The sequence below is a fragment of the Medicago truncatula genome, chromosome 4, assembly GCF_003473485.1.
Source record: "Medicago truncatula cultivar Jemalong A17 chromosome 4, MtrunA17r5.0-ANR, whole genome shotgun sequence".
In the NCBI taxonomy this organism is placed as follows: domain Eukaryota; kingdom Viridiplantae; phylum Streptophyta; class Magnoliopsida; order Fabales; family Fabaceae; genus Medicago; species Medicago truncatula.
The window spans coordinates 36155932-36292054 of NC_053045.1; the positions used below are offsets into that span (position 1 = coordinate 36155932).

At 33.0% G+C, this 136123-nt stretch overlaps 17 protein-coding genes across 28 annotated transcripts; 13 read left to right on the top strand and 4 right to left on the bottom strand.

Moving 5' to 3' along the window:
• Positions 1-217: 217 nt before the first annotated feature.
• LOC25492813 (uncharacterized) lies at positions 218-5935 on the top strand. Of its 4 annotated transcripts, none has more exons than XM_024782117.2 (9): positions 218-554; positions 738-1332; positions 2424-2523; positions 3237-3293; positions 3763-3880; positions 4099-4181; positions 4696-4757; positions 4833-4938; positions 5524-5935. In XM_024782117.2, the coding sequence occupies exons 2-8, from the start codon at positions 995-997 to the stop codon at positions 4936-4938; spliced, it is 864 nt and encodes a 287-aa protein (XP_024637885.1). In that variant the 5' UTR covers positions 218-554; positions 738-994; the 3' UTR covers positions 5524-5935. The 4 variants fall into 4 exon arrangements, with proteins under 4 accessions (XP_024637885.1, XP_024637883.1, XP_024637886.1 ...); XM_024782115.2 differs by having other exon boundaries at positions 223-554; positions 5461-5935; XM_024782118.2 differs by having other exon boundaries at positions 229-554; positions 4842-4938.
• Positions 5936-13238: 7303 nt separating this feature from the next.
• On the top strand, positions 13239-16366 carry LOC25492814 (gibberellin 2-beta-dioxygenase 6). Its single transcript, XM_013601055.3, has 3 exons — positions 13239-13825; positions 14957-15281; positions 15909-16366. Exons 1-3 carry the CDS (start codon positions 13371-13373, stop codon positions 16164-16166), a joined length of 1038 nt encoding a protein of 345 aa, XP_013456509.1. The 5' UTR covers positions 13239-13370; the 3' UTR covers positions 16167-16366.
• Positions 16367-17428: 1062 nt separating this feature from the next.
• LOC25492815 (uncharacterized) lies at positions 17429-19776 on the bottom strand. Of its 2 annotated transcripts, none has more exons than XM_039833648.1 (3): positions 19722-19776; positions 18423-18895; positions 17429-18192 (listed from the first exon to the last, which is right to left on the bottom strand). In XM_039833648.1, exons 2-3 carry the CDS (start codon positions 18891-18893, stop codon positions 17926-17928), a joined length of 738 nt encoding a protein of 245 aa, XP_039689582.1. In that variant the 5' UTR covers positions 18894-18895; positions 19722-19776; the 3' UTR covers positions 17429-17925. The 2 variants fall into 2 exon arrangements, with proteins under 2 accessions (XP_039689582.1, XP_013456511.1); XM_013601057.3 differs by lacking the exon at positions 19722-19776 and adding an exon at positions 19094-19174.
• Positions 19777-21037: 1261 nt separating this feature from the next.
• On the top strand, positions 21038-25719 carry LOC25492816 (pentatricopeptide repeat-containing protein At1g50270). 2 transcript variants are annotated; one of them, XM_024781331.2, is made up of 3 exons: positions 21038-23117; positions 25060-25109; positions 25208-25719. In XM_024781331.2, exon 1 carries the CDS (start codon positions 21153-21155, stop codon positions 22971-22973), a length of 1821 nt encoding a protein of 606 aa, XP_024637099.1. In that variant the 5' UTR covers positions 21038-21152; the 3' UTR covers positions 22974-23117; positions 25060-25109; positions 25208-25719. The 2 variants fall into 2 exon arrangements, with proteins under 2 accessions (XP_024637099.1, XP_013456512.1); XM_013601058.3 differs by having other exon boundaries at positions 25060-25719.
• Positions 25720-26849: 1130 nt separating this feature from the next.
• Positions 26850-29155, top strand: LOC25492817 (H/ACA ribonucleoprotein complex subunit 4). Of its 2 annotated transcripts, XM_039833093.1 has the most exons (2): positions 26850-28502; positions 28575-29155. In XM_039833093.1, exons 1-2 carry the CDS (start codon positions 26963-26965, stop codon positions 28799-28801), a joined length of 1767 nt encoding a protein of 588 aa, XP_039689027.1. In that variant the 5' UTR covers positions 26850-26962; the 3' UTR covers positions 28802-29155. The 2 variants fall into 2 exon arrangements, with proteins under 2 accessions (XP_039689027.1, XP_013456513.1); XM_013601059.3 differs by having other exon boundaries at positions 26850-29155.
• Positions 29156-30794: 1639 nt separating this feature from the next.
• Positions 30795-42279, top strand: LOC25492818 (ADP-ribosylation factor GTPase-activating protein AGD2). Its single transcript, XM_013601060.2, has 19 exons — positions 30795-30966; positions 31908-31984; positions 32694-32794; positions 33135-33205; positions 34184-34246; positions 34387-34431; positions 35282-35347; positions 36567-36614; positions 36707-36802; positions 36890-36931; positions 37572-37790; positions 37913-38044; positions 38117-38335; positions 38614-38700; positions 38793-39065; positions 39432-39553; positions 39674-39752; positions 40615-41033; positions 41815-42279. Exons 1-19 carry the CDS (start codon positions 30916-30918, stop codon positions 41927-41929), a joined length of 2325 nt encoding a protein of 774 aa, XP_013456514.1. The 5' UTR covers positions 30795-30915; the 3' UTR covers positions 41930-42279.
• Positions 42280-47572: 5293 nt separating this feature from the next.
• Positions 47573-50172, top strand: LOC25492820 (BTB/POZ domain-containing protein At1g50280). Of its 2 annotated transcripts, none has more exons than XM_013601062.3 (3): positions 47573-47834; positions 47939-49120; positions 49520-50172. In XM_013601062.3, exons 1-3 carry the CDS (start codon positions 47772-47774, stop codon positions 49919-49921), a joined length of 1647 nt encoding a protein of 548 aa, XP_013456516.1. In that variant the 5' UTR covers positions 47573-47771; the 3' UTR covers positions 49922-50172. The 2 variants fall into 2 exon arrangements, with proteins under 2 accessions (XP_013456516.1, XP_013456517.1); XM_013601063.3 differs by having other exon boundaries at positions 47574-47834; positions 47919-49120.
• Positions 50173-50832: 660 nt separating this feature from the next.
• LOC25492821 (DNA repair protein XRCC2 homolog) lies at positions 50833-56514 on the bottom strand. 3 transcript variants are annotated; one of them, XM_013601065.3, is made up of 9 exons: positions 56031-56514; positions 55797-55900; positions 55119-55189; positions 53687-53749; positions 53302-53445; positions 52539-52638; positions 51762-51798; positions 51579-51679; positions 50833-51356 (listed from the first exon to the last, which is right to left on the bottom strand). In XM_013601065.3, the coding sequence occupies exons 1-9, from the start codon at positions 56371-56373 to the stop codon at positions 51333-51335; spliced, it is 987 nt and encodes a 328-aa protein (XP_013456519.1). In that variant the 5' UTR covers positions 56374-56514; the 3' UTR covers positions 50833-51332. The 3 variants fall into 3 exon arrangements, 2 of the variants coding, with proteins under 2 accessions (XP_013456519.1, XP_024638256.1); XR_003011542.2 differs by lacking the exons at positions 50833-51356; positions 51579-51679; positions 51762-51798 and having other exon boundaries at positions 53302-53461; XM_024782488.2 differs by lacking the exons at positions 50833-51356; positions 51579-51679; positions 51762-51798; positions 52539-52638; positions 53302-53445 and having other exon boundaries at positions 53683-53749.
• Positions 56515-60135: 3621 nt separating this feature from the next.
• On the top strand, positions 60136-64124 carry LOC25492822 (uncharacterized). The gene is made up of 6 exons (XM_013601066.3): positions 60136-60459; positions 61570-61844; positions 62577-62723; positions 62909-62965; positions 63434-63568; positions 63759-64124. Exons 2-6 carry the CDS (start codon positions 61578-61580, stop codon positions 63822-63824), a joined length of 672 nt encoding a protein of 223 aa, XP_013456520.1. The 5' UTR covers positions 60136-60459; positions 61570-61577; the 3' UTR covers positions 63825-64124.
• Positions 64125-64275: 151 nt separating this feature from the next.
• LOC25492823 (uncharacterized) lies at positions 64276-75969 on the bottom strand. Of its 2 annotated transcripts, XM_013601068.3 has the most exons (12): positions 75264-75968; positions 74547-74663; positions 74271-74463; positions 73857-74023; positions 73544-73715; positions 72591-72652; positions 71708-71789; positions 69346-69403; positions 69043-69167; positions 67067-67150; positions 66909-66979; positions 64276-64757 (listed from the first exon to the last, which is right to left on the bottom strand). In XM_013601068.3, exons 1-12 carry the CDS (start codon positions 75785-75787, stop codon positions 64628-64630), a joined length of 1785 nt encoding a protein of 594 aa, XP_013456522.1. In that variant the 5' UTR covers positions 75788-75968; the 3' UTR covers positions 64276-64627. The 2 variants fall into 2 exon arrangements, 1 of the variants encoding a protein (XP_013456522.1); XR_003011452.2 differs by lacking the exons at positions 64276-64757; positions 66909-66979; positions 67067-67150; positions 69043-69167 and adding an exon at positions 70050-70458 and having other exon boundaries at positions 75264-75969.
• Positions 75970-81684: 5715 nt separating this feature from the next.
• On the top strand, positions 81685-88335 carry LOC25492824 (transcription initiation factor TFIID subunit 15). The gene is made up of 8 exons (XM_013601070.3): positions 81685-81881; positions 82462-82630; positions 82987-83342; positions 83448-83639; positions 84817-84900; positions 86601-86679; positions 86754-86880; positions 87908-88335. Exons 2-8 carry the CDS (start codon positions 82511-82513, stop codon positions 88102-88104), a joined length of 1155 nt encoding a protein of 384 aa, XP_013456524.1. The 5' UTR covers positions 81685-81881; positions 82462-82510; the 3' UTR covers positions 88105-88335.
• Positions 88336-91000: 2665 nt separating this feature from the next.
• LOC25492825 (E3 ubiquitin-protein ligase RNF4) lies at positions 91001-95224 on the top strand. 2 transcript variants are annotated; one of them, XM_013601071.3, is made up of 6 exons: positions 91001-91156; positions 91703-92075; positions 92181-92235; positions 92656-92786; positions 93736-93958; positions 94867-95224. In XM_013601071.3, the coding sequence occupies exons 2-5, from the start codon at positions 91740-91742 to the stop codon at positions 93955-93957; spliced, it is 744 nt and encodes a 247-aa protein (XP_013456525.1). In that variant the 5' UTR covers positions 91001-91156; positions 91703-91739; the 3' UTR covers position 93958; positions 94867-95224. The 2 variants fall into 2 exon arrangements, with proteins under 2 accessions (XP_013456525.1, XP_013456526.1); XM_013601072.3 differs by having other exon boundaries at positions 92671-92786.
• A 1724-nt stretch (positions 95225-96948) lies between these two features.
• LOC25492826 (60S ribosomal protein L7a-2) lies at positions 96949-99385 on the top strand. Its single transcript, XM_013601073.3, has 7 exons — positions 96949-97086; positions 97197-97247; positions 97344-97545; positions 98383-98552; positions 98657-98785; positions 98878-98970; positions 99060-99385. Exons 1-7 carry the CDS (start codon positions 97084-97086, stop codon positions 99189-99191), a joined length of 780 nt encoding a protein of 259 aa, XP_013456527.1. The 5' UTR covers positions 96949-97083; the 3' UTR covers positions 99192-99385.
• A 4275-nt stretch (positions 99386-103660) lies between these two features.
• LOC25492828 (uracil-DNA glycosylase, mitochondrial) lies at positions 103661-105965 on the top strand. Its single transcript, XM_013601075.1, has 7 exons — positions 103661-103796; positions 103872-104098; positions 104176-104334; positions 104649-104679; positions 104838-104979; positions 105082-105165; positions 105899-105965. The coding sequence occupies exons 1-7, from the start codon at positions 103661-103663 to the stop codon at positions 105963-105965; spliced, it is 846 nt and encodes a 281-aa protein (XP_013456529.1).
• A 729-nt stretch (positions 105966-106694) lies between these two features.
• LOC25492829 (pectinesterase PPME1) lies at positions 106695-108172 on the bottom strand. The gene is made up of 4 exons (XM_013601076.1): positions 107678-108172; positions 107378-107584; positions 106988-107229; positions 106695-106854 (listed from the first exon to the last, which is right to left on the bottom strand). The coding sequence occupies exons 1-4, from the start codon at positions 108170-108172 to the stop codon at positions 106695-106697; spliced, it is 1104 nt and encodes a 367-aa protein (XP_013456530.1).
• A 3591-nt stretch (positions 108173-111763) lies between these two features.
• Positions 111764-113605, top strand: LOC25492830 (uracil-DNA glycosylase, mitochondrial). The gene is made up of 7 exons (XM_013601077.1): positions 111764-111902; positions 111979-112205; positions 112280-112438; positions 112909-112939; positions 113109-113250; positions 113354-113437; positions 113539-113605. The coding sequence occupies exons 1-7, from the start codon at positions 111764-111766 to the stop codon at positions 113603-113605; spliced, it is 849 nt and encodes a 282-aa protein (XP_013456531.1).
• Positions 113606-122422: 8817 nt separating this feature from the next.
• Positions 122423-128093, top strand: LOC25492833 (uracil-DNA glycosylase, mitochondrial). The gene is made up of 7 exons (XM_013601080.3): positions 122423-122677; positions 122758-122981; positions 123341-123499; positions 125719-125749; positions 125863-125998; positions 126289-126372; positions 127746-128093. The coding sequence occupies exons 1-7, from the start codon at positions 122470-122472 to the stop codon at positions 127810-127812; spliced, it is 909 nt and encodes a 302-aa protein (XP_013456534.1). The 5' UTR covers positions 122423-122469; the 3' UTR covers positions 127813-128093.
• The last annotated feature ends 8030 nt before the right edge of the window (positions 128094-136123 follow it).

The following is a 136123-nucleotide window of genomic DNA, read 5'->3' on the forward strand; positions in this document are numbered from 1 at the left end:
GACACCACCAATTTAACAAAGTTTTAATGGGTAACTTTTGCCAAAATTATTTGACCCAAAGAAAGTGATTTTACCAAATTGAACAAGCATCCAAACACCAACTTAGCACAAAAAATTTAAGCATAAAGAATAGGTGGAGTCCACAATGAATAGCATCAAATGCTTATTGGGACTCGCACTGTTGCTGAATTCCAAGATCCACACCACAACCATCCATATTATTATCTCACTCACACTCACCTTTTTATATTTCTTAATTTTATTTTAAAAACAAAACTTTGATTTTCCTTTTTCCCTTTCTCTGCTTCCTTATTGGTAGAGTTGTAACCCATCTCTTGTCTCTCTCTCTCTCAAGAGAGAGATTGAAAGAGAGAGAAAGAGAACAACAACAATAACATATGTATTTGTGTGTCACAAAGCAAAACAAACACAGAAAGTTGCAAACAAATGCCAAATTTTAGTGCAGTAATAAGCATTGTATAGTATAGTGATAGAAAGAGAAAAAAGAAACACTCTCAGCTCAACAACTTGGTCGGAAAGTTGCAAATAAAAAGGTTTCTCTTTCTCTCTCCTCCCTGTTGTTTTTCTGTTACGACACGTTTGATTTTGCTGTTATTAAGGCTTTTAATATCACTTTCCTTTGCTTTGTAGCATCATAACATAATTGACTCCTTAAAAACATCAAGTTTTCATCTTTTTTCTTCAACACTGATTCTTGTTTTTCTGGGTTCTTCTAGGCTCTTTCATTTCTGAGCTAAAGTTTGGATTTTTAAGGGTTTTTGATCGTGGGGTTCTGTTAATTTCATCTGGGCCATGACCAAATTCCCTTAATTACCTATGGTTGCTTGAATAGAGTCTAAAGGGTTGATTTTGATTTTGATCTTGGTGAAGAATTTTTGCGATTGGTATTGTTATTTTTTGTTTGGAAATGGTGGTTGGTGCTGTTTTTGGATTATAGGAAAATTGTTGATAGAAATAGGAAAAGGTGATAAAGATGGAGGCAGAGTCAAACAGAGGGTTTCATAATGAAGATATAAATTCATCTATGAGTAGACATGCAATATCATTTCAGCATGGTGCTATGAATAATAGCATGTCAGAGATGGTCCCAATGGGTAATTATTTTGGGTTAAGTAGTTCATCTGGGATGGTATATTCTGGAAATTCAACTTTCATGAACAACAACCATGTTGTAAGTCAAGGTGGTGGTGGTAATTCAGCTGGTTCTTCTTCTCTTCTTGTTGATTCAGTTCCAGGGCTTAAGCATGACACAGGGTTGGCTGTTGAATGGTCTCTTGATGAACAGTACAGATTGGAAGAGGGTCTTGCCAAGTAAGTCATTTGTTTCGATTAATTTTATTTATTTATTTATTATTTATTGCTAATTAGTTATCTATGTGTTGCTTATGAAGTGCCGAGACGAACGCTGACAAGTCGACACTGATAATAATTTAAGTTTGTGTCTTGCATGAATTGATTCTATAAAACTGATTCTAGCTAAAAATCAGTTGACATTTAATTGTGTGTTTTGCAAGAATAGATTCTATAAAATAGATTCTAGCTAAAAATCAGTTGAAATTTAAGTGTGTTTTGATAAAATTGATTCTAGCTAAAAATCAGTTGAAATTTAAGTGTGTGTTTTGCAAGAATAGATTCTAGCTAAAAATTAGTTGAATGTAAAGTGATTAATGCTTCAATACTTTAATATAAATGTAAGTTGAACAATAAATTTAAGGCTAAAATTCAATTGTAGTGGCGAAAACTCCAAATACTAGATTCAAATTAGAATCAATTTTACTTGAAAACATTCAAACATGTCAAAAGAATTTTATACCTCTGAAATCAATTTTACCTCCTTTGAAAGTGGAACCAAACATAAACTAAGAAAATAAATTAATTGAATGTAACCACATGGGTTGAATGTGCCAACACCAAACACGCCTTCAATCAGAAGTGTTGGTGCTACAGGGTTTACATTTGTCCACATGGCAACTTATTTTCTGTTTACTTTCCCATGAAAATAATTTTTCTGTTTACTTTCCCATGAAAATAATTTAGGTTCTTTGAATCTGTGGATCAATTATGTTGTCTGTCTGCAAGTCTGATCAGGAAGCATGAGACCAACCTGTCTTTTTTTTTCTGTGGACTACATGCAATGTTTTCTTACACTGACCACCTTGTTTTCCAATCAATTCCCACTTAAAAATACTACCTACCAAGTATTGTTTTCTTTGCTTGTATTCAATAATTTGATTGGTTTTATGCTACTATCTTCTTCTAGAGTTACTTTTGTTTAAGTAATGACTGTGCTAAATTTGTTTTTCATGGTATACTTATACGTGCCAAAACTGATATTTCTTTCTCATTCTATAGTTTATATTTCAAGACCTTTTAATTTCATGATTGTTATGTTTTATGACTAGTTATGCCAATGAACCAAGTATCATGAAGTACATCAAAATTGCTGCCGCGTTACCTGATAAAACTGTTCGTGATGTTGCTTTGAGGTGTAGGTGGTTGACAGTAAGCTCTTTTCCTTTCAACAATTTTCCCATTGTCCATAGTTTAATGCTGCACATGAACGATGCCTGTGCTGTGTGCATGAATCCATTAAAGTCACTTGAATATGCTGCAAATAACAACTTGAAAGTTGAATATGCATAGTGGAACTTCCACTTTGAGTCCAGTACAAATTTGAATTCTAAAAGCATTAAAGCCACTTTAATATTTTGCAATTATGTACTCGCAAATTGAATATGCATAGTGGAACTTCCACTTAATAGTTTCTAAAGCATTCACTATTAAATTCTAAAAGTATCGAAGTCACTTTAATATGTTATAAGTTATGGTGATATCGGTGGTTAAAGGCAAGGTTTTAGGTTTTGGTTGTTATCACGGTAACAGTTCCAGCAATTGCAGAAAAATGAAGAAAATAAAGCTGATGGAACTTTCAATTGGGCTAGAATATGGTTGTGGCTGCAATCGCTGCTGCAGATCACAACTTGTAATCCTATTTAAAGGTTATGTTTCATCTCATAATCGCATAGACTCTTAATAAAATTAACCAAGATAACCTTCCTTGCCTTTTTTCCCCCATTTAAAATTGGAAATTTATCAGGGTCCAGTATAACATATTATCCACAAAAATGAAAATTGTGCACTTCATGAACATGATGCATTTTCACTTCTACACTTGTTTTCGGAAGCTTAAAATACCGTTGAAACCATTTTTGCAGAGAAAGCGAAGGAAACCAGATGAACACAGTTTGGGAAAGAAGATCAATTACAGAAAAGTATGTAAAATTTTGGAAGCTTCTGTACACACTATTTTTCTTATAATGTAGTGTTTTGTCGAAGAGTTGTCTGGTTAATCATGATTCTCACTGATTCTCCTCCTGGTGTTTTAAGTTGGTTCTGAATTTCAAATATATTTCCATAAAAAATTAAATATATTTTACCTCTTAGTGTTGAGATCTATGAAAAACTCTTTTTAAACACAGCGAGAGATCAACAAGCAAATTCATATGCAATGTTGTTGATCTGATTGATACTGTTGTATGAAATCATTTGCATTGAGTCTTCTCGATATGCTTGACTATCTTGTCAAGGATATTGATAATACTCAAATTCTATGTTAATAACAAAATATGCTTATGTTGCATCCCATAAATGGGATTCCAGTTTTGATATATTGAATCAATTAATGTCTTTAGGATCTAATGTTGATTGAAGAACCAGTATTCTAAAGTCATGCTTCTTCAGGATAAGTCGTTGGAGTTAGCATCACAGACAAATTTGCATTCGACGCTACCCCCAAGCATGGGGTCATATTCTCACATGTCACGCGTTATGGAACAAAGTCAACGGACACTATATGATGGTTAGCATATCCATTTTCTTAAGTTTTTTTAATTGTACTGTCAAGCTCTCATCATGTTTGCGACTACATTATTTCTGATTTTTAAATTTTCTAGTCAGTTAAGACTGAAATCTAGTGTTCTTGACTAGTAGTCTAAGATTGTGTTAGCAAATTTCAAGTGCGTCGTTTTTGTAAGTGGAACCAATTCCGCATTTCGTTGAATACTTGTGTATGTTCAGGAATTTGTGGGCCCATGAAGCAACTCATGGAGCAGAATGCTCAAGCTTTTAATCAAATCAATACCAATTTATCGACGTACAAGGTGATAAGCTCAACTATCATATGTTTCAGTTATGTTTTATAAATACTGGTGCAGCTTATGATTTTCATCCTAACCATTTGTAACAACTGATTTAGTGGCCGAAGTATAAATACATGTGGCATTTCACCTCTATAGATTGTCTAGTGGATGATTGATTCTTATCCTGTTTAGGAAAAGTTCAAATTGTTAGACATAGCAGAAAGATATCATATTCACATTGGTTATCACATTAGTTGTGTTGCTGGACTCATGGTCTGATATTCCATATAAATTAATGATCATATTGTCTGTCTAATTACTCTGATTAAACTTTTTAATTAATAGAAATAATGCTTTGATGAATTTCTAAATTTTTATTTTTAGTTAACTAGGTTCTCTATTTCCTTCATTGTACTGAGTTTATTTATGTTCTTTCAGTTATGTTGTCATCATATTATTCTTTTATATATGATTTATATACAAACTAGTTTTCAGTCTCTAAGCTTTGATAATGATCATATTCTTTGATGAACAGTTGCAGGACAACATCGACCTCTTTTGCCACACAAGGCACAATATCAATTCCATTCTAAACGAGTATGTGGATTTTTAATGAAGTTTACCTGTATTTGGTTTTTATGTCTTTGAACTTTGTGAAGATCACTAGTTAAGTTTGTGCAGCATGAGTGAGATGCCTGGCATTATGAGCCAAATGCCGCCACTGCCTGTTGCCATTAACGAGGATCTTGCAAGAAGTATTTTGCCTAATAGAACTTAGGTAAGTTCTTGGTCAGACTTAACTTTTATCTTGCATTCTTATTTTGAATCTCTACAATCATGTTTCTACCTGTTTTGTTTTGTGTGTACAAGTGCATTATTTAATGAAATTCATTGTCCAATTAACAATAGAATAGATTCAGCCAACCACACTATTTAATCGATTAACCTAATTGGTTTGGAAGTTTGAAGGCATCCTTGCTGTCACACCTCTTTATCCTTTCTAATAAGTTGAAATTAGTGAAGTTTTTCAATTTGGAATTGTTCAAGTGCATCCATATTTTTGGCTGAATGATAGTATGAGCATAATCATGGTTTCTATATATTAAGTGTAGTTGCCGTCAGCCTGTCATCACTCACCAAAGCATCTTTCTCGACGATGACCTCTTAATAATTCTCAACTTTTTTTAAAATGATTTACATATTCATTATACATTTTGGCCATACACATTGTATCAGAATTTTTTCTTTGAATAAAATATCATATACAAATGTTGATTGGTTTATGTATTGCCAATTCAAGCATGCAAAGTGCTGACTTCATCAACATTGCCTTTCACAAATCGATGCACATCAATCGTTGTAGAGAGGTTGGCATCATTCATCATTTGGAGGTCTTGGCTGCAACTGTTTTGGTGCTACATGCAATTGAGGAGTCAGGAAGTAACTCACAAATATATATATCATGACTTTCCAGAGATTCTAATCCATCTTTTGATCTTACAAGTTACTGTTCCATGGTTGATTATTTTCATTTGAAACAAAACTTGGAACTCCTGTTGTATAAATAAATCAATCTTATAGGAAAGCGATTAATATATCAATGGTTTGATCTGAATGCACATTTATAGATATCAGAATATTGATTGGTGTTTTGCTACCATGTCATAGGAATAGTTGGAGATGTGTATGAGACTAGTCTGCTGTAAGAAGTGAAGGGAACTCATTATGTACATAATTTCTTTGTTATAAATTAAGCTTATCTAAAATAAATAGTAGTTCATTTTGTAGGATAAAATAGCATATCTAATGGTTTATATGACATGTGTACATACAAATCTATGGTTATGTTGAAATATGAAATATCAACTTTCAATTCAGATTTGTTCATTTACTCATCATTACGTACATAATGTCTTTCTCATGAATTTAGCTTATCTAAATCAAAATATTGTCAAAAAAAGCTTATGTAAATAATTTGTAATTCATTTTGAAGGATAATATAACATGGAATAGATATCCCCTCTAATGATTCAAGAATTAGTCTCATAGCAAACTCAAAGGATACAAGTTGTGGTAGGTAATCTTATTAGGTCCCCTACCATAGGAGTCCTCAAATTATTTTTTTGAAAGCTTCAATGACCTGTTTTTGCAGTATAGGAAATTCATGTTTTCCTTCTTTGAAAGATAGATCTAGAGAAAGACAGAGAAATAGTTAGTTTTCTGAAGAATACATTAAAATGTTCTCATCTTCCAGAAAGCTATGTTCGATTGACCATGTTGTTCCTGTTTTTTGAATGTTCGATTGCTCTTTCTTGTTTTTTTCCCTCTTTTCGTTTCACCGTGTTCCTGTTCTTGTTCTCAGCTTTCTGAAGCAACAAAATGTTCGATTGGCTGTCATAGTGTACAAACGTGGATACCAAAATCTTCGATGTTCTTCGCTTCTTGCTTTCATTACGACCTGGATACCAAAACGTATATTGTAATCTAAGGAGATCTGAGGTAGTGTATGAGCTTGTGTTTCTATGTTTGAGACAAGAGATCTTGGTTCAATCAAGTACAAACAAGTGTGAAATGTTGTAACTTAGTAAAAAATAAAGCTTATTTTCACGTTTCTTTATGCAAGAACCCTAAAAAAATTAATTGCGATTGGCATGTGAACATGCAAAATAAGTATATGGCTTCTCCTTGCTTTTCAAATCCAATCAAAACTACGTAAAATCGGTGAATTTCATTGAGTATCGAGCAAGATCTGATCGGATCGGACTACGGGTAGAAAAAACCCGTTTTAAACAAACGGGCAAAGAAGAAGAAGACAATAAAAATAAAACAAAATAAAAACAAATTTTGGCAATTAGAAAGAAAGCAAAGATTCGAACCCACGAAACAATTTTGAAAAAGGGTGATTTTAATTATATTTAATTGTTGTAACCAGTTTTAAATAGTGATAAAGTAATCAATAATCCAATTCATTTATTATGGGTTTCTATATATGACAAATCTTACATAGACACAAGCTTAAAAAAAATTATATTGACACAAATACATAATGATAAAATTTAAAAAGAGAAACAATATTAACTGATGTGATTATATTATTTTTCTTTTAAATTTTATCATTTTTGTGTGTGTTCAAATTTTTTTATTTGAAGTTGTACTCAACTAGAATTTCTACTCTATATTATAATTAATTCAACCGTTGAATAAGACCTATTTGAACAAAGATCAATGTACAAGCTTGAATTTCGTCGATTGAAATCTTTGTTATAAGTCATTCTGACAAACTATCCTTTCATCTATATTCAAGTTCCTGGTTCATTCTAAGTTCAATTAGGTCATATCCAACAGCTAGGATGATTCAGTTTGATACTGTTTGTCATTTGGTTAAGTTTTAGTTGACGGATAAGTGTACTTCCATGTTGAATATATTTCTAACGGGATAGTTTGTTAGATTGCTTGTATTTAATATTGTAATCGCTGAAATTCGAGTTCCTGGTTAATTCTAAGTTCAATTAGGCCACATCCAATGGTTGGAACACTTTTGTTTATTATCGTTTGTCGTTTGGGTAAGTTTCAATCGACAAACAAACGTAATTCCATGTTAACTAGGTTTTTGAAGATTGTTATAGAACGAAAGTCGAAGATTGTTATAGAACGAAATTTAGTCTTAGTTAGATTGTCATAGAACAAAAGTTTGTCTTGGTTAGATTGTCATAAGTAATAATATTAGTTCTTAGGAAGATTCACGTAGAAGTAGAGCTGTCAAAAATGGGCCGGCCCATTGGCCCATATTTTTGGGCCGGACCGGGCCTAAAAAACTAACCAAAAAATGCACTCGGGCTTTTTCGGCCCAAGCCCATTTGGGCCATAAAAAAGTTGGGTCGAGCTGGCCCACCGGGCTTTGGGCCGGCCCATTGGCCCATATTTCATTTTATTTTTGTTAAAAAATATCAACTAATTTAAAATTTATTAACAAAAAAATATTTAAAAAAATAAACTTAATAAATATGGATGAATTTAGCTTACAGTTTTAAAATTTTAAAGTTTATAAATTATTAATTTGATTTAATTGAAAGAATAATCTAGAGTTTAATTATTATTCAATGTTAATGTAAAAATTATTTATATTTTTATGTCCATCCAATCATATTTTAGCAAAAAAATAATGGTGAGTAACTAATACATAAGAAAATACATAAAAAAAAGTGAATAAATTTTAAAAATAAAACATAAACGGGCCAGACCGGGCTCTAGAATTCACGGCCCAATCATAAACGGGCCGGGCCGGGCTGGCCCATTTCTATAGTCGGGCCTCTCGGGCCCGAGCCGGGCTGGGCCGGGCCGGCCCATTTGACACCTCCGCGTAGAACGGAAGTTAGTCTTACTAAGATTGTCATATGTTAAAGTCTTCGTTCATAGGAAGATTCGCATAGAACGGAAGTTATTCTTACTAAGATTGTCATAGATAAGCATCTTAGTTCTCAACAAGATTCACGTAGAACGGAAGTTAATCTTACTAAGATTGTCATAGGTAAGAATATTAGTTGTTAAGAAGATTATCACATAATGGAAGATAGTCTTAGTAAGATTATCAAAGATAAGAATCTAATTTCTTAAGAAGATTCTCACAGAACGGAAGTTAGTCTTAGTAAGATTATAAAAAATAAGAATTTAATGTCTTAAGAAGATTCTCACATAATGGAAGTTAGTCATAGAAAGATTATCATAGGTAAGAAAGTTAGTCGTAGTTAGATTGTCAGTCTTTCTAAGATTCTCATTTAACTGAAGTAAGTATTGTTAAGATTCTTATAGAATGGATAATCGGTCTTTCAGAGATTCTCGTACAACTGAAGTAAGTATTGCTAAGATTCTCGTAGAATGGATAGCCGACCTTTCAAATATTCTCGTATAACTGAAGTAAGTATTACTAAGAATCTCATATAATGGATATTCTATCTTTCAAAGATTCTCCCATAACTAAAGTAAGTATTATTAAGATTTTCATAGAATGGAAGTTAGTCTTGGTAAGATTATCAAAGATAAGAATCTAAATTCTTAAGAAGATTCTCACATAACAGAAGTTAGTATTAGTAAGATTATCGTATATAAAAATCTAAGAATTTAAGAAGATTCTAACAGAACGGACGTTGGTCTAACTAAGATTGTCGTAAATAACAATTTTGGTTCTTAAGAAGATTCTAATAGACCGGAAGAGAGACTTAGTAAGATTATCAAAGATAAGAATCTAAGTTCCTAAGCAGGTTCTTGTAGAACGGAAGTTAGTCTTAGTAAGATTATCAAACAATCCCTTCAGAAACTCACCCAAACGACAAACAATATCAAAGAATTCCCATCGTTGCATATGAACTAGTTAAACTAAAAATGAACCAAAAACACGGATTTCACCGATCAGAATCTTAGAAATAAGTTGATCAAACAAACTATCCCTTCAGAAACCTAGTCAACATAGAATTACATTTGTTTGTCGACTGAAACTTACCTAAACGACACGATAACAAACAAAATCGCTCCAACCGTTGGATGTGACCTAATTGAACTTAGAATGAACATGAAACTTGAATTTTAGTGAAGAGATAGTTTGTCGCATTAACTTATAACGGAAATTTCGATCGTCAAAATTTGAGTTCTTACTTCTTACTTCGTCCTTAGTCCACTTAGGTCCTATTCAATGGTCGAATTTATTATATAAAAGAGAAATTCTTAATTGGAAACTACTCCAAAATAAAAAAAATTCGATACACACAAAAAAGAGAAAATAATATAGTCAAAAAAACTTAATATCGTTTCTCTTTAAAATTTTATCTTTCATGTATGTGTGTCAATATTTTTTTTTTTTTTTTTGGTAGATAGACGAAATGGCAAAGTCATTATAAACTCACACACACACATAAGTGGAGGTACTGGAGTTCGAACCCCGATCATAGCATCCGGCCTAACAATTTCGACATTTTATCAGTTGAGCTAGGACTTCTTGATGTGTCAATATAAATTTTATTTAGGCTTGTGTCTATGTAATATTTCCTATAAATAAAATCTCATAATAAAATGAATTAAATTATTGATTACTTATCGCTATTCAAAACTGGTAATAACAATTAAATACAATCAAAATCCTAAAGAAGTAAATGTGTATGTTTGGTGCGGTTGGTTATGTATGTTGCATGTTGTGTAACAAATCTCCGGCTCGACCCTTGTTCCCCCAAAATTTGTTTTTTACGTGGTATTGATGGGTTTTGAAAGACAAGGAGAAATCACATATTTATTTTGCAAATCTATAAGCAAAAGAAATGGATTATTATTTGCACTTTTTTTTCTTTCTTTGTAATACAACCAAGGCTTAAACATTTTTGGGTCATGCTAACCAAGTTAGCATTTGCCAACCTATTTTCTCCATGAAAATTGTTCATTACATTTCAAAAAGTGTTCTCCCACATCTGAAAAATACTAAAATATACCTTAACGATAATTAACTGTCGTTTACTCATAAGCTAAATGTTAAGGAACGAACGACAGCTTTGAAGGTATTTTTAGTCATCATAGTCATAGAGCAGTTTTGTTGGTGAGATGAGCAATCATCTTTCTCCAAAATACTCTTCATAAAGTTTTAACTTTTGAATCTTCCCCCCTTCCCTTTTCCTTTCCCCTTATACAACTCCCTCAGATTAAAATCAAGTCTGCACCCCCACCCAACCCTACATCAGTTCTGGTCAAATTGACTGATCCAACAGTGACTTTGAATGCACATGATATTCTACTGACAATCCCAGTCTGATAACAATGACATTAAAAGGAAACCTTGTAATGGCCTCCAGCTCAACTGAATTGTTTTTCAAATGTTGATAAACAAAACCTGAAGAAAATAATACTTGGGCAAAAGAAAAATACTAACTACACATTATCCACCATATATTTTATAATATTTGAGAGAGAATTTGTTGAAAATTATATGTTAAAAGTGTGTTGTTAATACTTAATACTCATTTTTTCCCTTCAAAAAAAAAAAAAACTTAATACTAATTTTTTATTGTTGTTAATACTTAATACTCATATTGCTAAAGTAATACAATTTTTAGATTATTGCTCACGGCCTCTTAAACTTTCACTCTCTTTATTTATTTATTTTTCTAAAGGAGATGATGCCAATAACAAATATTGTTTATGATTTTTTTAGTAAGGATAATTAATTGATATAAATTAATCGTTTGACTATAGAAATTGATCAACTGGCCTGGCCTGCTTCAACTTTTGACTTATGAGTACGTATAACTTGTCTCCACATGCAAATTCTACCTGATAAATTGGAAACTTTGTCCAATAACAAGTAACTTTTGCATACGTACGTGTTTATTGAACACAAATAATCCAAAATTTATGAAAAATATCAAAATAATTCAATTATGACTTTTGATATTTGTTGTTATTATTTTGATGTATTTTGAACTTTTGATTAGTTGTACCTAATGTATATATATTATGTATACAATATTTGTATTGAAAGGATACATAATGAACGAAAATTATTTATCATTAATCAGCCGGGGGAGCAAGTAACCAAAATATTGTCATTTATCAGCCGTTTCTGCAGATACACGGTTATATGAATTGAAGACAAATTAGAAGAAAATGACATTAAGATAATAACAAATTTTGCAACACATTGAAGACAAGAGTTTAAAAATTGTAAAGACAGATCAACTACTAAAGGGAATTGCAACCATCTTAGTGCACTTTTGAGGGAATATTCTGTTATTGGAAAGTCTTTGTTTTCTTTCGATACTTCCAAATAGTCAAACCTGAAAAGAATGAATAAATCAAATATAATATGAGGAGGGTCGAATTAATACATAATATGTAATTTTATGTGCGTCCAAATAATATTTATTTGGAGTTGTCATTAACTAATAGTTTTTCACTTGGATAGTGTTATACTGTTCAATAATTTTTTTATAGGCTTAATATATGATTTTGGTCCCTTAATTAACAGAAGAGACCACTTAGGTAAATGGAGGTAAAATTATGGGACCAAATTGAAACGATTTAAAGTTAAGGGACCAAAATGAAATTCAAAAATAAGTTGAGGGACCAAAGCATGTATTAAGCCTTTTTTTATACTATATTTTTACAAAATCATTCTTATATTAAAAATTTATATCATATAGATTAATAATGTATGAGTGTACACAAAAATAAAACTATTTGATATAACATTGAGACATAAGATTAAAATTGTTTAGTAAAAACACTTAGCAAGTTAATTTTGTAAATTCATAGAGATCATCTATAAGATATATACTTTTAATCTAACAATTTTTTTTTAGAAGCTAAACTATCCCATCCAACGGGAGAGGATCCTCTCCAGTGAAATGCTTTGCAGTTTTCTGAATTGCATGCATTCGAACCCTTAATTACACTCTCCTTTTTTTAACATCAAAGACACATTCTCTCCCTTTTATAATGGATGACCAAGATCACACTTGAGAAGAAAGAACGGGAGACAATCTCCTCCCCCGTCCAACTTGATATAAAGGATAATCGAATTTAAAACCTTGAGGAGGAGCGCACTCCATCTTCTAAACCAACACCACAAGGTCAGCCCAAGTGAATTGTCCAACAATTAGTTTTTTAAAATACATATCAGGTAAAAAGTTATAAAATGGAGTAACAATAACAATATTCAAATATTACATCGGTTTAATTTGATTCATAGTAGTAAATGAATTTAAAATCATGTGATTCTGTCATTATCCTCGATTATAAACTCACACCAATGCTCACCACAAGGATTCTCCCCTGCGTGGAATCATTATTATTATTCATTTTAAATATGTAATTAGCAAAGTCAAAAGAGGAAAAAACATGTTTGAAGCCTTTTTCGTTCTTATTTGACAACTTCCCTTGTGTTGGTGACCTTTTCACACTATTTTTAGTGTCCATGGTCTGTTGAGAGAGTCCCAAATCAATATCCAACTGACATTTGTCATGGTTTGGACAGCCTTGATTGTCCTAAGTGATTGTCCATTTCATGACTTTCTAGACCACCTTATACCTTAGTGCTTCCATTCTCCAAATCCAACCTTATAAATGCACTCTCAACCTCAATCTCCAACACCTTTCATTCTACTTACCAAGCAAACTTTAAACACTTCATAGCAAGCTCTCCCTTTTTAACATACACAACAGCTAGGTGCTACAATGATTGACTCAAATCCACCACTCTTGAACCATTATGGAGCACTTTTGAGAAATTCAGCTGAACCTCAAAAGGCTAAAAGTTCCAATGGTCAAGATAATACTGTGGTCGAATGTGAACTACCATTGATAGACCTTAATGGTCTTAAAAGTTGTAATGTAAGTGAAAGATTAGCTTGCACTGCAGCAATATGCAAAGCTGCATCAGAATGGGGATTTTTCCAAGTGATAAACCATGGTATAAACCCTGACTTACTAAGAAATATGAGGGAGGAGCAAATGAAGTTGTTTAGGGTACCCTTTGAGAAGAAGGTCACTTGTGGACTTCTAAACAATCCATATAGGTGGGGGACACCATCAGCTACTAGTTCAAATCACTTTTCATGGTCAGAAGCTTTCCACATTCCTCTCACCATGATTTCAGAAGCAGCTTGTTGGGGTGAATTTAATACTTTAAGGTATTATCTATCTCAGTATTACACTTTAGTTTTGACTTAGTTTACTTCATTGAAATATTTTAATAAAAATTCTACAACATGAAAACAGAACAATAACAAAGTCAAATGATGCAGAACAAAGACAGAGACATTTATTTGATGTAACTGATTTTGTCTTGGTGAGGAAGTCAGTCACCATCACCACCGTCTTTGGAGGTGTTATTTTCATTGTTTATTGTTTAGAAAACATATTTGTGCACATTAGGTCCCTTCAGGTGATTGTTTAATCCCAGGATTGAATCCCATCGAAGCCACTTCACTTATACTGACATCATATCATAACCTGATTTATAGGCATGGCACCAACCATGATATAAAACATATTGATTCGATTTTTTATTTCTTTCTGAAGAATATGATACTTGGCACTCCTAGACTTCCCTTAAACAGATAAACTCTATCGTCATTTGTCACTACTTTCCTTCTTTAATTTTTCACTAGACTCTAACGGTTTCTACGGTCACTTCACTCTATGGAGTTGCTGTAGAGGATCTGTGTCCTACAAGATAGGCACACACATCTTTTCGAACTACAAGGAACATTTTCCTTTTCTTTTTTTTTTTGTTAATTGGAGTATGAATTTATGATAGTATCAACTTTAGGATAACTTAACTAAAATAAGAACCAAGCTGAATAATTATCAACTTCTGGATGCCTAAAATGAAAATCAAGCTAAATAATTATGCAGTAATTGTCTCCTGTAGTGAGTTTGAGGATTAAGGTAAGACCAAGACATCTTGGTCATTAACAAGATAATGAACTAATATTTCAAGAACCCGTAATTTTTATGTATGTAATGTAATACAGACAACTAACATTTTTCATTAACTGTCCTAATTACTTACTTCACACTGAAGAAATATCAAATTATTTGAATATGGACAAAATGACCACTTGTTAGTTTATTATAGATCTTGACAGGTTGGCTTCTAGAATTTATGCTCAGACAAGCACTGACTAGTCCTTCTGAGCAAAATGTAGTTGTCTCTAGAACCAACCTGTTTCATTTGACAGAGGACAGTTATGTTGTGCATGCATGATTTCACCCTTAGAAAGAACAGCAAGTTAATTTGTTTCTAACCCTTTCTGCAGAGAAGCAATAAATGAGTTTGCAGCAGCTATGCTAGAAGTCTCTAGGCTACTGGCAGGAATTCTAGCAGAAAACTTGGGCCACCCAACAGATGCAGTTGAAAAACTCTGTGATGCCAGCACATGCTTTCTGAGATTGAATCACTATCCTTCTTGTCCAAAATCTAAGGAAGAAATTTTTGGATTAGTACCTCACACTGACAGTGATTTCCTCACAATCCTTTATCAAGATCAAGTTGGTGGACTCCAACTCATGAAAGATTCCAAATGGGTCGCTGTAAAACCAAATCCAGAGGCTCTTATTGTTAACATTGGAGACCTTTTCCAGGTAAAAGTTGGTCTCAATGTTAATTGACAAATTAATTAGACATTATTGATAAAATTAAGTGACAATTAATTCACCATGAATGTATCATTTCTAACATCTACAACCACTAATGGAGGAAGTAAATTGTAGTGCTAAAAATAATATGATGCATGCAGCATGCCAACCTTCAAAGGAATCTATTTAAACTATTCATAAGAAAATGAATATATTTAAACCAACGACCAATATGATGCATGCATTATGCCATTATTTTTCCAAAGGAATGTGTTTTGCATGCAAATGAGACAACGAAACAAGATTCCATCCTTATAAGTCAATAAAGTGGTTATTTGTAGCATCCTTCAACTAGAACTATGGTTCTTTTCATTGACTACAAATGTCAAAAGTCAGCCCCCTTTTACAGTCATTAGCATTACAAAAATGATTAGTAAAGTGATGATCAAAGTGACTGCAGCAGCATTCAATTATTGACTCAACCACATAATCAGAGATGCATGTATCATCACATCATTTTGTACTAAAAAATCCTTTGACTACAGAAATAATTTAAAACTAGCCTGTTACGTTTACTAAATTACTACCAATGGTTCATTCGCTAACAAGTTCTTTCCTTTTGGAAAATCACAGGCCTGGAGTAATGATGAGTACAAAAGCGTAGAGCACAAGGTCGTGGCAAATGACAAAGTGGAAAGATACTCCATTGCATACTTCCTATGTCCTTCTTACACTACTATGATAAGTGGCTGCAAAGAACCTTCTACGTATAAGAATTTCACCTTTGGAGAATATCGACATCAAATTCAAGAAGATGTCAAGAAAATAGGACACAAAGTAGGACTGTCAAAATTTCTACGTAAAGACACATACACAACGACCATGGCTTAGTTCAACTGGAGCAACTAATAGTTAACACTATGATATTCTTTATTTCTGAAGAAAGTTTTTTTCAGTTCAGATATAATATGTAAAAGTCACTCGGATTATATGCAAGAGTAATGAGAATAAGAGATAAACAACAAAAAAGATGGGGTTTACAATGCACCCACTTAGCAGCACCAGAATTTAAAAGGCTTTTATCCCCCCTACCCCAGTGGAGCTTTCTCCTTTCCTTTTTTTACTACTATTGTGATTTTAGCTTCAATGGTAAAAAATACTGTTAAACAACGACCAAAGTACGTTCTACCAAAGTACCAATTACTGATGATCACATAAGGTTCCTCAAAACAGGCAGATTTTTCATAAGATTCCCCAAAACAGGAATTTTCTTATACCAAAGGCCGGACAAAATTCCGGTACCTGAAGGCCTGGTTGATTATGCTACGTAAGGACAGAGGAGGTAAGGCTGGTAGATATGAAGTAAAAATGCACAAAGAGAAGGAAGGAGAATAAGCTATCCTTCTAGAAAGTTACTATAAAGAACATGCATTTATCCAAACAAATACACCAAAACAAATGAGCTATCTAGTCCCTCTTCACGCACATTAATGAAATCCGTGTAGAAACACAAGTGCTGAGCACCGTATAAAAAGGGTGTGAATGTGAAATCATTTCTAAGAAACATGGCCAAGATTTAAAAAACACATTCACATTTCATAAAATACTGTATGTTTATTATCCTTCATTCTGATAGGGACTTGGGTACTATGGGTATCCAAGTCCCACATCGATTAGGGATGCTCATTGGAGTATTTAACTAGTTCAATTCCGCCCCCTTGATAGTTAGCTTTTAAGGGACGGTTCGCCAAGTGCTTAGATACTTATCAATTGGTACTAGAGCTGGTTGTCGGCAGCTCGGAAAGGGCTACCTATGGATTGGCTGACCAGAAAGGCTGATTAAAGCGTCTTTGGGTGCCAACCGCTGGGATGTCGGCTCTTAGGGGCAGTGCTATGATAGGGACTTGGTTATCACGTGGTGCACAGAGTCCCACATCGTGTAGTACGGGATGCTTAGTGGAGTATTTGAGTGGCTTTGTTCTTCCCCCCCTGATAGCTAGCTTTCAAGGTAGGGCTCTCCAAGTGCTTAGATACTTATCACATTCATCGTCATTATCAAAGACAAACTGAATCTCTCTAGATATCATGGAGATACAGGACCTGAGATGTTAAGGTGATTTTTTCTTTCTCTTCTATTGATTATGCGATGAATCTTAAAAAAAAATAGCAATCTTTGATAAAGTTTTTCTATATGATACATCAATGAAATATCCCACCACTGTTGTGTAAAAGATGAGCATTCTCAAGCCTCCCTCCTAGCAATGCGGTGATTTACAACCAATTTTGTCATGTCAGAATTCAATCTACAAATAACTAACACATCAAGTATAGCAATTTTATTAAGGAACTTTGACCAACTAGGGTGAGATTGTAACTATCTACAATAACTCCTTCAAATGCAGCAATTATTGTGTGTCATGCATAACTAATTCATTTTCTTGCCACGGCATGTACATTTTTGTTGATGAATCTACATATCTTACTCAAGAAAACAGCCACCTTGTCTTTCAAAGTGTTTTTCTTTGCTTTATCAAGGGGTCATTTCTCCAACAAGTTCATTTTGACTTTGTCTGGTAAACTTGACAATGAACTTGTGAGTAATCTCTAAACTTTCTAAGACAAAGTTGCTCTTCTCCAGTTCTCCTCCTTCTTAAAGGTTTCTCAATAATGGACCCAAGAACACGTCCAACATATCTTGAGCAGGATGGCCTATTTGAGATGTGCTTGTAGGGATTACGTCTCCAGTTGTTGGAGAAGAATTATATAAAGCTTCCCTTACCGAACTAGACGGTTTTTTGTTCTCACGAAGGGAATCAAGCGTTGTTCCTGCTTCAGCTGTGGCCGGAAACTGCCATTTTGGCTCACACTGTCTACTTGATGTTTCTTGCAGTTCTTTGTCCTCACAATCTTTGACATACTGCACACATACGACAAAATTGTTCAAGCGGTTATAGAGAGAAATTAAAATATCCATCACATCAACCATTGTCTTGGGAAGCAATATTTTAAATTCAATAGATCATATGATAATATAATGTATGATGATACAAAGAAATGCTAGTGACAAACATTTCTATTCAGCTTACACAAGCAAAGTAAGCTACCACGGACGCTTGAATTATCAGCTTATCAGAAAAAGAAAATTACCTGTTCTGCAATGGCCATCAAATCTTCAACTGTCAACTCCATATCATAGTCACTGGACAATTGAACTGGACATACATCATCACTGCCACCACGGCTAAGATCCTCTAAATTTCCGCGTTTCTTTATAGAACATCTAGGAGCTCTATCCTTCGATTTGATAGCTTTTTTCTTCTTCTTTTCATTAACATCACCATCACCCTCACCCATTTCATTTTGTTGGTCTAATTTTTTTTTTCCCTTAACCTCGCCTTTTGCACTAGAATTCGACTTCCTCTTTATCGTTTCCTTCTTGCGATCAATTTTCTTCACATCTGCTGCAACAACATTGCCGGAGTCACTTTCATGGCTTGCATCGACCTTCGGCATCATGGATGATGGACCATAAGCGATGCCATCAATGACGCGGACACCAACTGGCTTTTTCATCCATGATGGCAACTGGCGTTTTCTTCCCTCAACACAATTATTCATTCCTATTGATAACATCAATCAAATTAAAGTTAAGTTATACTCTCAAGTGGAATCATGAAAACAGATAACAATAATGGTTTTAAAGGATTTAATTGGGGTTAAAATTAGGGTTTAAGAGAACAGGGTTAAATTGGTGAAAAGTGAAAGCGAATTCTAAATTAGCATAAAGAGATTGAGAAAATGGAAATTTGGATTCATACCTAGAATTACTGGGGTGCAATTCAACACGTAATTCAAATTCAGGGTTGAATTTGAATATGAATGATAGGGAGTTTATAAGGGCAAAGAAGTGTTAATTACTTAATTGAAATTAGGCTTAATTGCACTTTTCCCCCCTATAATTTGCCAATTGTGCGATTTTGCACCCCATAGTTTTAAACGAGCGATTTTGCCCCCTATAGTTTTCCCCCTTTCTGATTTTATGGTCCCCATGACATTTAATGCTGATGTGTCTGTTTTTTATCAATTAATATGTGCCACGTGTGTAATTTTATTTTTTTAAAAAAATAAAAAAAATGGTATTTTTCAGATTTTGAGAGAAGGAGGCACGTGACCAACAATAGAATTTAGTGCTGAAAATCTGAAAAATACCATTTTTTTTATTTTTTAAAAAATGGAATTACACACGTGGCACACATTAATTGATAAAAAAACAGACACATCATCACTAAATGTCATGGGGACCATAAAATCAGAAAGGGGGAAAACTATAGGGGGCAAAATCGCTCGTTTAAAACTATGGGGTGCAAAATCGCACAATTGGCAAACTATAGGGGGGAAAAGTGCAATTAAGCCTTGAAATTATTAGAGTTAAAATGACTAACTTACCCTCTTCAGCCGTTCCTGTGTAATCTCTTTATGTGATCTCTTTATGTGTCCTGTTGTATGCGTCTCTAACTAGTTAGCTTAAATAGAAAGATGGCTAAAAAATGATTTTAAGTTACTTCTTGTTTTGGTTTTAATCCCTATAATTTTTTGTTTTGTTTTGTAGTTTTTTTGTCCCTACAAAATATTTTATTTTCGAAAATTCAGGACTATTTTCTAAAACAAAATATTTTGTAGGGATTATTTTTCTACAAAAATGGGTTCAGTCATCATGTGTCACGTGTACAAATCATCATAAAAGTGGAGGTCATAGACCAAAACCAAAACGAGACATACTTGCAGGGACCAAAAACTACAAAAAAAAATTGTAGGGACTAAAACAAAGACGAGACATATTTGTAGAGACTAAAACCATATTTTAACCTTGAAAGATATACATGATGAATGATAAATGTGATTAAATAGATATAAATATACATGATGAATGGTAGTTCCAAATATGCCGATCGTCAGTTCGTGCTTTAAGAAGCCAAAAATTTAGTACCAAAGGTGTATTTGATATAAGGTAAGAAATTACATTCCTTGAAATGATAATGGTATTCCCGTGAATAATATTTTCAGGAATAACATTTGTATTCATGTGTTCAGTAAAATTTAGATTTTTCGAGAATGATTTAGAAATTTATATAATTAAAAAATAAAATGCAAATAAATACGAGTGGTAGTGAGAAATTATAACTAAAGAAATCGTGCGTAAATAATATTACAAATTTTTGAAACACACACATTATAAATATAACTAAGCAATTAGACGCAAGTGTTTAATGAGTTCACCAAAGACGAATTGTTCAAAAAAAAAAAAACTCGAATTTATTTCTTTATAATAATTTGGGTTAAATATGTTTTTGGTCCCTATAAATATACCAACTTTTCATTTTAGTCCCTCTAAAATTTTCCTTCAACTTTCAATCCTCAAAAAACTTTCCATCTTCACTTTTGGTCCCTCTTTTAAAGTAAACTCATATGTAGAATTCATATTTTTGAATGAAAGTATGCAGAAAAATTTATAATATTATAAGAATCTCTCAAAAAATAAAAACAGAATTTTTTAACAAAACATGAATTTAATATGAATTTTTATATTTTTTATGATTAAAAATTCATATTAAATTTATGTTTTGTTGAAAACTTTTAATATTTTTGGGACACATTTCTGCACAATTTCATTAAGAAAAAAAAAAACTAAAAGTTAGAAGAACTAAAACGAAAAATTGGTATATTTATAGGGATAAAAACATATTTAACCTAGTAATTCAATAATCTCTTACCCGCAGAGGTTAACACCATCAAAACCCGTAAAGATCCGCACAATCAAAACACACTCTAAAAATTCAATCTTTTCCTTTGCCGCGCGCGCGACCAGCAAACAATGCTATGCAAGTTTTAGTTTATCTGCGCAATGCAATTGCATCCCTTTCAAAGAACCATCAAAACCTGAAACAATGGAATCAAATTCAATCCACGATCATCACCTCCGGTCTCTACACACTCCAAGACGCCATTTTCGTCGCCAAACTCATCCAATGCGCACCACTCTCTCAACCTCAAACTTCATCTCTTCGCCTTCTCCTCAACACAATCCACACTCCCAACACTCGTCTCTTCAACAAACTCATAACATCTTTCCCTAAAACAACACTTCTTTCTTATGCCAAAATGCATGAAATGGGTGTTCAACCAGATAAACACACGTTCCCTTTGCTTTTAAAGATTTTTTCAAAGAATGGTGTGCCGAATGATCATCTCCCTTTTATGGTGTATGCTCAAGTTTTTAAACTTGGGTTTGATCATGATTGTTTTGTTTGTAATGGTTTCATTTCTGCTTTTGGGTGTTCTGGGTTTATGAAAAATGCGTGTAAAGTGTTTGATGAAAGTCCTGAAAGGGATATTGTTGCTTGGACGGCTTTGATTAATGGGTTTGTTAAAAATGGTGTTCCTGGTGAGGCGCTTAGGTGTTTTGTGGAGATGAGATTGAAGGGTGTTGTGATTGATGGTTTTACCGTTGCCAGTGTTTTACGTGCGGCTGCCTTGGTGGGCGATTATTGTTTTGGAAAGCGTGTTCATGGGTTTTATGTGGAAACTGGGAGAGTGGTTTTGGATGGTTCTGTTTATTGTGCTCTTGTGGATATGTACTTCAAGTGTGGTTATTGTGAAGATGCGTGCAAAGTGTTTGATGAAATGCCTTACAGAGACGTGGTTGCTTGGACTGTGGTTGTGGCTGGTTTTGTGCAATGTAAAAAGTACCAAGATGCACTTAGTTTTTTCCGGAGAATGCTGTTAGATAATGTTGTGCCGAATGAATTTACACTGACTAGTGTTCTTAGTGCTTGTGCTCATGTGGGGGCTTTGGATCAAGGAAGGTTGGTGCATCGATACATGGAGCATAATGATTGTAATTTGAACGCAGTGCTAGGGACGTCATTGGTAGATATGTATGCAAAATGCGGGTGCGTTGACAAAGCTTTGATGGTATTTGAAAACTTGCAAGTCAAGAACGTGCACACTTGGACGGCAATGATTAATGGGTTGGCTGTGCATGGGGATGCCTTAGGAGCATTGAATATCTTTTCACGCATGTTGGAAAGCGGTCTTCGACCTAATGACGTTACCTTCCTTGGTGTTCTTGGTGCATGTTCTCATGGAGGTTTTGTAGATGAGGGGAAAAAGTTATTTGAAATGATGAGACATACTTATCATTTAAAGCCAAACATGGAGCATTATGGATGCATGGTTGATCTCCTTGGTCGAGCAGGATGTTTGGAAGATGCAAAACAAATTATTGATAATATGCCAATGAAGCCTAGCCCTGGTGTCTTGGGAGCTTTATTAGGTGCCTGCGTGAGCCACAAAGATTTCGTAATGGGCGAACATATAGGGAACATTCTGGTTAATCTACAGCAGAACCACAACACTGGATATGCACTTCTGGCAAACTTGTATTCAACGTGTCAAAACTGGGAAGCAGTAGCGCGTGTCAGGAAGCTCATGAAAGGAACGCAGGTTGAAAAGACTCCAGGTTATAGTTGGATAGAAGTGGCCGGCTCAATGCACGAGTTTAAAGCATTTGATCATTCACATAGCGAATTTTCATGTGTTTATTTGATGTTGGAGAATTTAATATTGCAAATGAAAATGGTCGATCAAGCTCAATGGAACGAAGGCTTTGACCTTGTATCCAGCACTGATGTGGGTTAAGACTTGAGAATACCACAATGTCTTGAGTGATTTAATATTACAGCTCTCAATGCGTGATTTGGTTAGCTGTGAAAGAGCGATGAATTCAATAAACAATTGGACAGGAGAGCATGAAGCATGCGGATGGCTTCATGAACTGGAAAGGTAAGTTACTTAGTTTCTAACGATTAAACAGCTTTGCATTACTATGTATTTAAACTAGTTGTTACATCTGAGCAGTTGTCCCAATTTTGCATGCACAGTTAAAAGCAATATAATGATTAATCCACATTAAGTGTCCCTGATCATTTGCATAGCCTCTAGGGGAAGAAAAATCTAGAGATTTTGAAGCCAGAAATCATTAACCTAAACACCCTTAATACCCAAGGAAGTTAAAATTAAATGTTTTGGTGTGAAACCTGTGTATTCTTTTTTTCATCAAGTCAAACTAGAGCAAAATTATGTTTCACCAAATACTTCTTCACCCTTTCTTGAGTATTGATTCCAAGAATATCATTGACATGCTTTATTAATTATCACAGTTCAAGTATTTCTTCCATTTTTTGCTGTGGAAATAATCTTTGTTTCTGACTTTTCTTTCCCATTGTTGTTGGTGTGTGTTTCTGTGTGCATCATGTTGATTTCAGCATATTAGAATGATTGGTTGTTTCAAAAAGGCTATGTTCCTGTCTGTCTCCTCGATTTCTAAGATAAAACGCGGCACATGACAACTAAGAGCTCTGTAATTATGTCCTGTTGAATAGTGTTAGAAGATACGAGTATATCTTATATCTTAAAATATTATCTTGGAGTATCCTAGATTGTACTCTGAAACATGGATACTTGTAAAACGATGAATCACCTACACAAGTACGTGTATGATACTTGTCCGGTACACCATTTTCTCTCATTATTTGTTGCAAGTGAAGTTTCTGGCTTTCTCATGTATTCATATAATATATAAGAGTGAAGACCCAAATTGGTCCTTAATAATTTTCTCACAGGCCAATTCAGTCCGAACATAAAATAATACCAAACTAGTCCTTGCCCTTTTCAAACTGTAGGCAAATTAGTCCCTCTGTTTTAATGAGTCGGGGACTAATTGTCCTCCATATCAAAAGTGTCAGGGACTTATTTGGGTGTTTTTTTTTTTGTAAGGGACTAATTTGGACTGCGAGAAAATTGTGAGGGACCAAATTGGGTCTTTACTCGTAATATTTTGTGTATTTGAGTCATTTTGTTGTTTAATTTTTTTTTAATGGCGTTTTGTTGTTGTAACTGACACAAATTTTTTACTTTTAAAACTTTTGTTGTGAATTGAACAATTTAGCTCTCATGTTATATTATAGGCCAAATGTATTCTAGGGTCTTTAAGTTTAACATTTGCACCGGATTAGTCCTTTTAGTTTTTTTACTTTCAAATTGGTCCTTTATGGTCCTTTAAGTCATAAAATATACACACCGTTATCCTTATTCCATCTAACTCGGTTAAATTCACCGCTCTCAAAACTAGGATTCACATGTGTTTTATTCAGTCTTGGTTTGAAACAAAATTGATCGATTTTGTGATATATAATGTTGGTGATTGATTACCTGATCTTTTTTTTTAAACTACCGTATCCTATACCTATACCTGTACCCGTACCCGGTACCGAAGCCATACCTATGCATCCTAGAGATTATATTGTAGGATTACTTTTTTATCTTATAATATTTAAGATCAGTTTAACTGTGTTGGTATAAATAAGGATTAGTGTACTGTTTTGTCCTTTTATATCATCAAATGATCATCAACCATATTAAACCATAATCATATTTCGAAGTCTAAACTTTCTCTTCATTCTTAATCTAAAACCCTTAGAGATTTTTACAGTATCTCTCAGTCAGGTGACTACCAGTTTAACTGTACGATCAGAAAAATATTAAAGTAAAAACTACAAAACTGAAAATTGGCCAGGATTTCCAATTGGGTCTTGGCAATCGGATTTCTTGTGCATGTAGTTCAAATTCTAGTCATTGATTAGCCAGACCATGCATTATGCAATTTGTGTGTTTGGTTTGGTTTTGTCATTTGACCATCTAATTTTTTTTCATTTTCACCTTGCAGCATGTCTGGACCTAAGAGGGGTATTTTTTAGCAGACTTTCCACCCGGCAGGTATTGACACCCGGCAAAGTTTATCAGAGATGGATAGAAATATGGGCCAGTTAATTTTTTTAAAATTTAATTATAACTGCATTCTTATGGTTTGGAAGGTTCAAGTCAGATTGTGGAAGCCCTGACCTCATCCCTCATCTGCAATAGATTGTAATTCTTTACTTTTCACTTTCAAATGTGCACCTGAAGTGGGAAAGAAATTGAACAATGCTTCTAAGTTTGCAGCTGATGTGGAGGATACCCTAGACAAAAAACGTAAATATAGATCAAGCAAAAGTTTAGATAGTTATTTTATTATTAATGTTATGATATATGTTTTATGTTCAAGAGTTATTATATTCAAATTTGGGGTGAGGGGATGGTGCTCCAGTCTAAGACAGGAAAGACCTTCGGGTTCATAAAGCATTTACCTCCTTCTAAGGGCACTAGCGGGTCTCGAGGTCCCAAGTTCGTAAATGTAAATGCATTTGTAAGTGTTCTATGAGCCTGAAGATCTTCCTTGCCTTTAATTGATGCACCATCCCCTCACCCTATTTTTTTTTCCATAAAAAAGTTATTATTGGAACAATGTTTTGCACCCTCGTTTTTTAATACATTTTTGTTTAAATTTTTTTCTGTATGATTTTTCCCACTGTCCTAAAGTATATATCGGAGATTTGTTCGACAATATGCCTCCAGATGACAATGGTCCTCAAATATACTCTTATTTTGTTACAATGGAGGCGATACAATTTTAGTCTAGGACCTGATGCATACTACTCAAACCCCTCACCACTAAACCAATCCCAATGGCTTACAAGTATACTTTCAAACATATTAAAAAAATAATTTTTAAAAATTGTAACAAATATGTCTCTATTTCATTGGATCTCACCATGTTTCAAACCGAGAGTACCTCATGGTGGAGGTGATAAACTTCCAACCAAAAGATCTTTATTTCATTTGCCTCTCTTTACATAATCGTTCACTCTAAATCTCCCTCAACTTAATATTACTTCATCATGGTTAATACTCTCCCCATTTCATCAACATTTGCAACCAACAACTTGAATAAGTTGTGGAGGTGTTGTGTATGGTTGCGAGGAAATGTTTCGATTAGCTCACTCACATTAATTGCTTGTAAATATGAATGTCTTAAGATGGAGAAATGATATTTGTACAATCATTTTGTAATAATTTTTTGACAACTTTATACTCTTTCATACTCACATTATACTCTTATTCTCTCTCTTCATTTTTCTCTCTCCATTGATTTTGACCCATGAGAGAAAAAAGAAGTTGTCAAATAAGTTGGTTGTTCAAATATCACTACTGATTAATATGAAGACATTGATATCCCTCTTTGCGGTTTTTCAATCAAATCAACAACTATTCTCACGGAAGAAATTTTTCATTGGAAGTTATCCCATCCAACAAAAGAGAGATGACAGAATTATCCATTATACAAGATTTTGAAGCTATCCAAAATATATCTGAGAGTGCCGATATTCTATGGAAATTCAAATCAAATAGTAAGTTGCGTGGAATAGTTTTCGTAGACACTTCTTCTACGTGTACACCTGTAGATAATGCGAAAACAAAAGACACTAACAACAAAATAAATAATCAAAAACCTTAGGTTTAATAGCAAAACTAGGGGTGGAAACAATAATCTTCAAAAAGAACAAACGAAGCCCAAACACTAAACCCAACAAGAAGAGCCTAACCAAAACTAGGGTTTTATCTCAACAAAAAAACACACACAGAGGTTGTTTATTTGTAGGCATAAAAAGCTCACTGAAACAGAACAACCCTTCTTGCCGCTTCCATAAACCCTAGTTCACAGCCAAAACCCATTTCAAGGTTCTGTGGCTATGTCTTCCATTATGTCCCCATCTCTCTCTGAAGGCAAGAAGAAGAAGAAAAACACCAACAAACAATCAGAACCAGAAGAACCACAAAACCCACAAGATTTCATGATCAAACCTGAAAAACTTACACCTACAATCGACACCTCAAACTGGCCCATTTTGTTGAAAAACTACGACCGTCTCAATGTCCGTACTGGTCACTATACCCCCCTTCCAGCTGGTCACTCACCTCTCAAACGACCCATTGCTGATTATCTGAAATATGGTGTTATCAATCTTGATAAGCCTGCCAACCCTAGTTCTCATGAAGTTGTTGCTTGGATCAAGCGTATTCTTCGTGTCGAGAAGACGGGTCATAGTGGTACTCTTGATCCTAAGGTTACTGGGAATTTGATTGTTTGTATTGACAGAGCAACGAGGTTGGTGAAATCTCAACAAGGTGCTGGAAAAGAGTATGTTTGTATTGCTAGGCTTCATTCTGCCGTTCCTGATGTTGCTAAGGTAGCTCGTGCTCTTGAAACTTTAACTGGTGCTGTTTTTCAAAGACCACCTTTGATTTCTGCTGTTAAGAGACAACTTAGGATTAGAACTATTTATGAAAGTAAAATGCTTGAATATGATGCTGAGAAACATTTAGTTGTGTTTTGGATTTCGTGTGAGGCGGGTACTTATGTTAGGACTATGTGTGTTCATTTGGGTTTAGTTCTTGGTGTTGGTGGTCATATGCAAGAGCTTAGGAGGGTTAGGTCTGGGATTATGGGTGAGAAGGATAATATGGTTACCATGCATGATGTTATGGATGCTCAGTATGTTTATGATAAGGAGAAGAGCGATGAGACTTATTTGAGGAGGGTTGTTATGCCTTTGGAGGTTCTTTTGACTAGTTATAAGAGGCTAGTTGTTAAGGATTCGGCTGTGAATGCTATTTGTTATGGTGCTAAGTTGATGATTCCGGGTTTGCTTAGGTTCGAGAATGATATTGAACCTGGTGAGGAGGTTGTGCTTATGACTACTAAGGGTGAAGCTATTGCCCTTGGTATTGCTGAGATGACTACTGCTGTTATGGCTACTTGTGATCATGGTATTGTTGCTAAGATCAAGAGGGTGGTTATGGATAGGGATACTTATCCGAGGAAATGGGGTTTGGGTCCTAGGGCTTCTATGAAGAAGAAGCTGATTGCTGCAGGGAAGCTGGATAAGCATGGGAAGCCGAATGAGAGTACTCCTCAAGAGTGGATGAGGAATGTTGTTTTGCCTACTGGTGGGGATGCCGTGATTGCTGGTATGGCGGCTGCTACTGGAACTGAAGATGTGAAGAAAGAGGTTGCTGATGAAGAGGGTGAGAAGGTTAAGAAGGATGATGGAGAAGGGCGTAAGAGAAAGAAACATGAATCTGCCGATAGCCCTGCTCCGGCTAAGAAGTCCAAAGTTGCTGAAGTTGATGGCGAAGAAAAAGTGAAGACCAAGAAAGTAGATGACGCGGCTGTGGAGGTTGAAGATGACAAGAAAGAAAAGAAGAAGAAAAAGAAGAAGGATAAAGAGAATGGAGCTGCTGCATCTGATGAGGAGAAGGTTGAAAAGGAGAAGAAAAAGAAGCACAAGGAAAAGGGTGAAGATGGTTCTCCTGAAGTGGAGAAGTCTGATAAGAAGAAAAAGAAGCACAAGGAAACGAGTGAAGTTGGTTCGCCTGAAGTGGACAAGTCTGAGAAGAAGAAAAAGAAGAAAGACAAAGAAGCCAAAGATAATGCTGCCGATATCAGTAACGGAAATGATGAGAGCAATGCTGATAGAAGTGAGAAGAAGCACAAGAAAAAGAAAAACAAAGATGCCCAAGAAGAATAGGTGAAGACATGGTCTTGTCGTTTTGGTTTAATGGACTAGACATGTAATGCTATTTCTTCTTTATTTATAATTTCACTCTGTTTAGTTTGTGGATTTCTCTTTGAAGTTTTATAGTTAGCTCTTTTGCTCCTTTTCTACCCTCCTTAATTATCATGTTTTTGGTCCCTTGTAGTATGCCATCTATAAAAGACCTTTGCTAAAGATTGTTCTAGTAGTTTTAATGAAACACTGTATTAGCTAGCTACTCTTGGGTAGCTTGTGATCATTTACCCTTTTCACGATTTGGCGCATTTCTATTATGTAAGAACTATATTGTGTCATTAACTAATCGAAATCTTCACAGAGGTTCAGCAACCATTTGCAGTTTTTCATTGAATACACGGTACTGCTTATGTATTATCTTTAAGTTGCCATGGCAGGTAACCAGTGAATCATTCCTCATCGGTCTCGGGATTGATCCATGGGTTTGATGTCATCTTTGTTGCGTGCTTTGGAGATTGTTATTAATCATTTATAGAAGAGAAAATTTTGGACTTCGATTTATTCTGATGTTTATGAAATTTAATGACTATATTGTGTTTTATACAAGATACAAGATAGCCATTAAATTTTAACATTTTAGTTTTTATATAAAAAAAGTCAATGCTTGCCGATAAAGTGATGGATCGCGATGAATCTTTCTTCTGATTATGCACTGCATTTACATATAAAAAAAAACAAAGGGTTGGTGCTTGACCTTACTTTACTTCTCTCAAACTCCAGTTACTAGGACCCTTTTCCCCTAGCCAGTAACAAGTACACATACATTGGCGCTCTTCCAAATTCAATCAGTTCACTTAACCATGATCTGATATTTTTTACCAAACATAATCTTAGTAGGATAAATGACAGGATTGTTGAACTTGATTGTGACTTTATTTTCCTTTGTATTTGCTGTAGCAGAATGAGTGATGTAAATATGTTCAACTTGGCAAATGCTAAGCAAGTTCATGTTTGATGTAAAATACTTTGCCTAGGTGATGTTACACAGAGAAGAATTGTTATGCAGCACAAGATTTGAAAGAACCGTTAACATCCCTGCCACCACCAGTGTTGTGCATTTTGTGATTGAACTTTTTGTTTTGTAGACACTTGTACATGGAGTTTATGAATTAACTTTAGAATCTGATCTAAGTTGGTTGTATAGTGGTATTTTTGTCAAATATTAGAAGGTGGTGGGAATGTAAAAATTGGGTGGTGTACGTAACATTGTCCAAGTTAGTTCCAATCAGTTAACTCATATACTAAATACAAGCTCATATACAAATTATTATATGATTTTTTTTTTTTTTTTGAAAAAGTCAAAATGAAGATTATTAAACCCAACAAAGAATCTAAACCATGTACAACAAGGATAAAATTCAAGTGTCTACAAATAAAATATAATCGCAACAAAACAAAAAGAGGAACCAACACAAAATATATAGGTGATAAGTTGACAAAACTTAAGCACATAATGAGACTAAACATTCATGAAGATCAAAAGCAACAAATGCATCAAATGAATGTCTAACCATTGTTAATAATAGATCAATTACTTCTAAATTGGATGAGATGATAAAAAAGATATAACAAATGTGCCAAATGAATGCCTAAACCAATTACTCTAAACAAAAATTCACGGTCCAAAAATTTTATATTACATGAATTTATTATTTTCTGAAAGATATATCTTATTGATACTACTAATTTATTTTAAAAATTGAAAAGTTAAAGTAATAAAGTTTGACACGTCAATATTTTAAAAAGACCTACCAATAAAATGAACACTATATTTTCTTAATACTATATATTAATTTTTTTAAAAAAGAATAAAAATAAAATGAAACTTTTATCACGAAATGAAAATAAAATAAAATGGATATAAAATATTTTTTTGAATAAAAAAAAAAAAACAAAAATATAGTGACGTCACCCAGCTGCATCTGAAATCTTTGAATAATCGAATCGAACACGCATGTGATAATTGAAGTGTATGTTACATGTTATGTTATTGATTGACATGCTGCGATCTAAACTCTAGCTGAGCTTCACCCAACAACAACATCCAGCAAAGATCAGACAAACAGACAGCAATGGCGTCTTCTTTCGTGAAGCTTGATGATTCTCCAATGTTCCAGAAACAGGTTCCTATACTATCCTATCTTCAATTCAATTCATCTTTCTCTTCAGATTTACTTTACTCACTCTCTCGACATTATTTTTATTCCCCATTTTCCTCCTTGATTTGATTGAAATTGAAATCAGTAACAAGGATTTCTTTATAGACTATGCAACACCAAAACTTTTTATCAAAGACATCATCGTCACATGTGATATTACATTCATTCAATTAATTATTTATTTATTATTGGTTAAGACGTGTCAGTGCTTCATACTTCATTGCTGCTCTTAAGCGATTCTTAGAAATCATGGTTGAGCTTATAAACACATTGTTAGACCATCTCTTATCCAATGTGGGACTCTTTAACATTGGATAGACATGCTTTTCCCTGTTGAATAAATTCTGTTCTTACTGTCACTTTGATTGATCATTGTTTCCTTGTGTCTCCACAACTACGATTCCTTGTTATCTACTTTTGTTTCTACTCGTGTCACTGTCCTTTTCAATGCCTATAACTTTTGCTATTTATACTTTTTGTACCTATATCATAGGAATCAATCGGGTAAAGAAGTATCTACAAAAAGGAATGCAACTTGGATCCTTGCACAATGCATTTTTGTATTATGAGTTTAGTAGTTTTGTCGAGATCTATCTGTCAAAATACCTTCAGCAAAAAACTAAATCCAAAAATGAGATCCGCGCCCTTTTCTTAATTGAATTTAATAACTCTATACGGATGTAAACAAATTTTACACATACACATCTGATCATATTTCTAGAAGAAATATTATGATATGGCAAGAAGGTGAAGTATAGTTGTATGTATGTGCAAAATTTGTTTATATTGTCTGTGTAAATACTACTATTTATATTGAGTAGTTATTTTTTTGGAAAACAAATTGTCCTTTACCAGATTAAGAATGATGGTACCTTGCAGTAATTTATTTATTTTCCATGGAACAGTTATTTTCTATTGAAGAAACGGCCGATGAGTTAAAGGATCGGTGCCAGAATCTATTCAAAGGGTGTAAGAAGTTTATGTAAGTGCTTGATGGTATTCCTATATAGAGTATTAGATGTAATTTTTAATTTACTAAATCAATCCTAGATTTTGAAGCTATTGTATGAATATTTTACTTGAGTACAACCGAATGAAGTACAGGGCTTATTTTTTGTTGGCTACTCACGGTTGTTTCAAGGGGATTTCTATTATTGATAATTTGGACAGCCCTGTTGCATTTGTGAGCAATTTGGCTCACTGTTACCTTTTCATTATTCATTTTAGGATAATTTCTCTTCTTACTCCAGTTGTAATCTCCCCCTTTCTTTCTAATAGTATCATGTCATAATTTGTTATTTTAATGTGGTTTTTGAAAAAATAATTTGTGTAATCGAATACAAATGTGTTCAAATGTAAAACAGTCAATGCCACTGTGGCACCAGCCTAGACCTCAAAGTGGTGAATGTGGAATATCTAAATCTAGATGTTAACTTCCTTCAAGTTTAATTAAATTAAAATAACGCAGAGCTAATTTTTCATGATAGTATTTCAATTTTGGGTCTAACTGTAGAAGTGGAAGATTATTGGTTAATGACTATGTGGTGTTGGCTAAAAGACACGGCTTTAGAGCTCAAACAAGCACTGTGTTTTGGTTGATAGTTTCACCTATCAAATTAGCTTATTTTTAAACCATTTGTTGGAACCACACCAAGGGCAATTTATTAATGCTTTCTTCTATATCTCCTCAGGACAGCTATAGGGGAAGCATATAATGGAGAACTTGCCTTTGCTGATTCATTAGAAGCATTTGGAGGTGGCCATGACGATCCTGTTAGTGTATCGATTGGAGGTTGTTGAAATTTGTTGTAGTTTATTGTTTTACTTCCTCCTCTTATAAGTTGACAATTTCAAATGGTGCTTCTTTTGTACTTACAGAAGAAATATATTTTCATTTTCTGTTAAAATTGTTATGGGTTTAGCATTTAAAACACCTTGTTTGTCAACACGGTCCATTTTAGTAATTTGTAGCTTAATTTATTTTTCCTTGTTAAAGGTTTTAACTTCGCAGAACTTTTCCCTAATTAGTGCATAAACTGCTTTGTTATTTGATGTTAAGTGGGATACCTGATATCCACTGAAGATAGCCCTGACCATTGCTAAGAGTTAAGTGTATTTTGCTTTTTCACCAGGACCCGTTATATCCAAGTTTATCACCGCACTACGTGAATTAGCTACTTTTAAAGAGCTTCTTCGCTCACAGGTGAGTCCTTGAACCAGAAAGCTGCACTTTTATCTTGGAGTTTCAATAGATAGTAGTGACTGTGAGACTTGCCTTAAGATGTGTTTTACCTTGAAAGCAATTTTGTTTGGTCTGCGTATTCAGCCTGTAAAAATTTACTAAAACAAACATCAAGAAAACAATCCTTTTGATTTCTCTTTCATAGTAAGTTTGAATGGCTGATGAGTTGGATTTCGTTATTAATGTACTTTTGCTGATGATATTCAAATATCTTGCAAAGAATGCGTATATTTTACACTTACCATTCATGTTGTAATAAAATGAAAATTGTTCACAAGTCTCAGCTCAATTGGTGGTGCCAAGATTGTTAGCTGCATATTTTTCGTGGTTACCCGGGCTCGAATCTGGGATCTCCCTTGTGTATGTGAATTTTCAAGTGGTGCTTGCCACTCCATATATAGACCCAAAAAAAGAAAGAAAATTATGTGACTGGTTCTGTTTATCTCCATTGTGCTTTGTTTCGCACAAGTTCTGTTTGTTGAAAGACCTAACTTTAATGGGGAAAACAATATTCAGTTGCCCGTTCCTTTAATCCACACAAATTCAAAGTGGAACATAAACTATAATTTCCTCATCCAAAAACTTTGAAGTAGCGTGTAAATGATGCCTTAACCTGTAGAAGTTCCTAGTTTACTTTTTCACTGGAGGAAGGAAAGTTCTGAAGGCTCCAATTTTTGTTTAATAAAAAATGAGTAATAGTTGATACTTGATAGTTCCTTCCCTGTTTAACATCTTTTTACGAATCCTTGCTCGGCGGGTTGGATTGATTAGGCTGTATGCTAAAGGAAAAGAGAGAGAAAAATAGTTGAAGAGCGACACTTTTGTACTTATTTATGGTCGGCATTCTGCAAAGACATCTTCCTCATGATTTGTTGACGACTTGTCTTATTAATTAATATTTTTTTTTTGGAAAAATTACTTGACATATTTATTGTATAGGTAGAGCATGTATTGGTTGACCGGTTGACAGAGTTTATAAATGTTGATTTGCAAGATGCCAAGGTATTTACTTTTTTTTCCACTCTCAAGTTGGTGTTTCTTTTGTAAAAGTTCTTTGGTGCAATTTTTTATGCACATAATATGTTTAGTAAAATCTCTTAAACTTGCTCTCTTATGTTTCCATACATTTTTGCTTATATCAGGAATCTCGCCGTCGTTTTGACAAATCTGTGCATTCTTATGATCAGGTATTGAGAAATTATAAGTTTTATACTCAAACTGTAAAATGATTTTTTTACATTATTCTATTTGCAAATATAATCAGTAATTTTCGTAAATCAAATTGGCATTCATAAGTCAGTGTTATATTTTTCTTGTGTTGTTTACTAGTTTAGATATTCTTCTTAAAAATTAGTTCTTGCTTTGAACATAGATTAACTGCTAACTTTTTTCTCTTAATGCGACATCTATTTTTGGATATTCATCCTGTTTATTTGACTCCTTTTTTCCTTTTTTAAATCATTATTTACTGTTTAGTTTTTGGGATTTCTTAAAAGTTACTCGGAAGTTTTTAGTCTTTTGATGTGATGTTAAAACATGTCTTGTTTGTGTTTTTGGTGCATAAGAATTTTTATCTCTTATGGTAATCGACTGTTAATGTGTACTTGCTTATTTTTGCAATTAATTTTCAACTCTTCATTTTATTTGTCTCTTAACTGAACTTGCCGTTGTTTATGATAAATTGTAGTATTTTCATGCGAGCCTAGTTATTCCTGAAGTGGAAGTAATCCTTGATATTTTGAGATAAAATAAATTTTAGAAAGTACACCAAACTGCTATTTTAGCAATCAAAGTACTCATGTACACCAAACTGCTGATTTAGATCATTTAGTTTTGTCTATAAATGCATTGCTACTTTGTTCAGGAATGACACTTTTGAAAGCAGTAATTTGCTTGCATCCTTGACTTCGACGTTATAGATCTTCCATTTATCTGATGTATTTTTCTTTTTTTATTATATTTTAACCCATATATCCAACTGCTTAAAATCGACATCAGTCGTGGTTTCTAACAGTGTTGTGTATCTCTTTTCTACAGTCACGAGAAAAGTTTGTTTCTTTGAAGAAGAATACACCGGAAGATATTGTTGCTGAATTAGAAGAGGTTTGCCATATCAATTAGTAAATGATCCGTTGCTTCTCCCTTATCTTGTGCTGTGCTATAATTACAGATTGCAGTGAAAAAATTGCCAGTTCTAAGAGTTATGAACGTGCACTTATTTTGCATGCTGGAGTTTATATTTAGATCTAGTCTAGAATGTATTTCACCATTTTCCTGCTTAAATATAAATTGTTACTGTTATGGTAATGAATGTTGTCTTCTGTCCCGCCGAAGGCTTAGTTTTGTATTTAGTGGTAAAAGGTTGAAAAAGTTTCATCACTTTTATTCTTTTCCTCATCTGTCCTTTAGAATTAAAAAACCTCAATCTTCAATAGATCGTTATTCTTTCTTTAATAAGCAACTTCAAAGAGAAAACCTTAAAATGATATTACTGAGATATATCTTGTGAAACCTTGACGCAATCATTGACGGTGCTTCTATGTGACTAAGAATACTGAACTGGATTTTAAGGTTGTCACCGTCTATAATAGATCTACAATGGATTTGATCCTTTGTTGGACCTTGCCATGGCAGGAGCTTTATAGCGCACTATGTTTCCCTTTTTTATATCTTGTGAAATCCGCAATAGCCAATAGGTCTTAGGAGCTTCCCTATCATCTGGAGGAATTTTATACCTTTTCTGAATGGCCAATTTCTAGTCTATAGCAGTTAGGTTGATACTGTCACACTCTCAGATCAGCATTATTTTCTGAGAGCTTGGCATCCTGATATCTCCATTGGTTTTAAATCCGAAAAATGAAAATGCAGTCTGTAACACCGCCACATCACTGGAAATATAATTTTTAAGGGATGGTATGACAAGACACATGCATGCCTTTTATTTCCAGTAAAAGCTACCTTGTGTTGTAAAGCCTCTTGTGCTGTCACGGGCATGCCTTGTATTCTATTTCTTTTTATTGTAAAGTTAAAAGGAACACTGAAAAAAAACTATAGGACAGACCATCAAGTGAGACATTGAGGAGTCTATCTATAAACTTGATGCATGATAGGGATTTATGGCACCATTCCATCAATGTAGCCAACTCAACAAGTGGAATAAGGCTTGGTTCGGCTTGTTATTGTTGATATTGATTCATGGACGACTCTACACATTTGCTCACATTTATAATCCATTGTGTTTTTTCTTTAATTGTAATATTCTTTCAAGCCTATTGTTAAGTCCAATATTTAATCAAATATATGATTCTCTGATCAATGGCAGGGTCTACAAAATTCGAAGTCATCATTTGAGAAAAGCCGCTTCAATCTAGTATGTATTTTACAATTATGGATGTTTTTTGCTGACAAGTCAACAACCTTATTTATGATATGAATTTGGCTATTGGGTTTTAAGGAGTGCAGGTACACTCTCTCATGAATATTGAAGTGAAAAAGAAGTACGAGTTCTTGGAATCCATAAGTGCAATAATGGATGCCCATCTGAGATACTTTAAACTGGTCCGTAAATTGGTTGCTAATTCTTCAAGAGTGAACTTAAAGGTTTTTATTATTATTTGGCACTTAACAAGTCATCTTATGCTTTAGGGATACGACTTACTGAGCCAAATGGAGCCTTATATTCACCAGGTAACTAATAGTTTTGTTCAATTCTTACAAGGGAATATATTTGTAAGATATGATTATTTGTAATTTGATCATGTTAAGATATAGTATAAAATTATTCATGTCTGTCTCTTCGCCTAAAAACTTAAGCTTTTAGGTTCTGTCATGGTATTTAATTCCAATGTTACTTGTGGGTAGCTTAAAGTATTGATTAACCCATGGCCAAACAAAAATTATTATATTTCTGATTAACGAAGTTCGTGGATGTACTAAATAGAGGCATCATCATTATGCGTGCCCAGTGTTTTGTCTCTGTTCGAATTTCTTGCATTATGTATCTAATTTGAATCCTTTGAAGCTCGAGATGATATCTACTGCGAGTTGTTGTCTTATACTCTAACCAGGAATGCATTATTCTGCTCGTTTTGTTTATTCTATACTGTTGATTATTCTAACTGCCTTGGGGCACATTATAAATAATTTTAATTATACATTGTCACTGTTTAATATATAAACTTTGAGTAAATTTTATTTTAAACAATGATGAAGTTTGAAGTAATCTCTTTAATATTTGATGATGGTGGCTTAGAACAACTCAAATCTAGATTGCTTCATGAAGAAAATTCACTATCTATTTTATTTTTGGTGACTGTCCTTAACTTAGGTGCTAACATATGCTCAACAATCTAAAGAACAAGCTAATATTGAGCAAGATAAGCTTGCAAAACGGATACAGGAATACAGAACACAGGCAGAGCTGGAAAACATACGAGCTTCTAGCAGCAATACTGAACCGATGCATGGTGCTGATGGCTACCGTCCTTTAGGTTTGAAACCTTACAAAAGCTTTGAAGCAGGGATGCAGTCTGCAACCAAAGGCGAGGCAAGTAATTAGCGTTTACCGGTTAATATGTGATGATTCTACAGTTCAAGATACATTGTCTTTTATTTCTATTTTGATGCTTTATTTCGTCTTGTAGTATAATTTTTTATCTCTGATTTTAGATTCAAACAGTTAAACAAGGCTATCTGTTAAAACGATCATCAAGGGTGCGAGGAGATTGGAAAAGGAGGTTTTTTGTACTTGATAACCATGGAAGTTTATATTATTACAGATCAAAAGGAACCAAACCCGCGGTAGGAATACTTTTTTATATTTGTTTCACCTCAAGCAATCTACTAATGTTTTTCTTTGAAATCTGTTTACAGGGATTTCAGTCATATAATTACAGTCGTTCTTCTGAACAAAATAGTGGCATGTTTGGTAGATTCCGTTCAAGGCATAATAGGGCAGTGTCACTAAATGAGGATATTTTGGGTTGTTGTCCAGTCGATCTGTGCACATCCACCATAAAGATGGATGCAGAGGATACAGATCTACGGCTTTGCTTCCGCATTATTTCTCCCTCAAAAACATATACGCTGCAGGTGACCAATGGACTTATTTTATATATTTGAATGAGTCATATAATCAACCTCTGTAATGTGTTAATTATCTTGGGGACATCCAACCAAACATAGTTTCTTATTGTGTACCGATCTCTCATTTGTTTGATATTTTTTCAAACGTAAATATTGAAAATGGACATCCTGTTTGTTAAAGTTGTCAAGGTTCCTTGTTAGATCTTTTATCAATTTATGTATGCTGGTATATTTTACTTTCAGATTATTTTTAGTTAGTTGACTCTTTAAAGTTGTTTCACCAGGCTGAAAACGAAGCTGATAGGATGGACTGGGTAAACAAAATTACTGGAGCTATCACCTCGCTTTTTAATTTTCAGTTTCTTCAACAGGTTATCTACTCAACTTTTTTTAAACATAAATTCTTGCCATTATGTCCACATTTGATGTCATGTCAACATTTTCCCGTTTGTAATTTTTGCAGCCACATTATGGTAAATTGCATTCAGAAAATAAAAACTCAGTGACTGGTTCTTCTTTGACAAGTCAACAAGAGGATAGTAATAAATCTTTGATGGACAATGCATTTTCCGAAAAAGTGGATAGTGTCTCTAATATTTTAAGGGGAGTTCCTGGGAATGATAAGTGTGCTGAGTGCAGTGCTCCTGAACCAGACTGGGCATCTTTAAACCTTGGTATACTGTTGTGTATTGAATGTTCTGGAGTGCATCGCAATCTTGGAGTTCATATCTCAAAGGTGCATTCTTTCAGAAAAATGCAAACCATTTCCCTTTTTGTGTTTATCATGTAGAAATGGTACTTTTTATTAACTGGATTGAAATTTGTTTTCATTTTTAACATTGAAGCATCCATGGGTTGAGATTTAAAATTTTAGTTCTAAGTTTTATTGTTCTAGGGTACAGTACAAATTGCTTACTGAATTTTTTCCAATTCTTATTTCATGGGTAAGGCTTCACTTTAAGAATTTTATTATTTTTCACCTTTAATAAATAATATGCACTTTTGTTTGTATTTATAGTTGAATTGAATCATTTTTCTTAAATAATCTGATTTCTCACTTATCCATTTCCTAAAGTCATTAAATTTTGTCTGCCAACTGCAGGTGAGATCTATAACATTAGATGTGAAGGTTTGGGAACCTACCATTTTGGAGTTATTCAATAATTTAGGTAATACTTATTGTAATTCTATTTGGGAGGGCTTGCTTCTACATCATAATGAAAGGTATTCTTTTGGCTCTCTTTAAGACACTGTACAGTATGTACTTTATCTCTTGTTGAGTTATTTCACTTATTCAGTATAGTTGCGCTTGTAATCCTTTATTTTTGGGACAATTATTTGCAGAGTAGGGGAATCAGACGTGCCTTCGAAACCATGCTCCACAGATCCCTCCCAATTTAAAGAAAAGTACATCCATGCGAAGGTAAGCTTCAGTTCAATTTCACTTTTCTGTAGGGAAGTTTTCATGGTTTACTGCAATAGGGAAGCTTGATTATTGATAATTATATTGTATTTTAGATATGTAACAATAAGACATGAGTGAGATAGTGTAATTATATTTTTTAACTAGTCCTTTAAATAAGGAATTTTTTGCATTGTTTGATGATTCTTCTGGCCATTGAGGAATATTTTTTTAAAAGGCTTAAGTGCACTTTTGGTTCCCTCATTTAAAAAAAAAAAACGGTATTTTGGTCCCCCAATTTAACTTTTTTCTTTTCTTTCTGAAATTTGGTCACTTGTCTCATTTTTGGGTCATTTTTTATGATGTGGACTATTCATTTATGACATTACAACGCTTATTAGGCATACTTTCCTGACATTTATTATGCACAGTTTTGCTGACATGGATAATGATGGATATAGTTATCATTTATCAACTATCAATTTTGAAGTTGTATGGTTTGGCCTTTCTTTGGAATTGAATAGCATTTTGTGGACTTGACTTCACCATTTTAGACATAATTACTGGTTTTCATTACTAATAGAAGTAGCCATAGGACATTTGACAGTGTTGCTTTTATGGAGAGATTTTGTACCTGGATCACTGCTCTTATGGAAAATAGAATTAGATTGGCAACCTATATAATCTAATTTATACTTTTGGTCTTGATTTTATTGCTCTCTCTCTCTCTTTCTCTCATATATATTTTGTCTCTTCTAATCATATGCCAGTTTTACGTCTTGACATTATGCTTCCTGTGCTGTGTTATCTGATTATGAAGCCTCTGTTTTCTTCACTATTTTACTTAGGTTGATATTGTTGTAACTTGTGTTTTCTTGATCAGTATGTAGAGAAATCACTAGTCATCCGGGAAGAGGATATACCCGAAAATCCTTCAGTCTTCGCAAAAATCTGGCAAGCAGTTCAGACTATAAATGTACGAGAAGTGTATCGCCTTATTGTAACATCAACTTCAAATCCGATAAACACGAAATATGACGATGTGGTTCCCCATGCTGATACTGAAGGACCTCAGCATGACCCTGAAGCCTGTTTGAGGATTAAAGAGGCTAATGAAACAGAAAGTTGTTTCCGTGGTTGGTCTATATTACATCTGGCATGTCATTCTGATAGTAAACTAATGGTTGAGTTGTTGCTCCAATTTGGTGCTGATATAAACATGTGTGACTATCATGGAAGGACTCCATTGCACCACTGCATTTCTAGTGGGAAAAATCCATTGGCTAAGTTTTTACTAAGAAGGTAATGATTTATTTTAAACCAAGTTCTTTTGGTTCAGTAAGCAATCATACATTCTTCCTCTCTATCCTTTTTTTTTTTTTCCTGTTTAAAAAAGGTGTTGGGAAGAATTTAAACAACGATGTCTGAACAGCATTTAAGGCATTCTCAATTACATTAAAATATTTAAACCGTTGGAGACAGCCATAAGACCACAAAAAAGCTAGAAGTACAACTTTACCCCGCTGAAATCCAAGGCAGGAATTGTCGATGAAGATGTTGGCAACCAAATGCAGTAGATAAGCATATAAAGCACATAAATCAAGCACCATATCACACTCATATGAGTTTTTTTTTTTTCAGACACGAGTTCATTTATCATTTTGCTCCAATAAATGTCAATGAGCATCGTGCCGTCTTTAAGCTTTTACGAAGAAAGAGAAGGATCTGATATCTGAGTATATTAAGTTACATCTGAACAAAATAACCAGTCCAGAAGCGTTCTGTCCATGTGCATCTATCCTAATTATACCATTCGCTTGAAATTTTTTAATTCATAATCATCTCAAAAATACCATTCATTTTCCTTGGTAAAGCCTTACTAATTATACTGTCTATCAGTTCCTCAGACAACTTCTCTTCAATGTACAGCCAGCTAAGGTTTTCTAAATATAGTGAATTATTTTGCGTCATGCATCTCTTTCTACATTGTTTTATGCGTGAGAGACACACTTTTATTGCAGCGTGTATCTCTGTCTAATACATACTACCAATTGAAGCATAAACTAACATGCCAATTTACCAGGGGCGCAAAACCGTCAGTTAAAGATGCTGCTGGACATACTGCGCTTGAAAGAGCCATGGAGATGGGAGCAATAACTGACGAAGAGCTATTTATCCTGCTTGTTGAACGCCAGTAAGGTGGAACCGGTATACATATTATACTATTTAGAACTGTGCAAAGGACAGGGAAATTACTGTTGATTGTAAGAGTTTATAGCATGCCTCTTAAAAATGAAGATTAAGGTCTGTTTCTACTGTCACACATGGTTGCTGTGCACGTGAGCTACACTTGTATTAAACAAATTTTTAGAAAGAAATATTTGGATGAAGTGCAGAATTTGTATTGCCAAACATTTGAATGAGTTTATTATAGTGTTATTACGGATATTGTGGATAAGCTGTTGTTCAACAATATATAAAGTTTGATGTATTGACTCTTGATTGAATCATGCCCAATTCACCAAAAGGTACTTCATTGACTTTTAAATTGATCTGGATCCATATTATATATTATCCACCAGCAGAGTTTTCAGAACGACTACAAAACTCGTATTTAAGTCCTTGTGGTACATGAGTTGAATCCTTACCAACTAAACAAGTTTATGTTGGAAAAAATTCTAATTAAATAATTTCATAAGATGTCTTGGTTTGGGAGAACGTTTTGTCTTGGTTTGAGGACACTAATTAGCATCATACTCATGGTTTAGCCATAAGTGTTTCCTGGAAACCTCCCTTGGGTTGGTATCTCTAATTGTGGATGGTAGAGTGTTTAAACCAAGTATGACAGGGTTTGACAATATTATAAGGGATCACAAGGTTTCATTTTTGTGTGGCTTATGTGGTAGTATTGACCATTGTTGTATTATCCATGAGATTCTTGTTTTGTATCATAATATGAATGAATTTGTGTTGGTCTACTGGTCATTGTCATGTTTGCTAGTCAAATGTCCTCCATGTGTTTTATTTGGTCCGGGACCCATTGAGTGTTTTTCATAGATTTGACAACTTGATTAGTTTGATTAAGAAATCATTGAGTCAGGATTGATCCACTTTGTTGCTACATAACCTCTAGGAAGGCAATGTCATTGCTGATCGTTTGGCTAGATTGAGTGTTATGAGTTGTGAGTTTGGTGATTTTAGATGCATCCCTTCCGGGTTTGTCTTTTGTGTTGCTTGTTAATGTTCTGGCGTTTTTTCTTACATGAAAAGTTTAGATGAGTTGAGTTTCAGAGGCTCACCAGGGTTAGGGCAGGTCTAAAGACTCAATGAACGCTAACAAATGTACTTACAAATTATCTATCAAAGAGGTTCTCACATTGACAACGGGAGTTAAACCTGTGACCTTGCGGATGAGTCAACTTTTTATGAACTGAACCAATCTTCATTGACTAGACGTTTATTTTGTCAGATGTTCGTTCTCTGTTCCTTTTTTCTTCTATTTCCTTTTTCTTTGTTCCCACATGTTACAAAAACAATCAATTTTCTAATAAGTAATTTTACATTCATTTATATTGATGCTAGTATTAAGATATTTTTTATCAATCGCTTTCAAATATATTTTATATCTGCTTTACTGTATTCTAAATATATCTTTATACTCAACATATGTATCAGATACTTCTCGTTGTGTTTCTATATAAATGTCTTTTTAAAATTGTTTTTTACAAGTATGGAATAGCTTTCATTAACAAGCCAATTTCAAACATCTCTCATTTAAATACACTAAAAGCATCAAAACTCAATGTCACTCGACTATTTCCCATTTCAAACTTAATTAGGCTTACCTTCTAATATTGTTGCCATTTTTCTCTCTCGCTAGCGGCTGGATTTGAACCTACAACTTACGTTAAGTCAACTTTCATTAACGTATATTATTGCAATTATCGTCCCCACTGTTCTAACCGATTTTGTTCAATTATGCTTTCTCCTTCATGATCATGTTTTTGCAATCTTTCTGTCAAATTTCTACAAAATTTATGTATTTATGTCGGGGTGACATCATTTTTTTGAGTTGATGATATCCAACTTTGATAGTCTACGTGAAATTGCTTTGAAATAAAAAAAAATGCTAAAAATCAACTTATACAAGCAAGAGATTATGAAATATCTAATTAGTATTTCAAATTTTAATTTCAAAGAAAAGTCATGTCAAATATGAGAAATGAGTGACACACTGACACATCAATAAATAATTTTATATTGACGTAAATTGGGGAAAATATTGTAAGATAAGAGGACAACTAAATCACGAAGGGGTAAACATATAAGGACATATCAATCTAAAAAAAAGTAGGGACCAAAATCACATTTTCACAATATTTTAGAGTCGAAAACGCAATTAAACTTATACTTTAATGGTAGCCTAGTGGTTAGAATTCACCTTATAAGGTGAATAAGTGGGGTGTCCGGGGTTCGAACCCGACCCCCACATATAATTGCAAAAAAAGAAGAAACAAAATTATTAATCATCTATACTTTTTTCTAGGGGATTAATCATCTATATTTTTGCAAAAAAAGAAGAAACAAAATTATTAATCATCTATACTTTTTTCTAGGGGATTAATCATCTATATTTTTGAGCCGCAAAATTGTTTATCCAAAATTTTATAATCAATTCTAACATTCTACTCTGAACATAGATAAGATAATATGACTAATTCATTTAATGTTAAAGTTATTTTAATTTTTTAAAACTTCTTTCAGTAATACATATATTTGGTCTCAACTATATATTCTTCAACAATTCACCTCAACTATTCAAAAGAAAGTGAAGATTAGAAGAAAAATAAGAGAAATTAAAAGTAATGGAATTGAAGGGGAAAAATGAACCAAACGTGTTGAATTGTGTGTGTATTTGGGTGTATCTTTAAATCAAACAAATTTCAATCCCTAAATAAAATTCAAATAAATGGTGTCCAATTTATTAAAATATAGTAACGAAAAGAGAGATTGACACAACTATTATTAATTATATGTTTCACCCTCAAACTGAGAATCACATCTTTCTCCACTAATCAATTATTGGTGCACACAAGTATATATCTCCTAGACAACACTATCTATACTTGCCTAGTATCTTAAGAAAACATTTCACCTAAGTGTTCCTTAACTAGCCTTCACCTATATTATAATAACTTGTTAACTACTCTTAACATAATTACTCTCAAATAAAGTGAATATATATAAGAATGCTCATGTGTTTTCTCTTAACTCTTATACCAAGGATTGTAGATATGCTCATTGAATGAAAAATGAATAAAAAGAATGTGGAAATAAACTATCACAAATGAGTTAAGAAAAAGTTTCCACCGAAAAATGAAGATAAGAAAACTTGTTACAAAAAAGAATAAAATCTACACGTGAAGCCATAAAAGAATATTATAAAATGTATGTATGTACAGATTACTTATTTTATAGGTAAAGATGTCCTTTGCAGAACCTTTGATTATTGAAAAATGCATCCACTTGTTTGACATTGGTACGCAGAGCAGAGGGACCCGTGACTAATTATGATTTATGAACTTAATAATTTGTAGCATGCTTCGGAAACAAGCTAATGGTTGTTGCTTGTGAAGTTTTGAAGGAGATTAAATTTGAATTCTCAGCAATGGATTATTTTTCTTTTTCGAGTAGTGGATACTTTGTAATTCAGTAATTATTATCCGTTTCATTAATTTCAATTAAATTTGGCCAATTTTATTGAGCAAAATAAAATATACAATACAAGGAAAAAAAATCTTTTAGCTATAGAATGTTAGATGAGTTGGATTTATAGGGCTTAATAGAGTCATAAAATATCTCAAGGTTTAAAGAGCGCTTACCAATGTATTTACAAATCATTTATCAAAGGTATTATCTTTTTCTTTGGTGGTGGTGCAATGTTGATCCACCTTAAATATTTGAAGTTATAAATTAACATAATCGATTGATTTAACTAACACAAGTACAATTAAATGACCAAAATATGACAACAAATAGTTTTAGATCAAAGTGAAACTAATAAATAAGATAAGAGTTTTTTTTAAAAAAATAAAAAATAATATATAAGAGGTTAAATATGTAATTTAGTCCAAAATTTATATATTAACATATATACACACATACTTTTTTTAATAAAAAAAATGTATGCACCTTATACATGTAATAGTACCCATTACTGCAAAATTCATGCAACACAGGGTCTCCAGTAAAAATGATTATCCAAGTTTTTCTTAGATATTTAATCATCATCAAATGTTAAGAGGTCTACATGGAAGAGATAAAGTATGACAATATATTTATAAGTGGTGGATAGAGTTTAATTAGATTCAATTTAAATTATAAGATGAGTCCAAATTTTTTCCAAATTTCATTGCGCCACGTGCTATCCAAACACTTGGATTATGTTTTAGATGTCTAATTTTGAGCTAAGAGAGAGTGTTAAGAGTCTCATATCGAAAAAGATAAGATCTAAAAAATGATGGGTAATATCATATTATAAGTCGGTTTTATAAATGTTGAGTTAGAACCAATCTAAATTCTAACATTTAGCCGATGAATGCTAATATAAAATGGTTTTTAAAAAAAAAATGGCCTAGAGCACCGACACCTCCATTTTCAAGTAAAGGAAAAGAGAGTTTCCATAAAATAAGTTGTGTGTTCACATGGGAAAGGTTAATCTTTTCCCTCTATGAGAAAGTTGGATTCAATGATTAGATTAAGTGAAGAACATATTCTTAACACGCTCTCTCAACACTAGATTTTTCTTCACACTATCTTCCAACAACTTGAAAATTCTGAAAATTAATTTTCAGAAATTAAAAAAAAATCGAAAAAATATAAAAAAAAATTCTGTAATTCATTTATTGAATGTTAGAATTTTTTAATTTCAATAAAAATAAAATTTTGGAAACTAAGATAAGTTTTTATTTTTGTAAAAAGAATATATTTTTTAATTTCATAATAAAATAAGGTATTCTGAAAAATAAAATAGAAATCCTAAAAAAAATATTTTGAAATTAAAGTTTTTTATTTTTCTAAGAAAATAAAATTCTTGAAAATAAGGTTTTTGAAAATATTTTGAAATAAAAATTCTGAACAATTTTTTTTTTCATTTTTTCAAAAAAAAAAAATTCTAATATACCAACTTAGTTGGTTACTTAACTTTATTGTTAGTCTAATATACCAACTCAAATAAACAAAATTTATGCTACTACTTTTCTCCCAAAGAATTTAATTATTGAAAAAACTTCTTAATCATAGTAGTAAATATATATAGTAATATATACATTATCAAAAGTGAACCACATCTTAATGATACTTATAGAATCTCTACCTTCACGTGTACCTAAACTTGAATCACTCATTCAAAATAAGGTTAGCCAGAGAACCCTAGCTACATTACGTGACAGAGATATAAAATATTAACAAATAAGCTTTGAGTTTCCACTTCATTTCTCACAGACAGTACTGTTTCCTACATGAAACTTCACAAAAGGTTCTGTTATTAGTCCTACCAACAGATATATGATTTAGTTCATAATTTATATTATTTCTTAAGATAGAACAACAACAACTTGTTTGTTAAAAAGACAATAGGACAATTTAGCCAAATACATATTATGTAGGGTATTAGCTCCTGTGCCTCCACGTTTACAATAATCACAAAACTTGTCCTATATGGAACATATACATGGGATCTGTCATAAAATAGCCAAAATATTTAACATAATTAATACTGTACACTCACGGCAGAAAAACATACTCAATGACATAAACATATTTTCATTATTAGATTCAGAATAAATAAGAGAGATTAGAAACCATTCAATTTCAAATCAATGAGAAGTGTCCAAATAGTTAACGAAAACTTTCAAATAACCTGGACATAGACTGATAATAGGATATCTTTTCATCTAAAAGCATTTTCATTTTTCATAAAGGAAACATACCAAGAAGCAAAAAAAAAAATACTTGTTTTAATTCAATGCAAAAGTAGATATGGCAAAGTCTTGTGATTTGCAAATCAAAATTAATGGTCAACAGATATTCCTTTTGAAAGAGGTATGCATTAGTCTTCTTCATTGATTCTTTGTAGTATAATATATAGTTATTATGTACATGATCTTATGTGTGAGTTGATTCTAGCTTGTTCATTTATTTTGCAGAAGATTATATCAAAATATTGTGGAAAGGTGAAGAAAATCTTGAATCATCAAAAGAGAAGATCTCATGTGAAGGAGATGGGAATTAGGATCAATGATTTCCCTGGAGGCTCAGATGGATTTGAGCAAGTTTCAAGGTTTTGTTACAGCAATGGCAAAATATCAATTACTATAGACAATGTATCTCTTCTCCATTGCTGTGCAATTTATCTTGGAATGACTGAGGAAGTCTTCAACAATAATCTTTTGCAACAAACAGAAACTTTTCTTAAGGGAATCCATTACTGGAAATGGAATGACATACTTGTAAGTCTAATGAGTTGTCAAATGTTTTATGAATATGCAGATTGCTATGGTCTATTGGAGAAGATCATTAGTGCACTGTTAACAAAGATTGTCCAAAATTCAGATGCAAACCTCAACATTTCCTTCACCTCTTTATCATCATCGTCACCATCATCGTCATCAACACCGTCTTCACCGGAAAGTAATTCTGCCAAGAGATTCTCTTCTTCAACACAAACTACACCAGAAAAAATCAAGTCAACTCTGCCAAGCAAAGCATGGTGGTTTGAGGATTTGGCGACTTTGCCTCCAAAGATAATTGAGAAACTATTTCAGTGTATTCAGTCATACAAAGCTGATAGCAACAACTTAATCTTTACAAGATTTCTGTTGCAATATCTGAAAACAGCTACTCAAACAAGAGCTGTTGATTGCAGAAGCAGCGGTGAATATGCCGCTCTTGCGGAAACAGCTGCTTATGGAGTCATATTTGTTGGTAAGAAAAACTTCACTTGCAGAGGACTTTTTTGGGTATTAAGGATTGTTTCTAGGTTTGGTTTGAGTAAAGGTTGCAGAACTGAACTGGAAAAATTGATTGGTGGGATGCTTGAACAAGCTACACTGGATGATCTTTTGGTCTCTGGACATGATATGGGGATTTATTATGATGTTAACTTGGTGATAAGATTGGTTAGACAATTTGTTGATACCAATGGCTCTGATGGAATGTCTTTGCAGAAAATGAAAAGGGTTGGTAGATTAATTGACAAGTATTTGAGAGAGATATCACCTGATCAGAACCTAAAGATCTCTAAATTTCTTGGAGTTGCAGAATGTTTGCCTGATTCTGCAAGGGATTGCTTTGATGGGGTCTACAAAGCCATTGATATCTATCTTGAGGTGAATTTCACATGCCCTTTTTCCATTCATTTTCATATGCATCATATTCTAAAGAATCATAAGAAATCGAAAAGAGCAGATGCATAAATAACTTCTTTTCCCATTCCTAGTGAACTCTTGCCTTTCTGAAATCTGCATTTTCTTATAATGACGTATATTCTTTTTCAAGTTTTCCACAGCCACACTCATATTTGTGTCATATATTTTGGTCTGAGGCCATCACTGTGAATAAAAATTTGCAGTTCATAAGTGTCATTGATATTAAATATTGAACTTGACAACATTTAACAATTACTGTAGCATAAGAGTAAAATTTTGTTGTCTTTCACAGCACCATTTAACTACTATGATAACATAATGCAAAATTTTCTAATTTCATGACCTAATAATGTTTTGCAGTCTCATACAAATGTCCCGTTTGAGGAAAGATCAAGATTGTGCAAATGTCTTAACTATGGTAAACTCAGCTTTGGAGCCAGTAAAGATCTGGCCAAGAACCCCAGAATACCTCCAGGGGTTGCAATGCAGGCGCTTATTTCTCAACAAACTAAAATTCCAACAAGCAACTTTGTAACAGAGAGTCCAAGAAAAAGCCGTTCCCAAATAGTTTTGTATAATGAAGCCAGCATAGACGGCTTGTCCCAAGAGAAAAAACACATGAAACTAAACTTGGAGGTGTTGAAATATAAGGCAGTAGAACTGGAGAAATTCGAAGAAATGAACGGTCAGATTTCAAATATGTTTAGCCGCAATGTTTTGCTCAATCATGTTCGGGCAAGAGTTTTGCCAAGATATTGTTGAATATGTTCCTCTTGTGTACCTGACTAACTGTCTATTATTATTGTTATACATTGGTATTCCTTGTATTGTAAAAAGCTGTAATTTCATTGAGTTTATATATTTTGCCTAGAATTTCAACCTGATAGAAGGAATGGTATAGAAAATATTCCATCATTGTAAGTCTCGAACTTCTTGCTTACATGATAAATATTATTGGATAAAATACAAAAATAAGGTGTCTGAGGATAATAAAGTTTTGAACCATTGTATTATTGTGTCTTTTCTTTATAATATTTATTTGCAATTTACAAGTGAAATGCCAGCGGACATGAGTTATACATAGTACTTCAGGTCAAATACTAGGAACAGGACATATAAGAGAGCAGCAGCACATGTTACTTTTTTGTGTGAATAAAAAGCAGATGTTACTTAAAGCACACATCGACAGTACTTTGGACAATGTATTTAGAGCTGGGATGAGTCATAATCGTGTTTTTTTGTTTGCACCCTAAATTTGATCATTAGGCTTTAATTGGAATGACAGAAGGGGGAAAAAAATAATGAATACTATGGAAAGGACAAAGGAGGCAAAGGAGAGATTATTACTTCTCTTGTTTGGTATCATAAAATAAAATAAACAAGATAAAAAAAAATAAAAATAAAAACTTTTCCTTTGTTGGTTCACAAAATAAAAGAGTAGTAAGCTCAGTGAAACTTTAACCCCCTAAACTCTATATCTTTTGCTAATTGCTAATGTTCTACCAAACATGGGACCAACTTTGTCCTTCCAATGCTTTCCTTTCATTCCTAGAAAGACCTTACTAAACAAAGCCTCAATAAAACAATAGGCACGTAACAGACTAGAAACAACACAATGATGACTGCCTAAAAAAGAATTATAGGTTTTATTTTAGGAGTACACAAAATAATAATTGAGAAAGGCATTTCCTAATCAACGAACGTATAATTTCTGTACAAACTAGTTGTGATATTAAGCACCAGAATTTCAACTCAGGGATGGGTCACAAAAATAGTGGAGACACTGAAAAGTTACAGATATCAAGTACATAATCAAAATCACGGATAGAAAAGGATGTGGGGGCAAATAGAATATAGCAATCAAGCATAACTGCTAGATGCTTTCCCTAAATCAGGTTGGCAAAATTAGGTTATCTATTTTATAGACGCCACATCTAAGATGGACTCTTGTGATGTAGGAGTACGAATCCTCTCACCAGTTCCAATAGGTTTCTTTGTGTGGCTGGATCTTGCCCAATAATTACACTTTGAATGCTCTTTTCCTTAGCCTGAGATAATGCTCGGCAGAATATCCTCAGCCAGTGCTATTATCCCACTGTACAGGATCAAAAATATGGTCAATCTTTCTGGAAAGCAGTTATGTATCACACTGACATTCCTCCGCAAACATGCTTCATGAATCGAGAAAAACTCCATCCTACAAGTTCAACAAAAAGACAATCAAGTTCAATAATAAGTCAAGAATTGATAACCTGAAGGTCCATTTGGTTTAAGAAAATCTTTGTTTTTATTTTTACTTTTAATTACAAAAATGTCAATATGCTTTAGTTCTGTTTTGAGTTTTCAAAATATTTGTGCAGGAAACAACAGAAAATGCTGTCTAAACACCAAGATCTCCACATGAGTATAATGTTCTTACATCTTTCACTACAATCCTGTCTGAAAAACTCAATCTTGGCAATAACCATTCCAACAAATAGAATGAGGAGTTCTGACAGTTGCTTGTAACAGAATGATCATCTGAAAAAGAAAATATGCTGGAATCATGCCTGATAGCTAAAATCAAATTTCAATTGGTAATTAGTAGCAATGAAGTTCAAACCTGAAGAACGTATGAGTATTCTGTGTGTAACAAAAGACTGCGAAAATTGAAAGGATCAATATCAAATTAGAACCTTAATACAGTAAAAAAAACTGCAGTGTGAATATTAGAAAAGTACAAAACAAAACAGCATTCGAAACGGGCTTTTGCCCACCTTTTTTCTATCTGAATAAAAATAAAGGAGCCATAGCAAATTCATAAGTTAGATTTTAGAACACAGCCACTTTTTTCAGAGGCATATTCAACCAAAATTATAGATTCTTTCTGTAAACGACTGCTTTATATCTCCAAATATTACACATTACGTACTTGAGAAGTACCATACGTGAAAAAAAAATCCCTTAATGATTTTCATATTGCAGAAGTCTTATTGAACATTCAAGACCTATTAGAGTTTATCTAAAGCCGTATCTATTATACAAATAAAGATGGCTTATAACAATGTGCGAGGTTTCATGATGAAATTTTGCCAAAACATGTTCCTAAAGACCTTCGATTTACAACACATGTTTTTCTGCAAATTAATAACAGGTATTAACTTAATTTTATAAATATTAGAGAAAATTTTCAGATCGTTACTTTCACATTCTCCACTTCTCTAACCTCTTCTCTAATCTCTACTTCCACTACTGCCTAATGTCCATCCACTTTCTATAAATATTCAGATATAATACCATTTTTGGACCTCACCCAAACAAATTAAGATTTTATGAGAGTTGGTCTTTGAATTACACATGTTTTTGAATGTTACCAGAGTAATAGTGACAAAATCTTTACCTGCCAGACAGAAGGCATGTACTCGCGATACTGCAAATGTTGACTGTTTCTTGTTACATTTCTTGAACTTCTTTCTTCCCAATTATTTTTCATGAAACTTCTGTAATAGGGTATCACCATACGCAAAGTCAGGAAGTATATTAATAGTGAGAATATAACAGAAAATAATATCTTAATCTGTCGAAGAGTTTCCAAATGACGAAACAAAAATAATTAATCATTGCAAATGCAAGAGACCTGAACAATCACTACTAAACCATGAATGTCAATCGGGATTCACTAAATTCTCCTCACTCTCAAGATAGAAAATAAGGCACAGACACACAATGGTGTTATTGTATTAGAGATAGAAAGGCATAGAGGAAAGTTGACACTGAAAAGGTAAGAAGCTAACGTCACTCTGAGTCTAAGTTCATGGCCCCATGCCTGCTTTATTCTAAAGGAAAGAATATATAGTAGTGTGATTGTAAATTAGTTCCTCCTTGGGTCATCCTCCTAACATACAGCAATTTATCAACTAAAATGAATCCCCTGTTACCTACCCCTGAAATAAGAAATCTTCCTCAAATTGCAATTCTACTAAATAGTTTTCCCTCCTCTTGGCATGCTGGAAGAAGGTTTTATCAAAATCAAACATGCACCAAATAAAAATATTGATCTTTTTCTTCGTACAAGATCACGGGTAGGATTCAAAAGCTTCGGAGGTTTCTCCATTATCTGGAAGGTAACATGTTTAAATTTTCATAACCACTATAGAACTCACCCTTTGACCTCAATTGAAGCTGTGGAACTTTTATTCCAAAAAATCACCGACTTCGTAGTTATAACCAGCATTGGATGCACCTGAAGAAGTTTTTTAATATCCTGAACTACCGCTTCAGACACACTTTGAAGAAAAAGCGTTTTCCTGCAACACGTAACACCTGAAAGTTAAAATCAACATATATAAGGACCAGCGTTACAGACGGATGCCATTATTAAGAGAACCTCTAGTCTAAGTTTTCATTCTTCCATAAAAAAGTGGAAGAAAAAAAAAAATCAATCAATTGAGAATTCTGAATAGAAATTGGTCCTCCTGTTAGAATTACATTAAGAGTGAAAAAGAGAGATGCCATTTTGTAGAAAATATCAATATGAGTATCACTTACCTGCTGTTTTCTTTTAGAGACAACAACATAGATGCACGATCCATCCAATGAAAAGCTCCAATACTGAAAAATACAGTTTGATCGGTCAAAGTTAACTTGTTAGTTATTATATCAGAACATTTTTTAAGCAGCAGTGTTCAACGAAACGGCTGGATAAAGTCATATTGTAGGCTAGAAAGAACACAAAAATTATCATATATTCTACGTTTTTGAGGCGGGGTTCTTTCAAATCATTGTGGTTCTGGCATGAATCTGAGTTTTTATTTCTGCTAATAATGATTTGTAAGATCTTCATGTCATTTGATTCATGTAGCTAATCACACCTAGTGAGAAAAGACTTTCATTTTGTTGTTGATGCTATTCATATATCAACAGAAAATCTTATCAATAATAATAAAGAGGGCAAGGATAAAGTCGGGTTACACACAGATAAAAACTAGCATACAATAAATAAAACTTAAAAGAATACCAAGTACAATAAAAAGGACTAGAAGCAAGAGGATCAAGAAAAACAGTCCAAAAATCTTGTTAACTAATAAATCACCACTTAGTCTAAACTCTCATCCCCTATGTATTCGTCAAAGATTGATTTTATCTTTGCGTTACAATATTGTTCCTTGAGTATCATATCTCAAGTTGTCAATGAAACAATAAGAAACAGTATCTTCAAGAATAAGAAACAATAGTATCCTCAAGTGTTTCCAGTGTATTTGTCCCTCAGATTATAAAAGATGGGGATGACAGATATCTCTCATCTTGATGGCTGGCTTTATTTCAATGATCCAAAAAAAAGTAAAATCTAAAAGAGTGGGAAAGTTGATCACTGAGCCACTGTACAACTGTGAACAGTAGAGAAACCAAAAACCCCTATTCTAGTAAAATATTTCACTAAAAAGTGAAATGAATGTTAATCAACAAATTCCCATTTATGCCAACTGTTTATGTTAAGCATTTATGTAAATAGTTTCTGGAAGCAACAGAATAACCGTATCACTCACCCGAAGTATACAAAATTTCCTCAGCCTTTTAAAACCAATTGTAATTAACATTGCATTATATGGGTGAAATTCATGGAGCAGAAAGAGACTTTATTGTTCATTGTAAGGTGACCAGATTAAATAACAATAATAACAATATACTGACAGCCCTTAAACCTTTTTTTTTTTATATTTTGGTGAAAAAAAACACCTAAACTTTTGCAAATTAGAAACACAACCAAAAAACAAAACCAGATTCATTACACAAAATCGTATCAAATAATTATTTTTTTTATATTGGGTCTAACTCATCCTTACAAAACAGATTTTATATCAAATTATTGTTTTGGTTGTTCTCAACTAATCTAAAATTGTTAACTTTACCCAATCGATCCTCCAACATACGAGGCTGTAAATAAAATGCCTTATTCAAGAAACTGCAAGAAGAAACCAACCTGTCAATCATGAGCAAGTGAACACTAACCCCGTGAACTTCTTTCTCCTTATCCAAGCGCCAATTTAATGTCTGTTCCATAACAAAAGGAATAAGATACATAGACAGGAATTTAAAATTGTTAGATCAACTAGTGTGCATTATGTTCCTTCTAAAGCACACATTAATTTTATCAAAAAATTGTACTTAGACTTCCCTTGTTTGGATAAGCAACTTAATTAAGTGCTTGCGTACAAGCTATTTCTATAGCAAAAGATAAAATCAAATCAAATTATTTCCATATAAGCTATAAACTGCTTTCAGAAGCTACCTTCGAGAGCTTGTGGAAATAAGATGAAAACAACTTATAAATAAGTCATAAGTTGTTTCCACAAGCTCTTCCAAACAGTCTCGCAAGTGCTCATGTCAATAGATAAGTTCAAAGTAGTCAACCGAAACAAGCCCAAAGAAATTTGATTTTCAAAATTTAGTATTAGAGAATCTAATTTAACACCAAGTTAGTGCATGTTTGGGTTGCGGGTTAATTTGATGGAATCAATGTGTAGCGTGATTTTGCCAAAAGCTACACTTTGGAGCTTCCATAAAATCACAACCCACTATGATTTTGTCAAACTCACGGTAATTCCAAACATGAAGTTAAAAGATTGAAGGCAGAGGGAATCTACCCTTCTTATCTTACCTTGAGAGTCTGAAGAAACTGAAAACTGTCGGAACAACGAACATACAAAAATCGAGACATACACAAATCATATAGCTTTTTATCATAATCTCCACCACCTTCCCCTGTTCCGTCACAGAAAAAATAAAATAATAAATAAACATAAAAAAAAAATATATAAAAATAAAAAATAAAAAACACAGTAACAAACACAAACCCAAATCAACTACAAAAAAAGAAAGCAAAAATCATTACCATAAGGTTCCATAATCCGATGAACAAGCATTTGAGAAAACCGCTGGATATCAAATCTGGAATCAAGATCAATAAATAGAACCAAATGTTCAAATCCACCGTAGTTTATCCCCTTCCAGTCTTTGGGAAGAATGCAAGTGATTGCAGTTTGAATGAGGATTTGAGTTTTGGCGGATGGCGAAGGACCGACGAGTTCGAGGACGTTGCCGACGCGGAGAGGAACTCTGTGAAGCGGCTTAGGGAGGATGAAAGGTCGGACTCTCCATACTCTTTTCAGCATTTCGCTGCCGCTTTCGTCTCCGGCAATCCAGTTTTGGAGGTGTGGTCTCTCGTGATGATTCATTTCTCGGTCTCCGATTCCGATCTACACCACACTCTTTCTTCCCGCGCAATTTCGATTAACCTTGGCGAAGAATTTCAAATTTGAAATCAGGGTTAACTTTTTTTTTTTGAGGGAAATCAGGGTTAACTTCTCACACACCTCTTTCATACACGTCTATTAATAACTTTGCGAGAAATGCTGTTTACACATTAGAATGTGCTAGGGATGGCAATTGGACCCAGATCCTGTACACCCGCAAAAAATACCCGCTATGGGTAGGGTAAAACCCCGCTTTCATGGGTCCGGGCTTGGGTATGGATAATTACCCGCAAATTTATATGGGTATGGGCACGAGTATGGGCACTGTACTACCCAGCCCCGCAACCCGCATATATGTATTTATATAATATTAAAATAATTTATTTATTTTTGGTGTACAATTAATTAATAAATTTAACTATTTAAGTCTAACATTAAACCTAAAACAAATTAATAAAAACTTTAGTAACAATTTATTATGATTTTAACATGCAACTACAACCTTTTAACGTATAACTGATGTAAGGTATCTATTTTTTTTCTTTTCAGAAATAATTTGGATGTTGTTTTATTTGGTTAAATATTACAATTCATATTATTTCGTAAGTTGATTTAAAAAAATTTGGATCATAGTTTTATTTCAGGTGTGGTGATTTTTATTATCTTTCCATGGCTAAAGTGCGGGTAATGGGTGCGGGTATGGGCACTAAGTGCCCATAGGGTATTGGGAAGGGCACTAAAGTTGTTGTCCACGAGGGTACGGGCACGGGTACGGACATTTTTTACAAATGCGGGTATGGGGATGGATACTATAGTACCCTATCCATTGGGTACCCATTGCCATCCCAATGTGCCACACGAGTACTTTACAAAAATGCCCTTCGACAGTTAATTGTCGAAGTTTTAGTAAACCGGCGGCAGTTAAATGCCGAGGAAAACCTCGGTAGTTAACTGCCGAGAAAAACTTCTGCAGTAAACTACCGAGGAATACTACTGAAAACTTCGGCAGTTAACTGCCGAGGAAACCTCAAACCTGTTTTTTTTTTTTTAACAAAAACCATAAATTGTCATTAATAATATTTATTGATTTTAAATGTTTCAATCATTATTTTGGTACGTTTCAAACAATTGCAGTATTATATTTATGTGTATATATCTTAATAAGAATAGCATTTAAATCAACGTAAAAATTAAGCATTTGAATATTGTTTTGCACATTACTTAAATAAAAATAATAATAATAAATCGCTAAAATAATTAATATTGTTTTTTGAGGACTTAAATGCTCTTTTTATTTATAATGTTTTTTGTTGTTGCATTTTTTTTTATTGAATCACCATTTTAGGTCCATTAATTACCGATGACAAACATTTTTATTTTTTGTTGTTGCGTTTTTCATGTTAATTAAAGTAATAATATCTGAAATATTAGTATAAAGCAATAATAGGTTAGTCAAACCTATGAATAATGATAGACATCAATGAAATTAATTACTAATAATTACAAATATAATTATTCTATCATTTGAAACGTTTTTGTTGCATTTTTTTTATTGAATCATCATTTTAGGTCCATTAACTACCGATTGCAGATATTATTCATCTCTCATATTTCTTCATTTATGGCAACAAAATCATATGAATGAAATCATAAAAATAATTATGTTTATTTCATTAAATAATTATTAATTATGTTTATGATTTCATTAACTACCGATTGCATTCGTATGATTATTTTTATGATTTCATTCATATGATTATTCATCTCTCTTAAAAGGAATTAAACAATATTCAAATGATTAATTTTTAGATTGATTTAAATGTTATTCTTATTAAGATATATACACATAAATATAATATTGTAATTGTTTGAAACGTACCAAAATAATGATTGAAACATTCAAAATCAATAAATATTATTAATGACAATTTATGGTTTTTGTTATAAAAAAATAAAAATAAAATAAATAAATAAAAACAGGTTTCAGGTTTCTTCGGCGGTTAACTAACGAAGTTTTCAGTAGTATTCCTCGGGAGTTAACTGCAGAAGTTTTCCTCGGCAGTTAACTGCCGCCGGTTTACTAAAACTTCGGCAGTTAACTGCCGAAGGGCATTTTCGTAAAATACTCGTGTGGTACAGCCTTATGTAATGTGTAAACAACAATTCTCTAACTTTGCCTCATATCGGTCTCCTTGTGAAACTAATGACACTCTTTTAGAATATAAAATAGTAAGTTAATGGTCTTGAAAATTTGAATCTTACATATTTATCATATTGGAAAATGAAATGTTTGACTTTTTAATGAATAATTTTTTAATTACTAGTAAGACTCGTTGAAAAAAGATATAAATGATATTTTGACATCAAATTTTAACAACAATTTAGATAATTAATGCAATTTAAATATGTGATTAATTATGTTTTTTTTTTTGTGGTGTCCAAGGTTCGAACTGTGGACTTTGCATATATTATATATTGTTTTTACCAACCGATCTAAGTTTTACTAACACTAATGAGAGACCAAATCTTATTAACCAAAATTTCATTTCAACATGAGAATCAAGTAAGTGTAGCAGAGATTATGATGCTGCATTGGATGAATGGTAAGATTAGATATGATAGGATTAGGAATGACACCATTAGAGAGAGTGGGGGTAGCACCTATAGTAGAAAAGTTGGTGGAAAATAGGCTTAGATGGTTTGGGCATGTAGAGAGAAGACTTGTAGATGTCGTCGTAAGAAGAGTTGATCAAATGGCGGAGAATCAAGTTAAAATGGTAGAGGAAGACCTAGGAAAACTATTAGAGAAATCTTTATAAATGATTTAGAGGTCAATGAGTTGGATCCAAATTTGGTTTATGATAGAATATTATGGTGTAATTTGATCTATGCAGCCGACCCCACTTAGTGGGATAAGACTTGGTTGTTGTTGTTGTCGGTGGTGGTGGTGGGCGGGGTTTGAGAGAGACTAAATTATAATTAATGAATATATGTACATTTGAAGTTTAATTTTTATACTTTATCATTTTACAATTATTTTATACATATATTCAATTTATGAATATGAAAACGCATAAATTATCATTTTTAATAACAGGCGTATAACACATCATCAGATAAAATAATTATATATTGTATACTAATTAAATTAATTACATAAAAATTAAGGTAACTGAGGTTCTAGATTATGGTTAATTGTGTTTAAGATAAAGGGTCAGCCTTGTTGAGATTTCAAGTGAATTCTAAGTAGAAGTCTTTTTAATATTATAATAATATTTTATTGTGATTTTATTTAAATTTTGTCTTTCTTATTTTTTGAGATAACGTTTTAGCTAAATATTTCAATTAGTCTTTATTTTTGTACTTATTTTTTGGGCAATTAACTTTTTAGTACAAAGCATATTTTTGTACTTTTGAGGCCTTTTATTTTTTAATTCTTTTAATAGATGATAAAACAATTAGAACCTGAAATCAATGTTTTAGCATCTTGTGTCTTACTCTTAATCATCTCTATCAATATATTTAATGAATTATGATTTTTATTTTGTTAGAGAAGTTATAACATCTTATGGTTACATTCATCAATCATCCACTAAATATAATTGATCACATATTTAAACTAAACCAGATTAACCATATAAACTATGTTAAAATTTGGAAGTTTAATTTTATGTCAAAATATTATTTCTATATAACTAAATAGAAAGAAGAAGAAGAGGTGGCTTGTGAGTAGTGTCTAACAAGTGTTGAGCGCATGGCAGCTTGTGGTTGGCCTTGCTTGCGGGACAACAAACACACGAGAACTTGAGGTAAGCATTGCCTTAACGCCACAACTACCACAATCTTAGTTAATATCCACAATTATTGTGGTCCATTCCCTTCATTATTCCACTGCTTGCTTCTTATTATCTCAAACTTATATTTATATCATTGGAATCAATATTATTACTCTCTCTTCAGTCACAATATTGGAGCCTTCACCCATACCCTACCCTCAGAAAATATTAACCATAATACAAATATTAAAAAAGCATCAACTGAATCTGTTCCTGCTTCTGTCTTTCACAGGTAATAACTAAACTAAACCTCTGATATAATACTAGTTTATGTGTCATAAAACATGTTTAATATTGTTTTTTATTTTTAAACTATTTGTTATAGCTTTGGTTAAAATTATTGATGATTTACCGCGCACATGTTTCTTTTTTGTTTAATTTTTGAAGAAAATAAAAGGAAAAACTTATTAATAAAAATAAGTTTCTGCATGATTTTAATTATATGGAACATAGAGTCTTGATATGCTGTATTCTATTTGAGTTTTATTGTTTTCTGTTGGAATTTTAGTATTGACTTGTGAATGAAATAGAGGAAATAAAACAAATTATTTCTAAGTTCACCACTTTTGGTGCATGGATTAGGATGGATGGTTAGTTAACTCAATTATTGTTTGTACATTAATCAATCAATTCAAAGAATTATGAACAATCAGAGTGATAATTGTGTTTAAGATATTCTTATCAATGGCCTTTTGTTTCTACAATGGTCTGTTTATCCTATCCGGATTCCTTGCAGTCGGGGTTAGTTGGAATCGTTGAATGAAGAACGGAAATGGATTTCTTGCAGTTGAATAATGACTTAAAAGAAGATCTTATCCATCCGATTTCAATCAATGATTTATAATGTTTTCATTTATCAACTAAGCTTCAAATATTGACCGTCGGATTTCATTCATACGACCTCTAATGCACCGACTGCATGACTACATGAATCCAAGTCCATTCGTTCTGACTTACGACTGAGTGAATGCGTGATTTTCCTAACTGCACGGAATCCAAATATTTAATACTTCCTTGATATTCATTCCCTACTTTTCAAATCCCCAATTTGTTTTATCCAACACACAAGATTGTATTTCTTCTAGTTGAGTTTAATGCATATACAATGTCGTGTAAATTAGTTTTATGCTAGCATATAACGAGAGTCCTCCTTTTTACCATGTCATACAACTAGTTTCAAAATTTAGTTACAAAAGTGGGGTAATGTTGCAAAATACTTGATTCTCATTAGACATAAGCGTAAAACTAGATTGAACTGCATGTCCGATTTTCTCTATCCGATTTTTTTGGTTGCTAACAATGGTTTATACTTCCTTTGCATTTTTTATGAAACTGAGTGCAGGACACACAATGAACATTATGTCCACCCACCAGTGTGGTTGGCCCCTAAGAATCCAGGATCATCCTGACAAAGGAAGTATTAATAAGGCTCAATTTTCAGGATATCATTCTCCCTCCAAAGGATTAGACTTCCTTAATGTTGCTCAACATAAATGTTGCAATACTGCCAGAAAATGTAGGCCTATTTTTGCCAGTACAGCGAGTGACAATATGGATCCCTATGATTCAGATGATAGTGACAAGAACAAATCTCAGAATAATGATGAAATCAAAGGAGTATGTTGATTTCTCACTTGCCTTGTGTGCATGACTGCATGTTAATCATTGCATTGTGAAACATCTCAACATGTATTTCATTTGAGTATATTGGTTTTTTTTACGAAGGAGTCTCGCAAGAAATGCTAGAAAAATATGCAGTAGAAAGACAATTATAAGTGGTGGATCAAATCCTCATCTTACGTTCCAAATCAGATTTGTAGGAAGTTATAAGATACAACATAAAAAAGGTTTATGCAACATCCAAACATATTTTATCATCTCACTACAATGTCGATATATATTATTTCTTCACCGGAAATGTTAATAGATCTTAAGATGGTGAACTAGGATAAAATATGATTTGACGTTTCTCTAAAATCACTATCAATGTATAGTGAATTTTTGTTTTTCCTTTACATATATTCTCTTAATTTGTTATTCTTCCTGCAATGATGAACCAGTTGGATGTGAAATCCTAGTTTTGATAGATTGAAACATTTTAGAGATACTTATTTTCTATTCATTTCTAAATTCCTCTATCTTCTTTTTTTAGTTTTCTTTATGATATATTCTTATATATTTGAGCAAAATCTATCTGGCTTTCTTAATCATATGTTTTGGTAAATATATATCAATATTGAAGCTCTTTTGAAATGGAAATACAGGTTCTCAGTGTTGAGAATAATGCATTGAGTATCAACTTCCCATTGATGTGCTCTCAATCTGGCTTTTCTTCTTTCTTTTTTTTAGAAAAATGATCAGGTGAATAGTGACAGGCTCAGAGAAAGTCTCGAGAAAATAGTCGGTACAGATGATTCGAGATTTAGTGGATTTGACCTTGCTACTCTTATCAGGAACAAATATGGGAAATCTTATGATGTCCAGTTGATTAAGAAGGTTAGTTTCTTACAAGTGGAATTACATGAGAGATAAGTGAGAAATTGATATGCCTGCATTTCTTATATTTACCTTCTCTTCAATTTCTCTCTTTTTTATTGCTCTTTTCTCTATTTATTTGCACATCTAAACGATGTGTTAAGTTTTTCTTTTTCCTTATTTTGCTGTTACATGATTTATGCTAGGAATTCATGGGAAGAAATTTCCTTGCTATGAATGTCATGTGGAAGTACATGGAGCAGGTAATACAACTCTTGTGCTTACAGCTTTTATTTTCTTTGGATATGACATGTTAACTAAGTATATTGATTTCAATGAAATGTAAATTTCAGACATCAAGATAAAAAGAAAGGGAAATATACTACACAACAACTCTTTGCAAGATTTTTTGTCATAAGTTGCTATAATACTGACTCTTAGTTAGAATAATGGTCCCCACCACTTTGACTTATCTAATAACCATTCTTGACCAATTCTAATGGAATTCTATCACAAATGGTTGTGTAACATTGTCACCAATCAAAAGGAAAACAGCTTATGGATTTTTAATCTGGTCAATTTAAAAAGAGTGTGAGAACAGAAGAAAAAACAAAAGGCAAAACCATACACTTAGTTGTACTATTAAGTACATAATCATTAGATGCTTATGTTACCACTATGGAAATGCTTGTTTAATTCAGTATGTTGTGCAATATTTTTTGCTATTATAGAGATCATTCCCCTTGACCGAAGAAGAATATATTTTGAGGCTCGATGATGTTGCAAACTCGTTAAAATGTTGGGGAGCTGTCTCGCATATTCGGAACAGCCTAGCAAAGTCGAAAGAACGACCTCGGATAGGGAAGGTAAAATTATAATGCTCTTCTGTCATATCATATGTAAATAGATTAGGACACCTTCATACAATATTGCCACAATCACCAACATCAGCAAAAGTTTACAATAGATTTATGTCTTGGTTTAATTTGTAATGTACAAAAAAGAACTTGTGATGCACAATTTATTTCCCTTCTAACTTCTTGTAATTGTGTACAGGCCGTGAGCATTTTTATAGATATGGACGAGTCTGGTGCACGTGCAAACGAGTGGATCTACAAGTAGATTGCACTGATGAACTGAAATTCATCTCAAAGGTGGTGTCTATAGTCAGCAGCACCACCCTTTTTTTGGGAACTTCTTGGGGATTTATTATACGTTTATACTTGGATCGTAACAAAATCTACAGAATCCTTCTAACATTTCTATTGAAATCACTTCAAGGCAACTGTATTTTTTGTTCTTCCTGACCTATTTCTTCTGTTTGTTTACAGTAGTGGTGTAAATTTGGATTAATATAAGAAAAGCATCCACATTAAATTTGGATTCATTGTGTTATCCTATTACTTGGGAAAATTACTTGAATCGTGCAAAAAGTTTCAGTCCTTTGCAAGTATAAACATTGCCAGCCTACTGTGTAACTGGTTGGATAGAAAACTATATGGAATGCAAAAAATTTCATCCTTATAATCATACGTGCCCAGTGCCCACTGACTATGCCAAGCAATTCAATCTCTTTTTCATAAATTTGTGAAATACATTCCCTTCAAGTCAATATTTACTATTGACAGTTCACAATTATACAACACATTCTACAAAACTGCGTAGTTGTAAGAATTGCAAGCTATAATTTACATGTTATTTAATATCTTTTTCTGTTTTCTTTACAATAAATATAAGCTAACACCTCTTGGATACATTCGCTAGTTACATAAACCTCTATCACGTGCTATAAGGAGCCGGATCAGTTAACTTAATTCTATATAAAATCAAATATAACTCTTTGCTTGGAAGGATCAAGACTACAAAGGTTTCCTTTTCTCTCCTCGTCTAAAAATGAAAGAAGGAAACCTGAATTGAATCTACTTTTAAGAGCTGCTATTTTGAACTGGTTGCAACTGAACCTGGTCCTCCATGGTTGGTGAGTTTAAGAGCTTTCTGAGAGAACGATACTGCAGGCGGACGTTCTCTCCAGATCCAATAATCTTGAGTAAATACCTGTACAAAAGATCGACATTAAATGAGTTTTTCATTTTCAGTCAGAACTAATATATGGTATTCCAAAGCGACAAGGCTCCTCTGAAATGAGCAGTTCACTTTAGAGAATAAAGTGAGTAATATCAATAGTTGATATTATATGCACATGCATGACTTACAAGTCATGGGTGGTGGTTACGGTATCAACCCCAAGATTTTCTCATCTTACTAACTGCTCACTTTAGAGGAGGCAAATTCATTCCAACAAACGCAAACAGAGTGTAATCAAATAAAGTTTGTAAATTAAACAAGTAGAATGTGTTGAAGAAAAAAACATTATCAACAACCAAAGCTCGCCTATGGCCCTCAACAATATTCTAAATTATCATAAATAGATCATAACTGTCTCACATTATACAAAATACAATGTTATTAAAACTATACGGAAGCCAGCTCAGGTTCAGCCATTTGAAATGACTGGTTGAACCAAATTAAAATCATTCGGAAAGGTTGAAAATATAGAAAGTTGATTATGACAAGGTTAGCTTTGATAAGAATATACAAAAAATTTAAGTCAATCTAAGAGGAACATAATTACATAAATAAATTATCCATTTTACTGCCATCGCAGTTTTGGTTGGCACTCACTATAGCATGAGATGTAGTAATACCAAGCATATACAAAATCTCTTTAGCAAGTTACTCAAGTAGTGCATTTGGTTGACGTTATTATCGGTTAAGGTGTGGCAACAACAAAAAAACCAAATCTTTGTTCACTAGGTAGAGTCTGTTACTTGGATAAGACTTCACTATAATTTCTTATGGTCCTATTATGTATTAAGTTCTACCTATTTACCTCTAAATCTCTCTTGATGGTTTGAGTATGACCTAGAATTTTTCTTGGCCTGCCTTTATCTCTAACTATTGAACTATTATTCATTTGGCCAAGCCTACTTATCAATGCTCCTACAGATCTTGTCCAAGCATACTCAAATCCCCCAAGACTAAGTTGAAACTCTACCTTTTTTCTATAGCAGGAGCTACCCCAATTTTCTCTGAAATAATTACCTTCTTGTTGGCTCTTTACCAGCCAACATTCAATCCCATGCAAAATGACCTGGAAAAGGAAGGGCACTGGCCAACTATTCACCTGGGATTATGTCTTATTACGGCTATTTCGAATATACAATGCAATTTCAGAAGTAATATTCAATGTCAGTTGGAAAACACACTTTGATATTTGGGGCAGTATAAACGGTCAAGGGGTAGTAACTTAAGTCACAAGAGAAAACTTTGTGCAAAGTTTCATTACCATGGCTGTGTGATTTCTTATAGGAACAAGCATCCCATGTAATTCCATCTTATGGTGCTTCATTATTCGCATGTGGATTTTTTTCTTGTGTGTCCATTTTGTAAAGGCAATAGTTTAATCTTCCATGCATGGTTATCGCCAAAAACTTGTTGAATCCGTCATTTGGGGTCATAATAAATTATAAGCTGCTCCTACTACTCAACCTAGAGCCTCGGCCCTCAAGCATTGCACGGGGATGTGTTGTAGGAGTAACCCCATTACCTTCTAAGCAGAGTTGCCACATGGCATTCTTAGCAAGAATGATTGCAGTAGAATGATGGCTATGAGGATTTGAAAAGCATTATCGAATTAAGATTTACAAATCACAGGGTTAGTCAAGGCTTAACTCAAGACCACTCGTCGTGTTTGGTTTTGTGTTGATACACACGGCTTTAAGGGGGTATGAGAGAACACATAGACAATACTTGAGTGCAATTCACGTGTGATGCATGAAAAAATAACTCATCCAAAACATGAAGAAAAAGCATGACAAAAGCAAATATAAATAGGCAATGGAAAAGGCGGAAGAATCAATGTTGTAAGATTAGCTACAGCCTATAATTTGATAAAGAATTAGTGCCCTCGGGGCAGAGAGGTAGAGACCCTCAGATTTGCATATCACTGGACATTTTCCTGTTCTTTCTGATAAACATACAATGTTCTTAACGTCTCCTTACAAATCTAAACAGGAAGCTAAGGCATAATGGAAGCTGATTAGGTGCAAGAAACTGACTTTTAATATTTTTACATCAAAAGCAACTTATTTCATAATATATCAATACCCTAAATGCAAATTTAACAAAATATTCTTGATTACTCACCAGCCATTGAGACACTGAGATGTAATGACAGCTTCTTTCCCAACAAATTTTTCGGGTGTTCTCCTGTTACCCTGTAGAAATTGGTAGTTTATAATTCCCTCGACCATCTGGGACAATAGTAGCCAAAAAAAATTGAAAGTAAAACAGACCATGCTTACCTTAATAATAACTTTCTCATTTACTGAAAATGGATATTGTACTCCCCGCTGGAGTCCATCAGGTGAAGTAAAATCTCCATTTTCCTGAAACATAAGTGCTAATATACATAAATTTGGCTCCTTAAAACTAAATTCTTACAGCCTTTAACATTTTGTTCAGTCGGAAAGTGTATCCTAATTAATTAATTAATGAGCATTTACTGATTTGCTACTTGTGCCAAAGTCAATCTCATCAAAATTTACACATCCTCTCAAAAAAAATAAAAAAATCACACATAAATCTTGAATGAAGGTCAATTTGTTTCATGGGATTGAGGGAGTCAATTTATAAATTATATTTTAAAATCTGGAAGTAAATTGATTGCAATGGCTTATATGTAGCACAGCTTAACTTTACTGCAGGGAGAGATGTTAATTGAAGATTCAGAAATACAGTTCACCACTACCACTCCATCACTCATAGAAACCCAACCAAGAGAGAAGCTACTGATTTACAAATAGGAACCTCAAGCTAGTAATCTGCGATAATATTTATGAAAGTACGGAATTGTATAGAGAAATTAAATCAAGCTATCTACTTCAAGCATTGAATTAATGTTGAATAAACATTTCGGCTGAATCCAAACACACTAAAGCTAGATTGAACCATGCAAGGTGAAGGAAACCAGAAAGTAATTCATGATCATTCTGACAATATATAAAGTAAATTCCTCAACCATAACACTTGCCCTATAAATCTCAAATCCCAGTATTTTCTTTTTCTATTCATATTCTTTTAGCAAATTTGTTTCTACAAAAACTTGTTAAAATTCAACTGCCCAAAAGTTTCCCTTTTATTGCAAGAAATAGAATAGAATAACCAATATTATCATCTATTCAATATATATTCACATTGAAGTATGAATTGATATTGATATCGTGGAATGTCAACTTCAAGCCAATGATATGGAAACTATTGCCATCAATGGGAGTACGGGATACACAAACAAGCAATATCTTCACTGAGATTGCACCATTCGCTCATAGTATTAACTTTCAAATCAAAGATTCTTAATAAAAATATTTGAATCAGGAACCCACATTTTTTGACAAAAAAACTAGATGTTTTTCTCTTGTTACATGAAGCTAACAAAAGCTGGGCAACATTTTCAAAAGACAAGTCAAAGTTCATTTCTAGAATACTGTAAGTAAATCATATTATTCACAGTCAACCTGATATCCCATGCTATCTCATTATCATTGTTCAAGTATTTTTTATTAAAAGCCCCCATACATTTGCTTCTTGTTTCACATTATTAGAAATCGTAGTTGGGCCTAACACAACCCCACAAAACCGGCTTGTGAGGTGAGGATTGCCCCCACTTATAAACACATTGTCAGGCCATCACCTATCCGATGTGAGACTCTTAACACACCCCATCACGACCAGCACTATTGGGCTTGGTTCGTGGACATAAATGGTGGGTGGCCCGATAGCGGAAACCTGATAGCAGGTGGCCCAATGGATCTTGGAGAGGCTCTGATACCATATTAGAAATCGTGGTTGGGCCTTATTGGGAAAAACCCAAGTCCCACATCGGATAGATGAGACTCATGAGAGTTTATAAAGAGGAGGCAATCCTCACCTTGCAAGCCGGTTTTGTAAGGATGAGTTAGGCCCCCAATTTCAACATGGTATCAGAGCTTGTCGAATTCAAGGGCCACCTACCTATTCACGCACCAAACCCAAAGAGTGCTGGGCGTGAGGGGGGTGTATTGGGAAAAACCCAAGTCCCACATCGGATAGATGAGACTCTTGATGAGAGTTTATAAAGAGAAGGCAATCCTCACCTTGCAAACCGGTTTTGTAAGGATGAGTTAGGCCCCAATTTCAACAATACAACCCCACAAAACCGGCTTGTGAGGTGAGGATTGCCCCCACTTATAAACACATTGTCAAAAGAAAAGGAGGAATAACAGGTTACTTGTGTTTTTACCCTGTTCACTCTTCTGATTGGATCCATTGGTTCACCCATTTCTTTCCGCCGCTTTCGAAGAGCAGCATTACGAAATAACCTTCGATCATCCTCATGCTTGACAGCAGCTGCTGCAGCTCTAAGAGCTGAGAAGGAAATGAAACCACATTATGTCACAAAAATAATTTAGAAAGATGAAAGCAACAAGATACATCAGAGATAGAAAGATATAACATAACCAGATAAAAGCCTACAGTATTTGAGAAGTTTGTGTTTAGATGGTAGGACCGAAACATGATAAAACTACAGAGGAAGAGTAAATACCGTGATTTGGGATCAGAGAACTGGGGTCAATATCAACATTGCAGAGGGTGCACCTTGACTGCGACAGAAACAATAATTGTAATTGTTATTCTTGTCTCTTTCCATGTGTAAAGTTATAATTACAAATTGCCAGTGAATGGGAATAGAAATGAGACAACACGAGTAACACCAAAATAAGAATAAAGATGCATGATTCATGAACGAAAAAGTAGAAAGAGTGAGAAAATACAAGCTTAAATACTCTTAGCCTATGTTGTTAATCTCGGATAGCGGCACAGAGCAGCTGACCCCAAAACTGGAATTACAGTATAGCGTGATGGCCACCATTCTAATATTATGTATATTTATTATATAATAAACATTATATGTGTATATTTATGTAAATATAACTATAAAAAAAAAAAAATTGAAGGAAATTATAAAATTTTAAAACTATAAATAATTAATGCCATTTATAAAAATTCTATTCATTTCCATATTTTGGTTACTATTATATTTTTTATTATAACAATTACAAACCTCCTTTTTTTTGTCAACTTATTACAACCAACTTAAATTCACATAAAACAAACAGATGGGATTTTAATTCCAAGCCCAATCTACTTCATTTTGTAGAGGTCCATCATTCACTAAAGACAAAATAAACATAAACACAAAATAACAATTAAACCCCTAAACCAACTATCACTCAGCGGCTCGTTAACCTAAACAAAACGCAGTTGCCGTGTTGCCCTTGTATCCAAAACAAGCTGGATTCCTGAACTGGCTAGAAAAAGAAAAGCTAGCCAAAAAATGCAGCAGGTGGAGTTAGTCCTCGGAGGAAGGAAGGCAAAATAAACATAAACACAAAATAACAATTAAACCCCTAAACCAACTATCACTCAGCGGCTCCTTAACCTAAACAAAACGCAGTTGCCATGTTGCCCTTGTATCCAAAAACAAGCTGGATTCCAGAACTGGCTAGAAAAAGAAAAGCTAGCCAAAAAATGCAGCAGGTGGAGTTAGTCCTCCAAGGAAGGAAGGCCGCCAGAAATAGTGAGAAAGTCCTGGTGTGATCCTATAGCGTGTGTGAGGCTGTGATTCTGATGTGATTTGCGGATCCGACAGCCATCCCTGCAAAATGCAACACATCAGAGAATTGTGCTGCAGCAAGGAACCACTCCGCACCACAATTCTGTAATTGCATGAGATTGACAACATATCTCTTCATACAATTTGTAAGTGACTGTGACTACACTATACAAATATTTCCATTCAAGGGTTCTAGAATGATATCGGGCTTCATCTCCACAACTCCACAAGGTGTCATACATCTTCAAATCTAATTGTTGAAATTTGAACCTTCCGTGCATTAAAATCATAACTATTGTTCACGATTTTGTACATAGCCCGTCGAATCTAATTTTAACCCGATCTATCATTCCTCAAATTTAAGTTTATTGAAGGGCGTGCTAGTGCAAGTGGCAAGATTCAGAGAACAGTCAGACCTATGGTGGATCTACGGTGAGCAACATTACCTTGCATTTGCAAGAGGCCCGTGACTTGAATTTCTGACCACCTTGACAGTAACTTCAACCTTCGTACCAAGACTCCCCTTCCCCTTGTAATAGATATATTCTATACATTAAAGAACAATTTAATGCCTATAGATTCCTTAACCCTAGCCTGCATATAATCCTGAACCTAACTATCAAACTTCCTATATTATTGTAGCCACTAATCTTCCAGCAGTACCCAGACTGAAATAGAAATTCAATAATGGAATGAGTTAAGTCAGTGTCCAACTATGGTTCAAATGCAAAAATGTCACTTTCACCGGCTGTTGGCCATGGCCATGATTTCTTAATGCATAGATCCGATCTATCACTCCTCAAATTTAAGTTCATTGAAGGGCATGCTAGTCCAATAAAAAACACCTGTCGTGCCAAGATTCAGGGAACAGTCAGACCTATGGTGGATCTACGGTAAGCAACATTACCTTGCATTTGCAAGAGGCCCGTGACTTGAATTTCTGACCACCTTGGAAGTAACTTCAACCTTCGTACCAAGACTCCCCTTCCCCGTATAATAGATATATTCTATACATTAAAGAACAATTTAATGCCTATAGATTCATTAACTCTGGCCTGCATATAATCCTGAACCTAACTATCAAACTTCCTATTTTATTGTAGCCACTAATCTTCCAGCAGTACCTAGACTGAAATAGAAATTCAATAATGGAATAAGTTAAGTCACAAAGTGTCCAACTATGGTTCAAATGCAAAACTGTCACTTTCATCGGCTGTTGGCCATGATTTCTTAATGCATAGATGCAAACTGTGTATGCTAAGAAAACTGAATAAGACAGAGTCCAACTTACTGTTTCAATGACTCTCCTCAGTGTGAGACCACCAAAAGAGTGTCCACATGAGACAAGCATTGCATCTTCCAGGAACGAGCCACTAGTAAATTGGTTGAAAAAGGAAAGAGAACATGTATTAGAATAAAATTGAATCTTAGTATATGAAGGTTATAATTTCCTTTTTTGATCTTGAAAAATGACAAGGTACAAAACAAGGTAACATGCGAGTTAAAGAGAAAAGTTTTACATGTAAACAGAAATTAATTAAAAAAATGCACATTGTATAAATGAACTAACAGACATTGTCTAAAATATAGGACCCCAATGCATAGATATCAGCACAGACATGTATACAGACATCAGATACCAGTCGGACACATTCATTGTATAGGACCCCATGTAGAGAGAGAGAGAGAGAGAGAGAGAGAGAGAGAGAGAGAGAGAGAACAAATCAGAAGAAAGCACGAGAGAAGCCTGTCTTGACTATCAATGTATGATTGTACATCATAGTGCTCACTTTATATGCCCCCCCGGCTCTCTCTCCCCCTCCATATATATATAAGTGTGTGTGTGTGTGTGTGTGTTTATTTCAAGTTTGAACTGTTATTTATTTTGGTTTTGATTTGAGCATTCTAAAAGTTATTTAAAAACAAAATTAAAGTTTTGTATAAAAGTCATGTGCCCTTAGTGTTATTCCATAGTTGAGTGTCAAATAACAAAAAACACCATAGATACCAAATCATTAAGCATACTATGCTACAATAGCGCCAATAGCACAGTACATTTTCATGTATGTCTGCAACTGTACTGTGAATAATCCCCTGAATGAACTAGCAGAATGTTTAATATTTTCAAAAGAATTGCTAAATCAGTTGGTGAGTTTAATTTAAAATACACTTACGACAAAGGATCTGATAGAACACTTCTTAATGATGGGTCCTTATTCACATTTCTTTGAGCAACCTGTGAATGAAAAGTGCATAAGTTTCTGCATACATTGAAGAAAAGTACTCTTTTAAAAGAAAATTATACTGGAAGTTTTACATGAAGAGTCACTGCATTAAATGCAACCAAAAAACATTATAGATGACAGGTAAACAGTAAAAAGACCATTATATTCTTCTGAGGAGCTTGTCTCAAATGGCTAGTCAGATCGTCCAGTGTCAACAAGCTTACAGGCAAAAATATTAGACTTAAACTTCTACTGATTACTGGAAACAAGACAGTCATAATGAAATTAGTTTGTATATATCGTCCAGCCAAAAGAACTTCAATTTCAAAATCAGCAGTAGTTTCATGCTAGAACAATAGCAATCAAATATGGTCAATTTAACTAGCTCATGCACTCATCCTCAATAGTCCACGTTGTGTCTCAATATGAAAGTTAAAATGCAAAGTTGGTTAGCTACATTAAAATGGTATTTGTCTCTTTGCTGAGGCACAAGAAAGTAGAAACCAAATTACAACAGAAAGGGCCATGCAAACAATCTGATTAGTTTTCTGTCAGATGTTGTATTTTAGCCCACTTTCCAATTGGATACTTCACACTAAAAAGAATCATGGTTTGCATCAACGACAAAAAAAAAAATCGCAGTGAATGTGGTCAGAGAGGAACTCCTGCAGCCTTTCGCAGCAGATAAGATACAGTTCGCAAGAATAAGTATGCCAAGAATCATCTTTGGACTAATTGGTTTGAGAAGAGCCGAAGAGTACAATGCTCATATTATCGAAAGTGCCTCTTAGCACTTACATTTATTATAAGTTAGGATCTTCTTTTTGATTATTTAGTTTTGTTCGGTTTGAGGCGACTTCAATAACACATATTCAAAGAAAACATTGGGAGAGATAGCTTACATCGTCATTGTCACATCTGCTGCCAATCAATTCTTCAGCAGCAAGGTCATCCATAAATTGGCTTACAGATATTGGAACATATCTTTGAGGAATAACATGACCAGCTGCTGCAATTGGAGAACAATCCAATATAGCATTGCCCTGTGGCATGAGTCTATATGCAAGTGAAGTCCTACAGGCAAGGAGTGCACAAATAAGTTCCACGGAAATCTTATCAGTTATAAAAATAAAAAATAAAAAAATAAAAAAATAAAAAAATACAAGGTTTTACACACGCACGCACACAACTTATATAATATATATATATCGGCACCTTCCTCCACTATTAGGACTCATAAAACAATCTGGAGAAGCTCTATATGATGCGGCTGGATGTAGGCCTGCAGTGGCATGGCTAAGAGCCTGGCCTGTTATCAGTAAAAGATCTCCAGGCCCAGACCCGCTGTCTGCCAGATACCAGCGGCCATTGGGGTCACATACCTAAAGAAGAGAACAGACCATTCATATAACTTCGGTGATAAATCAATTGAAAATTACAAACATTTAAGTATCGTCAAACAAAACCCCCTAAATGGTATAACATATGCATTAGATGATAGCACCCAACATTACAGCCCATGGGTAAGAAATAATTTTCTCTTCATTGGTGATTGAACTAAAACACATTTGAACTCTCTTGAACCCTACTTTTACAGTTCACATAAAACAGTAAGAAAAAGAAAGACACCTGAAGACCAGGAGTGTCAGAAGATATCAGTGTCAACAAGCCCTTCTCAACTTCACCATTCACGGTAGGCTTACCACCTCCAATGGCACCTTTTCCGTTTTGCAAAGAAGCATGTGAGTAGGTCCCAACAAGAACAGAAGCAGACACCTCGTTAGCAGGTAATGGAGCATCATCAAGCAGTTGGTTAAAAACACTGCACAGATTAACTTTCTTTCTGTGAGCATACACAGTTAAGAATTAATAATCATAAATTGAGCAACGAGACACAGTCCATACTCGCTTCTGAGGCGCAGATGCCTTGCAATGGCCGACAAAGCTGCACGAGAAGCCTTTCCCATGCACCTAAAAATATCAGCCATGCAAGGAGGAGATGAATCACAATCCTCCAAAGCCCTGAAAGAAAGAAAATGAAAAAAGAAACAAGTCAGTTCACCATAAAAACAACACAACAACCATCCATCTCAAAGCAACAAACAATTTATCAATATAACTGTTATGTATGAGCTATTTTTAAACAAAAGATAAAGTAAAGTCAAATTATTTCCATATATGTTTTTTCTTTGGAAACTCGGCATCTGCCATTTGGCCCAAGGACTGACTAATCCGGGGAACCAATCCCACCATCCACTAGCGGGGGTTCAATTGAAGCCAGAGCAGAGCCTTGTATGAACTGGCCCAACACAGAAATTTTTAGCACCTGGAGGATTTGAACCTGAAACCTAGAGAGGAGCACATTTTGAGGTCTCAAGCCTACACCACCAGGTCATCCTTGAGATTTCTTTTTTCATATAAGTAATAAGGAGTTTTCATAAGCTATCATGAAGAGCTTATAGATATAATAAAGCATATGGACATGTCATAAGTTATTTTCATCAACGCTGCCAAACGGTCCCATAATTAGTCAATATAAAAACACCCTAAATAATAAACAATATATCATTTTAATGGAAGATTATGAATGAATAAGACTAATTAATTCATATTATGATATACCTTCCTGCCCTATACATGTAAACCCCACGGCTTCCCTTCCCAACACCAAGATGTGCTCTACTCCTAAAGAACAATCTAGCACCTTCCAACCCACAACGCATCAAAGCAGTATCTTCACTCCCTAATTCAATCACCGCCGCATTGTACTTCAACAAAGACGAACACAGCATTTCCACTGCCCTCGCATATGGCCCCGCCGGCGCACCGTCATAAGGAGCAATGTCCGACAGCCGGACTCTTGCCAGCTGGAAATTCACCGGCGCCGTCGAAACCGGCTCCCCTGACGGGAGAACAGCTGCGACTGGCGCCGGAAGTAGGGGTTGGCGGTGGGAAGTGATATGAAGAGGCGAGTAAAGTTGGGATTGGGCGGCGGCGGTAGCGGTGGTGGAGGTGGGTGACCTAAGGGAAGTGGCGATTGATGAGGAATTTTGATTGGTGGTGAGTTGTGGCAACAGTGCAGAGGGATTGGGATTCTGCTGCTGCTGCTGTTGTTGTTGATGCTGCTCTTGCATGATCACTACCATAAATCATTCTGAACTGAATTTGAATAATTTGATGATGACTCTGTTAGGATTTGTGTTTTCCAATTCAAAGCTTATATTGCGATCAATTGCCATAGTTCATCAATCATGGTTTGAAGCTCATCCATGTTCTTGTACCTTTTCAGCAGTGAACACACAACATCCAACTCCATTTCCCTTTACTTTCCTTATTTGTTTTAACATAATACCCAAAATACCCTTATTTAATGAGTTTGATAAACGTACTTAGATTTGGTTAATGAGTTTGTTAAACGTACTTAAATTGAAGTTTTGTAAATATACTTGAATTGAGTTTACTTGTATTTACTTCATCTTAGTTGAGTAAAATCTTAATGTCTACGTGGTGTGTCTGGGTTTTTGTAAATATGTTTGAGTTGAGTTTGAGTAAAATCATGCCGTATATGTGGTGTGTGAGTTGAGTTTATGTAAACGTGCTTGTGTCGAGCTTAAATAAATGTATTTGAATTAAGGTTGCATAAGATCTAAAAACTCATGATTTACATGTAGCATGTGAACTGAATTTATGCAACATACTTGACTTGAATTGAGTTTAGATAAATATACTTGAACTGACTTTTTGTAAACGTGTTTAAAGTGAGTTCATGTGTGTTTCTCTCATGCATAAAAAAAAATGAATACACAAAAAATATTCAACTCAGAAAACTTATAAAAGATCTTGTGTAAGTTCCTTCGACCTTTGATCAACTTGCCCTTAGACCTCAACTTCTTGGGTGGGCTTTTTATGGTGGATTCCCCATGGTCATATGGTGCAGCTTTTGTCCAAATGATCTTTGTCCTTTTTGATGTTTGTGCATAAGTCTTACTCTGATTTCTTTCTTTTGTGGTAAAGGTTTAGCTCAAATCTCTGGTGTTGAATGCATAAATTCATTCAAAATGAACTATGGAAATTAAGGGGGTATGTTGAGCATCTCCCCCTTGAAACGAGTTGTTGCGGTCAAATTGTGACGTGTAAAGTGGCAATTGTGACGTGTAAAGTGGCAGCACACCACGCCTCTGGTTTGAGGTTCATGTGTACAGTGCCTCTTTCATTTTCGCTACAATCAGGGAATAAAGGTGTCAATGATTCAATTAACCCTGGTTCAGTTAATTCTTCCATCAATTGATTGAAGTCTTCCCCGCAGTCGTTGTCGAACAAATTGTAGTAACTATCCTCTAACCTTAAACTAACCAAAGTGCAAACAATTGACTTAGCCATTAATAATACTACTTTGCCAGGAACCACCATCTCATATTTCTCCTTATCAGGGTCTTCAGAGATAAGTGAGAAAATTATAATGAAAAATTGTAATAATGAACAATTATTTTGAGATAGATTGATAATAAACTTTATCGGGAGAGAATGATGTAAAAGAAACTATAAGAGTGATAAAGAATAAGAGAGAAGACAATTAATGAAAGAGAGTGAAACATCAACGATAAACTTCAATCGTAGCATTGTCCCTAACTTTAACCTAACACAAACATTGACCTTGTTCAAACTTGAACCCTAAACACCAATAAGTCATAAGAGAAATTTGTATAACTATTAAACATTGTATGATAAACATGATGTGGAATAAATAGTCACAAGAAACTGGATTTAAATTGCGATCCTTTTAAAATTATTCCTGAAGCTTAATAAGTTTATATTCTCAACAATTTTTTTGGTAAATGTTAGTCAAATAAGATTATAAAGTTTTAAAACAAATGGTTTATATAGGACCAAAACATTTTGTATTAAATAAACTTTAAATGTTTAAATAGTTTGAATAAGGACCAAAATATTCTGGATGAAATAAAATTTGAATGTTTAAACTGTATCAATTAAGGACCAGAATATTCTAGAGAATAATTATATATTTAATATATAAGCAGAATAAGAAAAACAATATTAAGCTTAGGTATAAAAACTTTTTTTTTTTGACAAATACTATATTGTTATGGAGAATGATTAGATAATTAATATTAAAGCATAATGATCAAATAATATTATATGTTGATTTAAACGTGAGTTTACTATTCAGAAATTGTTTTATATTGGACCAAAATGTTCTGGAAGCAGTTATATGATTAATATTAAATAAAATGATAAAATAATATTAATTAAGGATCAGGGTGGTCTGAAATTTGGTTGTGTTTTAAATAGGACAGGAATGTTCTTGATAGATTAATAAAAGAGTAAATAGTCAATTTTCCTCTTGAAATTGTAAGTTTCATCAATTACCACCCTGAAATTAACAAAACTTCAATTACCTCCCTGAAATTTCACAACGTTAGTCAATTTACCCCCTCCGTCAAATTTTTCTGTTAGTGAACATGACGTTTTGCAAATACCCCCCTGAAGTTTTGCACTTATGTGCAAAATGCCCCCCAAACTTAAAAATTTATATTATTTTTTTCTTAAAAACAAACAATTAATAGTTAAATATTAAAACTAACTATTAATTTTGGAATTTGGGAAAACTACATGCATATATACATCAAAATAGGCTCTAAAATGGGGAAAAATATGTATTTTTTAAAGTGACAATAATGGGATGATTTGTGGATTAATATTGGGGGTTGTGTAGTTTAAATGGTTTGAGCAAATTGTTGAAGGAGTTAAAAGACTAAAATGGTGAAGAAGAAAATATAAATTTAAATCTGATTATTAATTTGTTTATAAACCTCTAAAAATAATAATTTGTCTATTAGAAATAATCATTATTGTCACTTTAAAAATACACATTTTTCTCTATTTTGATGTATATATGTATGTAGTTTTTCCAAACTCCAAAATTAATAGTTAGCTTTAATATTTAACTATTAATTGTTTGTTTTTAAGAAAAAATAATATAAATTTTTAAGTTTAGGGGGCATTTTGCACATAAGTGCAAAACTTCAGGGGGGGTATTTGCAAAACGTCATGTTCACTAACAGAAAAATTTGACGGAGGGGGTAAATTGACTAACGTTGTGAAATTTCAGGGGGGTAATTGAAGTTTTGTTAATTTCAGGGGGGTAATTGATGAAACTTACAATTTCAGGGGGAAATTGACTATTTACTCATTAATAAAAGTATTATAATTGTGATAGTGTGTGTGTGGTGTAACACAAATAATAAGAGAAAGGAAATAGAGAATAACACAGGAGATTTATCGTGGTTCATCAAAGTTGGCTACTTTCAGTCCCCACACTTATGAGTGGCACTATATTTTCTTGGTCACACCGAATCAGCCTCTTACACTATGTATTGTCAACCTCATTAGGCTTCTACAATTCTTTGTTTTTGCAAAAGAAAGGTTGGAACAATTCTTACTCAAACTATTGTAACGAATAGACTTGAGAACTATATTACACTTTGTATGATGAGATGATTTTTGGATCAAAGATGTTTCTCAACTCATGTTTGAGATTCTAATAAACAAACTCAAAAGATTATGATCCAATAATACAGTGAGAGAGTTGGAGTTTGTTATTTATGAAGATTTTATGTTGTAGTGAAGATTTCACATACATAATTATGTTTTTTATGTTCAAACTATTGTCATAAACCTTCATAGCCTTCCTCTATTTATAGGAGATGTAAGCCTTGGAGAACAAGCTTAAAAAAGAGTTGTTGAACACGTTTTTTAATGAAAAAAATGCTCCATAATGTTGCTTGGTGAGAAAGCATGAATTATGTTTACTGAGAAAGTTATCCAAAACGTTTTCTCTGTTCCATCCAATATTGGGCACAAAGTAACACGTTTTGCAAGTTAGTTGTAATCTTGTTGTATAAACTTGTTGGTCACCTTTTAAGACGTGTTGATGTCATCTTGATGTCATATGATGATGCCATATCTAAGGAACGACTTTGAGAACTTTCTTTGATGGTTTTGCTTACCCAGAACTTGAGCAAAAGAAGGAACATGTTTTGCAAGTTGTTATGATGGTAATATTGTTGTAGAAGCTTGTCAGCCACTTCATAAGATGTGTCGATGTCATATGCTTTTTTCACGAGGAACAACTTCGAGATATTTCTTTAATGGATCTTTTCACTTATTCCTTAATGGGTTGAACTCTTTTAAGGTCATTATGATGAAATCTATGTTCTTTTGCTTCCATGTGCAATAATGTCTTGATTTGTCTTGACATTTTGTCTTTTAATTCTTTAAGGATCTTGATTATTATGACCATTTATTCCTTCTTTTGATGAGACAAAGAGAATAAAATTTATTTTTGATCTTAATTACAAAGATCTTTGACATTGCTCAAAAGTTCACATTTTGTCATTTGATTTGTTTGTTGTTTTGATGAAGATGTTTTTGTTAGCTTTGCAAGGTCAGAACATTCTCGTTAATACATTCTCACAAAACACGTTAGTAGATAACAAGATAATAATTGTAATACGTTTGTTATCATTGAAACATCAAGAGAGGATGTTCTCCTCACTTTGTATAACCATAATGTTCTTTGTAGGAACATGAGAAACTTTTTTCAGTCAAAATTCCTTTGATTGATTTCTATTCTCCCAAATCATATCTTGAATCATCCCAAGTCTTTTATGATGAAATCTTAGTGCATATGATCATCAATTTTCTTCCATGTGATCATAAATTTTCTTCTTTGATAATTCTCCAATTAATGAACGACTTAATGAATAACTCATTCATGAATTAGTTTCTCTTCAAAGTTGATATAATCATTTCGATGAAGTAATGAGAATATTTTCGAGTGTAATAGTCATCTTCATCATGAGAACATTCTTTCATTAAAGTTGATAATGTTCTCTTCTATACGAGAAAACAATATCTTCTTGGTCAATTAACCTTAAATTATGCAATTATTCTCTTAGTGATTCCATACAATGTTTCTTGTCCATTGAGTATCTTTCAAATATTAACCATTTATTCGTCGAATCTTTAAGGCTTTGTTGAAAACTATGTCGTGACGAGGACGAGTCAATTAATCATGAAATTCATATTTCTGTTGAATCTTCAATCAACACTTATTTGATTCAAATAATATTTCTTCTATATCTTCTTTAAGCCTGTGGTGCTACTATTTTGATATTCTTCCACAAAGTATATATATACACTTGTAAGAGACTTCTTTTTTATCTACTTCTATTGAAAAGACTTAAGTGCAAACATTAGTAGATCATCATGGAATGAAATTAAAAATACACAATTAAATAAAATCCAGAATTATGTTCTATACAAAATGTGAATAACATTTTAATGTAAAAATATCAATAGTCCTTATTTTTTTTTTTTGAAATATCAATTCTCTTTATAATTGCTAGGGGAGGACGAGTAAAAATTGGTAGGAGAATGAAAATTTGGTAGGAGAATTCAAAAAGTTAGCTTTTAAAATTTTCATGTTTAACTAGCATAGTTAAATAAAATTCATAAAATACATTTATCATCTTCCATAATTTGAAATATTAAAAAAAAAAAAATCATGTAATCAAATTTTTTTTTATAAAGAAATAAAAATAAACAAATATGTCATTTTATATTTACCAGTCATTTTACCAAACATTTTAATTTTAATAGGCTATATTTTCAGTTACAAGTTATCAGTAATTAACTATAAACTAAATTTTTCCCTTAAAAAAAAAAAAACTATAAACTAAATTTTCAACTATCAACCAGCTTATATCTTATTTTTACCAACACACCATTTTTTATCTCTCTCCGTCATATATTATGGACTATGAACCATTACCAAACTTATTTTCAAACCTTGTTAGCGGATGGTTTAAGCGTGTGTCCATTTCAACGACGTAGCTGCTGTTTTGTTTTTCTCTTTTTTCATGTAATAAAAAAAAAACATGATTCTGAATTTATTATTTATCTGACCTAAGTAAAAGAAATTGCTGAAAGTAACAAAAAAAAAAAAAGAAAAAAAAAAGGAGAATGGCCGTAGGGATAAGCTGTTTGCTATAGGCGAAATAAAAAGGAACGCGAATAAATTAAAACGAAGAGAAATTAGCGAGGAGGGGGATACTGCAGACGGAGCGATAAATCACAGATCTATCTATTCATCGGAGAAGAAGAGAACATAGCAGAGCGCGTGCGTACTTCTCTCCCTCACGCGCTTCTTCGATTCTGGTTAACTCTTCTTTCCCCTCTTCGTTTCTTCATTCCATTTTCCTGTATAAGAATTGAATTGCAGTAATTTCGTTTATTTAATCAAATTATCTTCGTTCCTCTTTCAAATTGCTAGATTACTTCATTTGTTATCTCTTTCATTTCCTATTGCATATTTTGCATTATCGTACAACAATTATTTTTTCAATTTGTCACTTAAACCTATGATATTTGCAGCTTCCGCATTCAATTTTGAACTTATAAAAGTGATATAGATTCGTTTTTCTTATGATTTGCATCCATAGTCTTATTCAATTAGGTTAGCATTTTCATACGGTTTCACAAGTGCTTATGTCAGTTGATAAGCTCAAATAAGTCAGTCCAAACAATTATGTAGTGTTCGCATGCTATTTAGTACAAAATGTCAAATAGCTGTTATAAAGAAGCTATAACATTATCGCATAGCGGAATCTGATTAAATCACTATTTTCCGCGAACCGCAATTGACAATACTGGTGTCAAGTATCTTGCTTCTTTTACAATATTGTATTTAGTTTTTACACTGTTAAAAGAAGTGACGTGCATTTGTTTGTTTTCTCAGAGCTCTGTGCTGGTTCTCATTGCCTTTTATTTCATGATATTGAGATTCGATGGCAAGCATTCCTGGAAAATTTGCTCCTTCTAATGGATCTATCTATGTTTGCAACTTGCCTTATGGGACTGACGATAATATGTTGGCTGAATATTTTGGCACCATTGGAGTAATAAAGGTATGGAGTCTGCAACTATCCTTCGATTCAAAACAATGCTATGTTATTCTCCAATTTTATTTTTCAAGGAAAGGAAATTTTACAGGATTTAGGAATATAACTACCAGAACGTGTTGGTAATGTTTGTGACTTTATTATGGTCAGTTTGGAAATTCATATTTCTATGTAAGATGTGATTACTTGAATGTTTTTTTTGTCTGTCCTTGCAAAGTGAGGTTTATTTGGGATTACTGAATGATTGATTTGTTTTTTTTTTTGTTGCATTTTGATTTCCTATTTATGCGGTTCTGTTTTTCTGTGTTGCGTTCTATTTCCAGATTATCATTCATTTTTCATTCACAATCCATGTTTTGCAGAAAGATAAACGTACAGGGAGACCTAAAATATGGTTATATCATGACAAAGAGACTAATGAACCAAAGGGAGATGCTACTGTGACATATGAGGATCCACATGCTGCCGTGGCTGCTGTTGAGTGGTTTAACAACAAAGATTTTCATGGCAATACAATTGGAGTTTATATAGCGGAGTCAAAAAACAAGGATGACCAAACATATACTGCAATAGCAGAACCGGTTGTTGCGGGTACTGATGTCGGACCAGAGGAAACTGAAAGTGATGTCGATGGTGTTAATGGAAGAGGCAGAGGTCAAATTGATGCTTCCAGCAAACCATGGCAACAAGAGGGCGATTGGATGTGTCCGAATACAAGGTCTGTGATATGAGATCGGTGAGCAGCTCTTTCTTGCTCTTTTACACATTGTTTCAGTCATAGTTTTTTGCAGAAAGAATAACACTTTTTTTTTTGTCATAGCAGTTGCTCGAATGTGAATTTTGCTTTTCGGGGTGCGTGTAATCGCTGTGGAAGTGCACGCCCTGCTGGTGCTTCTGGCGTTGCAGGAGGAGGTGGCCGTGGCAGGGGACGTTCTGGGCCAGATGCAGGGGGTATTGGCCGTCCAGCTGGTGCAACTGCAGGACTATTTGGTCCCAATGACTGGCCTTGTCCAATGTACGATTTTGTCACATTATCCATCCCCACATTCTTTCCGTGTGTCTGATTTATTTATACTTGTTTTTTATTTTATATTTTGTTTCTCAATTCTAATTCACTATTTTAGCGATAACAATTAACACATATATATTTCTTATTAAATTTGATAAACACGTTGCCCAGTTTCATCAATTGGGTTACTCATTACTTGTTGTGTTGTATTATGTTGGACGTAGTGCTGGCGAACAGTTAAGCCACAAGTAAATTGAATATGATAGTGAGATATATGTTTGTATATGTATAATACACAAAGACAACATACTCTTGTGAATGAACATGGCTCAGAGAAGAGTTAATGATACCTGTTTTCTTTAATTGATACCTCCTGATTTTGCACTTTGCAACGTTGGCTGCATGAGATTTGTTAACTTTGATAAGGAAATTTTATAAACTAGCCAAATTGCGTTCCCTTTTGCATTGAGTATTAATTTTGGCACATCCCGACCCAATCTATCATTTTATCATCTACTATTCTAGTTCTCTATGAATTTTAAAGGAAGCAATCATCATGTGAGAGGTTGATTGAGTGCAAATCTAGTGGCCTTTCCAATTTATATAAGGTCAACTGATTCTGTTACAATTTACAGCCAATAAGTGTTTATAGGCTGTTGATAATATGATGATGACGTTGAGGTGAGCTTTGTAACTTCTTTGACTTTGTTGTTAACCTCTCCCCGGGTTCTGGTTCTTGTCCTCATCTACTGAACTTCTCTTTCCTCTGTCTCTTTTGTCCTTGTGGGTTGTGACAGGGTTCCAGTTGTTGTAGCAAATTTAGGACTAAGATTGTACACTGTTGGAACTTGGGAGTGTAGTGCAAGTTGGCTATATGATATGGGGCTTATGGTCAGTTATATTATCACTAGTTTTTATTCATTTTGAATGAGTCTTGCTCTGCTTAACTGAACAGGCTAATATGATACGGGGCTTATGGTCAGTTATATTATCACCAGTTTATTCATTTTGAATGAGTCTTGCTCTGCTTAACTGAACATTAGGCCGAGGCTGTTATACAGTACTTATACCTGACATTAAACTTGGAATTGACCTGCATGATGTGGCTTGTACAAGATTTTTTATTTTTCAATGAAAATTTTAACGTAATGATTTATCTTTCTTGTCTTCTTTTTTGACATAGGTGTGGCAATATCAATTGGGCAAAGCGGTTAAAATGCAATATTTGCAATACAAACAAGCCTGGGCACAACGAGGGTGGTGTAAGGTATTGTATATAATTCTTTGTATACCTTCAAGTACATACTATTAGTGACAACTCTGATGCAGGTGAAACTACATTTTTTCGTTGGAAAATTTAACATTTTTAAAAATAAATGAAAACCAAGGTGAATGCTGTAATTTGTAAAGCAAATATTAGAAAATGAATTCCCTAGTTTTTATTTATTTTTTAATTGGCAAAATTCAGTTTTGTTTGCCGGGTCAGTATCCTAGATAGGCGATGTGGATTGTCAGCGGTAGGATAGGACCAAGTGGCTATTTTGAACTTCTCTGTTCAATTATAGTTATAATTAAAATATAACATGTGATTGACAAGAAAATATTTTGATGCCGAGTGGAGAGTCCCGTTTATGGTAGTAAAAGATACACTTCTATGTCTTATCGTGTGTTAAATTCATATGCAATCCTGCTCACAATGATCAATCATATTCACTTAATATATGAGCTAAACATGATTTTCTTTTTCAATACGCCAATGTATGTGATTTTGCGGCATTGTACTTCTTGTTCCTCTAAGGATTAAAAGTATTACATTATGTTGATCTCAAATGGAGTATCTGTTTATTTTCTTATTTGTTAAAAATCTCAATATTTGATGTGTGGATGAAAGAAGAAGATTTAATGTATGACATGGTTTGGCCTATCTTTGTCTTGGTTTTTGTTGAAGTCATGTGGTTTGGATAAAAGATGATAATAATAAAGACTGAACTAAAAACAAACCTCTACATATAGGGATAGAAGACCCCTAATCCTAAATAAATAGAGAAATAAGGAAACAAATCATAGTAATAAGTAATATGGAAACTAATGCTATGATATGCTCTAAAATATACCTAAATAAATAGATTAAAAATCAATCCGAAGAGAAATACTAAAATATATCTTCTTATATTCTATCAGTCTTCCTCTACCTATAACAATTGAACTATTCTCCACTCTCTTTATCAATGCTCCAACAGGTCTTCTCCACAATATACCTAAATCATCTAAAGACTAAACTCTACCATTTGTTCTATCATTGGAGCTTCCTTCAACTTTTTATGTAACAGTTTCTTTCATAATTATATCATGTATCGTGTAACTACTCATTGATTCTGCCATTGTCATCTTTCTGACATCGACCTTAATTTATTGTTGGGGTTTTACTGCCTGTATCAGCCCCATTGCAACATTGCAAGTCTTATGGCTGTGCGATAAAAATATCTTTTGAATTAGAGTAGAACTTTATGATCCTGAACCACACTTGGACCATCTGTCTATTTCATTTAACCTGTCTGCATCTATTGATTTGTCAACCTATCTATCTTTTATGATGAACCTGGGGTGCATAAACTCTGGTATAGTATATTATCCTATTTTCACCTCTAAGCTAGGTTTTGTGCACATCATGCTAAACTTTCATTCCATATACTTGTCTTATTTCTACTGAAACAAAAATAATGGGTTTTCAAATCATGTTCCATGTCTCTATCTCATCATTGATTTCAAATCCTGTTTCCATATACTTTTTCAGTTATTGACTTTAATTTTTTTTCTTCCAAATCCGAAATGTTGGAATTCCTAGGTCGTAATCTCTCCCTTCATTTTACATAAATACATACATACGGGCACTACCATTCACATTTTTTTTAATAAATTGTGTTTTGAAATTACTTTGCTAACTTGGGTTACTTTCTAATTAAACAGAGGAGGGCGAGCTGGAGGTTACAAAGAGCTTGATGAAGAGGAAATTGAAGAAACTAAACGTCGTAGGCGGCAAGCTGAAGTAAGATTGATTTTAAGACAATACATGTTATATATAAACTGGCTCTGGTTTTATGATTTTTTTCTTACTGTCAGGATGATGGTGAGCTGTATGATGAATTTGGAAACCTTAAGAAGAAATTCCGTGCCAAAACACAGCAATCTGAAACTGCACGAGTGCTTCCTGGTTCAGGGCGTGCTGGTTGGGAGGTTGAGGATTTAGGTAATGTTGCACTTCTAGAATGATCTGTTGTCTGTAAATTATTTACAAAGCAAGCTAATGCTACAACTTTGCAGGCTTGTCAAGCTCTACAATCCCCCTTCTCATTGTCCATCACACTTTCCCCACATGTTCCCTAGCATTGTTAGATTACAATTTTGAGTTATCATTATGGCTATAGCGGGACTACCATTTTCAAATACTTCCATATTCTCCTATTATCCTTTTGTTATTTTTTATTAGTCGTTCCTTTTCGGCATTCTTTTTGCAACTGGTTTATTGCAACTTTTTTTATTCAAACCCTGCATACTATTTCAAAACATATTCTTAGATGTCTTAATGTATTTATATATCTGCTAGTTGCTTGCCGGACTCGGGTTTGACGGTCCTGCATAAATCTAAATTATACTGGCTGTTGGTTTGTAAGTATTTTAAAGGTCAAATGCATCTAAAGGTCCTTTAAGTTTTTCGTTTTTCCCAAAGTCGTTCTTTAAGTTTCAAAAGTCCCAAACAAGTCCTTTTAATTTTTGAATCGTTTCAAACAAGTCTTTTTAGAGGATGATGGTGATGATTTAGATGATAGCAACAAAGAGCATTATCCACCATTTGTCATGCCTAAAAAGATGACTAATTTTAAGTGGGTGTTAGGAGCCAGATTTGGTACCAAAGATGAGTTCAAGGAAGCAATTACCAACTATGCTATCTACAATAGGACTTGTTTGAAACGATTCAAAAACTAAAAGGACTTGTTTGGGACTTTTGAAACTTAAAGGACGACTTTGGGAAAAATGAAAAACTTAAAGGACCTTTAGATGCATTTGACCTATTTTAAAAGAATATACCATGTTGCCATAATTTGCTCATGTAAGGATATGTGGAGATTCTGGGTTCAAGTTATGCCTGTAAATATCCAATTTACAAAATGTTACCGGAGTTATTGTGCCACTCTGATATGTGATCATCAACATGAAATTATGAATAAGTTGGACATGCTCTCTAACCAACTTACTGTTTATAATATCGATGGCAGGGATCGACAGAGACAGAGATGCTACAGAAAAAAGCAGAGACAGAGGAAGAGAGTCAAGGGACCGTTATGATGGAGAGCAGAGAAACAGAGAGCATAACGAGGAGAGGCAAAGCAGTCGAAATAGAGAGAGGGACAGGGGAAGAGATCGAGACAGGGATTATGGACGAGAACGGGACCGAAGTAGACACCGATATTAAAAATAGCAGTAGAAGTGCATTCTGATGTCTTGACTATATAGTTATGTGTAACCTTTTTGGGAAGGATTTCAATTGCTTTGAATTAAATCCTTAAATTGGGGATTGATATCCTGCAATGCGATGAATGCATGGACCATTTGTATAACCTAAGATATTTGTGTTGTTACAGTATTTCCATGGACAAATTTCTATTTGAGAATATGAATATGCACAATAGACTGAACTTAGTTAGTTTGTTGTCTGTCGTTTTTGTGTATCGTGTTTTCTGAAATAATAAGTAATGACCCGGTGGAATCGACAAAAGACCACAGGTAAACGGTATGCTAAAAAAAATGGTGGCTTTTCCAGGTGTGTTATTTGTAAAGATAATTTGATGTTTACTTCAGGGTGAGTAGGGCTGGCAATGAACTGAACCAACTCGAAAATAGTTCGAGACTCGATTCGGTAATTAATTCGTTGAACTTGGTTCATGAACCAAACGAGAATCTGAGTTTAAAATTAAGTTCGTCAAACAAATGAGTTGAACTTGAGCCAAGTGTAGTTCGACTCGTTTGGTTCATGAGCCAGCTCGATACCAGTCAGCGACCAGAAAGCGTGCAATGTGGTTTGCTACTGTAACTCATTCGCTTAAGCGAACCAGGTGTTCGCTTAAGCGAACAAACTCAGTTTTTAGCCACTTTGATCTTTGTTCCGGGTCTTTGGGGGCCAATCCGAGCTTTGTAAAATGATTCTTTAAACATGTTTAACTATTGTTTAAGCCTTTAAATATTTGAGTCTTAACTTGGAACTTAAAGGTTGAATTCTTGAGGACCAAGAAGGAGGTTGAGTTTCTGAATCTGAAACAAGGGATCATGTCTGTAGCCGAGTATGCGACTGTTGAAGTTTATATACATGTTCATTGGTTTTGAATTTTTGAATGTGATGTAGCCTTTATTTCTTGAATAAATGTATTATTCGCATGTTTAATTGCTTTAATAGAAAGAGGAGTGTTACATATAATATTTATCAGTTTTTTGTTGCTATTTTATTAACAACTGTAAAGTAAAAAAGAATTAAATCCAATAGAGAAAGAAATGGCCACTTGAGTCAAAGGAAAATAAAATGATAATGTATTATGGTAATGCCCACTTAAAAATGTTGACAGCAAAATAAGGTTATTCAAGAACCAGCAACTATTAAGCTTGCAGTTTACAAGTCCCACATTGGAAGTTTACATAAGGGTGTTGAGCAACTTATCTTATAAAATAACAGCGCCTCCTTTCCTTACTTACTACGGGAATTTGTCCATAGTGTTATCAATTAGTTAATTTCTTAATTGGTTTTTAGACCAATTTAAAGGTTTATGAGTTATTTTTTCTCATTTAAACCATAGTTTATTCTTTTTTCTCTTTCTTGATTCATTTGATTCAAGCTATTGAGCCGAACCGAGTTGTTTGTGAACCTAACGAGTCGAACCGAACTGTTCGTGAACTTTAAACGAGTCGAACTCGAGCTAAAAAAAGAGTTCGTGTCGAACTCGAGTCGAGTTTCGAGCCGAGCAAATTCTTATCCAGTCGAGCTCAGACATGTTCAATTCGACTCGACTCATTTTCAGCCCTAAGGGTGAGATATAATGTGGCAGTTGGCACCCATCAAAAGAGAGTCTACCTATTTGGTGCGTGAAAGATTTACCCCTTTTAGTCTTAACTACCAGACAAATTTCTTCTATGGTTAAGTGTAATGCAAGATTCAGAGTCTTTCATCTCCATGTACGAGAAAAAAATTGTTGGTATTTGCTCGTATTGGTATGACATCCAACCATATGTTGACAATTCATTTCTAAGACTTGGAGAGTGTTGAATTTAGTGACAGTCCCTATAAGTCTTTTACTCAATATATGATACCATCAAAATGAGTTATTTTCGTGCTTTTAAGCAAACACATAGACTAACTCAAGGCAACTAAAAATAACAACAAAAGACAAGCAAATAAGATAACAAGAAAAACATAAAAACACTAATAAATACATTAGATGTTAAACGAGTATCGGTGGTGATGGAATGACAAACACAAACTTGCTATGCTAACTTTGTAAGGGGGCGCTTTGTGATCCATGCAATTGGGGTTGCATCCCTAGGGGTCAGATTTAGATGTGATGAATGATATGTGGATCGATCAATCAATCAAATAGAGTTGTTATGGTACGCAGTTGGGATGCAATACCGTAGGGAATTGTTCTTTCCTTTTTTAAAATTTTAAAAGATACACGCGAGTCGATTGAAAATCAAACCATTGAGATGCAATATGGTAGAAAATTGATTTGAATTGAATTGCTTCCTTAAAATATTTGATATGATTAAATACATTTTTTATTAGACGAGTTTATTTGATTTTAAACATTTTTTTTTTTTTTGACAGAGCATAATTTTTTTTTTTACACTGTCAAATAATTTATTACAAATAGCATAACATATATTCCTTAACTAAAAAAATCATATTTTTTTTTACATAAAAAAAATCATAATATGTAATGACGAAAACTTTTAAAAAATTATTGTCAAAAAAATATGACCGTTAAAAAATTAAAAAGGAAACTGCAACTGAAAGAGATTCTTGAGGAAAAGTGATTATAATTTAACTTTTTATATAAAAAAATTAAAATATTATTTAGTTATTTTTTAAGAAAAGGCAAGTAAATAAAAAAATGATGAAAAATAGAAAACACGTGCAAAACAAAGACAGTAAGATACGTGGAAGCACGCGTGTGCAGAGAAACTAGAGACAACACGAGGTCGGTTATCATTTAGTCTGAATCGAACCTCGTACAGTTTCCCCCGACCCGGACCGACCCGACCCGACCCATCTTCTATCTCCTTCACATTTTATTACAAATATTTTTTTCATTCTTCCATTTTCTCCTTTTTTTTTTTTTTTTGCCTCCGTCTTTCATTAAGATCTATATAATTCCTTCGTATTACACAATCCTTTCCTCTTCCGTTCAGATTATTATATTAACCTTTTCGCTCTCACAATTTCTTCTTCTTCTTCACACCCCTCAACGATTTCGCCACAGGTACTTACTTTTTCCCCCTTTTATGCTTTTCTGACTCATTTTAGGGTTTCGCTTTTTCATCAATCGGTAACAATCGATTCAATCACCGACTCTACACTGATTATTAGTTCATTTGAGTTCGTGTTTATGGATTCTCACTCGATTTTCAACCTGTATCTGTAGTTTTGATTTTTTGTGCTTCAATTTTTTTTATTTTGTTTGTGATTGTGCTAGGTTATTTTTTTCAAAGATTTATGCATAAAATAGTGGAAATACTTTTTTTTTTCTTCATATTTTTTCTGGTGCTAAAATATAGTTTTTTGAGTTTTCGGTATAATTTCTATCACTGTTTATGTTGAGTACATGAAAATTTATTATTATATGAGAAATATAAGTAGTTGTTTTACTCTAATTTTCTGTTGTACTGTATGTTATCATTTTGTGAATGTGTACAGGTTCAAATTCAAATGCTGGCATGTTGTTTTGATTTTTCAGATTTTTTTTAGTTTGAGTTTTTGTTATGATATTCTTGGCTAAGATGATGTTTTGGGTTTTTTTCTTCTTCAGGTTTTGAGTTTGGATTAAGCAAAGTATTGGTTGGAATATGAGCACTCGGACAAGCAGGGTGCCTGTTGGTATCAGAACTAACCGGCGGAGGAAGGCAGCTATTGATCTTGACCTTAACCGAGTACCGGCTGCTGAACATTCAACTGCTCGGAATCCGATTGCTGAGAATCCATCTGGTGAGAATCGTGAGCAGGAGAGGCGTTTGACTCAGTTGGGGCCTCAAGAAGTTGAAGTTCAAGCTAACCAGCAACAGGAAGTAGAAGTTCAAGCTAATCAGCTACAGCTAGTTGCGCAACCTGAACCTACTTTGATTGATGTGGAAGCCATTGATGACGACGATGTTGTTTTATCTTCCCCGAGGGCTTTTGCTGAGGTTTGTCTCCTTTTTTCTATATTCCTTGTTTCTATTGTCTTCTAGTTGTTACTAGATTTCCTTGTTGGAAATTGATCTCATTTTTTTGTGTCTATCTCATCTTAGGCCAAAAACAATTCTCGAAGAAATCGTGGAAGGACTGTAGTTGATGTCGATTTAGGTAAACATGAAACTCCTTTATTCTCACAAGCAAACATCATGTTTTTTAAAGTTGACAATTATTGTCAGATAGTTTTAATTTTATAGCCTGTACATTTATCTCAGCCAAAGTAATCAAAGGAAATAATAGAACTCAAGTGGCATATATCCTAAAAGTTTATTTGTAGCCCATTATTTGTTTCCCTATAGTTATGTAAGGGTTAGGGAGTGTACTATTCCTGCTAGCTATGGAATTAAGTCATGTTTTTCCCAGTGCTTGCATTTATATTTTTCAGCATCGCTTCCCCTAACTTTCCCCAATCCATTTCTATGCTGATTAGGTTAGAATGCCTTGTACTGATGTTGTTGTATTGTATCCCATCACATGATTTTTGTTGTGTAATAAAATAGTTTGTATCTTTTTGCTGATATAGCCTGTCAGTCATGTTTTTTGCAGAAGAGCAGATTAGGTTAAGCAACAATAATCGCAACAAACGCAGACGAGAATCTCCAAAACGATCAATTTTCAACTGTGATCTTTATATAAATTTGGACGCCAGCAGCAGCAATACGGTAAAATTTCTTTCGGACATGTCATACTGCTTTATGTTCAGTGCTTTTTCAGCCTTCATTGTCTGAATAAATTAGCTGTCAGATTGTACTAATTAACTTTCAACGTGTGACAAATATTTAGCTTTTGAATTAGTAATAGTTAGTTTTCAACCTTGTGGCATAGAATTTGGTACTGCTTTATGATTTGTCGTGGCATAGAATTTGGTACTACTTCTTTATGATTTGTTTCTAGCAATGATCTTTAGGCAATTGTTTACAGTACCCTTTAGTTTATTTGTTATAGTTGATCTAGAATTGCATTTAGTTTAATAAACAGATCCTTATAATATATTGTCTAAATATAGACCACTTATTGCACAATTATATATATTTACTTCTCAAGACTATGTCCTTCTATGGTTCTTTCGGGGACCCGAGGAGTTAGTCAATTTCAGTTGTAGGACAGGGAAAATTCCTTCTGTGGGGACAGGCTACCACTGAGCAAAAGGAGGGCTGGCATGGATATTTTAAAATCAGAGATAGTAGATTTATGGTGTTTGTAATTGAAATATTTTTACTTGCAAGTGTCGCTTGCAATCGCTGCTTGCTTTTGCAGATGATGTGTTGTTAGAGCTGTTCATTACATCAAACATAATTTGACTCTACCTTTTATAGAGCCGTTACCAATACTTTTTCGATGCACTAGTTTTTTTTCCTGCTTTTTTTAAATCTCTTTAGTACTGCACTGCTTTAAATCACATTATTTTCAATATATAAGTTTTGCCTCATGCTTGGTAAAAAAAAAAAGGTGTTGCTTCATCCTTGGAGATTTGTTTTAGTTTTTATAATACATTTCTTTATCGTCTATTGTTATTTAATCACCACCTCCAACAAACAAAAACTTATATAAATGCTATGAAGGTTTACTGGAGTTCTAATTTTTGACTTGATTTGGATGTCCCTTCTGTAGATGGAAAGTGTCAAAAAGCCACCTGAGCCTCCAAAGGAACCTGTCTTCACCTGTCCTATATGCATGGGCCCTATGGTTGAAGAAATGTCAACAAGGTGTGGTCATATTTTTTGCAAGTCGTGTATCAAGGCTGCTATAAGTGCTCAGGCAAAATGTCCCACCTGTAGAAAAAAGATTACTGTGAAAGAGCTTATAAGGGTGTTTCTGCCAACAACTGCTTGAGGTATGGCCAAAATTGCCGATGATTATTGACATTGGTTGATATCTTGTCACAGATGAAGTTAGTAGTTGGTCTAGAAAGGGAACACGTAACTTACATCATTGATTTTTTTTTTTTTTTTATGCCAACTTTATTCGAAAATTTCTTTTTATTACTTCCAGAAAAAGGTATATATAAGAATAGGTGCCCGTGCATATATCACAAAAATGCATAAATACTTGTGCGTGCAGAAATTAAAGAGGTATGGGGAGGAAATGATATATGTTGAGACAGTAAAAAGAATAGGTGCTTGGAGATATCAGTGGATATCGTCAATATTATTGATGATAACGATATACTCGTGTCTGAGTATAGTTTGCGGCCAAATGAAAAACTGCTACTCCAATCAAAACAAAACTTGAGAGCTCTCTTTAGTTTGTTTTTGCATATAGCTCCCCTTTTTATCTTTTGAGGTGTTCTCAAGCAAGATTTTAGTGCAAGTGAGAAAAGCTTCCATTGATAAAAAGTAAATCTATTAGCGTTTTTTCATGTTTCACTTGAATCTAAAACAAACTGACTTGTGAAATTATGATTTTTTTTACTCAGTGAAACAGTGTTTATCTTTTGATTTTATCACTTGTTGTATTTTATATTTCTATACGAAATATCATGTCATACCCTACTGTATAACTCATACCTGTGTCTGTACGGCTAACAGCTTTGTTTTTAAACTTCGATTAGGTAGATGTATCTTATTCTTTTTTATTTCACTGTATTCTGCTAATGTGTGTTTGGCTCATGCAATAAACCCAATTCTTTCCTAATTGTTTAATTAGAAGGCCATCAATTTTTTTTCCCGTCAATCTGTCACTGTAATTGTAAATTATCCGTAGTTCCTTACGTTGATTGATTGCCTTTTTGCCTTACAACAGGGTTTCAATGCAAGCTGAGCTGGTTATGGGGATTGGAAGAAAGTTGTAGTTTCAGAGATTACTGGGTGGTTTTGTTGTTTTAAGTAGCTATTTATCTTTGTTTAATTTATCATTTATCATTCACATATATGAAGATCTTTGGTGGATACAATTCCTTGCTCAGTTTTTTTTTTTTGAGCTTTCATGTTCTGAAATCTGAACCTTTCGTCTATCTTTTTTTTGGTGGATGATACACTGCTAGAAAAGCCAGTTGTGATCTAATATCGATTCCAGGGATTTATGTATGTATATTAAATCCTTGAGTTTATTGGTAGAATTCCTTTGATTCCCCGTTAATGCAACATTTTGCCAGTATGAATTGCTATCTGCTTTAGTTATCAGCTTACTTTCCTGCGTTGTTTGCTACTCGATGGTCAAGATTCGAAAACAAATTGATAGTTTTTACTTAAAACATTTTAACAAAAATACTTATACTAGTATTGTTTTTTTAATGCTTGTGCCGTTTTTTTTTTGTAAATAAGTATAATCATTGTAATTTTTTTGACATGTTCTTTTAACTTGTACATAAATTATTGAAAACACTAAAATAAATGTGGCATAAATTAGTGTTTAGTTGTTCTGTATATAAATCTTGCGCGCTTCTCTCCAAAATATGAGAGACGTCCTCTTTCTAAAGGAGGTTCTTTTGATTACTAAAATTTCTATCTAAAAGCTTTAGTGGTGCTAAAGTGAGTATTATATGATTCAACTATTTTACTTGTGGTTTTGATATGACTCGTGAGAAAGGTTGCAGAGCTAACTTGGGGGATTTGATTTGGACAACTGAAAGGTTCCCTCAATTTGATTGGAGTCGAGGATTTGCTTTCCCTTTTAATGACACCTTGGTCCTTAACAAAGATCTCAAGTACTCTACGACATCTTGGGGGCCATGGGTTACAGGTTTAAAGGGACGTTGATGATTGTTTGATGAATCATCGTTCAATTTCTTTGATTCAATGTCCCTTCAGTTTCTATCCTTACTCCATTCCTATTCACCATCTTCTTCGAATATGAAATGTTCTTTTGAGGTTTCAAAAGTTCTTGCCCTCGTCTCTATAGTAGCTCTTCGATCCTCTTATGTGTATTTCATCTTTTTCCTCCAATAGTATTCATGCTACCCCGATTTATCCATCTTCATCCTATCATGTTTACTATCTTTCCTTAGGTTGTGTTTTTATGGAGGTTTTTTTGCAATCTTTAGACATGATTGTACAAGCATTTGATACGGTTGCTATCACGGGTCTTGCCCCACAGTACCACTATATGTAGAGGTGGCACCTTCCTATCAATAAGGGCCTTGACGGTGTTTGGTGGCGGTGGTGTCTTGTTTCCACCGTAGTGGTTTTATCCTTCTCGTTTATGTGAGAGTTTTTTTCTTAAGAAAAAAAAAAAACACAATGGTGGAAAGATGAGCTGTGGAAATTTGTTTATGATTCACACTTCCACGTTTATTTGAACAAGAATTTGCAATGATGACGATAAGGGAGCCAAAGTCCCATGCCCTGAACAACACCTCTTGCATTATGACCCAAAACCTCATAAATAGTGATGGTAGTCCTCAATTATTTGGACGTGGTGCTCTTGCAATCACACCTGAACTAATGGGCGATACGCTTTCCAAGTTGTATGCCAATATTGGAAAACTAGAGCAAACCATCTCGGTCTTCTTTAAATCTTTTGATTGTTATGAAGTTCAAAGAAGAGCTTTTAAGCATTTAATATTCTCCCTTAAAAACTTCAAGCATAAAAAAGATTGAAACTAACTTTGTCCCATTATCACATACAACATGCAAATACACTCAAAAGTGTGTTTGTTTCAAGGTGTATAATGTTGTTAATTTTGAAAGTGTTGGATTGAGCATGTTTCTTTAGTTTTGAAAAATTGTTGGGATATTTTTTATTCTCACAGATATTATTTACATATTTCTCCACTTGTTATTAGTCTCATAGAAATAAAGCTCAATTAACTATAACATCTTCCTACATTCACATTTATTAAATATTCTTAGAAAATAAAAAATATTTTTTTGGTAACGAAAAAGTAAAAAATGGGCTGGACCGGTAGTAAACAGGCCCAAGTTTAGACATATAAAATCGGACTCCAACTAGGGTTTTTCTTCGGAGAGTTTTCGTCACCGCACAGCACAGCACAGACACAGAGCATTAGCACCAGCAGCAATGGTGCGTAAACTCTATCTCAATTCAGATCTTCGTTTATCTCCATTTCTTCACAGTACTTATCAAATTTTGTCTCTAATTAACGTTTATCTTCATCGTCTTTGATTTCTTAGGCTCCCAAAAAAGGTGTTAAAGCTCCAGTTGCAGCTTCAAAGAAGAAACCTGTAAGTAGCCGCTTCAATTCCAATCTCATTTACGATTTTCAATTCATTTTTTGTATTGTTTTAAAAATGCTTTTGATTTTGTTTTTGGAATTGTAGGAGAAGGTTACGAACCCACTTTTCGAGAAGCGTCCTAAGCAATTTGGAATTGGAGGTGCATTGCCACCCAAGAGGGATTTGACCAGATTCGTTAAGTGGCCGAAGAATGTTCAGGTGCAGAGGAAGAAGAGGATTTTGAAGCAGAGATTGAAGGTTCCACCAGCTTTGAACCAGTTCACTAAGACCCTCGACAAAAATCTAGGTCAGAAATAAATTATTGTAATGTTTCGATCTGATTTTGAGTGCTCTTAGAGTTATTTATCTGTTATTATCAATTTTTGTAATATGTTAATTATGGTAAATTGTAAAATTAATATAGGACCTTGGATAAAAAGCTTGCTTATCTACAACTAATAGCATAAGTTTTGTATAAGCTATTTCTATAGCAAAAGATAAATAGGTTGTTTTCATATGCTATCTTTGTGGACTCATGAAAATATTTTGAAAACAAAATTAATCAGGGTTTTGGCCATTTGCAGCTTGTTGCATTAGTGTTTATCATGATTATCAGCTATTTGTATGAAACGAAGTTAAGTTGTTTTTGTATGTTTTTATAACTTCTCCCAAACAGTCGGAATACTTATGCTATTAGTAAACTCTAACAAGCCAATCCAAAACAGCCCTTATTTGAATGAATCCTTGCTTTCGAAATAATTTATCAATGCTCATGAAATTAGCTTGATAACTTTGCATGTGCTGCATAAAGGCTGGTAATTTTGTGATTTCATTGCTTTGGTTTCTTTCTACTGATTTCTTCCTATGAAATGGTAGATTGAGTATGCTGTTACTTTGACAGTTTTTGTTATCTCAAATGTTATTTTACTGCCATACACATTAGGTTGTAATTTATAGCACTGCTAAGCATTTTACTTGTTTGTTTTGACATTAAACAATTGTTCGTTATGGTTATATTAGAGTCTGGAGGGAGTACTTTATTAGTTGGGTTCCCTGATATAACAATATACTGATTCTTTGTTCATTTTTGTTGCTTTATATTGAATGTGATTTTTTATCATCTTTGATTGTCGTTCCTCTGCAGCCACAAGCTTGTTCAAGATACTTCTGAAGTACAGGCCTGAGGACAAGGCTGAGAAGAAGGAGAGGCTTTTGAAAAGGGCTCAGGCAGAAGCTGAGGGCAAAACAGTTGAAACTAAGAAGCCTATTAATGTGAAGTATGGCCTCAATCATGTTACCTACCTCATTGAGCAGGTTGTCTTTCTGTCATGTTACAAGATTGCTGATTTTTCCTTCTAATTTGTTATTTTACTTTGTGATATTGATGAATGACTGATTAAGCTTTATTTTCTTTACAGAATAAAGCCCAGCTTGTCGTGATTGCTCACGATGTCGACCCCATTGAATTAGTTGTCTGGCTTCCAGCCTTGTGCAGGAAGATGGAAATCCCATACTGTATTGTTAAGGGCAAGGCCCGCCTAGGAACTGTAAGTTTGTTGTGATTTGAATACCTATATATGATTTATGACTGAATTGAATTCATGTAATGACTAATTTAATCTCCCTACACTTAAAACAGGTTGTCCATAAGAAAACTGCTGCTGTTTTGTGCTTGACCACGGTTAAAAATGAAGACAAAATGGAGTTCAGCAGGGTCCTAGAGGCGATTAAGGTGGCATATAATTTTATTTTCATTTTTGTTCTCTACTATTTATATAATCTTGCCATTTAAACTGATTTTTTTTGTTGGTTTTATTTTAGGCAAATTTCAATGACAAGTATGAGGAGTACAGGAAGAAGTGGGGTGGTGGAATCATGGGTTCCAAATCCCAAGCCAAGACCAAGGCAAAGGAAAGGCTTATTGCCAAGGAGGCTGCCCAGAGAATGACCTAGGAGTTGTGTGTTATATTCTGTTGTTTCTTTATGCCAATTTTGTGTTATTTACTCAAATTGAAGTTTTTTTTGTAGTCTTGATTTCCTAACAAAAACGTTTGTTATTTACAATAGCCGGAGTATTATTTTTTCTTCAAGTTATCCTGGATTCATCATAAACAATATTACCTCTGGCAACAGAATTTTGGTATAATCATATGATCAAATGTTTTTATTAAAATTTAAATTGTAGAATCAAATAGTCATAGATCTAACGTCTCATTTCAATCCAATCACACTTGCCCATACTGGGCAAGTATCATTTGCATTTGTTACATTGTGGTATATGGTTATGTCAGTTGAAGCTAGGAAAATGAAGAAAAAAGTTAGTTATCATTCTATATTAGAACATCAAAGCGCAATGAGAATGTTCAAACCAGAGTTTTACCTTTGTATTGTGATGTTTAGTAGTAAGATGCTGAGGTTTAATAGCTGTTCATGAAGAAATCTTAATAGATTTAGAAAAATGGGAGATCTGAGAAGTTACAAGTGAAATTGGGAACAATATTACCTATCAGTGAACTTTGTAGAGGAGATATGACATTCCTTTGTTGTCTATAAAGGTCAACTCTACTATTAGTGCGTCTGGCAAACACGTCAACATTATACATACAACGAGCAAGATGTAACTTCACGCAAAGATGGTCAACTCTACCATTCAAAATTCATCTTACTTTTACGTTGTTTTCTTCATGCAAAGAAGTTTAATGCATTCGTTTATAACAATGTGGCAATTAGTTTAAATGGAGCCACCTTAATTTGTTAAAGATTATGGGTAATTTCATTTACTTGTCTTCTAATAATGAGAAAGTTCACAAGATTAATATATAATACAACCGAATTCACTGATAATGGAGACTAATTTGGAGTCCAATTCAAAATCCATTTTGTGCAAGGGTAAGTCGTTCAGCCGGTTTAGAGCAATTAAAAGCCTTTATCTGTATCCCAGCTCAAGTAATTTAACATGTTGAGAGTAAAAGTCTAATAAATTCAATAACTATTCCTTTAAAAAAAATTAAAATCATACATGTCAACTACATGAATCAAATTTTACTATAATGTTTTATCATAAACCATATTTCAACATAACTCAATAGTCTATATGTCTTTCTTAACAGTTTTCTAGTTTTATAGGTGTTTTTCATGTCTTTGGTGATCGATATGATTATCCTCCATTAACTTCTTGCTACAAAAGCTCCCACATATCCTAAATCATATATTCTATTTTTCACCACATTTTCTATTGTAGGTGCAACCCCAACTCTTTTTTTAATGAGGCCGTTTCTAATCGTATCTCATGTAGTCATACCACATATCCAAAACAAAATCCTCATCTTCGATACACTTATTCTATTCTTGTGTTGGTTCTTCACTGTCCAACATTCTATTTCATACAACATCGTCGATCTTACTATTATTTGATAAAATTTCCGCTTCAATTTGAATGCTACATTCATATCACATAAAACACCCGAGACTCTTCTTCATGTCAACCACCAAACTTGTGCAAATATTTTCTGAAAAAAGTTATATTGACTGTTTTAAATTTACCATCTTCTATTATTGGCGCGCTTATATAAAGCTGCTTTACTTACTTTCCCGCTACAGCTTACACAGACTCACTCAGCATTTCAAAGTTTCTTCTGTGAAAATACCAGAGAATGGCTTCTGAATCCGATCAAGCATTCTCAGAAACCCCAAAAGTGCTTGAAAACTGATGGCATTTCTGAAACTGATCGAGCTTCCAAGCACTTGAAAAACTGCGAAATACGCCTTGAAAGGATATCTAAATTACACAATGGTATAATCATTGTTAATGTATGCAGCTTAGCTATAAATTATAATATAACAGGTTCTTTCGTTTCTAATGATATTTCTTTATCATAATCTTTAGCTACGGGTCGCATTAAACTAATGGATATGCTTGTGGAGCAATCTTGGTTGGAAGGTTTACCTGGTGAATTCCAGATTTTTGATTTCAAAGGCTCTGCATCTTCTGCTGTAAATCCTCCTCAGCATTTGATTTTCAATGCTCTTAATACTACTCCTTTTCATCCTGTTAAGGTTGTGATTCTTGGCCAGGTTTGTGGATTTTGAGTTTTCTACCTGGCCAAGAATCCATATTCTGAAAGCTGCACATCCCTCCAGGTTGACTGTGGAAAGAGGTTTCTTTAGCTGCAAGTAAGTTGGTTTTTGCATTCTATTTATTGTGTTAATATAGCAGTGTTATAAAGTATGTTTGAACTTTCTTCTTAGTGTATGTATATGAACCTGTTTTAGTTGATTGTTTGCACGATACTTTGATTTTTGTAACTTACCTTCCATTTCTGCATTGATCAAAGGCTTCTTGTCACAAGATAACTCTTGTTGGAGTCTGCAAGGTTCAAAATGGAGAAGCTGCAGTTGTTAAGCATTTAGGGTCTGATTGGTTTAATAGAGATATCGGTGAGAGTGAGTAGTTTATAAGTGGGTTTAAAGAATTTGCAAGTGAAGCTGTGAAGAATAGTACCTAACAATGAACTATGGAAGAGGAGCTATGACATTTCATTGTTTTATGCACTTCATATCAATGGAGCGACTAAACACGAGAGAGTTCACAAATTTCAGTTTTTACAAGCATAAAACGCCATTGATTATCCCTTATACAAATTTCACTGCCTGCTTTGTTCAGTAAGATAGACAAAGATGCATCAACATTGCGATTTTAGCGATTATACTAAATTTTTGAATACTTGGTCTTTAATCTATTTTATATCAATTTTTTGGCAATGGTTTTTCAATTTCTGCTATATATTTTGTCAAGTAGAATATATATATTTTTTAGTATAACACAAGTTTTTTTTAAGCAAATGAGCAATCATCTGCATGCCCTAAATAAATTAAAATAAAAAAGGAAAGTGACAAGAGAGCTCGTAATTGTTATAACAAGAGACTCTCAATCAAGTTTTAGAAAAATGTTCAGCTAGAGAGAATATAAGTAAAGATGGTTTGAGATTCTTGAGATTGAACATGAAATTTATTAAACCTAGTTCATAATATCACATAAAAATGAAGTACATTCTACTTTAAATCTCTTAATACTTTTTTTTTTTTGAAGGAAAATCTCTTAATACTTAAAATGTTTTTGTTGAGAAATTTTTAAGAATTATGTGTTTAATTAAAACTGATGGATTTTTTTAAACCGGAGTTAGGTTCAAATATGTTTATGATTATAATTATATAAACATAAATCTGAAATTTGACAAAAGAATAAAAACAGGATAAAAGACCAAAGTGAAAATGAAAATTAAGGTGGAAAATCATAATTGTTAATATTACAAGGAAAATCGAAAAATATTAATTATGTACTAAGCCATTTGTAACAAAATATTGTCCCAAGAATCTTGACTCATTTCACTTTTCAATACAACATTAATTACTTTTTTTCAATTATAACTCTAATTAATACTATTTTCACTGCTTCCAATTAAATATATTCTACTTTATATTTATGATAAAGAAAAATGCACCAATACTTAACAAAGACACTCAAAACTATTTCTCTTTCTCTTTTCTTTATACATTTTTCTTAATCTCTGTGAAATGGAAAATTGGCTCAGTTAAACTGGGACGGAGGAAGTACTAATTTTATGGATTCATCTAGTTCAAGTTTTTTTTTTTTGTTGCAACACTAGTTCAAGTAAGGTATCATGTTAAAAGTAAAGGTCTTATAAATTTAATAACTATTCCTTTAAAAAATAATAATAATTATGTATGCTTCAAATTACACTATAATATTCTATCATAAACTATATTTCTAGATCTTCATCTATTTTAATGATCCGACTATCCTCCATTTTATCTATTTTTTTTACTACATGATCTAAGTCTTTTGTTTACATAACCAAACCACTAAAGTCTAATTTGTACTATCTTTTCTACTAATAATCCAACTTTCTCTAATGTTGACATTTCTAATTTTGTTTTCCTTACTACATGTGTTGGTTCTTTGTCCATACAACATCCTTGGTCTTACAATTGTCGGATAAATATTTTGCTTTAACTTGAACAGTACTCTTATATCAGATAAAATCCTCGATGTTCTCCTCCATATCAACCATCCAACTTGATAATTTAAATTTCGTTAGACAAAATTTCAGTAATACCGTTTTTGCACTAAATTTAATTTGATTCATCATCAAAGGAAACATGCTCTCATTCATTTTCTAACTAAAAAAATAATCACAATACTATAAGTAATTTAATCACACAGCTGTCAACTGTCAAGTAACTAACTTTGACAGCTGTCACAAAACCTCTAACAGAAACGGTTATGAGTAAGTTACTACTCACTTATTTATATATAGATGCTTTACATACATTCCCGCTACACATACATTCTCACTCACCATTTCAAATCAAGCTTTGTTTTGTGAATAACAGTAAAGAAAATGGCTTCTTCATCTTCCAAACCTGATCATGCTTCCAAGGACATGAAAACCGATGGCTCCTCCACCCTCTCTGCTGCAAAAAAATCGAAGAGAAACCGCAAAATCTGCCTCAAAAGGCTTCCTAAACACAATGACAGTATGTATGATATTGATACTTACTTAGCTATAATATAACAGGTTCTCTTGTTTCTAATCATATTTTCTTTATCAGAATCTATGGTTACGGGTCGCATTAAACTACCTGATATGCTTGTGGAACAATCTTGGTTGGAAGCTTTACCTGATGAATTTCAGAAATCGTACGCCCTGGCTCTTTGCATGTTCGTTGGAAATGAGTATTTTGCTTTCAAAGATTCTGTATATCCTCCTCCGCATTTGATTTTCGATGCTTTTAACACTACTCCTTTTCATTCTGTTAAGGCTGTGATCCTTGGCCAGGTTTGTGGATTTCTGTTTGAATTTCAGTTTTCATTCTCTATCTTTTTGTTCACTGATTTTGATTTTGGTTCTTTTAGGAACCTTATTCTGGACCTGGTCAAGCAATGGGGCTATCATTCTCGGTTCCTCGAGGAGTCCAATTTCCATCCACTTTGAAGAATGTACTTAAGGAGGTTAAGAATGATCTTGATTGTAAGGTTCTACGTCATGGCAATCTTGAAAAATGGGCTCTGCAGGTAACCATTCATTAAAGCTTCTATAGAAATTGGTTATTTTGATATTGTGATCATTCTTTAAAGAATCTTGTCCATAACATTTCACATTTGTTTTATGCAAAAAGAGTGATTTCCTAATAAAATATACTAAAATGACGGATTTCAGATTTGTGGATTAGTCATTCGTAATTAAAGCATACAGGGTTAGTGAATACATTGTGGACCAATATGTATTTTTCTGTTATTCACAAATTTGTGTAGATGGTTTAACATAGTATTAGTAGATTTTGTTTTTCAAAAACTATTCTCTGACCACAACTTTAACTTAATTTCAGGGCGTTCTCTTGCTGAATGCTGTTCTCACAGGTTAGATATTTTACATTTTTGTGAACTTTTAATCAATAGTATTGGTGACTTAAAGTCATAAACTATTTGTGCATGATGATCTAGTATGAAAATTACCCTTACTATGTTTGGTGTATTATGTTTGTATACTAGTATTTTGTAACTAGCTTTCAATTCAGGTAGGATAAATGAAAATAATGCAAATGCACATGCAAACATAGGCTGGGAACAATTTACGGATGCTGTTATCAAAACGATCTCAGAGAAGAAGGAAGGACTTGTGTTTCTGCTGTGGGGAGAGTATGCTCAGGAGAAAATTCGGTACTGCCATTAGTTGATTCTATAAATTTGGCGTAATTGTTTATTTTAGCGGAATGGGCGACAAGCAAGTTATTCTTCTCACTTTGGGTGTCTTATATTCAGCTTAATTGATCAAACCAAGCATCATATTCTGAAAGCTGAACATCCTTCTGGAGCTACTGTGAAAGGAGGTTTCTTCGGCTGCAAGTAAGTTAGTTTTTGCATTATTTTTATTGTGTTAATATAACAGTGTTGTAAAGTATGTTTGAACTTTCTGCTTAATGTATATATAAAATAGGCATTCACGACGAGGCTTAAGTTTGTCTGAAATATAAGGGCACATGAGACAGTTGTTATGAAGAAATAGTAAATTAGAAAAAATGTGCGCAGCAAAGTGATATATATGAACCTTCTTTGTGCATATACAGTTGTTTGATATAATTTATCTTCCATTTCTGCATTTATCAAAGCTTTTTTTTGTCCCAAGATAATTCTTGTTGGAGCCTGAAAGGTTCAAAATCTAGAAATTGAGGAAGTGAAAATAACTAGTTCATGTGATATGGTTTTGTCAAAAAAAAAAGTTCCTGTGATATGAAAAATGAGAGAAGAAAAAGGAAATTGTGATATAATCTGTACAACATTCAAAATTTACATTTTGCTTATATTCTGTTTCAAAGAATACCAAAAGCAAAGACGGTGGTAGCCTCGCCCTTTGGTCAGAGATGTCATTGCATCTCTTTATCACTAATACTGTTCCACTAGTATATTGAATTCTAATATCTTGCTTAGCTTTATTAAGGACTCTTGAAGCAAGTTGAAACTTAGATCTTATACATTATAAGATCTAAATGTATATTCACCTGATCAGTTTTAATTTTATCAATCTAAGCAGTTTTTCATTCTTACTTTTTGTTGTGTTTGTTTGATTTTCTCTGAACAGGCACTTCTCTAAAACTAACCAATATCTGGAGCAAAATGGGATTGGTCCCATAGATTGGAAATTTTAATTTTCATGTAGAGTTCAAGTGCTTTTTTGAGCATGTTTTCCTTGATGTATAAATGGTTCTGTCGATAGTTTTGCCCTGAAGTGTGTTCTTATTTCTAAATTTCACAATAGCGACCAATACTATATACTAGTAGCAATTTGGCATAACATTGTTCTCGGATTCTGAATTGATTTCGTCTATTATCCATGCGTTGTCTTCTTAATATCAACAAACATTTTACTTTTGGTGGAGATTATGAAATGGTATTATGAATGTGTTGTCTTCAACAAACTGTATATTGGATATATTGCCATGTCGTCTCTTAAACAATCAACATAGTTTTTAAAACATAACAACGTACAATAAGAAAAGGGATCCATTGACTCTAGGAATAATTCTCGAGTTACTCCAAATCCCTACAACCAGTTTTGTTTTAATCTAATGGTCTTCATTAGTTACAAATTAATCTAACTAGTTGTTTGGATCAAAATCTCCCTGTTCCTTGGCGCCTAAGAAATAGGTGGATGAATTGCAAGACTACTCTAAGAAGTATTGAGTGGGTGGTACCCATATACATAGAGAAGGAAATGTTGTTGTAGATGCTTTAGCTAATAATGGCCAAAGCTTAATGATATTAGCTAATAATGTTGTTGGAGAAACACAAGAAGAAAATGTTGTTGGAGATGATTCTACAGATTCACCACTCACTAAAATGCGGGGTGCACGACAAAACTCTTCAAGCCACATTAATTAGACTTTTGGAGGAGGAAGGAGCCATTTAGATCCTTGAATCATTCCAAGCGTAATGAAAGGTTTAACCTCTGCTGCACTTAGTTGTTTTCCGACAGTTGCACGTCCTTTGGGATCTGACTTTGGTCCTGTGTTCTGATATTCTCCAAAGTATGAAGTTCTGTGAATAACATAATGTATTAATGTTAAAAATATATTTAACCTAAAATGATATATATACACACTAACATATTCTAATGGATGAATATATATCATAAAAATGCAGAACTGCAAAGTTGAATTAAGGAATTTACTTGTCAAATTCAGGGTGCATGGTGTTATCCCACCCTTTAGGATCAACAACATTACTCATAGTTGAGTAAGCAAAGATAATTTTAGGATAAGTCATCCATGCTCTGGCTAAGAAAGTGGTAGATCCAGTTCCAGTAACATCACAATGCACAAATGAGTATAAATCAGCATCTGATACACTTTTTCTTGCCTGTGCTACTATCACTGTTGGCCCAGCGTCACCAAGCGCTCTCAATTCACTTTTCTGCATCATCATATTTTTTTTTTGTTGTATTAAACCAGATGCATTGCAGCAATTCTTGAATTCCGGATAATTGCTCGTAGTTGTGTTATGACTTTAAAACCATGAATACAACACATGTTAATACCATGAAAGTATGTTGTTTACTTACAAAATATAGTGACGTCCCACTTCCAAAAATGAAATCCACAGTGCCTTGAATTAAGCAATCTTTAAAAAAATGATTATGCCTGTCATCACAAATTGTGTCCTGGAACCCTAAAAACTTGCAATTATAAAATGCTGCTTTGTCACCAGAAATTCTCAATGCTACTGCTTGAGCACCTGCGCTCTTTCCATCTGGTCTTGGTGCAGAATTCTGTACTACCAAAAAATTAATTCAATTGACATTTTTTACTTTGGTTGATGTTATAGCAAAGATTTCGTCAAGGACAGATTTTAGTATACAAACCGATATGAGCATGTTAGCAGCTACAAAATAATCTGATTCAACAATCAATGTAGCACTATCAACCGTGCCATATTGTTTTGCAGTTCCACCATATGTCAAATTTGGCATATTTGCTGGTGTCCCATACAATGTAACAAAAGGTTTTGTCCTTTCAATTTTGATTTTCTCGTTATAATTTCCACCACCAATGCTCACAATTACACGTTTGGTGTTCCCGGTAGGTATGCTATTAATCGCATCAGTGATGGTTTTGAAATCACCACTACCATCTTGCATTACTTTAATAACTTTAGCACCAGCCTCTGCAGTCACTAATGCAGGGTCAAGGGCACTTTTTCTTTGTTCTAATGGACCAACATTGCTATTAAACCATGAATCTAATTGAGTTTTTTCAGCAGGAATCGGAATTGTGTCATCTGATAATACACCTTTGACCGTAAATAATAATACTATGATAGCAATATTAATAGCATAGGTTCTTGTTTTTGAGACCATTTTTTCTTGTTTTTGAAAGTTTTTATTTACTTGTGTGAATATGTGTAATTGGTGCTGGAATTTATATGATATTTCTGAGACTTAATTTGGAGAGTATTCAATTTGATTCAACCATTTTTGTGTGAAGAGAGCTAAAATTAAACATGGGGTTTATAGGTCATTGATTTCAAGTTCATAGAGTATATTTTAGTTTATTATTAAGTACGTAGTTAAGGATTGTGGTTTCTTTGTCACACAAAAAATAGATTGTGGTTGCTAACCATACAAAATGTCTAAATTGTAGAGTTTGGGAGAGTGATTCTAGGCCTTGAATCTTAAGAGAAAATTTAGCGTAAGTTTTTTTTATTTTTTTGAATCGAATCTAAGTTAAGAACACATCTTATAAAATAAAATAAAAATGCGCTAGATCCTATATGGTTTTAAATTGTACCAAATACATCACAATTTTTTTTTTTGAACAAATATACATCCACAGTTTTTAACATTATTATTATTTTTTGTTTCAAAAGAAAAAACATTATTATTATTTTTAGTAAAAAAACATTATTATTATTATTATTATTATTATTATTATTATTATTATTATTATTATACCAAAGTATTATACTGAAATATATCATAAATATTTTTTGTAAATTTGAATTCAAATAAAAAAATTGAAAAAAAAAATAGCAATATAAAGGTTTATTTCTAAGCACGATCATACTTATAATATAGAATAAATTTAGATATAGTACTAACAGAAATATCACCTTAAAAAAAATAAACAAATATTAAAACTAGGGTTGTTTGTCGTGCGTCTTGGATTGGTTTTGAGACAAAAATTCATCCAATGCAAAGATAATTTTTTTTTTTTTTTTTTTTTATGAATGAATTTTGTTTAGTAGTCACAATAGTTCTTCAGTGAAACAAAATTCCAAAATAGTCTCTGATTATGCACTTCATTAGTCAAAGTAGTCGTTAAAATAATTCTTCAATGTTGACAATAACTCTTTTCTTATAGGGACATATATGGCAGTAAACAGGTATTTATAGAGACTTATATGAAAGTAAGTAATTATATTGAGGACTGATATGACAGTATTAACGAAAGATTTTAACGTCAAAGACTATTTTAACTAACAAAGTATACAATCAAAACTATTTTGGAATTTTGATAGATTGAAGTACTACTATAACAACTTGTTAAGATTCAAGGACGAAAATGACTATTTTCCTCGTATATAATAGAAATAAATTAGGTGAAGAGTAAATATATTGTTTTTAGGGTACACCTTTGTAAAAGTTTGAATGTATAAAATGCTGAACGAAAATGGATTTTGTACAAGTGTTTGAAGTTTTGATTATTACAAAGTATGAAAGAACAATTAAATATGCTAACATGTGTTACATTTTCAGCCCATAAATTTACTTCTTTTGTCACTTCAACAACCTTTGAAACCATATCAAGTACAAAAATCAGTTATGGAAATATGTTTCATCAATTATTTTCATAGAAGTTGATACTTGATGCTCTAAAATTATTTAGGTGAATAGTCGTATGCTAAAGGATTAAAATTTATTTCTCTTTAGTACTATAAAAATTTGAAGAGGCATTTGAATAAAAAAGGTACATCACATGCATAGAATTTATTTGATATCAATTTAGAATACGTATTTACCTAAGTCATGAAGCTAGACTATCAAAATATAAACCAATTCATACCTCCAAATATGCTACAGCTTTCAATTCAAATAAATTAAAAAACAACATAACTATTAACCTTCTTTGTGCTGAAACAAACAATAAGTATTTTTTTATTAAAAGGAGGAATAAATGATGTTAATGGTTATGATGTTAACAGTTGCAAACACATCCATGAATAGCACAAAGGTTAATTACTTATTTATTAGTGAAGACCAACACAGGTTATTTATGCTTCAAATGTAAAGTAAAATAACACGTGCTCTGACTTAGCTACTAACTCCACTCAAAAAAAGATATATGCAAACTGGCTGCACGTATTGAAGATGAAGTTGCGCGCAAGAAATGTTCAATGAAAATGGTGCAGATTTGATATCTGGTGTCTGATTGATTCGAATTATACATTTTCGGAAAGAGAATTTGCTCACAAGCATATCTCAAGGTTTCTCCATGATGTAGGGTGAATTTAGTCATTCCAAGTTATAAAACCATATTTTTATTTTTTCAGCACAACTTATTATTTTTTTGTTTTTGTTTAAGTTTGTTATTTTCGGTCCATTAGGATTTGTTATTTCCCTAGTATTTAAACTAAACATTCGTAGCCTAAGAGACTGGCTTTCATTCAAAATAAAATTATAAGGAATTTTTCTCAATTCTGGTGGATTCCGGAAAATCCTTTTGACAAGTTTGTTGCTTGCAACTTATCTGTTTATCTTTTAAATTTAGCGTTTGTTAATTCTTGCTTCCGTTCTGCGTCAAATCTTTAGGATATATGGCATGGACTTATACCATAAAAGAGAGATGAAGGAAGAAGAGTGGAGAACTGACTTTAGAGAGATTTTAGGTTTAATTTAAACCAATATTTTATTTTAATTTTTTTTTGAAAGATATTTTAATTTTTAGAACATAAAAAGATTGAGTTTATTTTTAATTTTGGAAATTTTTTATTTGGAGAGAGACTACATAGACAAATTTTGCTTTTATTTTTGTGGCTCTCTAATTTTTATTTTTTTTGGTAGTGAGTGGCTCTCTAATGATTGTTAGATGGATTAAATTTAGTGCCCTTTTTCGTATGATTCTTAACTAAGGAAATTTTTTATTTGGAGAGAGATTATAGGGACAAATTTTACTTTTCTTTTTGTGGCTCTCTAAAGATTGTTAGAAGGATAAAATTTAGTGCACTTTTTTCATATGATTTTTAACTAAAAATACACATTTTATGTACATAACATGCTTTGAACCATATAAAAAGGAAATGCACGTATTTTCCTTGTTAGAATCTCAATTTTTCAGTATATTGTTATATTTGAATAAATAAATTATATATTTTTTATATGAAGAAATAAATTATTTTTCAGATTATCACATAAAAAAATTATTATTCATGTTTATTTTGGTTGTGTTCCCAATCACGACTTATTTGTAATCATAAAAACTTATAATTTCTGTCTAACGTGCACAACTAAAATAGTCCTGCATCATACACACTCTTAATTTTTATTTTTATCAACAAAAGAGTGAGCAATAATAACTAATATGAAACCTGCAAAGCAAACTAATAAACCAACCATTACAGAGGTATGTCATTAAGGATTTATCTGTCTCATAAGTTGTTGGAAGAGGAAGCGGTTTTGTTGTGCGTATCTATTTTCCTCTACTGGAATTGGGTTACTTATATATATCATACACGTGAAAAATTTAGCTTTTGAATGAGTGACTCAGAGCATAAATATAGTGAGCACTTGCATAAAACCGTTTTTCTGGTGAGAAAAATGAGGCAAAGCTTGACTAACCGATTCAAGGGCTTCTTCAAGCTTTTGCGTACAAGATTCATTTTTGGATATAGCCCTAATTTTTTTCATTAACTTCTGAAATAAATAAACTAACATCTAAAATTACAACAGAAAATGGCTTCTTCATACTCCGAGGGCTTGAAAACCTATGGCTCCTCCGCCCTCTCTGCCGAAGAAAAATACAATCAGAACCTCACATTGTCCAAGAGAAACCGCAGAATCTGCCTCGAAAGGCTTCCTAAACACAATGACAGTATGTATGATATTGATACTTTACTTAGCTATAATATAATAGCTTCTTTCGTTTCTAATCATATTTTCTTTATCAGAATCTATGGCTACAGGTCGCATTAAACTACCGGATATGCTTGTAGAGCAATCTTGGTTGGAAGCATTACCTGGTGAATTTCAGAAACCTTACGCCCCGGCTCTTTGCATGTTCGTCCAAAATGAGATTTTCGCTTTCAAAGATTCCGTATATCCTCCTTCGCATTTGATTTTCAATGCTCTTAATACTACTCCTTTTCATTCCGTTAAGGCTGTGATTCTTGGCCAGGTTTGTGGATTTCAATTTGAATTTGAGTTTATCTCTTTCTTTTACTTTACAGATTCTGATTTTGGTTATTTTAGGAACCTTATGATGGACCTGGTCAAGCAATGGGGCTTTCATATTCGGTTCCGGAGGGAGTTAAAGTTCCATCCATTTTGAAGAATGTATTTAAGGAGCTTAAGAAAGATATTGGTTGTTCCATTCCATCTCACGGCAATCTTGAAAAATGGGCTTTGCAGGTAACCATTGATTATTTTGATTCTATAGAATTGTTGGAAATTGGTTATTTTAATCTTGTCCAAACATTTCATTCTTACAAATATTTATTTTCTGCAAAAAGTGTGATTTCCTTGAATGGCCTCTCAATTTTCTGTAAAACATACAGATTTGTGGACTAGTTTACATTGCACAATTAAAGCATACATTGTGGACATGTTCTTACAAAATAACAATAAAAATAATTGTGACCAAATATATATTTTCAGCTTGTAGATAACATATTTTTCAATGATAAAGACAAGAATTTATGTCAATAACTAAAATTCAAAGATTTAAGTGACAATTAATTTTATTGAACGCAGAGGGGGTTTCCTTTTCTTCTATTCACTCATTTGTGCAGATGTTTTAACATGGTATTAAAACATGACTTTAATTCGTAAATTTTGTTTTTCAAAAACTATTCTCTGATCACAGCTTTGATTAATTTCAGGGCGTTCTCTTGCTGAATGCTGTTCTCACAGGTTAGATATTTTACATTTTTGTGAACTTCTAATCAAGAGTGTTGGTGACTTAAAGGTCATGATATGTTTGTACTTCGCTACGTGCATGGTGATCTAGTATGTATGACCCTCACCATGTTTGGTGTATTATGTTTGTATACTAGTATTTTGTAACTAGCTTTCAATTCAGGTAGGAAGAATGAAGATAATTTAAATTCACATGCAAATATAGGCTGGGAACAATTCACAGATGTTGTTATCAAGACGATCTCTGAGAAGAAGGAAGGGGTCGTGTTTCTGATGTGGGGAGAGTCTGCTCAGGAGAAAATTCGGTACTGCCATTAGTTGATTTATAAATTTGGCGTAATTGTTTATTTTAGCGGAATGGGTGACAAGCAAGTTATTCTGCTTACTTTTGGTATGTCTTATATGCAGCTTAATTGATCAAACCAAGCATCACATTCTAAAAGCTGAACATCCCTCCGTGTTGACTGTGAAAAGAGGTTTCTTTGGCTGCAAGTAAGTTCATTTTCCTTTTATATTGAATTGTGTTTATTTGATTTTCACCGATCAGTTTTCCTTTTATATTGAATTGTGTTAATTTGATTTTCTCTGAACAGGCACTTCTCTAAAACTAACCAACTTCTGGAGCAAAAGGGGTTTGATCCCATAGATTGGCAACTATAATTTGTATGTGGAGTTCCGGTGATTTTTTGAACTTGTTTCCCTCGATGTATTGACGGTTATGTAGATTCGAAAAGGAGGAAAAGTGGTGCTTTTGTTGATAGTTTGACCTTGCAGTGTTGTTTCTTACCTTGAATATTTTGCAGTACCGACCAATACTAGTAGCAATTTGGCATAACGATGTTCTCGGATCCTGAATTTATTTCGTCTATTATCCATTTTTTATGTCTGAATTAGTGAAACCACAAATAATGATGGACACAAAATCTAGAATCAAAGCGTGGAGTCATTCTTTAAATATAGCAAAGAGAAACTACTGAGATCTTATACATAAGATACTCCTTAAGAATCTTTGCCTTAGCAGTAGCTGAAAAGCACAATGTAACACTCACGCACGCCCACAAAATAGAAAAGTTGGAAGAGCTGAAGAAGGTTGATTGTGAGATGAAGATGAATACAACTCTGGAGTTTGCTGCAAGTTATACAGACGTTGTTGCCCAAGTAAAGTTTCCATGTCAGGGTAGGGTTCCGACGTAAGACATGGACTTATATGAATTGTCACGTCAGGGTGTTGACGCTGTGCATCCGAATTAATGGTCACCAGTGTATACACATCGAGAAATGAAGAGGTAGAGAGAGTGAGTGATATATATAATAAATTTTTGATGTAATACAAAGAGAGATAGAGATAAAATGAGATAGAGATACATAACCAAATTTTTTTTACAATAAGCTTCTAGTTTATTGCTCTATTTAGTTTCATAACATTACTATTATTATTATTATTTTGGCCCTCTGTCTTTTCAAAAGTTGCGATTTTGGCCTCCTAACTACTTAAAATACAAAACAGTCCCCCTATTTATTGGATCTTTGGTAGTTTTGACCCCCAAAGTCAATTTTGACTTGGTCAACGTACACGTGTATTTTTTATTTTTGTAATTAAAATAAATTATTTTATTTTATTTTTTATATTTTAATTATTTAAAAAAGTATATTTTTTAATAAAAAAGAAAAAAATATTTTTTATTTTAAATTGCCACATCAGCGAAGACCAAGTCAAAATTGACCTTGGGGGCCAAAACTGTCAAATATCCAATACATAGGGGGCTATTTTGTATTTTAATTAGTTAGAGGACCAAAATCGCAACTTTTGGAAAGATAGGGGGCTAAAAGTGCAATTAAACCTTAATTTTTCTATTTCTTTCAATCTAATTATCCTTGTATAATCATAAGAGTTTGCAAGTGCACATTATTCCTTCTATTGAGACTAGGGTTAATGGTGTTTTACCCCCTGTAATATAGGTCATTTTTTGTTTTCCCCCTGTAAAATATTTTTTTTGATTTACCCCCTGTAAAAAAATTTTTTTTTGGAATACCCCCTAATAGGTCATAAAAAAACGAAAAAATTCTGCAAAAAAAAAAAAATAAAGTCGTTTTTTTATGACCTATTAGGGGGTATTCCAAAAAAAATAATTACAGGGGGTAAATCAAAAAAAATATTTTACAGGGGGAAAATAAAAAATGACCTATATTACAAGGGGTAAAGCACCGTTAACCCTTGAGACTATTATGCAACAGGAGCTTCTACAGTGCAGTCAAGAACCTGACTTTTTTAAAAAAGTTATTTTATTTAGCCAATAGTATAACACCACTCTAAGACTAAACTTTACCTTATTACAAATCAATAATCATACAAAATATTAATTACTTTTGATTTATTAACTTTATTTTAATTAGAATTAAATCATTTATTAATTATGCACAAATTAATTCATTTTTAATCATCCTCTTTCTTCGGTTTCTCCATCTTCATCCGCAGAAGGGGAAAATTAAGGATGTGCATGTTCCAAAACAAAAAATCACATGCATGTGTCATGTGTCACTCTCCATTTTCCAAAACCCTAAATAACAACAAAGACAACATGGTTGATTCTAACGATGACCCATCAAAGATTTCATCGATCTCAATCGATTCACCTAATGGTAATCTTCCTAATTCATGTTTCTGTATTGAAATCTTTTCTTGAATATTTAATTTTCTGGGTGTTGTTGATTGAATATATTTCAATTGATTTTTTCAAATTTTTGTTTGATTTAGGATAATTCAATAAATCTGCAGAAGGGGTTTCTCTAACCTAAAATGAAGATGATAAGATTTTGGAGTGAAAGGAATGAAATAATGACAAAATAAGATGATAAGATTTTGGAGTGAAAGAAATTGATGAAGATGAACATATTCAAACAAATGAAGATGAAAGGGATTCAAAGTTGATGTTTTACCCAATTTTGATTTATGATTACAAAATAAAATAATAATAATAAAAATGTTTAATTTTGATTTAATTGCAATAAGTAAAGATATAATAACACATCTTATAGGTAAATGTGCAATACATCATATAATTTGATGTAGCATGGATTAAATACATTGATACTCAATGATTGACCATATGGTTAACTTCACCGAAAAAGTCATTCTCATGACTTCAGCGTAGAATTTTCCACCACCTCCTCATTCGTTACTATATTTTCTATGTATTCCTACGATGCTTGGTTTTAAGCCCATATTTTTCAAAACTTATTTACACATTGTTAGTCATTGCTATTTGAAAAATGGGTACCGGTGTGTTTTCCACTAGTGTTATTGGCCCCTGCTTACAAATGTTAGGATTTCGTTGTGTTTTTTGAAATTTGTAAAAAAATCCTGAAACGTTTTATACGGGTCTTTCATAAATATAAATACGAGTATTTAAAAAATTTATTCAAATCGAGAAACATTTTATAGACCTTTCCTAGGAAAAAATATACACATAAAAAATGTTTTAGGTGGTTTTACTGGAAATAAATATCTGACATGTTATGTGAGAGTGAATTCATAATGGATTAGAAAATGTTGAAAGCGATGGTGAAAAATCAATGTATAGAAACTTAAATTGTAAAAGGGTAAACTTGGATTTTTTTTTTTTATGGTGATTTGTAGGGGTATATCGTAAAATTTCAACTATACAACATACTTTTTTTTTAACTTCGGTTAATCTAAGCCCATACAGTGGGCCCAAATAGCCTATGTTGTTTCTGTAACCCTAAATAAATACATTCCTGCCGCACCACATCTTTCTTCATCAATCTCTCTTCCATTGTTCTCTTCTTTCTCTCTGCATCATTTATTATGTCGATCCTTCACACCTCCATTGTTTTCTTCTTTCTTTGCATCCTATCTTCTCTCGACCCTCTCTCATGCTTCTTCTATTTGTATCATACACCTCTTCTTCTTTTTTGAACTAGCAAGTTGTAGCGGCTGCCTTTACCCAAATTGACACCGCACTGGCCCCTTTCCACTTTCGTACCACATCGACGCGATTGTGCATGATGTAGGCGTTTCGGCCGCACCATCCACTTTTTATAACAGAGGTTGATAAATCCATCTTGATTTAATCTTAATAGCAAGTTTTGCATGATTCAATTTTATAGATTTACTGTTTGCCTAGATTTTAGATCTTCTAACAATCAAAGTAATCAAATTTAATTTATGCGACTCTTTGATGATTTTTTTTTAGGGTTTTGAAGAGTTTTGCTTCGCAATGGACGAGAACAATGATTCGATATTGGAGGTAAATCATTTTCTATCCCTTAATGTATAATATTTAATCTTGCTTTGTACATTCATTTAATCTTTTTTAATCTTTATACTTGCACACAATCAACATCAAAAGTAACTAGAAAATTTGTTTGATCTTTTTTAATTTTTATACTTGTGAATCAAACTTCTGTTCTGTGAGTTAACAATAACCATACTTGTCATTTAGTTGATCCACACTTTTGGTGTATTGATTCACAAATATCACCTTATACGCATTTACATATTGAGAGATCAAAATCCTCAATTCTACTTTGAAAGAAAAAAATTAAGACACAAAAATTGTTTGATTGAAGAATCTTTTGGCTCTTCAACACAAATCAATTAAAATTGAATTTTTATATTAAGGGATGCACTAATGTTGATTGAGTTTTTAAGCAATCCTCCAGGGATGCACTACTGTTGAATTCTTCAGGAATTCATTAGAAAAATATTGAGTTTTTATAAGCAATCCTTCAGGGATGCATTCCTTTTTTAATATAATATAGTTCTTCATGAATTATATTATAGATGTGATCAATCTCTTATGCAATCCTCTAGGGATGCATGAATGTTGAATTAGAAATAAACACTAATTTGCATAATAACGATAATGTGTATCTATAAGGTACTGATTCCAATTAATGGAATTATAACACTAGCCAATAATCATCGATACAAAAAAAAAAAACTTTTTTTTTTGCAAAGAAAATTTATACGAGAGTTAGTATACATTCTCTGTTGGTTAGAGCATCGTGCTGGGAACGTGTTATACAACTCATAGAATAATAACAAGAATAGAGGGAAGAAGAGAGAAGGAAGAGAGAATAGTGCAATCTATTATTCTCATGTGTGTACAAGTATGTTACATGTGAGCTCTATTTATAGAGAAAGACAATAACTTATAGAACAACCCCAGTAGTTAGTATGACTCGTTAAGCTATTTGTTATATCATATATGGACATCCGCTTATAATATTCATAACAAATTGTCTATTTGTTCAAATTTTTGAAAGAAAAAATTAAAATTATATTTGTAATAAAAAAAAATGTTTTTAAATGTCTTATCATAAATAAATAAATAGATTAGGTATGCCGAAACTCATTTTATCATAAATAACGAATTGTCGACACCAATAAAGAATGGTCAAAAACAATCCGTAATTTGAATAATTTTGAGAAAAACCCTATCCATAAACCTGTTTCATCCTCACATACTTTTTATGCAACATCGCTAAATTCATCTCCTTCATCTATTGTTTCACCTGCTTATGAGTTTTCCAAACAATCGTTAATGGATGTTGCCACCACGATTTCTGGAGGAAAAATGGAATATGCGAAGGAGATCCTTTCTCCTTTCTCTCAAACACAAAACCCAAAACTGAATTTTGATCGTTGGTTATTAGATTGCATGGCTTTAGCGCTTAAATCGCGTATGGATAACATTGAAAATCCACCTCCAATAATGGAATTGTTTAGCAAAGAACATGTTGAGTCGACTCACCTTCTCCTTGATCACTCTCTTTGCTTCAAGCTCTCTTTCATGGCTGCCAATATTGCAATCCTCGAAGTTGCATTTGAAGATACAACAAAGAGAGTGAAGAATGTTTGTGTTGTGGATTTTGATATTGGTAATGGAAAATAATACATAAACCTTCTCCAAAAATTCCATGTGCGTCTCAACGGTTAACTAGCAATGTTAAAGATCACGACTTTGACGGTGAACGTCGACGACGAGAATCTGAAAACCATCGGAGAACTTTTGGGTCGAGAAGTTGAGTTTAGGAATCGGGTTGAATTCAAACCGGTGAATTGGGACTCAGAAGATATTATCGGTGTGAATTTCGCATTCAACCTATACAAAATGCCAGATGAGAGCATGTCAACAGAGAATCCACGCGACACGCTTCTTCGTCACGTGAAATCCACGCGACTGGCTTTGGTTGGATGGGAAGAACTCCCCCCAATCAACAGTGAGAGTTCTTCCCATCCAACCAAAGTCAGTCGTGTGGATTTCACGTGACGAAGAAGCGTGTCGCGTGGATTCTCCGTTGACACGCTCTCATCTGGAATTTTGTATAGGTTGAATGCGAAATTCACATCGAGAATATCCTCTGAGTCACAATTCAGTGACTCGCGGGTTAATTTCGTGAGTTTTATGTTCACCGGTTTGAATTCAAACCCGATTCCTAAACTCTCAGCTTCTCGACGCAAAAGTTCTCCGTTGGTTTTCAGATTCATCGTCACAGTCGTGATCTTCAACATTGCTAGTTAACCATTGAGACGTGCATGGAGTTTTTGGAGAAGGTTTATGTATTGTTTTCCATTACCAATATTAAAATCCACAACACAAAGATTCTTCACGCTCTTTGTTGTATCTTCGAATGCAGCTTCGAGAATTGCAATATTGGCAGCCATGAAAGAGAGCTTGAAGCAAAGAGAGTGATCAAGGAGAAGGTGAGTCGACTCAGCATGTTCTTTGCTGAACAATTCCACTACAGGAGGTGGATTTTCAATGTTATTCACACGCGATTTCAGCGTTGAAGCCATGCAATCCAATAACCAACGATCAAATTTCAGTTTTGAGTTTTGTGTTTGAGAGAAACGAGAGAGGATCTCCTTCGCATATTTCATTTTGCCTTCAGAAATCGCAATGGCAGTTTCCATTAACAATTGTTTGGAAAACTCAGAAGCAGGTGAAACAATAGATGAAGGAGATGAATATAGCAATGTGGCTAAAAAGGTAGGTGAAAATGAAACAGGTTTCTGGATAGGATTTTGCTCGAAACTATTCAAATTACGGATTGTTTCTAACCATTCGTTGTTGGTGTTGACCATTCGTTATTTATGATAAAATGAGTTTCGACTTACCTAATCTATTTATTTATTTATTTATTATAAGACATTTAAAAACAAATCTTTTTATTACAAATATAATTTTATTTTTTTCTTTCAAAAATTTGAACAAATAGACAATTTATTATAAATATTATAAGTGATGTCCATGTAGTAAATAAGTTAATGAAACATACTAGTAGATTATTGGTGTTGTTCCATAAGTTATTATCTTTCTCTATAAATAATAAAGCTCACATGTAAATACTTGTACACACATGAGAATAATAGATTGCACTATTCTCTCTTCCTTCTCTCTTCTTCTCTCTATTCTTGTTATTGTTCTATGAGTTTTATAACACGTTATCAACACAATGCTCTAACCAACAGAGAAGGTATACTAACTTGGATCTTACACATTATAATATCTAAAGCACTAAATGTGAAAACCACCTGATCTATTTTCCTTTTATTGTTCTAAGCAATTTTGTATTCTTACTCTTTACTGTGTTTATTTGAATTTGTTTGAGCAGGCACTTCTCTCAAACTAACCAATATCTTGTGCAAACGGGGATTGATCCCATAGATTGGCAACTATAATATCTATTGTAGAGTTCAAGTGCACTTTTGAGCCTGTTTTCCTTGATGCATAAATGGTTCTGTAGATTCCAAATCACCAAGAAAAGTGGTGCTTTTGGCCTGATGTGTTGTAACCTCGTATATTTTGTAGTACTGACCACTACCATATACTACTGTATACTGGTGGCACTTTTGCATAATGATGTTCTCGGATCCTGAACTGATTTCGTGTATTATCCATGTACTGTCTTAATATCAACAAATATTTTTACTTATAGTGGATATTATAAAAAAGTCCTACCTCCGTCCCTAATTATAAGGCTCTTTTAAAAAAATAACGAGAATTAAGATAGTGAATATTTGTATTAAATATGTTTGTAATTATTATTGTTTTTACAATTTTATCCTTTAAGAAAGAGGGTTGGCTTATGTTTTCAACATTCTATTTATTGTCGATTGAAAAAAAAAGATGTATAATAAATAGAGGCATGTATGTAAAGAAATAATTAATGTAGTTGGAAATAGAAAAGAGGTCTTATAAAAAGGGACAAAAAAAATTCTCAAAAGGATCTTATAATTAGGGACGGAGGTAGTATTATCAATGGTTCAACAAACATTTCCTTTTGATATATTCTTCAACTTGGTTGTATTACTGATGCTCTCTCTGATGATGTTTTGAATTTATAATATTTATTATTGGATACGTTTTTCATGAGTTGAAATCTTCTCCATTTATAAAAATAAATTAAGGAAAATAAATTGAAGATATCATTTAAAAATAGATAGACACAAAAAATAGGTTGTAGTTTACACTATTATTAATTATTTTTTACTTTTAGCAAAATTATGTATGTATTTATCTCTTAAAATAGAAGAAATGAAAAATGTCATAAATAAAGAGAATCTTAAGTCGTTTTTTTATAGTTATGTCATTCACCGTGTTAAAACCTTAGCCTCTTTTTCCATCTTCTATCATGTGATCTCTATCGTTAACACATCCCAAGATCAGTCTCCTATTGTGACATGACTATAAAAAAAATGTTAGATGATACACATGTTTCAATATATTGAATAACATAAATATAAATAAGGGTCTTGCTATCTGATATCATTTGAAACTAGCTACAATGATACACATGTTTATAATAAACAATAAATATAAATTACAAACTTGACAGCAAAATACTTCAATTTTCGATAATAAATTTGGATGATTAACTTAGTTTAATAAATATAATAAAGTGTTATAACTTATCAATCATGTATATCACAAGTAACTACGATTTTACGTTGTTAATATTTTGGGGATGTTTTGTCCATATACGACATCACCTTACTTTGTTTTCCATTGTTTTTAGGTAACTAGGCGCTTCTTGTGTTATTATGCTTTAATAATATTGGTTGTATTAAAAAAACTAAGATTTTTATTTAAGTATTTAAGCATGGTTCTTTCTAACCGGTGTTCTTATGACAATGGTTAAGGAAATTATAAATAGAAAATTTATATTGAAAATATAAGTTTTGTCTTTTGATTAAATAATAATTACATCACATTTTATAAAAAGTTACTTGCTTTGGTAGCTTAACTAATATCTAAAGACATTGTTTAGTGTTCTTTTAAGTATTAATCATCAACTTCTTTTAAAAAATTAATAATTTTAAAAAACGTTAACCACAAATTGAATTGTGTTAACCACATAAAAATTTATTGTTGAATTTAATCTCAAAATTTTGTGTGAAAATATCATTTTAGAATCCATTATTGTTTGTTTGGGACTTATATAAAGCTACTTTACATAGTTTCCCGCCATTTCAAAGCTTCTCTCGGGAATCGAAAATGGCCTCTGCATCCTCCAAAACCCTAATCGACATTTTCGGTCGAGCTTCAAAGCGCTTGAAACCCACTCTCTGCAAATCCGAAGATAACATCAATTCCTCCTCCACCCTCACCGTCGACCAAAAATCACGAATCGAACACAACAAAAATCTCGCTTTGTCCAGAAAGAACCGCAAAATCTGCATCGAAAGGGTTTCCAAACACAAAGGTATGTTCATTTGTTTAAAAAACGTAGCTTTACAGTAAAAACACGTTCTTTAGTTTCTTCTAATGTTATTGATTTATCAGAATCTTTAGCTTCGGGTTGTGTGAAACTAGAGGAGTTGCTAGTCGAGGAATCGTGGTTGGAAGCTTTACCTGGTGAATTTCAGAAAGATTATGCTGTTAATCTCTCTAAGTTCGTCGAAACTGAGATTTGTAAGGATGATTATGTATATCCTCCTGCGCATTTGATTTTCAATGCTCTTAATACTACCCCTTTTCAATCTGCTAAGGTTGTGATCCTTGGCCAGGTTTGTGGATTTCGATTTCGATTTTGATTTGAAATTTATCTCCCTAATTTGGGCATGTTTGGATTAACTTTTTTGAACTTATCTACTTGCATTGGAATTTGTGTGACTGATTGAGAGAATTTATGAAAACAGCCTATGACATGTTCTTAAGTTGTTTTCAACTTATTTTCATAAGCTCTTCAAGATAGCCTATGAAAATAGTTTATAGCTTATACAAAAACAATTTAACTTTATTTTTTCTTTGATTATAGAACTTGCAAGCACATATGCTATAAGCTGAAAATAAGTTGGTTATCCAAACAAGTCTAAATCTCTTTCTTTTACTTCACTGATTTTGGTTTTGGTTTTGGTTTATTTAGGACCCTTATCATGGACCTGGTCAAGCAATGGGGCTTTCATTCTCGGTTCCTGAAGGAGTCAAAGTTCCATCTAGTTTGGTTAATATATTTAAGGAGCTTAAGCAAGACCTTGGTTGTTCGATTCCGTCTCATGGTAATCTTGAAAAATGGGCTGTGCAGGTAAGTGTTGATATGCTACCCTTAGGACTTCAATTTTGTTTTCTGTTTCTTTTTTAAGTTTTAATGTTGTATTGTTCTTTTTTTTAATGTGTTTTTCCATAAGGCACTTATTAGGTTTGTTGGCAAACATTATTTGTTTTAAACATTTCAACTTAGACCTGAGTCGAAACACATTTCAACATTATTTGTTTTGATGAACCAAGTGGAAAAACGTTTCTTTTATTTATATTTACAAAGACTGCAATATGGTACCAAAATGGAGGTTTTCTAAGATTGCAATTAGATTTAGCCGTCTACTCTGTCTATTTTGTGATAAGTTGAGCAAACTAGGAGAGGTTTTTGGTGTGGCAGAGGGATTGAGGAGGTGGGATTTGAGATGGCGTAGGGGGTTATATCAAAGGGGAGAAGGAATTTTGTGTGAATTGAGGAGGTTGCTAGAAAATGTGGGATTGAAAGATAATGATGAGGAAGATAAATGGATTTGGATGGATGGATCAACAAACTTTTATTCGGTGAGTAGCTCATATAAGGTGCTAATGTCGGGAAGCTCAAATATGGCTAATGCAAAGTATGCAAGAGCTTTGCATAAGACTATTCCCTCCAATGTCTTCTTACTTGCTTGGAGATTGTTTGAAAACAAAGTTGCTACAAAGGGCAATATTTGCAAGAGAGGAGTTGATCAAAATATGATTCATTGTGTTGTTGGTTGTGGTGGAGGGCAATCTGTAGCTCATCTTTTCTCTTGAGTGTCAGATGTTTGCTACTGTTTGGCATGCAATATGTAAGTGGATGGGAGTTTGCTCGGCCATGCATCATGAAGGGATTGAGCGCTTTGACTAATTTGCCGGGTTGATCAGTAGACGGATAGCGTTTGATTATCGTGCCAAGGTTGTTTGGTTCGCTTGTATTTGGGTTATTTGGAATGCGAGAAATGACAATATCTTTCACAATAATGATGTGATATTGGAAAACTTAGTGGATGAAATACAAAAATTATCTTAGAATCGGTTGAAATTTAAATTGAATAGTATCAATTACTCTATCTCTAAATGGTGCTTGAATCTGAGGCCTTGTCTTGGCCTGATTGAATAAACTAGTTGAGTCGAATGTAAGGGCAGTCCGATTTTGTTTTGAGAAGCGTGGTTCCAATGTGTTTTGCTGCATCAGTTTTGACTTCATTTGAGTCTCAGGTTTTATTGTCTGGATGGATAGAATAGATTCTTAAGGTGGACTGGTTTTTGTTGACTTGCTGGTATTTTTTGTAGGGATCTTCAGGCTGTGTTTTTACTTTGATTTGGTCTCAGGTGCCTAATTTATTATGGTGGTGTGGTTTTTTAGAGGTTTAGTTGTGTGGTTATATAATGGGCGCTGGTTTGTTGCTTGAAGTGGTTTTGGTGTCAGGTTGTGGTGGGCTTAGACAAGGGGTCATAGTTTGGTTGTCTGCATAATTTTGCAGGTGGGGTGGTGGCTTCAGTTAGGTGGGTGGGTTACAAGGATTTGATGGGCTCATGTCTTGGAATTGCGGTCTTCTTTGGATATTTGAATCTTGTTTCAGTGATGTTATTTTTGCTGTATTGTGGCTGGGGTATATAGTTTTTTGATTTTACTCTTCCATCGTGTTATAGTTTAATAAAATTCCTGTCTTTGCAAAAAAATGAGTACTATACTCAGTGCACGGATGGTTAAGTTAAAAAAGTGTAATTTTTTAGATTGTTTAGAAGCTACTAAAAAACTTTTGGAGATTGAATATTTTGATTATTTGATATTGCGGTTCTTGAAAGTTGAAAGAAGCTTATCCAAACATTTCATGCTATGTCTTTTTGCAATAAACATGATTTCACTGAATGGCCTCAATCTGCTGTAAGAAATAATCCATAACCAGATGTACTAAAATGACGAATTTGTGATTTATAGACTTGTTTACATTGAACAATTAAAGCATACAGGCTAAGTGAACATATTTATTTTTTACCACTGTCTACCAGATACTCTCTATCATGGAAGACTATCATGTTAACAATTGTGACCAGTATATATTCTCACTTTTTATTGAACAGTAATATAGGCTTCTTATGAAGTTAGGCTAGTTTCTGTCCTAAATATAAAAGGATTTTCCTCTAGCTCATTGTAGCAGATTATTTAACATGTTAGTGGATGACTTTAATTAGTAGTTGTTTTTATAAAATATTCCCTGACCAAAGTTTTAACTTTAATTTCAGGGCGTTCTCTTACTGAATGCTGTTCTCACAGGTTAGATATTTACATTTTTTCATTACGTACATCAGCTAGTATGGAGGTGACCCTGACTATGTTTGGTGTATTATGCTTGTATACTAGTATTTTGTAACTAGCTTTCAATTCAGTCAGGAAGCACCAAGCAAATTCTCATTCAAAAAAAGGCTGGGAACAATTTACTGATACTGTTATCAAGACAATCTCACAGAAGAAGGAAGGAGTTGTGTTTCTGCTGTGGGGAAAGTCTGCTCAGGAGAAACTTAGGTACTACCATTGTATAACACTATAACGAGCCTTAAAAAACAAATATGGAATCACTGATGTGGTCTTACTTACAATAGTCACCTTGATTGAAAAATTATATAAATTTTAATAAATTTGCATTTTTGAGAAATAGATGACAAGCATCTCATTCTGCAAGAGTAAGCATGCATCTCATTAATTCCAATCTGCTGTTCAAAATGGTTTTCTTAAACTAAATAGGGTTATTTTCTTTTCTTGCCTGATAAGAAAGATTTTGAAACTTTTATATGAGCGAGCTTGTGCATACACAGGTTAATTGATGCAACCAAACATCACATTCTAAAAGCTGCACATCCTTCCGGTTTGTCTGCGAATAGAGGCTTCTTTGGTTGCAGGTAAGATGGTTTTAGCACTATAATTTATTATGCTGGTATAGGTAAAAGCATTTTGAACTTTCTGCTTTGTGTATATATCAAGTAGGCAGGCATTCATGACCGAGGCTTAAGTTTGCCTGAAAAATAAGGGTCGGGTCAGTTGTTATGAAGAAATACTCAGTTGTTTGTTTGCATGATACTTCGATTTCATAATTTATCTTCCATTTCTGCATTTATCAAGGCTTTTTGTCACATGATAATTCTTAATGGAGCCTTCCTGGTTCAAAATAGAAGCTGTGATTGTTAAGCATTTATATTTTGGCCTGCAAGGTTGAGCAAGTGAAAATATGTTGAGTAAGCTTTTGCAAAAAAAAAAGGTTGGGTAAATCATATTTTTCTCTCTTGAGAGATGCATACATTACAATTTACACACTCTTTACCTACTTTTAAAATTTGCTCTCCTTTTGTTAAAAGGTTAATATAAGTACACTGAGTAGTGCTAGCAACACTCTCTCTAACACCCACTTTTTTATTGACTTAAATCAAGGTGGATCACACACTTTGAAAATGGACCCCACTAAAAGTGGTGGGACATGCATTGATTTCATCCAAAGAAAGTGAGTGTTGACAAGAGTGTCCGCAACATTACTCTAAATACAATTTAGTGTATTTTGATGCGAATGAGCATCTTGATGTGCTTTTTTCATCTGTATTTCAGATTTAATCTTATTATATTTTAGTAATGTCACATGGGCCCCGACAGTCCACATTGAGGTTCTTATTATCTGTCCATAATAATATATTGGTTGACTTCATATAATTAGTTCATGTGATATGGGGAAGAGAGAAGAAAACAATTGTTATATGGCCCAATTGTTGCATAATTTGTGCAAAGATTCAAGTCCAATAGTAACACCCCAGTCGGAATGAAATATAAGCAAAAATAAGTACATGTATTTGGTCTAACATTTAGATCTAATACATGATTGTTGCTTAGTTTTCATTTTAGTGGGAGACCCAGAGCAAATGTTTTAGCAGCCTCATCCGGGTCAGAGTTAGCACCAAATCACCTTATCGCTCATGATTTTTAGCAAAACTCGACTGTTGGGGCTTGATGGTGCTTTTGGGGAATATTTCGTGAGTTCTATAATATGAACATCATTTATATATATGTTAGCCTCACTACTCAAAATTTATGGATTCGTCTCTGTTTGTTCCACCTGTGTATTGAATTTTATTTTGTTTAGCTTTATTAATGACTCTTGAAGCGAGTTGAAACTCATATCTTACACATCATAAGGTGTAAATGTAAAAACCACTTGATCAGTTTTCCTTTTATCAAGCTAAGCAATTTTTCATTCTTACATTGTGTCTATTTGCTTTTCTCTGAACAGGCACTTCTCTCAGACTAACAAATATCTGGAGCAAATGGGCATTGGTCCCATAGATTGGCAACTATAATGATGGAAAAAAGGTGTCCGAATTTATACGTAGAGTCCAAGTGCTTTTTTTGGCCAGCTTTCCTTGATGTATAGATTAATTATTCTGTGGATTCCAAATCTACCAAGAAAATAGATGCTTTTGCAGTACTGACCTACTATATACTGTACTAGTAGCATTTTGGCATAACGATATTCTAGGATCCTAAATTAATTTCCTGCATTATCCATGTGCTGTCTTAATATCAACAAACAATATATTTATGGTGTTGGTGGAGATTAAAAAAGACATTTTCAATGTGATATCTTCTACCATCTGTATACTAGTTGGGTATATTCTTCAAAGGTAGGCCCGTGTGGCTGTCTTAAACAAACAACATTATTATTTTTTATGTTATTTTTTGGGAGCTTCTCAAACATCAAACAGATTAAAGGTTTTGGTATTGTTGTTTTCTTTAACCAACTACCGAATAATTTTTTCCAAAAACAAACTATTTCGATTTTCTTTTTAAAGAATACATGTATGGAAAAAACCCAAAAAAATATTTAACATTTGCATATAATTTTTCCATTGCATCATTTTCAACATTTACTTAAATAATTTTAAAAATAGCATATTCAGGACTTGCCCCGATCCAATCCAAAATAGAATTTGCCTAGAGACACGCTAAAATGTTGCACCGTCAATTCATACAAATGTACTTTCCCAGCAATCAATAAATATTGATGAATTACGTAGATAAATCTCTGGAGAAACACACCATAAAAAAGTACACATTTTATTTTAATATGACTCATTCTACTCAATCAAATACTGATTTGAGCATCAGATTGTTTGTAGGTACATTATTACATCCTTTATAGAGCATCGTTGTTTCCTTTCATGGGAGATAGTTTATCCTTTGTAAAGTACAAACTCAAGGTGCAAAGACGAACAGAGACCGATAAAGTACAAACACAAGACGCCGTTATATTATATAATGTAATATGTGGATTAGTGAGTCTAGAATGTTGCAAACATGATTAATGTAGGGTTTTTAGGTAGTCTAAGTCTAAATATTAGATTTAAAGATTTTCTCAACTTGCTCATCAATCAAACAAATTTTTACTTATCCTTATAGCATCGGTTTATTGCTTTTATCCTTTGTTTGTCATGCAATATTAGTTAGTATGTAGTTCAATGTCACCTTGCATAACCCTTATTGTTAGAAATGCTAGTTAGCCGTATACCATCTTATGCGTTGAACAAACAAACAACAAATCAACCAAATAAATGAAAAGACAACTATGCAAAGGAGCAAATTTCACACGAAAACAACATAAACAAACTTGGTAGGGATGGTCACAGTGAAAAGGACAGACGAGTAGAAGGCCTGCAAAAAGGAGTTGTGGGGATGAATAATTGTCTGTAAAGGACTAAAGGGTGTAGAATAAAAATTGTGAGAATGAGATGAAAAAAATGCTTAAAATAGTGTATAATTATTGGCCTTTTCATAAATATACTCACAAACACTAACGAGATGAGTAGGAAAATGAGAAACTCAAAAAAAGGAAATTTGCTAATTTGATAGACATCAAATAAAATCCATCATGTTCTATGGGTGGTCAATTTATCATGGATTGAGTGGCCTCATGTCCATTACTCATTGGCAATATCCAGTGACAGGCACATGTCTTTGCTTATGTCTATTGGTTGGCTGGTAAAGGGAATGGTCTTTTTCAAGTTTTCAATTAAGAGTTCATTGATCCTTAAAAAAATAAATGTAAGAGTTCATTGATAAAATAAATTTAAATATGCAAATGATACATGCAAAAATCAAGTGTCTAAGTTTTAGATCTATAAAAATAGTTTTTACCCTTGTAAATATAGAATCTTTTTGTTTTAGCTTTTCATGTTTTGTTTTGATCCTTTTAAAATCTATTTATATTCAAATGTGTCTCTCTAACATTCATTTTAGTCCTTATTTTGAGGGGTTAAAATCAAATATTCTGCATATTATAAAGAACTAAATCCAATGTAAATCAAGTTTGCAAAGACTAAACAAAACAACAAAGATCATAAGTAAAAATTAGGTATTTGTGAGGACCAAAACAAAAAAAAACAAAAAAAAAAAATTTCACAAAGACTAAAACTAAAACGTTTGATATTTGCAGAGACCATTTATATATTTAAGTCATAAAAAAATTAAGACATTCAGAAAAATTCAAAGGTACTAATTGCAATCGTGTGTATAAAAAAATATTATGGGTCTGTTTGGGAAACCCAAAAAAAGAGCTTTTAGCTTTTAGCTTATAGCTTATAAGCTCGTTTGACAAAAAAAGCTCGGTTTGATAACACTTTTTCACCATGAGCTTATAGCTTATTTCACGAGCTTATAAGCTATTTTTCAGAAGCTATTCCAAGTAGCGTTTGAGCTTATAGCTTATAGCTTCTCACTTTTTCTTCCAATTTTACCCTTATTATTTCATTTAAATTGTATTTTTATCCATTATAATTTTTATAATAAGCTACGTAATAAAGACTACTATCCCTTTATTCCAATTTTTGTATATATATCAGCTGGCCTTTTTTTTTTTTTTGAAAAAATATATACCTTCGTTTTTTTTTTACGAAACAAAATACTATTATTCTATTAGTGTTACTTTATTTTTTATTTTTTTGAGGTAAGTGTTATTTTCTTTATTCTCTGTTATTAGTATTACTCTATTAGTGCTACCTTTTTTTTTGTTTTTGAGGTAAATGTTATTTTCTTTATAAATTAGAAACACTTAAATGATAATAAATATAAGATAAAATTTTAGTGAATAAAATTTAATTTAATTTATAATACATAGGATATATTAAATTAATAAATTTATAGTATTTTTTTAAAGAAAAATTAGTTTACAAAATTACAAATACTTAAATTAATGATATAATTTTTATTATGAATTAAGAATACCCTTTATGTCATTTTTTGAACCGTTATTTTTACCAAACACTTCAGTTAACTTATCAGCTAAAAGTTATCAGCTAAAAGCTACCAGCTACCTTATCAGCTATCCGCTATTTTTACCAAACAGAGTCTATGAGTATTTTTTTCTTTACTGAAAGGAGACGTTAATTAAGGAGTTAATGAGAGAAATTATGTAAAATTTATAGACCATTGTTAACAAGTCCTACGAGAACATTGTTTAAGAAACATATAAAATAAAATTTTATTTGCAAATGCAAGTTAATTACAAGTAGTAAATACACAATTTTTTTGTGTAGTTGTGTATGATATTTAGAAAGATCGGAATAAATTTGATTTTTCTAGATGTTCTTCCATACACGAGTCCTTGCTCTTACAATTCAAGAATATGTTTATTAGTCATAGTCTCGCTTGGCCTCTACTGATATTTCACATGTTATTTTCTAGATTGATCACATTTCAGTAAAGGCCAAGTCACGAAAGTGTTATTTTAATTTCCTCCGATCACATTTCACATGACTTGGATTTAAATTCCACATTATATGGCTGATAGAATAAACAAAACTTTTTTTGTAAATTTTAATGAGATTGATATTTGTCATTTGATTCTAAGATGCATATTTAAATATAATTTTTTTATAGTATATTTAAGAAAACAACAATGCCAGAGTGCTCATACTCATAGTCTGCAAATCAGTAGCACATGCGAATGGGGCACTTTCCACGTGATCCATTCAAATGGAATCTATTATATATCCGGGCCATGCTATGCTATGTTCACATTGGGATTCTAATCCTTTTTATCTGTCTTTGATCTCCTTCATTTCCTTGTCTTCTTTCAATTTAAATTGTTAATTTCCTCCGTTTTAAAATAATAACTTTTTCTTTTTAATTGTACATTTCAATTAATATTCTGCACACTACTTCCAAAATATTAATATTTTTAAAATTAACCAATACTAATTAATAAGAATAATTTGATAAAATAATATTTATCTTTCTTTTAATCATTGCATTTCTTAATATATGTGTAAACACCTAAAACAACACTTGATTATTCAACCTTTTAAATAACTTGATCTAAAGTTACGTTCGATTCAGAAAATAACAATCGGTTATCAACTTTATGTAAATTTTGTGCGACAGAAAATTACGACCCCATAAAGTATGACAAGCAGAATCAAATGTGTATCAAAAATAATGTCCCACGTCCATATTTTTTATATTCAAAAGTTATAATAGTCGAGTTGTGAATAGCTCACATGGTGAAGGACCACCTACCAATGAACAATTAGATTTAAATTGAATTTTTTTTCTAAATCAAACTGCTATACAACTTGTTGCACCACATCCCTTAAAAAAAAAACTTGTTGCACCACAAAATAGAGTATCAAATATATTCAAGTATTTATAAAGTGAAAGTTATGGTGGTGGTTACAAGTTAAGAATTCGAGAGCTTGTCTTTTGAATAGAATTTTTAGTGGTTATTTCACCGCTTAATCCTTATTGTTTTAGGTATCGTTTGACTTGTCTTTTTTTCTTCTTCTAATTCTCTACATTTTTAGTTGTTTTGTTTGTTTGTTCCTTTTTGTATCTTAACATTTAATGAGTGTAAATAACACTTTTTCAACATTCTTTATAACATTAACTTTTTTATTGAAAATTAATATAAATCTTATTCTTTGAAAAGAAATCTCATATAATATAGTAGGATCCAAATTGATCTCATCTAATAAAAAAAAAAAAGTGAATGTTAAAAAAAATATTGAAATAAAAGTGTTGCTGACATTCTTTCTTTACACTTTGTTACTTCAATTTTATGTTTTATGTCTGAATGACTTTATAATTTAATTATTTTGGTTTCTTAAATAACATGTATAGCTAAGTACTGGTAAAAGAAAGAAGAAGAAAAAACATGTATAGCTAAAAATGTGTCATTCGGATTACTTACATTAAGAAACCGGCACACCAATAAATACATGTATAGACTGTAGTAACTTATTGTGATTGTTGAGTTTTACTTTTACCACCTATACTTTTCCTTGTGCATCGTATTTTTTCTCAATTTTATCCCTGGTTCGGATTTCGTTTTCTAGATTGTATTTTTAGAATTTTGCAGATGTTTCCGGATTTAAATATCCTGAATAATGTTTTATCAGAACTTTTGCAATTTTAAACTTTACAATTCGTAAAATAAAATGCGAATAAAATAAAAAACATAAATAAAAAGACACAAACATAAAAATAACTCATTTTATTAATATATGAACAATACATTACAATAATTTTCAAGCTTTTTAAGCTTATTACAATATATGAACAATACATTTCTAATCTCCTAAGAGCATAATTCTAATCTCATAAGATCTTAACCACTGCTATGTGATAGGACATAGCAGTAGGTTCCCTATTGAAGGAAAACTTGAGGAGGAGGGAATAGGAGGGCGGGAAGAAGAAAACAATGTCCCTGAGGGAGGTGGGGGGTGCTCGAACTTACGCTCAGACAGGCTAAGCTAAGAACCACACTGATCCACATGACCCTCAAATGAACCACACTTCTTTGCAGCGCGGTACCATCCTCATTGACCGTTCATACAAACCCTGAAAGTTTTCAACGATGCCCTTATCTATGAAAGGCCAACGATTGAAAACCATGGTTGTAGAAGGAAGAGGAGGATGAGAGGGTGGGAGAGGATGGTGTGTGAGCAATGGTGGAGTTTGGAAAACTATTTATAGGGAGGGGTGGGTCAAAAACGGTTGGGAGGCCATAAATGCAGTCAAAAATGTGGTAAAACGCATTTTTTGACTTGATCACCGACAAAAACGTGTGGTACAGACCACCGACCATGACTGATGCATTATGGAATATAAAATCCGGAATGCACTTCTGTTTTCCGGATTAATACGATAATGGTGAACGAGAGAAAAGTTGGCACTTCTTGTAGGGCTAAGGACGTTCTGGAATGTATAATCCGGAAAGCTTCAGCATTGGATTCTTTTGAAAGAGAGTCATTAATGTGGGTTTGAACGGTTACAACCACTAACACGTTTTCATTGACCGTATTAATGACCTAAGACTTTGTTTTATACTATAAATAGGCTTCCATCTTCAACAAATACCTTCATTCTTCATTTCACCTCTTTTATTCCATTTTCTTGAAATGTTTTTAGTTTTTTAGGGGTGTCGGTGGTGTCATGGTCATTGTTGACCGTTCATGTGAGCCCTGCAATAACATTGCAGCTTGTGTGGGGTTCATATAACGGTCAACAGAGACCCTTGGCATTAAAGAAAGACACAAAAAAACGCATAACATCTGGTCCGGATTAAATTTTCCAAAAATCACTAACAATCTGGTCCGGATTATATTATCCGAACCAGGGGTAATTTTTGAAATTTTGCAGGACGCGCGAGAAGGCAGCAGGGTGGGAAAAGTAATAGTCGTGATTGTTGCCAAATTTGTTTATCATGTGTTAATTTTTTGTTTGCTATACATTTTCCTAGTTTTGTCTATGCTCTCATTACACAATTAATACATTTTAAAAAATAATAATACTTTTATCTTTTTTAGAATAAAATTATTATTTATCTCCGTGAGCTTTGCTCAATTAGTAAGGATAATGCATAATATATGTAAGGTGTGAGGTTCGAACTCCAGACTTTGCAAAAAAAAAGAATAAAAGTGTTATTATTATTATTATTATTATTATTATTTTGGTCTAGTTATTATTATTATTAAAATACTACCTTGTTTATCATGGTAACGAAAAGGCTTTTAAGTTCCACTAGTGGTGACTAAAACTAAGCGACTTTTGAATGAGGAAATCAATTTCGCGAGTGAGTGAAAAGAAGTGACTAAAATTTTAATTAAGTCTATTTTTTTACATTCTTAAAAATGATTTAATAAAAATCAATTATTAATTAGAAATGAAAGAGAATATAAATAAAGTTAAGATAAAATTCCTTTAATAAAGTTAAGATAAAAAGGAACAAAATATGCATAAATTATGTAAAAATTGAAAGTAATCCTTTAATAAATATTCAAAACACCAATATTTATTTTTGCAAAAGTCATAAATTCAAATCAATGATATATATCTTTTAAAATAAAGATAAATTCAACCCAAGAAAATATTTTTATTGTCAAGAAAATAAATTTTCAAAACACCTTTTTTCCCTCTAAATTAATAAAGAAATATGATCACTTAAATTATTTAGAATATAAAAAAAAATTAAGGAATATCAAAATAATTATTGAAAAATTGTTACTATCTTTTCAAAAATTATTTTTAAGGAAAGATAATTTTAAATCAACAATTTACTTTCCAAGAAAAGATAAATTTTAAAATGAATTTAAAAAATATAGACATATCTAAATATATATATATATATATATATATATATATATATATATATATATATAAAATTAAAAAAACAAGTTAAAAAAAATTAAAGAAGACAAATTAAATAAAATGAATGATTAGTTCCAACTTAGTCCCCGTAGTTTCACCTGCTCACGAAATTGGTTCCTATATTTTAAAATTCTTCATTTTTGGTTTTTCCCGCATATTTTAGAACTAAAACAAATTAAGATGTGACATATTTTAAATAATGCGACATACGGACTTATGATATGAAATGATTAACATTCGTGAAATTACAGGAAAAATTCCTAAAAAGTTCAAATTTAACTTTAGAATTTATTTATCTTGCTATTTAATTAGTAACATGCAAATACTTTATCCGTCAAGAAAATGCTATGTCATCGTATCATATATTACGTAATTTAAAATATTAAATATTATCATTTTTTTAGTCTAAAAATTTGCGGAAGGGGCTAAAACTAATGGAATTTGTGAGCAAATAAAAATAGAGACCAAAATTTCTACCAAGTCAAAAATAATATGAAAATAAATAAATGAAACAATGAAATAAAAAAGAATAATAACCTTTAAGTGCAATTTAAAAAAACAATTATCAAAATTTGGTTGATTCGTGTTAAAGATTTAAATAGTAATATTATAAAAATAGTAAAATAAGTATTATAAAAAACATTTTAATTGATGGGTGCTAATTGTGAAAAATAGTCTGACTATCTCATCCAAAAATATTCGGTTTTCAATTTTAATCTATGCTTATTTATAAAATGTCACGTTTCATGCTGCAAATTGGACTGGTATGATTCGATCGAATAAAGAATAAACATTTACGCCTTAACATATTTGACGCTTGATGGACTATGGAGTGACATAGACGAACCGTACATTGTGACACCTAATATTTGACTTGACCAACTAGCAAGATCTCACTCAACATTGTTTTGATTGTTCGAGTAATGCTAGCTCAGCTCGTCCTCATTCAACACTGGTTTGATTGTTCAA

Excerpts from the sequence above, each read along its gene's own strand:
- LOC25492813 (XM_024782117.2), top strand. The coding sequence starts at position 995 with ATGGAGGCAGAGTCAAACAGAGGGTTTCATAATGAAGATATAAATTCA. Across the intron at positions 3,881-4,098 it reads TCAACGGACACTATATGATG|GAATTTGTGGGCCCATGAAG; the intron begins GTTAGCATATCC and ends GTGTATGTTCAG. Across the intron at positions 4,182-4,695 it reads CCAATTTATCGACGTACAAG|TTGCAGGACAACATCGACCT; the intron begins GTGATAAGCTCA and ends TTTGATGAACAG.
- LOC25492814 (XM_013601055.3), top strand. The coding sequence starts at position 13,371 with ATGATTGACTCAAATCCACCACTCTTGAACCATTATGGAGCACTTTTG. Across the intron at positions 13,826-14,956 it reads GGTGAATTTAATACTTTAAG|AGAAGCAATAAATGAGTTTG; the intron begins GTATTATCTATC and ends CCCTTTCTGCAG. Across the intron at positions 15,282-15,908 it reads ACATTGGAGACCTTTTCCAG|GCCTGGAGTAATGATGAGTA; the intron begins GTAAAAGTTGGT and ends GGAAAATCACAG.
- LOC25492815 (XM_039833648.1), bottom strand. The coding sequence starts at position 18,893 with ATGAATAATTGTGTTGAGGGAAGAAAACGCCAGTTGCCATCATGGATG. Across the intron at positions 18,193-18,422 it reads TGATGGCCATTGCAGAACAG|TATGTCAAAGATTGTGAGGA; the intron begins GTAATTTTCTTT and ends GTATGTGTGCAG.
- LOC25492816 (XM_013601058.3), top strand. The coding sequence starts at position 21,153 with ATGCAAGTTTTAGTTTATCTGCGCAATGCAATTGCATCCCTTTCAAAG.
- LOC25492817 (XM_013601059.3), top strand. The coding sequence starts at position 26,963 with ATGTCTTCCATTATGTCCCCATCTCTCTCTGAAGGCAAGAAGAAGAAG.
- LOC25492818 (XM_013601060.2), top strand. The coding sequence starts at position 30,916 with ATGGCGTCTTCTTTCGTGAAGCTTGATGATTCTCCAATGTTCCAGAAA. Across the intron at positions 35,348-36,566 it reads TTGTTGCTGAATTAGAAGAG|GGTCTACAAAATTCGAAGTC; the intron begins GTTTGCCATATC and ends GATCAATGGCAG. Across the intron at positions 39,554-39,673 it reads CTTCTACATCATAATGAAAG|AGTAGGGGAATCAGACGTGC; the intron begins GTATTCTTTTGG and ends AATTATTTGCAG.
- LOC25492820 (XM_013601062.3), top strand. The coding sequence starts at position 47,772 with ATGGCAAAGTCTTGTGATTTGCAAATCAAAATTAATGGTCAACAGATA. Across the intron at positions 47,835-47,938 it reads AGATATTCCTTTTGAAAGAG|AAGATTATATCAAAATATTG; the intron begins GTATGCATTAGT and ends TTTATTTTGCAG. Across the intron at positions 49,121-49,519 it reads CCATTGATATCTATCTTGAG|TCTCATACAAATGTCCCGTT; the intron begins GTGAATTTCACA and ends AATGTTTTGCAG.
- LOC25492821 (XM_013601065.3), bottom strand. The coding sequence starts at position 56,373 with ATGAATCATCACGAGAGACCACACCTCCAAAACTGGATTGCCGGAGAC. Across the intron at positions 53,446-53,686 it reads TCTCTAAAAGAAAACAGCAG|GAAAACGCTTTTTCTTCAAA; the intron begins GTAAGTGATACT and ends TACGTGTTGCAG. Across the intron at positions 51,357-51,578 it reads ACAGGATTGTAGTGAAAGAT|GATGGAGTTTTTCTCGATTC; the intron begins GTAAGAACATTA and ends TTGAACTTGTAG.
- LOC25492822 (XM_013601066.3), top strand. The coding sequence starts at position 61,578 with ATGAACATTATGTCCACCCACCAGTGTGGTTGGCCCCTAAGAATCCAG. Across the intron at positions 61,845-62,576 it reads ATAATGATGAAATCAAAGGA|AAAAATGATCAGGTGAATAG; the intron begins GTATGTTGATTT and ends TCTTTTTTTTAG. Across the intron at positions 62,966-63,433 it reads TGTGGAAGTACATGGAGCAG|AGATCATTCCCCTTGACCGA; the intron begins GTAATACAACTC and ends TTGCTATTATAG.
- LOC25492823 (XM_013601068.3), bottom strand. The coding sequence starts at position 75,787 with ATGGTAGTGATCATGCAAGAGCAGCATCAACAACAACAGCAGCAGCAG. Across the intron at positions 71,790-72,590 it reads GTTCTATCAGATCCTTTGTC|TGGCTCGTTCCTGGAAGATG; the intron begins GTAAGTGTATTT and ends CCAATTTACTAG. Across the intron at positions 66,980-67,066 it reads ATGAGAAAGTTATTATTAAG|GGTAACAGGAGAACACCCGA; the intron begins GTAAGCATGGTC and ends CAATTTCTACAG.
- LOC25492824 (XM_013601070.3), top strand. The coding sequence starts at position 82,511 with ATGGCAAGCATTCCTGGAAAATTTGCTCCTTCTAATGGATCTATCTAT. Across the intron at positions 83,343-83,447 it reads TGGATGTGTCCGAATACAAG|TTGCTCGAATGTGAATTTTG; the intron begins GTCTGTGATATG and ends TTGTCATAGCAG. Across the intron at positions 84,901-86,600 it reads CACAACGAGGGTGGTGTAAG|AGGAGGGCGAGCTGGAGGTT; the intron begins GTATTGTATATA and ends CTAATTAAACAG.
- LOC25492825 (XM_013601071.3), top strand. The coding sequence starts at position 91,740 with ATGAGCACTCGGACAAGCAGGGTGCCTGTTGGTATCAGAACTAACCGG. Across the intron at positions 92,236-92,655 it reads TGTAGTTGATGTCGATTTAG|TCATGTTTTTTGCAGAAGAG; the intron begins GTAAACATGAAA and ends ATAGCCTGTCAG. Across the intron at positions 92,787-93,735 it reads ACGCCAGCAGCAGCAATACG|ATGGAAAGTGTCAAAAAGCC; the intron begins GTAAAATTTCTT and ends TCCCTTCTGTAG.
- LOC25492826 (XM_013601073.3), top strand. Across the intron at positions 98,553-98,656 it reads TTACCTACCTCATTGAGCAG|AATAAAGCCCAGCTTGTCGT; the intron begins GTTGTCTTTCTG and ends TTTTCTTTACAG. Across the intron at positions 98,971-99,059 it reads GGGTCCTAGAGGCGATTAAG|GCAAATTTCAATGACAAGTA; the intron begins GTGGCATATAAT and ends GTTTTATTTTAG.
- LOC25492828 (XM_013601075.1), top strand. The coding sequence starts at position 103,661 with ATGGCTTCTTCATCTTCCAAACCTGATCATGCTTCCAAGGACATGAAA. Across the intron at positions 104,680-104,837 it reads GCTGAATGCTGTTCTCACAG|GTAGGATAAATGAAAATAAT; the intron begins GTTAGATATTTT and ends CTTTCAATTCAG. Across the intron at positions 104,980-105,081 it reads TATGCTCAGGAGAAAATTCG|CTTAATTGATCAAACCAAGC; the intron begins GTACTGCCATTA and ends TCTTATATTCAG.
- LOC25492829 (XM_013601076.1), bottom strand. The coding sequence starts at position 108,172 with ATGGTCTCAAAAACAAGAACCTATGCTATTAATATTGCTATCATAGTA. Across the intron at positions 107,230-107,377 it reads GTGGGACGTCACTATATTTT|AAAAGTGAATTGAGAGCGCT; the intron begins GTAAGTAAACAA and ends ATGATGATGCAG. Across the intron at positions 106,855-106,987 it reads ATGCACCCTGAATTTGACAA|AACTTCATACTTTGGAGAAT; the intron begins GTAAATTCCTTA and ends TGTTATTCACAG.
- LOC25492830 (XM_013601077.1), top strand. The coding sequence starts at position 111,764 with ATGGCTTCTTCATACTCCGAGGGCTTGAAAACCTATGGCTCCTCCGCC. Across the intron at positions 112,206-112,279 it reads AGGCTGTGATTCTTGGCCAG|GAACCTTATGATGGACCTGG; the intron begins GTTTGTGGATTT and ends TGGTTATTTTAG. Across the intron at positions 112,439-112,908 it reads TTGAAAAATGGGCTTTGCAG|GGCGTTCTCTTGCTGAATGC; the intron begins GTAACCATTGAT and ends GATTAATTTCAG.
- LOC25492833 (XM_013601080.3), top strand. The coding sequence starts at position 122,470 with ATGGCCTCTGCATCCTCCAAAACCCTAATCGACATTTTCGGTCGAGCT. Across the intron at positions 125,750-125,862 it reads ACTGAATGCTGTTCTCACAG|TCAGGAAGCACCAAGCAAAT; the intron begins GTTAGATATTTA and ends CTTTCAATTCAG. Across the intron at positions 125,999-126,288 it reads TCTGCTCAGGAGAAACTTAG|GTTAATTGATGCAACCAAAC; the intron begins GTACTACCATTG and ends GTGCATACACAG.